The sequence below is a fragment of the Bos javanicus genome, chromosome 5, assembly GCF_032452875.1.
Source record: "Bos javanicus breed banteng chromosome 5, ARS-OSU_banteng_1.0, whole genome shotgun sequence".
NCBI lineage: Eukaryota > Metazoa > Chordata > Mammalia > Artiodactyla > Bovidae > Bos > Bos javanicus.
In genome coordinates, this window is record NC_083872.1 from 47985811 (window position 1) to 48129989 (window position 144179).

At 40.9% G+C, this 144179-nt stretch overlaps 3 protein-coding genes and 1 long non-coding RNA gene across 4 annotated transcripts; 3 read left to right on the top strand and 1 right to left on the bottom strand.

Annotated features, from left to right (window-relative positions):
* Positions 1-4870: 4870 nt before the first annotated feature.
* Positions 4871-72463, bottom strand: IRAK3 (interleukin 1 receptor associated kinase 3). The gene is made up of 12 exons (XM_061416566.1): positions 71055-72463; positions 53591-53773; positions 43801-43865; positions 42975-43029; positions 41379-41530; positions 37989-38053; positions 31783-31897; positions 30843-30961; positions 15874-16072; positions 14507-14569; positions 14248-14412; positions 4871-11844 (listed from the first exon to the last, which is right to left on the bottom strand). The coding sequence occupies exons 1-12, from the start codon at positions 71203-71205 to the stop codon at positions 11329-11331; spliced, it is 1848 nt and encodes a 615-aa protein (XP_061272550.1). The 5' UTR covers positions 71206-72463; the 3' UTR covers positions 4871-11328.
* A 7148-nt stretch (positions 72464-79611) lies between these two features.
* LOC133247583 (uncharacterized) lies at positions 79612-88973 on the top strand. The gene is made up of 2 exons (XR_009736437.1): positions 79612-81487; positions 87951-88973. It is a non-coding gene; the product is annotated as an uncharacterized LOC133247583 (long non-coding RNA).
* Positions 88974-91676: 2703 nt separating this feature from the next.
* On the top strand, positions 91677-106615 carry TMBIM4 (transmembrane BAX inhibitor motif containing 4). The gene is made up of 7 exons (XM_061416568.1): positions 91677-91928; positions 98148-98256; positions 99217-99322; positions 101518-101551; positions 103466-103583; positions 105785-105830; positions 106348-106615. Exons 1-7 carry the CDS (start codon positions 91832-91834, stop codon positions 106552-106554), a joined length of 717 nt encoding a protein of 238 aa, XP_061272552.1. The 5' UTR covers positions 91677-91831; the 3' UTR covers positions 106555-106615.
* Positions 106616-113368: 6753 nt separating this feature from the next.
* LLPH (LLP homolog, long-term synaptic facilitation factor) lies at positions 113369-119871 on the top strand. Its single transcript, XM_061416569.1, has 3 exons — positions 113369-113740; positions 116101-116312; positions 119510-119871. The coding sequence occupies exons 2-3, from the start codon at positions 116108-116110 to the stop codon at positions 119686-119688; spliced, it is 384 nt and encodes a 127-aa protein (XP_061272553.1). The 5' UTR covers positions 113369-113740; positions 116101-116107; the 3' UTR covers positions 119689-119871.
* The last annotated feature ends 24308 nt before the right edge of the window (positions 119872-144179 follow it).

The following is a 144179-nucleotide window of genomic DNA, read 5'->3' on the forward strand; positions in this document are numbered from 1 at the left end:
CTGTATAGCACTAGAAACTATAGTCAATATCTTGAAATAAACTATAATGCAAAAGAATCTGTGTGTGTGTATATATATATATATATATTTATTTATTTATACACATATATTATAAAACTTTGCTGTATACCTGAAACACAATATTGTAAATCAATCAATTTCTTTAAAGACTAATTCTTGTATTTAAAAAATGTTTATGGAGCATCTGCAATGTTATAGGAAATTTTCTAAGTTGGTAGGAATCTAGGTGTGAACAAGTGAAAGTCCTTGACTTTCTGGATTTTATAGAGAAACCTGATGATAAACAAATAAATATATAATACAGTGTCATGCACTGACAAATGAAGAAAACAGACACAACATAAAAGGTAATAGAAAGTAATTACAGAGGGAGGAATTCTGGGGTGAGAGTTCCAGGCGGGAACTACTAGGGTAAAAGTCCTGCAGGGGAATGAGCCTTGCGCGCAAAAAGGCTAGAAAGGCTGGAGTCGATGCTGAAAGGGGGCGTGATGAGAACTGAGTGGGAAGAAATGGAAGGTTAGTCAGGAGCTTCTTCAAAAGGTGAAATCAATAAGTCAAAACAAGCAAGATGGCACTGAAGCACGACGCTATGAAGTCATTTAAAAATGGTTGGAGAGTGTTATAAAACACAAATGTAATATACTCTGGGTTTTATTTCATAGAAATCAATTACACAGGGAAAGGATGAAGGAGAGGTGTGCTGTCAGCAGTTTATGTGAAAAACACGTCAAGGCCTTCATAGATCCACAAGCTCGGTGAGAGCTAGTATAAAATGATGAATTTGAGACACACACACACACACATTCTCCAGCAACAAGCACATATACAGATGTGTATGTGCACGCATTTACCTACGCTTAACACAGCTTTCAGTGGTAAAGAATCTGCCTGCCAATACAGGAGAGGCAGGTTTGGTCCCTGGATCAGGAAGATCCCCTGGAGAAGGAAATGGCAACCCACTTCAGTATTCTTGCCTGGGAAATCCCATGGACAGAGAGGCCTGGCAAGTGGAGTCTTTACCACTGAAAGTTGTGTTAAGTGTGAGTAAATGCATGCACATATGCACGTGTATGTGCTTGTTTGTGGGGCGCGTGTGTGTGTCTCAAATTCATTTTATACGGCTCTTACTGAGCTTGTGGATCTACCGCGGCCGTGAGGTGTTTTTCACATGGGGTTGCAAGAGAATCAGACATGACTTATCGACTAAAGAACAACAGCACAACGTTAGACAAAATGAACAGTGCATACCCAAATTAAATGACAGAATAAACTAATATTCTTTTTACCCACCACATTGAAAGTATTACATTTAACTTGATGATACATTTTATGAGTTATTGACGATTACATTTTTTTCCAGGACCAGGATGCTGTGAAAAATAAAAATACCCACTCACGTATGTTTTTGGCTTTCCACCCATTCTTCCAAGACTCTGAGCTCTGCTAATTTAAAGGTCCTAGATCTCAAGTGAGAAATGATCCCATGTGGACACAACCACGGTTTCACTGAATTGGAATTTGAGGGACTGGCTTTTGGGGCTCTTTCTTCCACTGAACCAAGAAGAAAGAAGTAGATTATTATACTGTTTCTGGGCATTGATTGCAGTTATCAAGGGGAATCAGATTAGTGAGCACAGCAAGGGCAGGGAGGTCTGAGTTGGGAATCCAGGAAGCTGTGTGTGCTGACAGTTCCCCATCCAGGAGTAAAAGTACATGTGCAGTCGTCACACACTAATAAAGGCAGGGCCAGCGGAGACACACGCTCCAGCAATGAAGGTTTACTGCACACCCTCAAGGAAGGAAACCCAGATCACCAGGGTGCCGGCTGAGGGCAAAGGGGAGCATGGAAGGAGACTTAGAAAAAAAGCATATTATACACGCAAATTGCAGACTTGTGACAAATAATAGAAACAAAAACCATAGCAGCCAAGCATATTTCCTTGGTTTTGTATTTATCTGTGTATTATTTACCAATTTTTATTTTTCCTCTCTTTTCTCCTATATAAGAAATGTTGGGGATGATTGCCTGTATAGTTAGAAAATCCAGGTGGAAGAAACATTAAGATCACCTAGAGACAGAAACAGAGAAGGCAATGGCACCCCACTCCAGTTCTCTTGCCTGGAAAATCCCATGGACGGAGGAGCCTGGAAGGCTGCAGACCATGGGGTCGCAAAGAGTCGGATACGACTGAGCGACTTCACTTTCACTTTTCACTTTCATGCATTGGAGAAGGAAAAGGCAACCCACTCCAGTGTTCTTGCTTGGAGAATCCCAGGGACAGGGGAGCCTGGTGGGCTGCCGTCTATGGGGTCGCACAGAGTCAGACACGACTGAAGCGACTTAGCAGCAGCAGCAGCAGAGACAGAAATGATGACTGATGAGAACTTGGGTCTCCTCTTTGGGCAGAACAACAGCATCTTGAATTATTTAAGTGTTATTTGTATGATACTGTCATTGTCCCTGCGAAGTTAAACATAGGGTACGAAGGTGAGGATAAAATGCTGAATGACTGAAGAATAGGATTTGTCTGTTGGCTTTCAGCTCCATGCTTGTCCTTCTGTGCTTTCCACTATAGTTCAGACAAAACTGTACATCCTAGATGCCCTTGGCAGCTAACTTCTCATTACGGGATGTGGAAGAAATGGAGAAACTTTTCCTTTCCCTGCTTCTTACCAGGCCCCTGGCAGTGGCAATAGCCAAGGGTCGCGTCCAAGTTCCTGCTTCTCTCCTTGGCAACACTATTCCAGAAGCATTAGTAGCAAGTTCTCAGCAGTCTCAGAGGTCAGTGGTCATGAGCTCTTAATTACACATTTTCCTTTTTTTTTTTTCTCTTTTATCTGTAAGAGTGAGAATGGCTTCCTGTAGTATTACTCTCTGGATAACTTCGCATTTTTCTCTGCACTTCTAGGCTTTCCAACCCTTTGATCGCCAATTCCCAATATTAAATTCCATCTGTTTGAAATAGCTAGTAGGCGAGTAATACTACGGGAAGCCATTCTCACTCTTACAGATGAAAGAGAAAAAAAAGGAAAATGTATAAACAGTTAAATGTAATACGCTCAGTGTGGTGGGTAAAAAGTAGAGATTCTATTTTTCCATAAGCACAGTCACTGATTACAGATGAACCCATGGCCCAGCCTATGCAAAGAAAAAACATGGAGTCAATTGGAAGAGGAAGAGATGGTCACGGACAGGTAGGGCAACATGGAGAGATCAGATAAAGTCTATGAGCTCAAGGACAACATACTCTGATTCTCTGGTGCCTGGCAGCTTCGGGGGGTTATAGGGTCCAGCGTGTGGCCTTGGGAATAGTGGCTGAAGGGGAGTTTAAGTGTGGCTTCAGTCTAATCCATGAGCTCTTTTACCTGTGATGCAGCAATGCTGCCTCGTTCACTCACATGACCATAGAAATCAAGAGCAAAAAATGCCAGGATACGAAATAGGAAGAAAGATGAACACATGTCAGACCATGCCTCCTAAAACATGGTGATAATTTTTTATTAAGGAAATACATTTTAATGGCCAAAACAGGATACTGATAATCACATGAATTATCACTCCTTCTTCAAACTGCCAGACAAATGCATAATGAAAATGTCAGAGATTGCTCTGCCTACCACAGCAAGCAAGAGCCTCAGAGCTGCAGGCAGAGTTAACATAAACATGCGTATCTGGGTTTGTCAGCATACTGGAAAATAAGCACGCATTTTTCTCCGGGTATATAAAATACAAACAATAAAAGGTCATTGATTAATATGTGCCCTTGGCTGAAGTCACTGCAGCCTTTTTAAAAGTCATATGATATAAACATTCAAAAACCCCACAAGATCCAGTGTTTAATGGTCCTGCAAGTACATTATAATTCACCTGTACACTTTCAGAAGGACATGAAATTATCATCAGTAAATAATGGGACTAAGAAGACCGCCAGAAATTTATACCTCACTCTACTGTGCTGTTCAGAATGATTCCATTTTACATTGTATTTAGGTATTGGTTTCCTTTTCTTTGTTGAAATTTTTGTAGTGATGGCGCCATTGGTGTGACCTGGCATTTCTCTCCTAGGAAACACAAGAATAGCACCAACACATTAATTTGGTATAAAAGACCAAAATTTGTGGCTGTGTTATGCTCTTAAGAAGTCAACACTCATTTATCTTATAGCTAGATTTACTAAGGAAGTGTTTTTATCATATTCCTATACTCTGTAACTTCCTTATGTCCACAACTGTCCCAAACAGAAATCATTAGAGTTGGTATTTTACCCTGGAGTATATTTTGCTTTCTCCCTTTATGATGAACACATTACTGTGGATCCCATTAGACTTGTTTCATAACCTCCATGTCTACCTGCTGGAGCAAAGCTCTGTGTTCATTCTTTCTCTGCACACTTGCAAGTTTTATTTTCAGTTGGTAACTAAAATTAGAGTCTACTAAGTTCAGCATGGATAGTGGGGCACCTGACTAGGATATGGATACCTTAGGGTGAAAAATTTACCTCCCCAAAGATCTTTAACTGTAGGTTGTTTCTTGAAGTAAGCATAGATGTTAAAAGTAACTTTTAAAGATTTTACCAAAATCAACTAAAATTTGATTACAGATATTCTCAGTTGTGTACTGTGATCTCTTCTCCATTCTTCTGTATTTCTGCTCATCTTGTTTTTGCTTCTTGGGCTGCCTTTTGCCTCTAAAAACTTGTTACTCCAAGGATACCAGACAAATCTGTATGGAAGTGTCCATTTCATGGAGGTTGGAAGACAAAAAAAATAAAGGGCATTGGAATAAAAGCAAGATTACAAGTTGCCAGGTGCTATCAAGGACACAGCTGAGCAAAGAATCAGACCAAGGTAGAAATGTAGAGAATATTTTCTCCAAAATAAAAATAGCTTTATTATTTTCTGATAATAAAAGTGATACATGCTCATTATAAAAATTTCCAATACATAAAAGTCTAACAAAAGTAATGATCACCCAAATACCACAGCCCAGAAAGAAACCATTACTAACTTTTTAGCAAAGATTTCTCTATGAAACATATATTATTTAAAAATATCCAGTATTATAAATGGGCTCATATTAAACACGCTATTCTGTGGTCTGCTTTTTCATTCACTAACATTTCAAGGACAAATTTTCCATAGCAGTAAACATAGATCTAAACAATTTTAAATTAGGCAGATGTGTATAACTCAATTATAGACTTGTGCTATAATTTATTTAACCTGTCTTCTATTGAAGGATATGTAGCTGTTTCCAGTATTTTAATATCATAAACATTAAAAAGTACCTATTTGCCCTCATGTGTACACACTTGTGAAGTTTTTATTCATTATGATGAATTCCTAAACAAATTTCTGGGTAAAAGCAATGGGTAAACAGAACCATTTAAAGTTTTGATACATACTGCCTTCTAGAAGTGTGTGTAGTCGCTCAATCGTGTCCGACTCTTTGTGACCCTGTGGACTGTGGCCCACCAGGCTCCTCTGTCCATGGGATTCTCCAGGCAAGAACACTGGAGTGGGCAAGCTGTACTAATTTCCACTTGCATGAACAGTGTAGGAGGGTTCCTTTTCCTCCATACCCTCTCCAGCATTTGTTGTCTGTGGATTTTTTGATGATAGTCATTCTGACTGGTATGAGGTGGTATATCATTGTAGTTTTGATTTGCATTTCTCTGCATGAAATTAAAAAGACGCTTACTCCTTGGAAGAAAAGTTATGACCAACCTAGATAGCATATTGAAAAGCAGAGACATTACTTTGCCAACAAAGGTCCGTCTGGTCAAGGCCATGGTTTTTCCAGTGGTCATGTATGGATGTGAGAGTTGGGCTGTGAAGAAAGCTGAGCTCAGAAGAATTGATGCTTTTGAACTGTGGTGTTGGAGAAGACTCTTGAGAGTCCCTTGGACTGCAAGGAGATCCAACCAGTCCATTCTGAAGGAGATCAGCCCTGGGATTTCTTTGGAAGGACTGATGCTGAAGCTGAAACTCCAGTACTTTGGCCACCTCATGCGAAGAGTTGACTCATTGGAAAAGACTTTGATGCTGGGAGGGATTGGGGGCAGGAGGAGAAGGGGACGACAGAGGATGAGATGGCTGGATGGCATCACCGACTCGGTGGACATGAGTTTGAGTGAACTCCGGGAGTTGGTGACGGACAGGGAGGCCTGGTGTGCTGCAATTCACGGGGTCGCAGAGTCGGACATGACTGAACAACTGAACTGAACTGAATTGAATATGTTATTCCTCTTCAGAGCAGATATGTCCTGGGCTTAAATAATTTTCACTTTGTATCCCCAGTCCATCATCAGTGTTACTTAGGATGAGAGTCAACTTCTTTGAACCTCATTTCCCTTGATCTTATGGTAACAGAACACAGATCAGTAGTTTAGATGATGTGTGACTGCAGCTCGCACACCCAAATATTAACTGAGTCTGACCCTCCTTCAAGTACACTCTTCCTACCTTCTTATATTCCATCCCAATTTACATTAGTCTGTAAGAAAATTTCAAAATTAAGGAGTCACTGAAAAACAATGGAGATGTTCAAATGATTATATTTATAGAGATGACCATAAAAAATTGCACTAAGGCAGATGACATCAATAAGAAGGTTCTTAAGTGAAAGTTTGGTGAGCAATGAAGGTTTGGGAGGCATCTTCAGAATAAAAGTGCTTCCCAAGAAAATACTTGCAATCCAGTGGACCATTAATATACCTAAATAACTTGGGACATAAAGATGGACGCAAAATACAAGAAACATCAGCTTCTCTGTCAAAATTCAAAATGTTGGCTTATCATTGCCTACACATGATTTGGAAATGTTTTTCACCATGAGGCAAATTTATAAGCCGTGTACACAATTTTTAATTCTTTTCAACAATGCCTCAGATATTAATATTTGAAATTAGACTTTCAACCAAGAATGATGAAGTGGAACTATTTAAACAAATGATTGATGACAGTCTAGATATTAGAAAGACAGACTTGGGAGCAAACTAAATGACAGTGTTGAGATACTAGATACCAATGATTCTGAAGAGGTTTGAAGGATTATCCGATTCAGTCATTCACTTGGTGGGCCATATTATGTGTCAGGTACTGTGCTAGCCATTAAGGATACCAAAAAGAGCAGGATATAGCCTCTACCCCCAGGGAAGTTTCAGTTTTATGAGGAGAGAGAAGTCAACAGGCAGTTCCAGCGTGGGGTGATGGTGTGGTGAGGCATGTGTAGACGCTTCAGATTCCTTACTGGAAGCCTGCTGAAGATGGCATCAGTCCTAGTAATCTTTGCCTCCTCCTTACTCTTTCAGCCCTTACTTTCGGTTCCAAAAGTTTGTGGCTCAAATAACAGATGTTGTAATAGAACAGTTAACTTGGGCAGATGCCTTTTCATCCTTAATAAAATGTTTGCTTCTTACCTGGTACTCTAGTAGCTAACATAGTACCTTGATTCTGGCAGATGCCTCACAAATGCTTCTCATGTAACTTTCACTTCCTAGAATCACTCTATCTCAGGTCATAAAAGCTGTTTTACACAAGCTGTTCTATCATCCCATGAAACTCCACAATGACGCAGTGGGTCACAGATCATTACAATTCTCCAGAAGCCAATAAAATTGACTATGCTAGAAATCCCATAGCTGACTTCCAAAACAACAAAACACTTTCTTCATGTTTTGGGGGCTATAAAATGGGACAAAAATCTATCAAGTAAATAGGATCTACCTGGAGGATAGCCCACGGTACATTACAAAGATGAAGGTGAATGAAATTCTTTACTAATTTATCTTTACTGATCATAGGAAACACTTGGGGCCTCTTGGTTTCTTCATGTGTCTTAGTCTTTATATCATGAGGCCACTAAAGTATCCTCTTACTGCCTATAGCAGGATGGGAGATTTAATTCCTATCAGTTAACACTTATCAACAAACCCACTAGAAGGCAAATCTGGTAAGGAGTACTGGGTCACTCAATAGTAAATTCTGGTTATTTCTAACCACAGTAGTATCTGCTTACCATATCATTAATTAGGTTATTGCCAGTTAATCTGACTTGGTTTTTAAGATGTCCAAAATAGTCACACCCAAGCAAGGTGATCTAGTTAAAAAAAACTCATTGATGAATAGTATTTCTAGACCTTCTACTCAATGCTAAGCAAACTTCTATGCAATAGATTGGGAGCTAGCAATCTGTGTTTTTAACAAGCCTTCCATGTCATTTTGTTGCATGCTAAAGTTTGACAAACGCTGCTTCAGGTCAATTAAGCAAATTCCAATCAACATCATACCAACAGATTACACATGTGCTGAATAATGGTGTGGGCCTGGTGTCAATGAGAACTTCCTAATGATTTCCCTTTGAAGGTACTGCGAGATTCAGATTCAAAGTGAAAAGCAGTTTAACAAAGAGTCAGTTCTTTATTATCTTGATTACCTCATTTGAATTATTAGTGGCAACTTCATCCGATTCCAAGCTTATTTGCCCGATTCAGCCAAAATACATTCAGCCTACATGAAACAAGCTAAATCGACCTCAGAATGGCTAGCTATTTATAAAGCCAAATGTCAAAGACTTTCACAGCTTCCTGTGATTAACAAGGAATCAAGAGTTGGGTATAATCAAAAGAGTTTTCAAACTAGGCCAGGTCATCACAAGAAGCAAGATCAATGAAGTCTAGTGCAACCCCTTCCCCCGACAGTCTCAACATAGGGGCAGTTTGGGAGCATTGTGAACATGCTTCATGCTCAGATGGGGAAGACAGCAATGGGCAGTCAGAATGTGTCAGACCAGCCCTCGGAGATGGCCTCTCCCAGCTGCTTGCCTGGGGCTTTTATTTGACTTGTCAATCAGGCTACAGCTTACTGTGTTTTGAATCTCACTTCCTGCCGTAAGATCCTTTTTCTCAGAACCATAGCTCCATGTTTTAGACCTTGGTCTGTTAACCTGACCCTGATTTCTGATGATTTCCTTCTTTGAATAATTGCTCTTGAATCTGGACTCCAATCTGACGATCATTAACTCAACTGTACAGATTCACCAAAAGAATAAAATAAAAACTTACCAAAAAATGGGCCTATTCCTTTGATACAGAGAAAACTAGAGGTCTGCCCATATATAGTAAACATCCTGGAGAGGGAGATTCTGTAAATCCTCTGGAAATGGTTTTCATGAGTGTTTCTGTCTATCATCATAAAGACAGTCATTATCCCTACTTGGTTAATTTACTCAGGAATGTTTACTATAGCTGACTTTTTTATTATGTGGGTTCACAGAGATAATGTCACTCAATTTAACTTATAAGGAAACACCTGCTCTGTATAGGATAACATGCTAGGCCTAGAAGAGATGGACCCTACACAGTCAGGGAGTATGATAAACAGAGTAATGGTCCCAAAGATGTCCATGTCCTAATCCTGAATACACGACTTTATAGGAGAAATGGGACACTGTGGCTGTGATTAAACAAAGGATCTTAAGATACAGAGATTTTCCTGGATTACCTGAGTGGGCCCAATGCCATCACAAGGATCTTTTGGAGAGCCAAAGGAAGAGGAAGAGGTGATGAAGAAGAGCTCAGAGAGACAGAGAGATCTAGATTTAAAGATGTGACAGATACTGGCTTTGAGGATGGAAGAAGAAGGCATGAACCAAAGAATGCAAATAGCATTTTGAAGCTAGAAAAGGCAAAGGAACGAACTCTCCCCTAGATCCTCCAGAAGGAATGCCAAGGACTTCTGACCTCCAGAGCTGTATAATAATTAATTTATGTTGCTTTAACCCACTAACCTACTGCTGTGATAGCAGTAGGAAACTAATACAGGGAGTTTATCATCTAGTAAGAGAGAAAAGATATCATAGGTAACTTGGATATGATTCAGAAAGTGACAGGTATAAACGAGAAATGCAAAGAAACTGTTACAGATGATACAAATAAACTTATTTACAAGATATAAACAGACTCGCAGACACAGAAAACAAACTTATTAAACAGGAAAGGAGGTTTAGGAGTTTGGGATTAGTAGATACAAACCATGATATATAAAACATAAACAACAAGGTCCTACTATATAGCCCTGGAGGAGGGCATGACAACCCACTCCAGTATTCTTGCCTGGAGAATCCCATGGACAGAGGACCATGGCAGGCTATGGTCCATGGGGTCGCAAAGAGTCAGACACGACTGAAGCAACTTAGCACACATGCACCTACTGTATGGCACAGGGAACCATATTCGGTATCTTGTAGTAAACCACAATGGGAAAGAATATAAAAAAGAATATGTGTATATATATACAGGTATATGTATACATATACACACGTATAACTGAATCATTTTGCTGTACATCAGAAGCTAACACTGTAAATCAACAATACTTCAATAAAAAAAACTTTACAAATGGGAAAAAAAAAGAGAAATTGCTATGGAAATGCTGATAAAGTAAGTAATATTGGCTGGAAAGATTAGGAAAGCTTCCTGGAGGAGGCAATTACGGTGGGCCCTGAAAGACTGGCTAGAATTTCAAAAGGGAGAGATCTGGTAAACACTAGGAGTAAAGGCATAGAGTTGGAATCAAACAAAAAGCTGACTGAGGCCTTTATGACCAGCCAGTTTCTTAGGAACAAGAATTATTTGATTAAAATTTCATCATCTACTCAGGATATAATAGTCTCTAAGTATGTAAAAAATTATAATACTAGTCATATAACAACTATATTATATGAAATAATCTAAGATTTAAATACAGAAATACAGATCTTGGGCATGTAATGACCAAGGGTGAAACTGGCTCATTTTCACATATGCAGACTTGACAGGGATAAAAGAAACATACTAAGAGTCAATCGAAATAAGCAAAAAGGCAATTCTTTAAAAAGATTTCTATTAACATTTACAAATCAGACATTTCCTGCAACCTCTGCAGGCAGGCTAAACCAAAACAATGGAACCCAACTGAACTGAACATACTTGGAAGCAGATTGGAGGCTCTAAGGACTCACATGGATGTGACAGAGAAGACACTGTAATCCAGATCCTTTCTAGTAGGTTTTGACTGTTCTGTCTGAAGTCAGAGTCCACAATCTTAAACAATTCTGAATGGTTTTAATTTAGCCCAGGCTGGATCATGAGGCAATGATCCTACTAAAACAAACTTTTAAGCCACTCTGTTCTACAAGTTGGAAGGGAAGGAATGGAATGGGATTGGTCACACTGTTGATGGGCATCAGCCAAATGTATCATCCCTTATCCTCCAGCACTACTGATGAAGACAGTGGCTTCCCCAGATGAGACCTTACTCAGTGCCTCAGCAATTCTTGCTTTCTTCTTTATCCTCATCAGAAACCGATGCCTTTTTGTACAGTTTGCATTCATTCCATGAAAATATGGAGGAACAGCTAGTCTCCACTGGCCTGCTCCTATAGGAATGGCCTGGAGCTTCTGCAGAAGTGTCCGTATGCACACTGGGGGCCCTCAAGTCCAGGGATGGAGTTGCACACTTTGGAGACCAGCTTTCCTCACAAGGAGACCCGGACCTACTGGAAGAGTCCTCATTCCCCCTACTACCCGTCTTTTTGTCAAAGCCCAGGAATGTGACCTCAGACTGGCTGCATTCAAAGGGAGTCTTCTGAGTCATTCTATCTTTTCTCAAACTTTGATCATGAGGCGGCGATGGATTATTCTGGTTTTCGTCATCTTCCACTGGAATGCTCGGAACATTATCGAAGAACAGAGGAGAAGGACTCCTGAAGGACTTGAGGGATGTGGGAGGATCTTCCACAAAATACAAGCTGGCTTGAGTACTTTCAAGAATATTTAGGACCTGAATAACCAAGAAACAAACACACACTGAATGAAGTCTCAATAACCTCTCCTTTAACCTTTTTTTCTGTCTACCTATTAAGGAATATTCTCTTTTTTCATGAAATAAGTTTAACTAATGTGGGAGACCTGGATTTTATCCCTAAGTTGGGAAGATCCCCTGGAGAAGGGAATGGCAACCCACTCCAGTATTCTTGCCTGGAGAATCGCATAGATAGGGTCTACAGTCCATGGGGTTGCAAAGAGTCAGACACAACTTAGCAACTAACACATTGTCTTTATAGAATTTGAAATGAGAAGGAATTAAAGATTAGCTAAAATTCTTCATGTTAATAACTAAATTAAGTGACTTAAAGCAAAGTAGAAAAGCCACTGAACTGAATTCAACATCAAGAGATCTGGAGTGTCTTGCTGGTCCAGTGGTTAGGAGTCTGCCGGCCAATGAGGGGGAAACGGGTTTGATCCCTGGTCCAAGAAGATATAACATGCTGCGGGGCAACTAAGCCTGTGTACCACAACTATTGAAGCCTGCACACTCTAGAGCTATGCTCTGCAACAAGAGAAGCCACCACAGTGAGAAACCTGAGCACCGCGACTAGAGAGTAGCCCCTGCTTGCTGAAACTAGAGAAAGCCCAAGGGCAGAAATGAAGACCCAGTGCAGCCAAAAATGATAAACAAGTAAATAAATAAAAATTTTTTTTAAAAAGAAGAGAACTGACTTTAGGCCAAGTTTTGCCACTAACTACTTTGTGACCTTGGACAAATCTCTGATTATTTTTTATTTCAACCTTAGTATGTGAAAGATTGGAAGGGGTCAGGGAATAGTGAACCCAATCCATAGTTCTCAAATACTAGAACTACCTAGGGAAGCTCTCTTAAAATACCTTAAAGAGTCTCTCTTACAGATCCCTTAGACTGACCTAAAGATGCTCATTCAAAAAAATATGGAGATAGGAGCCCAGGAATCTGTATTTTTAAAGCTTCCCAGTTGATTTGGATGTGCAGCTAAATTGAGAACCATTAACCTGATATAAAATAACATACCTTCACACATACATGTAATTTTAAAAATACATACAAAGAGCTTTATAATTTACAAAGTGTTTTCCCACACATGACCTCATTTAATCTGCACAAACATTATTAGCCTCACTTTATAGATGATAAGGTTGAGTCCCTTTCAGAAAAGGAAATCACTATCATAAGCCAGAAGGAGCAGACCTGTGGCTTAACCCCACGTCTCCTGGCTCCCAATTTCATGTTCTCTCCACTATGTATTCACAGCTCAAAACTGCTAGTTACATAGCTCTCACTGGCAGTGTCAGGTCTAGAACACAGCTCTCCTGATTCCCAGGCCAATGGTCTTCATATTCTGATTATGTCAACTCCTTGTTTAAAAACTTTTCCATGGCTGACAACAGATTCAGGATGGAATCCAAATTCCTAGAATGGAATTCATGCCCCTCGATCACCTGGAACCTCCTATTATTTTAAAACAGTCCAGCATTTCCCTCTCTGTCCTCGTACTTCCATGATGCAGGATTATCTGCAGTCTTGGTGCCAGGGAATCCACTGCACCTCTGAGCCTTTGCAGGCATACAGTCTCTCTGCCTGGAATATCCCTCCATCCTAAGGCCACCTAAATCCAACCTATTCTTCAGATTATAGCTCAGTTATCACCTCCATCAAGAAACTTCTTTGCTGGGACATATTCTGACTCTATGCTCCCATACTGGCCTGTGTTCTCATCTATCATGATGCTTATCTCCTTGCATCGAAATTCCATGTTTATCCGTCTGACTCTCCATTTGGACTTTGAGCTGAGAGCAGCAATTCAGTATCCTGATCACTGTTGCAGCACCAGCATCTAGTCCAAAGTCTGGCACACAAAAGCAGGTACTAAATAAATATTTGTTTATTATAAACAAATACCTAGATGATTAAATTGATAGGCAGATGAATAAGCTTAAAAATCAGCAAGAGAAATACATGCTGCATTTTAAAAAAAATTTGGCCACACCATGTGGCATGTAGGATCTTAGTTCCCCTACCAGGGACTGAACCCAGGCCCTAGCAGTGAATGTGCCTGAGTCCTAACCATTGAACCACCAGGGAATTCCCATTTTATTGGACCAGATCTCTTAATGAATGTTGAATAAAATATTCTCTCCAAATTATTCACTTATGTCTTTTCATCAATTTTTTTTGGTTGCCCTGGTTCTATCCAATGATGCCCTTTTTCAGAGTACCAAACTTTCTGATTTAGAAAAGCTATCTGTTAGGTGAGAAGACTGTTGGGGACTGCATTTGTCACACTGATATTCACTTAGAAAAACAATTTATCCAGTTTAGATTTTCCATGGTTCCACAGACTGTTTTTAACAAAATCACATGTATACGCACTTCATCCATCGATGGTCTTAATTTCGCCCGTGTTGCAGCACACCGGCCTGCCAAAGAGAACAGCTTGGCGGAAAAATTCTGTGGACAGGGAGGTACTTTCTTATCTAGAAAGGAGATACATGAATCGAGGCCTCTTTTCTCCATCAATTCTATAAGAAGATCCCGCTAGGAAGAAAAGAAGACAAGCTCATCATTTAGAACTCAGAAACGATCAGAAAAGTGACCAAGAGATAGGGGCAGAGGTGGAGACAACTCTTACCAGCTGGATATGCTTTGGCTCATCTAACACCACCTTACAACCTGTCAGAACTTCCATTATTACCTACAAGGAATATATAGAAAGTTAGCTACATAATATTAATAATATACACAATAATTATTATATTATTATAAATATTTTTAAAAGTGAAAGTGAAATCACTCAGTCGTGTCCAACTCTTTGCAACCCCATGGGCTGTAGCCTACAGGCTCCTCCATCCATGGGATTTTCCAGGCAAGAATACTGGAGTGGGTTGCCATCTCCTTCTCCAGATCTTCCCGACCCAAGGATTGAACCCAGGTCTCCCACATTGTAGGCAGATGCTTTACCATCTGAGCCATACTCATAGTTAGTTGTGGCTCTTTTGAAAAAATTTTAATTGAGGCATAACTACAATATTGTGTTGGTTTCTGCCATATATCAATATGAATCAGCCATAAGTACATAAGTTATACACATAAGTATGTGTATCAGCCATACACATAAGTCATACACATAAGTCCTCTCCCTCTTGAACCCCCCTCCTACCTCCCATCCCATCCCACCCCTATAGGTTGTCACAGAGCATCGGATTTGTGTTCCCTGAGTCATACAGCAAATTCCCACTGGCTATTTTGCATCCTGAAGAAGGGAATGGCAACCCACTCCAGTATTCTTGCCTGGAGAATTCTATGGACAGAGGAGCCTGGCAGGCTACAGTCCATGTGGTCATAAAGAGTTGGACATGACTGAGTGACTAACACACACACACACCTATTTTACATATGGTAATGTGTATGTTTCAATGTTATTCTCTTAAATCATATCATCCTTCCTTCCCCTACTGTGTCCAAAAGTCTGTTCTCTATGTGTCACCTTCGCTGCCCTGCAAATAGGTTCATCAGAACCATCTTTCTAGATTTCATATATATGCATTAATATATGTTTGTTTTTCTCTTTCTGACTTACTTCACTCTGTATAATAGGCTCTAGGTTCATCCACCTCATTAGAACTGACTCAAATATATTCTTCTTTATTGCTGAGTAATATTCCCTTACACTAACATTCCATACATACCACATCTTTATCCATTCATTTGTCAACGGACACCTAGGTTGCTTACATGTCCTAGCTACTGTAAATAGTGCTGTTGAACACTGGGTACATGTGTCTTTTTTCAGTTAACCTCAATACTGAGTATAGTTCATTCTAATTAATCACTTTATGTTTTACTGTTTGATTACATAAAATTAATGTATTGATATAAGACAATGAGTAACAGGAAATCAATAGGTCTAAAAGTTAAAGTCTTTAAAACAGTTCTTAGAATTTACAGCATTCTTGGTGATAAACTCTTCTCCTTCATTAACTGGTAGTTGGTACTTACAATTCCAAAGCTGTAGATGTCTGTTTTAATGGAAAGTTTGCCTTGTCTGATATACTCTTCTGGCATGTACCACACATGCTTACTGCTGCTGCTGGTCATGCTTATGGCAGAGCTTTGAGGTTCTAGGTGAGGTCGGAAGTGTGCCATGGCAAAATCAGTTAGTTTGGGTTGAAACTGATCATCCAGAAGTATGTTTGCACTGGAATTGTGATTGTGGGCAAACAAGACAAAAACATCATAAAGGTATTCCGGTGGAAAACAACAGGACAAGCTCGCTTTCATATTTGGTCAATTCCAAATAAAGTCATACATTACTTTCCATGAACTTTTTAGAGGAGATTTTCTCAAAGTATAAATCCAAGCATTATATAAAACCTAAAACAAAAACCTGGCATAGGAACAGCAGGCATTTCAAATTTACAGGCCTATATATGGAGTTGGTGGATGAAGTTGATGCTTTGTCAATAGGAGAAACTAAAGTTAACCAAAGCAGCTTTCCTTGTGTTCTACTTATATGTAATAAGAACATTAAATGAGTTTTAATCAGATAGTAATTAAGTATCTGATATGCACAGGGCTGTGCTGTGGAATGCTTGCCTTAGAACCACTCAGCCAATACATTAGAGCCAGATCCTGCCTTTGCTCTAGCTCTAGATTAGGACAGACATGTAGTTCTTAATGACTTCTTCCCCAGATGTACACTTCACTTATTCAGATCAAAGCTGGGGCTTCTGGAGATGCCCTGATCATTGGGTACCTAATGCAGGAGTCTGCCACATGTGCCAGGAGGTGAGGTGGGCAGAGAGGTTCATTAACCCTCATTATCAGGACCCAAGCTTCTACCCCTCCAGCTTCTGCCACTCTGAGAGTCTGGCTCTCTTCTGCACCCCTGCCCTACCACTGCCCCCCACTTTATTTCAGCAATAAGAGGAGGAATGCAAAGATCTGAGTGCCAGATTTTCAATGTCAAGCATCTCATCCTCCCTTCTTCTTCCAACCCAGCTTTAAAGAACCTAAACTTAAACCATAACTTAAAAGAGAATGCAAAAAGCTGAATTTGTGAAACACTTAGAATCCCTAAAGAACAGGTCTTTTCCAAGTACAAAAGGGGAAAGAAGCAGCAACAACACTCATAATCTAATCCATTTATTTGATCCTCAGAAAAACTGGGGAAGTTTGCAGCGGCTGGTGACTCATACTTCTGTGAAGAGTTAGGCAGAGGGGAGCTGAGTAACCACAGCATGTTACACAATAAAACCCACAGATGACTTTGGGTCAGTGAAAGGCCATCAATAAGAATGCGAAATTGTTCCAGGGCACTGCATTCACACTTTGAATAATGGTATTTGGTGAAAAGAAAGTTGTTTACCAGCAGACTTTAGTGTATAACATAAATTTTAAGTTCAGTGATTTACTCTGTTCTAAATAAAGGTTAATGGCAGCTGAGGAAGAAGGATGTTCTGTTTTAGGAAAGTGGGAATTCCAAAAGGCCCTTCAACAATCAATTCTACTCAAACTCTTTCTCCTGCTTCAACCTCAGATAGAATATTCAGACATAAAGTGCCTTCAGCTACCTTGCAGGTCAACTGAATACATTCTTTCTATGGGAGTAAAAACAGACTAACAAAATAAAGACAACATAAAGTAACTAAAATCATGTAACAATATACTGCAACAAACAGGTGCTGCGCAGGCTATGCTTAGTCACTCAGTTCAGTTCAGTTCAGTCGCTCAGTCGTGTCTGACTCTTTGCAACCCCATGGACTGTAGCCTGCCAGGCTCCTCTGTCCCTGGGGATTCTCCAGGCAAGAATACTGAAATGGGTTGTCATGCCCTGCTCCAGGTGATCTTCCCAATCCAGGGATCAAACCCAGATCTCTGGCATTGCTGGTGGATTCTTTACCATCTGAGCCACCAGGGAACAGGTAAGAAACACCCAATGGCCCACACCTTCGATTTAGTGTTTCTACAACCTATTTCTTCTAGTCTTTCCCACAAGCTACTTTCTGTAGCAGAGAGACCATCAGCTCTCTAGACAACTCTTCTGGCAGAAGGACTAGTCATGGTTCAGTAAGGTGATGGGAAAAGTCTCACACAAAGTGGTGAGTTTGTATTCTGAATCTGGGGATGTTAGTTCATCTCTATGTAGCTAAGGGTCACTAGGACAATTCTTTTTGGGTACCTAAGCCCTTCCAAAGTTATGAGAATTGCTTTCTTTGCTTACATTTGTCTCCTAATTTAAAGTTGAAGTTCTTGGGCCTTAAATATAAAGCAAGATGATACACCTAGATTATAATGCAGGATCTGAATCTAAGTGCAAATTTTATGTTTGACATGTAAGCGCATGATTGGTTTATAAAGATATATATTTTTAATTTTAGGAAGAGTTATTAGTGCTTAGTAGCCCAGTCCCTGAGTACTTTGCAATACTCCAGAAAAGTCCAGACTTCACTTAATTGGGTTCAGAGATAAAGAGCACCCCACTGGGTTCTAAATGACAGCCTGAGGCAATAGGACGGCTGTGTCTGTGTCACTGCTGTTTGAAGTGTCTGTGTCACTGCTGTTTGAAGCACTAAGACACCCCTCACCAGATATCTTACCTTCCCTCACCAGATATCTTACCTTCCCTCACCAGATGTAACAAGACACAGTTTCTGTATGAACCTGCAGATTACTGGGAAAAAGCATACACATCCTCCCACCGCCAACATCAGCATGCAGTATATCCAGCATAAATGATACAAAACTGAAACCCTTACTCCCTTTTGGCATAAACAGCCTTCTCGATCTTTCTTATTGACCTAGACAGCACTTAGTATTATGGCTTGTTTTTGTTTTATTGGTACCTAATGAGTCCTAGGGTCTCTTGAGTAAAGGCTTAGTCAAGAAGGGGTAAACCTCCTTTCAATGTGAAATTTCATCTCTGATCAAACTAGCGCAACTTCCCTAAGCCTTGATTTTCTTGTAGGTAAAAAGATCTGATAATGCAGACCTCACAGGGTTGTTGTGAGGGTTAAATGAGAAAACCTAAGCAGAGTGTCTGATGCACAGGGAGAGCCTTGAAATTTGTTCTGAGAATATAGGCTGCCCACTGTCCATCCTATACTTGTCTCTTTACCTGGAAACCCCCCTGGACCTGGCCGGGTAACTCTAGAAGTTTAAGGACACCAATTTGATGTAACAAAGGGGCTGCAGGATAAACCTGGAGCTCTGAACATCCTTGGGTTAATCAGTTTCAATGCATCATCTGTATTTCAAAATAGTTCTAGAGAAGTGTTGGAAGAACCTGACTAAACTAATATTCTCAGATATTTTAAGACCATGGGGATAAACATATACATATTGTTTGGTATGTGTGTATGCAGGCATGTATGTATCCATGTATATAAGTATACACTAGAGCTTAGAGACAGTAGCGGTAAATAAAATTACTAGGGGGATCTTTAATTTACGTAACATTTGTTTTGGCATCCCTTAGGAAAAAATGAACATATATGGATTTTTAGAAGAAGGTAGGCACTAGAAGGAAAATAGAAAAAAATCTAAGGAAAAGAATTACTGTATCTAAAATGTTTTTTAAAAACAAAAGTAGTTTTCTTGCAGGGTAGGGGAAAATGGAGAGGGAGGAGACTGATGGTTAAACCACCAGTCAAATAAACATTTGCATTCCCTGCAGGCTTTCTATCCCTGCTAAACACTGAGCTGGAGCCCAGCAGCCTCACCACACACATCAGGTCTTGGGAGTGAAGGCAGTAGCTTGGGTCCTCCAGCAAGGGTGACATGTTCACAGGAAGGAGTCCCTCTGCGGTACCCCAGCCCCTTCCCAACCACTCAGTCTTTCTGGTCCCTCACAAAGGAAATTCCCCATGCACTTACTACGCCCATACATCTCTGATCAATTTCCATTTTAAAAAAAATTCATTTTTAAGCAAATGGCCACTTCCTTCCTTTTTTTCTGAGACCACCTCCCTAGTAAGAGAGTTTGTTTCACTTGGCAGGAGACCCAAGGCCATAGCATAAGACAAAATGATCTTGTAGGAAACATTAGAAGTGTTCCCCGAGATTATCTCCTCACTTTGGCAACATGAACAAGAATGAATGTCTGGGATGAAAAATGCCAGGGATAAAACGCATTTCAATTTAAAATCGTTCATAAATGTGAAAACAATTAAGCTCGCTGAGGGATACGATGGAAATAAGAAGGTTTACTGCTTTCAGATGCTTTTATGTGATCCCGTAATTCAAAAACATCTTTGTTTCCCCCAATAAAAATGTGAGCGTCTTTTGCCAAGAATAAAGACTTCAACTCTTCAAGATTCTTTTCTTTAAATCCTTTTCCTCCTCAAATTCCACCATCTGGAAATGAATTTTGTTTTTATAACACGCTCTTTGAAGAGTTCGAATTACTAAGACATTTTTGGGCTAACTAAACCAGCAGACTTCTTGAAAATAGCTTTGAAATGTGGGCTTGGCTTCCTCCTTGGGTGTTCTGCGGCTGTGTCCCTGATAGCGTATTCCTTCGAAGGCTATTCACTCTCTGGTTGCACAAGGTGAAGATTCCAAATGCAGACCACCAGGCCCTACCTCCCCACCCCCCGCAAAGTCTGCTGCCTGCAGCAGTTCTCACTAGAAGCCCAACGTCCACGTTTCCAAATTTGCACATACTAATTACGTTCTCCTCTTCTGCCCCATTTCCCTGTCTCTGCTGTTGAAACCAACATGCTCCCAGGAGTCTCGGCTTAGTGACCTAATATGAGCATGCTGTTCGACCCACACAAGCATGGAACCCCATCTCCTCTCCTCCATCTATCGGCATGTGACCAAGGCAGGTTACTAACCTCTGTAAATCTCAGCTTTCTTCTCTGTCAAACCAATGATAACACCAATGATATGTAAACTCAGTCCACTGGCTTTCACTGAGTTCCCTAATACGTCTCTGCAGCCTATCAGTCACAAGGAATCTACTAACACTCATCAATGCAGTCAGGATGTGTGTGTGCTTGCTAAGTTGCTTCAGTCATGTCTGACTCTGTGCGACCCTGTGGACTGTAGTCCCCCAGCCTCCTGTCCATGGGGATTCTCCAGGCAAGAATACTTGAGTGGGTTGCCATGCCCTTCTCCAGGGGATATTCCCAACCCAGGAATCGAACCCAGGTCTCCTGCATTGCTGACAGATTCTTTACCGTCTGAGTCACCAGCAGGGAAGCCCAAGAATACTAGGGTGGGTAGGCTATCCCTTCTCCAGGGGAACTTCCCAACCCAGGAATCGAACCAGGGTCTCCTGCACTGGCAGGCAGGTTCTTGACCTCTAGCACCTCCTTGGAAGCCCCAGATAGACTGTGGTTACTGCTATACGGGGGGCTTTCTTTGTGTTCCCCTTACCTGGAAAGTACTCCCCTCCCACTTACTGTTATCCAATTCCTCTATGCAGCTTGATTAATTCCCTCCAGAAAGTTTTCACTAATCTGAATTCCAGTGGCCCTCTTTTCTCCCAAGTTCCTACTGTACAGCCTGTACTCTTTCACGTGGCACTCCCAGAGAGGCCAGCTTCTGTTTGCATAAGCATAATGCTGAATCTATAGAAGATACTAAATAAACATCTGATGATATAATCAGTTTGTAAATGAAGAGAATCTGAAACCATACATACCCTTGGACCACTCGGCATATGGCAAATATGTGACCCAAACGCTGCCAAGACATCCTCCCACATTCTTGGCAGACATCACTAATTGACTTCAGAGAGTACCCACCCCAGATTCCCTTTCAACTCTGCCCATGGGAACTCATTACCAACCAATCCAAGATGGAATGTGAGACGAAACTGATTTGTCATCGCTTCTATAAGCACAATTGCTTTTTTTTTCAGATGAGGCAAATGAGGCCCAGCTGGTTGAAATCACTCATTCTATGCAAAATAGCTTATGCTAAAGCCTAGCACTCCTACGTCTCTGTTCAGTGCACTTTCAGCTTGTAGTTAACCGAAAGAAACATCTTTTTATTCAGCTATTCATAAAAGATTAAGAAACTGTTGATTATAAGGCAGAAATGAAGTGAATTTTCTCTTCTTCCCTTGAGTTGTAGGTAGGTAATTCTAGTGCCAAAACAATGGCAAATGGGTGAGTCATTGGAAGACAGATTTTAGCTCAATACAGAGGAAGTTCTAACAATCAGAGCTGCACCCAAATAGAGCTCTAACAAGGTGCTGTGCCAGGGTCCAAGGACAGGTCAGATGAGATACCTGAGTCCCCATCAGGTGAGAGGAACAATATGCCAACTCCTGGGCTGTGCTTCACAGAAATGAGCTCATTTCATTCTCACAGCCCTGGGAAGAAGAGCAGAGGTTCCAGTTCCAGATAAGGAGACTGTGCCCCAAGGAACTGAGTGATTTACCCAAGATCACACTGCTGGAAAGTGGTAACGCTGGCCTTTGTACTCAGATCTGGGAGAACCCGAAGGCCACACCCTCAACCAGTGACAAGAGACTGGAGCAGCAATGAAGTCACTGGGGTGGCTGCTGGAGAGGGGGCAGGTTGGGGGCAGGGCAGGGGCAGGACAGGAGCAGGGCAGGGGCAGGGCAGGGGCAGGGCGGGGGCAGGGCAGGGGCAGGGCAGGGGCAGGACTGGGGGTGTTTCTGGAGAACGGGCGTGTCAGGACTTTGCCTGACCTGCTCCAGGATGAGCAGCTGTCAGAAGGTGCCTCCTGAAACCTGTCTGAGCTCATCCTTGCTCCAAGTTGGCCTGGGTAAGTAAGGCTTGGTCAAGATTTAAAAAAACATGGGGTCATGTCCTTCTCCTGCCATAACCCCTAGATATGTGAGCCTTAGAGCATGGGACAAAAACAAGCAGGTGTAGCTGTACAGAATTTGAAATCAAGAAGAGGTCCAACTTGAGATGATCTCGGCTGGCTCTGCTGCACAAGTGAGGAAAGCGTGGTCTAAGAGAGGGAGGCAGGACCTGGGCGGGAACACGGATTTCTGGTGCTCTTCCCAGGTCATCCCCCATGACGGCATTTCATTTTGCTCAGACAAAAGGTGCTGCTCACACTTTGGGCACCAGGCTGCTGAAGGATGATCTTCCTTACAATCTTCGTTTTTCAAACTATTTTTAAAACTACCAAGGTATGAGATTATCAAGCTTCTCTGTAGATAGAGTGACTAAAATGAAACTTTGGGGTATTATCCACTAACTAAAGACTCCTTGAAATTTCTCATTCCCCAGTTCGAGACAGAAAGATCTGATGTTATTTTTTTCCCTAATAAATTTCATTTTTATTATAAAAGAAGATATAATCCTTAAATAAGAATTTAACATCAAGTAGAAGTAAAAATGGCACCCCACTCCAGTACTCTTGCCTGGAAAATCCCATGGACGGAGGAGCCTGGTGGGTTGCAGTCCATGGGGTCGCTAAGAGTCAGACACGACTGAGCGACTTCACTTTCACTTTTCACATTCATGCATTGGAGAAGGAAATGGCAACCTACTCCAGTGTTCTTGCCTAGAGAATCCCAGGGACGGGGGAGCCTGGTGGGCTACCGTGTATGGGATCACACAGAGTCGGACACGACTGAAGTGACTTAGCAGAAGTAAAAAAAAAAAAACTAAGCCATTAAATGAAAAGCCACGGTCTCTCCATCTAATGAAAGTTTTATTTATATTTTGGTCTGTTTCACTTTTAATCTTTTCATTCCTGAATTTGTAATTTTACAAAGTTATAACTGTATATTGTTTACTATTTCAATGTGTCTTTTTTCACTTACTGTCACTTTATGTATACTGTATGTTACTTTATACAATTAAAAGCAATGCTTAAAATGTCAAGTAATGTATGGTAACTCTTCTGTGACTCATTGGTCTGAGGCCCAAATACAGAAAAGAAAACAAAGGTAACAGTATTTTTCATGTCTCACTTCAACAAAAACAGAGCCCCGACTTACCCACAGAAAAGGTCACTGTTTAACACAGTTCGAGATGTCCTTTTCTGAGCCAGTTATCAGGCTGTACAATAAAATGACATCTGTCCTAGAAGTTGCCTTTCCTTGCAAAGAGTGAGAAAATGAATATGATGAAGTCAGAAAAGCAGGGATTTCAGACCTTCCTGAAAGCACATGGCTATACACAGAGGGACTGAAAATCAGGGAGGCCCGAGGTTAGAGCCAAGTGAAGGATTCATTTAAGAGATTCAGGAGGGTCATCCAGCTCAGCCAATTCACGTTTGGCCAAGGCTGCTGGGAACTGAATGCATTACCATCTGACAGATGTTCAGTGCCCTGAATGAAATGAGTTGGTCTCATTCCAGTTTCTAAAGAACAGGTGTGTACATCACCAAAGAAAAGAGGGAAAGTCAACTGTTATAGTTGGCACTCATTAACATCTTCCCTGGCAGGCTCGGCAGAAAGGCCAAGAGTTCAGAGGCTGTGGAGGGGGCTGACTGGCCCTGGAGCAGAGAGGGACACGCTGATGAGCCCTTGTGAAACCACCGTTCTCACATCAGTGCCCACAGCCTTTGCACCCCACACCCTGACACATGCCTGGGTGGGTGTGATCTAAAGATGGTTATGTTTGAGTCCTCGACCCCTTTGGAAAACCCAGAAAGGAGACAATCAGCAGCAGCTCCTTTACCAACAAAAAAATAAAATAAAATACACTGCTAGCTGCACTTTCAGTTCAAATCCTGCTCCATCCATGAAATTCGCTCTTTCTCTGATCAGATCTCTTTTGGTACTCATATCTACATTACCTGGTAGGCACTCTGTCTAACAGTGTTATTTAAGTGATATTATAGCTTGGCACGGCTTCCCTGGTGGCTCAGTGGTAAAGTATCTGCCAGCAATGCAGGAGATATGGGTTTGGTCTCTGGGTGGAGAAGAAGCCCTGGAGGAGGGCATGGCAACTCATTCCAGTATTCTTGCAGGGAAAAATCCCATGGACAGAAGAGTCGGGTGGGTTACTGCCCATGGGGTCATAAAGAGTCAGACATGACTGAAATGACTAAGCGTGTGTGCGCACACACACACACGCACGCACATAGCTTGGTACGTCTAGACAAATACTTGAGATACTGTTCTGGAAGAAATAGCCTCCTTTTAAACTGTGATACCACCTAAGAAACTTCAGAAATTTTCTGTTCCCATTTAGACCCCAGAGAGAAGAAGCCTCAGAGTCCATTGTAAGAGCTTAGCTTATCAAACCCAGGTCATCCACCTATTAAGTATTCAAAGTATTATCCAATCCTCATCCCATCACTGCCTTATTTTTATCCACTCTTCTTTCCTTATTCTCCAATCTCTTCCTCTCTTGTCCAACCAACCCTTCTTGCTTTCATTATACACCCTGCAATTCTTCACTCCATTTCCCTGAACAAATTACTGCCTTCCACCAGGAATATTCTTGTCGCTTCTTTCAACCAACCCACTGTCATAACCCATCTCCTCAAACAGTTGGCTTAGAACTATCTAATTAGCATTAGCCTTCTCAGACCAAACACACATTGGGAATATTTAGTGTCATACCATGTATTATATTCTCTGTGTTTTTATTATCTTATCTGATCACCAAGTTGAAGCTTTCAATTCAAGACTATGATTACCAATGTTTTCCCCCACTGTGGTGTAAGTCAATGCTTTGTACATGGCAGATGTTCCATAAATATTTGTGAACTAAAAGGAAAGTGATTTTCAAAATGTTCAATAAACATATGCTAATACAGAAATGATTTTTACTAAAATAGAGCTAGTTTGTGGGTCCACTTTTCAAACACAATAAATTGATGATAGAGGTAAGTGCTATGGGCTGAATGCTTGTTGTTGTTCAGTCGTCAAGTCATGTCCAACTCTTTGCAGCCCCATGAACTGCAGAATGCCAGGCCTCCCTGTCCCTCACCATCAACTGGAGTTTGCCCAAGTTTGTGTCCACTGAATCGGTGATGCCATCCAACCATTTCATCCTCTGTTGCCCTCTTCTTTTGCTTTCAATCTTCCCCAGCATCAGAGTCTTTTCTGAGTCGGCTCTTTGCATCAGGTGGTCAAAGTGCTGACGCATCAGCTTCAGCATCAGTCCTTCCAATGAATATTCAGGGTCAGTGTCCTTTAGGATTGACTAGTTGGATCTCCTTGTAGTCCAAGGGACTCTCAGGAGTTTTCTCCAACACCACAGTTCAAAAGCATCAATTCTTCGGTGCTCAGCCTTCTTTAAGGTCAAACTCTCACATCTATACATGACTACTGGAAAGACCATAGCTTTGACTATATGGACTTTCGTCAGCAAAGTGATATCTTTGCTTTTCATTACACTGTCTAGGTTTGTCATAGCTTTCCTTCCAAGAAGTAAGCGTCTTTTAATTTCATGACTACAGCCACCATCTGCAGTGATTTTGGGCCCCAAGAAAATAAAGTCTCTCACTGTTTCCATTGTTTCCTCATCTATTTGCCGTGAAGTGATGGGACTGGATGCCATGATCTTCGTTTTCTGAATGTTGAGTTTTAAGCCAGCTTTTTCACCCTCCTCTTTCATCCTCAAGAGGCTCTTTAATTCCTCTTTGCTTTCTGCCATTGGAGTGGTATCATCTGCATATCTGAGGTTGTTGATATTTCTCCCAGCAATCTTGATTTCAGCTTGTGTCCCCCTAAATTCATATATTGAAATCCTAACCCCCATTGTGATAGGGTTAGGATGTTGGGCCTTTGGAAGTTAATTAGGTCATAAGGATCCTAATGGATGGGATTAGTGCTCTCATAAAAGAGACTCCAGAGTGACCCCTCACACCTTCCACCAGAGAAAAGATAGCCACCTGTGAACCAGAAAGGGAGCTTGCCTGGGAGAGAATACTGGCCAATACCATGGTCTTGGACTTCCCAGCCTCTGGAGCTGTGAGAAATAAACATGCAACGCTTACAAGCCGCTCAGTTTACAGCATTTCTGTCAGAGCAGTCCAAATGGACTCAGACAATAAGCAAATGAGTGATAAGTAAAAAAGCTAGCTGGCCGACACGTCTCAGCCTCTGCTTCTCCTACCACTTCCTGCTACTGTAACAGGAGCCAGCCAGCATTTAGTGAGTGCATCCTCTTTGCTAAGTACCATGTATACTTTATGCCATTTAACCTTAAGAGTTGGAAGCTGCTGTGCTCAGTCATGTTCGACTCTTTGCGACCCTCTGGACTGTAGCCCACCAGGCTCCTCTGTCCGTGGAATTCTCCTGGCAAGAACACTGGAGTGAGTTGCCATACCCACCTCCAGGGGATCTTCCCAACTCAGGGATCAAACCTGGATCTCTTAAGTCTCTTGCACTGGAGGAATCTTTACCATTGAGCTAGCAGGGAAGCCCAAGAAAAGAGATCACCCAATGTGGGGCTCGAACCCACAACCCTGAGATTGAGTCTCATGCTCTACCAACTGAGTCAGCCAGGCTCTTTCATTAGCATTTACAGAGGAAACAAGCTGAGGCTTAAAAGAGGCAAGCAATTGGGTCAGAATCACATTTTTATGTGAAAAGTCGGCTTCTTAAAGCAGGTCTGTCTGACTTAAACAATTGTGGATACTGAACTAAGAGGAAAGGATGGGAAGAAGTGGGAGGAAAGTACATGCAAAAGAAAATCATTTAGAGATGTTTTGCAGAACGTCATCCAGCCAGCTCTTCCGAACTGTAGTGGCTGCAGGGCCATGGGCTCAACCCTCCCTGAGGATCCAGGAAGGCACACACTTGCTGTGAGGGAGGGGTGGCTGCTGATGGCTCCCAGCTAAGCCTCCACCTGGGAACCACCAGTGGCAGAAGGGAGTTGCCTCATCCCCTGTACAGCCCCACTCATGGCTGGTAGGGTACAGGGGTGCAAAAATCTGTGCCTTGTCTCTTCTAGGGACAGCTTTGAAGGGCCACCCCAGATTCAGCAGTCCCCACGGCATCGGCCAAGGCCTCTGGTGGTGGTGGCGGTTTAGTCACTCAGTCGTGTCTGACTTTTGCAACCCCATGGACTGTAGCCCGCCAGGCTCCTCTATCCAGGGGATTTCCCAGGCAAAAATACTGAAGTCGGATGCCATGCCCTCCTCCAGGGGATCTTCCTGGCCTCTTCTAGAAATATAATACCCCAGCTCAGCATCTCCAACTCTCCAATTCTGTCTTCTTCTCTTACTTTTATTATTCCTGAGAGCACTTAAAAAATTCCCCTGCATGCACATCTCTACCACTGCACCTATTTCCTGGGAATTGCGTAAAGACACTAGCCAATCCTGAGAAAGCAGCAGTCGGGGTCACAGCCTGTGCTTAGACGGATGTGCTTAGAGGGATGCTGGAAGAGTGCATGCACATCTTCCGGCCCAGTGTCCCTGGGGAAGCCCTGTGACTCAGGCAGAGCTCGAATCTGGGTCCTTCACCCTAATGTTCCCTTGGGCTCTGATCGGTGGACTTCCCTATCCCCTTCTCCCATCAAGCACCAAATGAAGAAATTAAAACAAAAGAAGAAATTCCACTTATTTATTTATCTACCCAGTAAGAGAAACCTATATGCAGGTCAGGAAGCAACAGTTAGAACTGGACATGGAACAACAGACTGGTTCCAAATAGGAAAAGGAGTTCGTCAAGGCTGTATATTGTCACCCTGCTTATTTAACTTCTATGCAGAGTACATCATGAGAAACGGTGGGCTGGAAGAAGCACAAGCTGGAATCAAGATTGCCGGGAGAAATATCAATAACCTCAGATATGCAGATGACACCATCCTTACGGCAGAAAGTGAAGAGGAATTAAAAAGCCTCTTGATGAAAGCGAAAGAGGAGAGTGAAAAAGTTGGCTTAAAGCTCAACATTCAGAAAACGAAGATCATGGCATCTTGTCCCATCACTTCATGGCAAATAGATGGGAAACAGTAGAAACAGTGTCAGACTTTATTTTTTTGGGGCTCCAAAATCACTGCAGATGGTGATTGCAGCCATGAAATTAAAAGACGCTTACTCCTTGGAAGGAAAGTTAGGACCAACCTAGACAGCATATTCAAAAGCAGAGACATTACTTTGCCAACAAAGGTCCGTCTAGTCAAGGCTATGGTTTTTCCAGTGGTCATGTATGGATGTGAGAGTTGGACTATGAAGAAAGCTGAGCACTGAAGAATTGATGCTTCTGAACTGTGGTGTTGGAGAAGATTCTTGAGAGTCCCTTGGACTGCAAGGAGATCCAACCAGTTCATTCTAAAGGAGATCAGTCCTGGATGTTCTTTGGAAGGACTGATGCTAAAGCTGAAACTCCAGTATTCTGGCCACCTTATGCGAAGAGTTGACTCATTGGAAAAGACTCTGATGCTGGGAGGGATTGGGGGCAGGAGGAAGAGGGGACGACAGAGGATGAGATGGCTGGATGGCATCACCGACTCAATGCACATGAGTTTGTGTGAACTCCGGGAGTTCGTGATGGACAGGGAGGCATGGCGTGCTGCAATTCATGGAGTCACAAAGAGTCAGACACGACTGAGCAACCAAACTGAACTGAACTGAAGAAGGTCAGAGAAGCCTGGCATGCTGCAGTCCGTGGGGTCACAAAGAGCTGGGCACAACTTAGTGACTGAACAACAGCAACTCAGTTTGAACATATATTTGAGAACCTATAGTGCTCAGTGGGCTACGAGCTGGGTAGAAGAGGGATTGTTTTAGGCTGCAGGTGGCCACCTTAGCCCTCCAGAACCAACCTCAGTGGTTGATTCCACTGACCTCTGAGACTTTCACCATCCATCTGTGTCCCAGGTCCCCTGAGGCTACACCAATTTTAAGGTGATTCTATAAGGTCACTGGCAGTTGATGAATTGCTATGGGGTCGCACAGAGTCGGTCACGACTGAAGCGACTTAGCAGCAGCAGCAGCAGCAGGAGAAAGTGGGGATTCCCTTGTGGCTCAGATGATAAAAGAATCTGCCTGCAATGTGGGAGACCCAGGTCCAATCCCTGGGCCAGGAAGATCCCCTGGAGAAGGCAATGGCTACCCACTCCAGTATTCTTGCCTGGAAAATCCCATGGACAGAGGAGCCTGCTGGGCTACATCCTTGGGTTTGCAAAGAGTGGGACACGACTGATGACTAACAGTTTCATCTTCCCAACAGGAGAACCTAGTGGTTGTGTCCCCACCCCACCCCTGCCACTCCCCCAGGATGAAGTAAAATCTAGAGGCTTTTTATATGAAGTTCACTTCACCAGCAAAACAAAGTAAGCAATCAGTTCCTCTTCTGCTCAAAAGCACACTAAAAGCTTTTTCAAAGACACCAGATGATGGCTCAGAAGAGGCAGAGCCTTTTAAATCCAGTCTTCCCTGCCATTCAACAAAGGTATATTCATTTTGGGACAAGTCCATCATGAAGGGCACACAGGAAAAATTCACAGTGGGTGGAGGTTTGGAGGGTATCTACTCTCTGTCTGAAAGATTCATGTCTGCTGACGAGGGAAAAAGATGGAAGATGTTGCTTCTCATCTTCTCATGGATCAAGAAGGAACACTGGGAGTGCTGCTCGGCTTCTCACGGGGAATACGTACAGCTAGGAGGCAGCAGTGGCAACGCAAGACACTGGAGACTCAAGGACAAAGAACTTAAATTGCCAATGACTACTGTTAATCTTGTGAAGAATCCCTGTATAAGCCGCTTAATCTTTTCTTAGACTTCAGTTTGTTTGTTTTTTAAGTGCAATGAATACAGAAGATTGTTTCACAGTTTGCTATGCAAAGTAATTAATAAAACACACAAAACTGTCTATCCTACACTGCTCATCAATAATTCCTAAAAATAATATAAAGTCTTCCATTGGCAATACAAATGTAGCTTTTAAAATTCGATAGACATGTTTTCATTAAAAAGCTAAGATTTTAAGTACATTCATGAGAATTCTTAACACATAGAGATATATACCAGGGAAACTGCAGATAGAAAATAGGGTGAAGTCTGACTTACCAGTGATGATGAAAGGAGCCTTCAGTGTAACCTAGAGCCCTGGGATAATTTACCTGGATATACTGCCACAGATGACGGAGCAGAGTTCCGTGTTGTGCAAGTACTGGATGGCTTTAGATGTTCCTATTAATACACCGATTCGAATGTGCCAAGACAGTGGGGCTGTGTCACCCTGAAAAGACAACAGTGGTTGGTTTCGTGGTATTTTCTGAGTAAAAACCATGTTTGTATTCACTACCTCGGTGTATGCTAGAATAAACTCTAATGATAAAGAGGTGGGTGAATCAATATTTTAGTTAACCATAACCTATTTTTAATTCAAGATGGGTTTTCCTCTACTACCCATGCTGGTTCTGGGTCCCTTTATAGGCAATGAAAATACCCAATAATTTTAATGTTGCATACATTGAAATATGGCTAATAAGATAACTATGCTTAAAATTTCACTGTATAAGATTTTTAGATTATTTGTGGCACAACAGTGTGGGTAATTGAGAATAATCTGTTTTTATTCTCATCTTAACTGCAATTTTACAAATTTGGAATCTATTTTTTAACTTATCTTTCAAAAACATCATAAGAGAAACCATGGCATTTATTCAGCCTCCTTCTTTTTAAGTGATATAGGTATCACTTTTATGTCTACCCTCCATATTGAATGGTACTTTGCATAAAGTTATGCAAATAAAAATTACCTGCTCAATAATGGTAGTTGACATAAACTCATTTGAGACATGGTACCAATGAGGAGTGAGGACCCAGCAACTCTTTTGGCCACCATTTTGCACAACACACAACAACTCGGGTATTTATGCAACCTTCTAAGAGTAAGAAATTAATTCATGGGGAAGTCCTCTACTTTCTTGGGAAACCCACTGTTGGCATCCCTTCACATGAACACATGTTGGCCTCCTGGTTCTCTCAGAAGGTTTCAGCAGCTCCCTCAGGGCTTAGAGGGTCAGAATATGAGGCAGAGTGATGGATATGACTTACTACACACTGTAATCTGTCAAAGAGTGATCCATTTCTCATATATGGATAAACCAGGCAAAACTTTTCACTCTCTGTAAAATATGCAGCCAACTCCAGTATGTTCGGATGACGGAACCTTGAAACAAAAGATTTTTTAAATCTATCAAACTGGTTATTCAAACAGGAAATGAACAACACCCTGTTTGCGGGTGGTTAGGTGGGCTGTGGAACAGGCATAAAGCGGAATATAAATCTGGCCAAGGGAGAGGGAATTTCACTGGACACGTGACAGTTTTCCTTCCAAATTGGCTTAAAGTATTCTAACAAATGGGCTTCCCAGGTGGTGCTAGTGGTTAAGAACCCATTTGCCAGTACAGGAGACAGAAGAGACATGGGTTCAGGAAGAACCCCTGAAGGAGGGCACAGCAGCCCACTCCAGTACTCTTGCCTGGAGAATCCCATGGACGGAGTAGCCTGGTGGGCTACAGTCTATTGAGTGCAAAGAGTTGGATACGACTGAAGTGACACCACACACACATGCACACATTCTAACAAATACCAGCTAATATCCAAATAGGACAGAAATGTTCAGAAATGAGAGTTCTTAAGATGTGGGGTGTTGGGAGCTTTATAATATAGAAAACAATATTCAATATTACCTTATTTTTATCAACATAAAACCCAATATAACTTATTTTTTACATAAATAAATATAATGCAACTGAAATGATCCATTTCATTGCTTTTGATATACATGTGCAAGTAAAATCACCAAAAGAGAAGAGTACAGAAGACTGTTTTCATTTATCCATTTACTGAATGCTACTGTGTCGGGGACTAAAGTACTAGGCACCAAGTCACACAATTAAGAGACATCCAATGGCTTCATGAAGTTTGTATCGTTACCTAAGATCCATGTGACTAGTAAAATCTGATGTTGAAAAACACACCACTGATTTTTAAATCACAGAATTCTATGTCCGTATTGTATACATTTTTCAGGTTCCTTTTTAAACTATTTCTTGAGGGCATGTGTCATCACAGTGAAAATGAATGTAACCCTTGTAACAGCTATGAAATACAAAGCATGTGAAAGTCACACATACTGTGAACTCAGTTCAACAATTATTTACTGAACATCTTTTATGTCTTAGGCAAGCTTAATTGTTGTTGTTTAGTTGCTAAGTTGTGTCTGACTCTTTTGCAACCCCATGAACTGTAGTCCACCAGGCTCTTCAAGGCACATTTGGGGATATTAAAACAAATAAAGCTATTTTTTACAAAAAAAAAAAATGGTGCTATATATAAAGTCCTATTATTCATTTCTTCAGTTGTAAAGCTTACCTATGAAACGTATGTGTATACACACACATCTATATAATACATACATATATATTCTTGGGCTTTCCTGGTGACTCAGACAGTAAAGAATCTGCCTGCAATGCAGGAGACCTGGGTTTGATCCCTGGGTTGGGAAGATCCCCTGAAGGAGGGCATAGCAACCCACTCCAGTATCCTTGCCTGGAGAATTCCGACCCCATAGACGGCCGCCCACAAGGCTCCCCCATCCCTGGGATTCTCCAGGCAAGAATACTGGAGTGGGTTGCCATTTCCTTCTCCAATGCATGAAAGTGAAAAGTGAAAAGTGAAAGTGAAGTCACTCAGTCGTGTCTGACTCTTAGCGACCCCATGGACTGCAGCCTACCAGGCTCCTCTGTCCATGGGATTTTCCAGGCAAGAGTACTGGAGTGGGGTGCCACATGACTGAGCGACTAAGCACACATACATCCCTTCTGAGTCCCTCTGTTCCTACGTCAAGAAAGGGAGTGTGGGTGTATGTACGTGTGTACGTGTGTACGTGTGTACGTGTGTGTGTGTGTGTGTGTGTACATAAACACATAAGCAATACATTAAGTAGTTCCCTTAATTTTATAACCAAAAAAAAACTCATGCTCAGGTCTCAGCTTAGATTTTACTTTTTCCAAGATGTCTACTCTGCCACCCACCCCTCCCACAAATTAGCATTTCCTCTTCCCTCAGCACTCTGTGTATGTGTGAGCATGTTCGGTCATGTCCAGCTCTGTTGTGATCCCACTAACTATAGCCCACCAGGCTCCTCTGTCCATGGCATTTCCCAGGCAAGAATACTGGATTAGGTTGCCACTTCCTTCTCCAGGGGATTTTCCCAATCCCTAACAGGGATTGAGTCTATGTCTCCTGCATTGCAGGCAGATTTTTCTACCACTGAGCCACCAGGGAAGTCCTCAGCACTCTGCACCTGCTTATTATTTAACTTACTGAAACTATCTGTTGTTTGTGCAGTTCTCTCCTAATTCCACTCCAGACAGTATGTTCTAATGCCTCTGACTTATTCACCAGTAAAAGTCTAAGAAGAGAAAGGGTGAGTATGACTTAGGAAATAAGTTGGATCTTGCACAAAAAAAAAAAAAAAGTAGCATCTACCTCAGCTTCCTCATCTACAAAATGAGGATAGTCACAGGACCAGCTCAGGCCTGTTGTGAGGATTAAAGAATGAATACACATGAAGCACTTGGAATAGCGTTAAAGCTAAAGAAATATTAGCAACATAAATGATAACGATGGCATACCAGAAACATCCAATGCCATAATGTTGTTAATTCTAAAGTAATATGTAAATGCCTCAGAAGAATAAATCCAAATGGATCAGGTATATAAGTGAAAATATAAAGGTACTTGAAAAAATGGCAAAATTATTTTAAAACCTCTCAGTTGGAGAGATCTGTAAACTATAACATAAAACCTAGAATCCATAAAAGAAAATATAGATTAAATTCAACTACATGAGAACCATCTCCAAATGGTACAAAACTAGAATAAGCAATGACAAATGAAAATGGGGTAAAAATAATTATTTGTATCTTAAAACATAAAAATAAGGCTAATTTTCTCTACTATATGAAATGCTCTGACAAACTATTAAGAAAAATACCCAACAGTCTGGTTAGTGGGAATATAAATTGATACAGTTTCTATGGAGAACAATATGGAGATTTATTTAAAAACTAGGAATAAAACTACCATATGACCCAGCAGTCCCACTAATGGGCATATACCCTGAGCAAACCCCAATTCTAAAAGACACATGTACTCCAATATTCACTGCAGCACTATTTACAATAGCCAGGACATGGAAGCAATCTAGATGAATGAATAAAGAAGTTGTGGTACCAAAAAAAACAAAGAAGAAGTTGTGGTACATATATACAATGGAATATTACCCAGCCATAAAATGGAATGAACTCGAGTCGGTTGCAGTGAGGTGGATGAACCTAGAGCCTGTTATACAGAGTGAAGTAAGTCAGAAAGATAAACACAAATATCGTATATTAACACATATATGAAAGTGAAGGGTGTCTAGAAAAATGGTACTGATGAACCTATGTGTAGGGCAGTAATAGAGATGCAGACATAGAGAACAGACTGTGGGCACAGTGGGGGAAGGAGAGGATGGGGTAAACTGAGAGAGCAGCACGGAGACATACACGTCACCATATTAAAATAGATAGCCAGCGGGAATTTGCTGTATGGCGCGGGGAGCTCGACCTCCCTCTAGTTACAACCTAGAGGGGTCAGATGGGGTGGGAGGTGGGAGGGAAGTTCAAGAGGGAAGGGACATATGTATATGCATGGCTGATTAATGTTGATGTATGGCAGAAACCAACACAATATTGTAAAGCAATTATCCTCCAATCAAAAACAGAAAAGATCCAACAGTCTAATAAAAAATGGGCAAAGAACATTAACAGATATTTCACAGAAAAGGAAATAAATCTCTTTATATGTAAAAAGATTCATTCATCATAGAAAAAGAAATTTAAACTACACTGAAAAACCATATCCACTTAGCAGATCAGAAAAAACTGATAAAAGAATAAATGCTATATTGGCAAGAATATGGGGAACCAGGCACTCTTATATATGACTGGTGTTAAGTGTAAACTAGTATAGTTTCTACTGAAGGACAATTTGGTGGCATGGAACATGACCCTATAAATTTATTTATATGAAGTTTTCTTAGATATACTTTAACACATCAGATCAGATCAGATCAGTCGATCAGTCGTGTCTGACTCTTTGCTACCCCATGAATCGCAGCATGCCAGGCCTCCCTGTCCATCACCAACTTCTGGAGTTACAAAATAACAATATATAAAGTTTTCTCATTGTAGCACTATTTTAAGTAAAAGATTCAATTGAGTTCAGTTCAATTCAGTCGCTCAGTCATATCCGACTCTTTGCGACCCTGTGAATCGCAGCACGCCAGGCCTACCTGTCCATCACCAACTCCCGGAGTTCACTCAAACTCACGTCCATCGAGTCAGTAACGCCATCCAGCCATCTCATCCTCTGTCGTCCCCTCTTCCTCCTGCCCCCAATCCCTCCCAGCATCAGAGTCTTTTCCAATGAGTCAACCCTTCGCATGAGGTGGCCAAAGTACTGGAGTTTCAGCTTTAGCATCATTCCTTCCAAAGAAATCCCAGGGCTGTTCTCCTTCAGAATGGACTGGTTGGATCTCCTTGCAGTCCAAGGGACTCTCAAGAGTCTTCTCCAACATCACACTTCAAAAGCATCAATTCTTCGGCGCTCAGCTTTCTTCACAGTCCAACTCTCACATCCATACATGAACACTGGAAAAACCATAGCCTTGACTAGATGGACCTTTGTTGGCAAAGTAATGTCTCTGCTTTTGAACATGCTATCTAGGTTGGTCATAACTTTTCTTCCAAGGAGTAAGCATCTTTTAATTTCATGTAAAAGATTAGGAAAATCTAAAAATCCATTGATGGGAAAATGGTAAATTACATTATAACACAGGCACACAAAAGTGTACGTGAAAGTCGCTCAGTCATGTCTGAGTTTTTGCGACCCCACGGACTAAACAGTCCATGGAATTCTCCAGGACAGAATACTGGAGTGGGTAGCCTTTTCCTTCTCCAGGGGATCTTCCCAACCCAGGGATCGAACCTAGGTCTCCCGTATTGCAGGCGGATTCTTTACCAGATGAGCCACAAGGGAAGCCCCAAAATACTGGAGTGGGTAGCCTATCCCTTCTCCGGGGGATCTTCCCAACCCAGGAGTTAAACTGGAGTCTCCAGCATTGCAGGCGGATTTTTTACCAACTGAGCTATCAGGGAAGCCACAGCACACAATGGAATACTAAAATAAGCAAAGTGAACAATGTGTGTATGCTGTCTCTTGTGTGCGAAGAGGAAAGTAAGAAAACAAAATACACATATGCTTACAAATAAAATATTTCTGGAAAGACATATAGGAAACTGATAACACTGTTGCCTTTGGGAAAAGTGGCTGGGTGGCTGGATGAGAACATGGAAGAAAATCTCTTCTTGGCTTACTCTTCTGCCCTTTTGGAATTCTGGAGTGTCTGAATTTATTATTTATTCATAAGCAAAAAAATAAAGCTTAAATATAAAAACTTTCTTATTACAATTTTGGTTTTAGTTTTTTTGTTGACTAAATGATGTATTAAGTTTTTATGCTTAGCCTCTAAAATTTTGATTTCTGATCTTGGGTATAAAAGGAGAACGATTTAGGATAATACCTCCCTCCCCCGAATTCACATATTGGTTTAGGAAACATCTGAAAAGAACATTTTCTATTTGTAAAGGGTGATGACTGAACTCTATAGGGTTAGAGGCCTTCGATGAAGCAGGCTGCACAGCTGCAGATATGAATATATATGAAAATGAAGTCATTTTAGTTTGTCTCCAAGGACTTTCAGGCTCATGAATGAATTCCCAGAAAATAATATGCACATCAAAAGCACTTGATTTCTTTGTCTAAACTCTCTTCCAGAAGAGGTTTATATTGATGAAACAGTTTCTTGACTGGAATGTCTCTTAAGAAAGAGGAGCAATGGTAAAATATACACAATTCTAATGTTCTAAGAATCATTTTACATTCAGTCATGTTAGCCACACATGATTTAATCCACTTCCTTGTGACAGTTTCTTGTTAAAATAGGCTCAAGTGAATTATGTAAATAGTATATTTTTAAATGTATTCCAAAGAATATACCAAAGCAGATGTCAAAAATTTACCCAGTGTTCTAACCTCCAACCCGCATTTATTAAATGCCAACCATGCCAAGCTCTGTGCTGTAGAATCAAAGATGAACAGAGATGAAAACCAGGCACAAGGGGAGAAATTTCAAGCAATATACTCACAGTAGCAAAACTTCAAGCTCAGACAAAAACCTCTTCCATTGTTTCTTACATTGCATCTTTCCCCCCTAAATACAGAAAAACAAGGAAAAAAAATAAGGAAAGGATCTATTTCTGGTACTCTTAACCTAGGGTCTATGAAATCAGACACTTTTTGGTATAAATGCATATGAACGTTTTTCTGGGGAGAAAATCCTTAGCTTTCAAAAACCCATTAAAGCCAAAACAGATTTAGAACCGCTGCTTCTGAATTAAAAGTTTTTCATGAAATGTATCAGATTGCTGCATTTTATATTTAAACCTTTTCACTGTATTTTGTATACACTTACATAAATTCGAAAATATTTTATGTAGTCGAAGAAAATCTCATGACAGAAACTCCCCACTTGATCTCAAAGAATCCAGATTGTGATCCTACTTAGAAGTGATTTCAATAATTGGGCATTCATGACTTGGGTCACTTGGCTGTTGGTTTAAGTTTACCTTTGTATTAATTTTGAAAAAAATAGGTGCACTAGGAAAATGAAAAACTTAACTCTTTACTTCAAAAAAGCTTCAGAAGCTAGCCCAGTGCCTGACATATGGACAAATTAATGAATTCAATAATATTATCTGGAGGACTTCTTCTGTACCTGGTACTGTCTTTGATGGCTTCCTACATCTTACAGCGTTGCATGTCTCTGAATCTCAAATGCCTAACTTCTCCCATGAAAGGGTTAAAGTGTGTTCCAGTTACCATATGTAAATTGCTAGAAAGGGCAGAGTTTTTAGAGTTCTCTGTGCTTAGGAACAAAGGGAGAGAAAGCCAACAGGAATCCTGGAAGCTATTTTCTAAGTTAACCCAAGAAGTCAGAAGCAATAAACTCAGCCAACAAATCATTTTCAAGGACCACATTATGGGAATTTATATTTAAAAAAAACCACGGTACTGAGAACCAAGTGGACTGGGTCTCAGGCCCACCTCTATGCTATGCTATGCTATGCTAAGTCACTTCAGTCGTGTCTGACTCTGTGTGACCCCGTAGACAGCAGCCCCCCAGGCTCCGCCGTCCCTGGGATTCTCCAGGCAAGAACGCTGGAGTGGGTTGCCATTTCCTTCTCCAATGCAGGAAAGTGAAAAGTGAAAATGAAGTCGCTCAGTCGTGTCCGATTCTTATCGACCCCATGGACTGCAGCCTACCAGGCTCCTCCATCCATGGGATTTTCCAGGCAAGAGTACTGGAGTGGGGTGCCATTGCCTTCTCCACAGGCCCACCTCTAACACTCACTATTTGTGACTTATTGTCACTGAACCTCCCTGGGGTCCGCGTTTTCTTAGCCTGAAAATGTGAAGGGTCAGCTTTTGTGTTCATGCTACCCTACCAGTCTTGCTGCTTCAAAGTGTGTCCTGTGCAGGAGGAACACCAGCTTCTCCGGGAGCTGGTGGGAAATGCTGAGTCTCAGGTCACTACATGAACCCACTGAATCACAATCTGTGCTGTAAGATCCCAGGTGATTTGGATGAATCTAACACATCTAGTACATCGCCCAGCCTCAGGCCCTCTAAGAAAGGTTACTGAAGTTAAGGTCCCAACTGTTACAAAACTCCATTTCTTATTAAAAAAAAAAAAAAAGGCTCTGTGACTAAAGCTTCATGAAATTATCTCATTTTTTTTCCTGATGTGTGTATAGGACTTTGCTCAACTTCTAGATCTTGGGTAACTTTGCTACCTTCTATCTTTTTACTAATAGTGAATTGCAACTAAATTCATAAAGACAGCATATGTGCTTCTTTCAATTCCCCTAACAAACATTTATTGAACAACTACTATAGGCCAGGCCCTGTAATAAGGCACTGAGATACAAACATACATAAGAGCTCTCTAAAGAAAACCATCCAGTCCGCTGGGAAAGGCAGATAAAGAAGGTGATACTAAGAGATAGTGCTATTTTGCTGTGGCTACAAGGAGGGGCTTCCCCAGTGGCTCAGTGGTAAAGAATCTGCCTGCAATGCAGGAGTCGCAGGTTTGATCCCGGGGTCAAGAAGGTTCCCTGCAGGAGGGCATGGCAACCCACTCCAGCATTCTTGCCTGGAGAACCCCATGGACAGGGAAGCCTGGCGGGCTACAGTACATGGGGTCACAAAGAGTCAGACACGACGGAAGTGACTTAGCACACACACAGCTGATGTACATACAGCTGATTCACTCCGTTGTATAGCAGAAACTAACACAACATTGTAAAGCAATTATATTCCTTTTTTAAAAACAAAAAACCTTCCTGGTGATTCTAACATTAGACTGGAGAATACAGGTTTCAGCCCTATCCACTTCAGTTTACACGTCTGAAATACCCTCTGCCAGGTCTTTCCACCTCTAGTCTAATTCCTGCTGTCTTTCCTCCAATTTCCAGTTCATCATCCAACCTGTAATCAAAGTGATATTTCAAAACACAAATCTAGTCCTTTCACTCTCCTACTTAGAAAGCACCTATGGACTTGACCTCTTTCCAGTATCACCTGCTGCCACTACGTTCACACTAAACGCTCCCACACTAAATTCTGCTCTACCAGTCTGGTATTTGTGAAAAGACATATGCTCCCACGCATGCCCCTGTAGATCTTGGCACCTGCTATATCTTCCATCTTCCCTCCCTGCCTGGCAAAAGTCTCTTTGTCTTTCAAAATCAAGCTGAGAGGTCACTTTCTTGTATCCATTTTTCCATTTGATTACTGCAGACACATTTATTGAGTAGTTACTCTGTGCCGGGCACTCTTCGGGTGCTGGAGGCACCAGCCTCTCCTCTGGCTGTCTTCTATGTGCTCCCATGACCTTTAGGGCAAATCTCTGCTCAGGTACTTGTCACGCTACAACTTAATCTTTTCTTCACCTGTTTCCCCCACAAGACCGCGAACTCCTAGAGGATACAACTATGCTTTCCTGGCTGTTCTCGGCTGTGTTCCAATCTCCTGCTCTGATGGTTGCCTTGCTGCCCTTGAAGCCTCCTCTTTTCTGCTCTCCTGGACTGTAACTGAAGACAATTTAGTAGCACCAAATACCAGCCTATGGTTTAACCTGTGAAGCAGCCTGGAGAGGGCAGGAAAAACTGGAGCAGACCGACACAATCTGACCATCTTAAGCAAACTCCCAGTGGCCCTAAAAGGCTTCTCAGAAAAGTCTTTCTCAGGCCATACACCTGGGGAGGGGAAGGATTTAACTCCCACATTCCTGCAAGACAGGCATTCATTTCTTAGTCATTTCTCCAGTCACCTGAGGTCATATATCTTATTTCCATTTATGAAATTTTATTCTCCAGTACACCTCCTTTCAATGCTGATGAAAAATGACACATTTTAATATGAAATATGAGCAAATAAATGGAATCGATATCCTGTGATAGTAATTCTTTCCATACCTGTTTAAATAATTTAATGGCATATGTTCGGTTTTGGATTTCCACTCTGTATACCTCAAAAATTTCCCCTTCTCCGATTAAAAAGTCTTTGTGGAAATTTTTGGTTCCTTCTACGATGCTGTGAAAGCTGATGGAGGATTTTAGCAATATTCCTTAGGAAGGAAAGTAGGGAGAAGATAAGTTATCTTTCTGCTTTTTAAGAATCAGCCATCATTATAAAGAAACAAGACCTCCCTATTAGAAACAAATCAGAGTCCAGTGAAAAGTCAGTAGAGACATCCCAGGAGCCAACACCAAAGCCTATCGTGAGCTCTCTTGACTCTCATTTGGGTCTGGCTCCCACCATCCCACAGAGCAAATAGCTTCTTAGATACTCAAACAATAACACTGTGATTCTATCACCTTTCCAAAGAGATTAGCCAGACAACTTAGTTGGGGTAATTTTCCTAAGGTTATTTCCTTGTCATTAGATCAACAGATTACTGGTGACCCATGATGAACCCCAAACTAGTAGAAAAAAAATATATATATATATATTGAAGTTGAAATCTTACTATGACTAAATAATATTCGCTAAGCATGACTGGTAGAAATATTTCTCATGAGCCAAATCCAACTTACTTCCCCAGAGTAAATTGGGAAGATGCTTCAGCTCTTTAAGAAAATCATCTCAAGCAGAGAATGGGAGGAAACATTTCAGAGGTAACCAAATGCAAATTCAAAGGGAAAAGCCTAAATAAATCCTGCAGAGACCAATTCTGGCTATACTTAACACATTTCCTGTTTCATTTGGACCATTTTGCAAAATCTTAAAAGACCATGGGTGGTTCAGATGAATCTGCCTGCAATGCAGGAGACCCGGGTTTGACCCCTGGGGGAGCCCCTGGAGAAGGGAATGTCATCTCACTCCCATATTCCTGCCTGGAAAATTCCACCAACAGAGGACCCTAACAGGCTACTGGACCATGGGGTGGCAAGTAGTTGGATACAACTGAGCAACTAACACTTTCACTTTCAAAAGACCATAACCTTATCTAACTTTTTAAATTCTCTTTTGAACCAAAGAAGCATCAGATCTGGTGGCGAAGATTAGGCAAAGCAGCCTTAAACAGCCACTAAAGTTTATCAGGCTGATTTCCAGATAGAAGGAAACTATTCTCTCAGCTGATAGAATACGAAAGTTGATGTGGCAAATAATTGTTTTTCATAGTGACCACCAGCACCGCTTTACAATAACCGCTAAATATTTCTCTACAAGTGCAATGAAAATTTCTGAAAGTATACAAAACTCAACATAATTTTTAAATGTCTTCCTATGACACATAAAAATAGCAAATGTCATGAAATTATAAGTGAGACCACAATTATGCTCTTTATTGGACAATGAACTTGTAAAATAATAGCAACATATCATCCATCAGAACAATGGATTAGTCAAAATTGAGACTATTTTGATATCTATGAAAAATGTATCCTGAACCTGCATATTAATGGTTACCATGTTTATTGGATATGTCTAAATGTCACTTAAAGGAATTCATGAATTCACTTAAAGGAAAGCATGATTTAAAGGAAAGTTGGTTTGTTTTTTTTTACCTTTTTCATTACGTTCAGGAATAAGAACATTATCCACTGTGACATTGGCTGTTTCCTAAAAGAAGAAATACATATTAAAGTAATTCAATTTCATAAGTCTAGAAAGAACAGAACCGCAACAGAAATCCAAAGCTACCCCTGGGACTATACAGTGCAAGAAAGTGGAATATAATTTAGAAGAAAGCTAGTAGAATGCAAAGTTATTTTATTCTATTCAACAGTATTCACTGCCATATATATTTAAGGCTTCCACACCAACGCAGGCTTCCACACCAATGCAGGACTCCACACTAATGCTAAAAAATCAAGTATCAATGTCACAGTCAGTTATAGTCAATTTTAAATGACTTCTAGTCCTATAAAACTGATTATCTCTAATTTGCTTTAATAAAAACTAACAATAACATGCAAAATGTCAACTAGAACAGGAAAACTAAAAATTGAGTTAAGACAAATACATAACTCACAGTACTCTTAAATGTTCTATGACTCATCTCTGACAGATCACTGAGAGGAGAAAGCCCTCAACTCTTCAAACAGTTACCAAAAAATGGCAATCCACTCCAGTATTCTGGAGAATCCCATGGACAGAGGAGTCGGGCGGGCTACAGTCCCTGGGGTTGCAAAGAGTCAGACATGACTGGGTGACTAACACACAATCTCCTGAATTCCCAAATAAGTGAAGAAGAATGAGAACGAAAGCTTTCCTGGCTTTAAAAAAGTAGCTGCAAATAACAGCATTTTTCTGCCTCATAACTTCACTCCTTACACTCGATTATAGATGCAACAGAGTTCAAGGGTCATTATCTACGCACACACATTCTACCTTTTGTAACATGTTTGGAAATTCTTTCTCCCGATGACTCTGCTCTATAGGATTCAAGGTTGCTCCTGAAAGAGAAATGAGGGAAGTTAGGTATAATAACTGTTACGTTCTTAACAAACACTTCTTTTTTCTTTATTACATTGTGAAATAAATACCTTGCTAGTAAGGTTCATTTCTAAAGCTCAGTTTCATTCCCATTGAATGGTTACAAATGTCCATACGTGAAAGAGCTTTCTAATGATCAAATATAAAAACATACTTTTGTTCACTTAGAACATAAGCACCTATCTTTTTGTTTGTATTTTTTATTTTTTTTAACAAAAAACATGTGGCATGCAGGATCTTAGTTCCCTGACCAGGGATGGAACCCATGCCCCCTTGCAATAGAAGTGTGGAGTCTCAACACTGGACTGCCAGGGAAGTCCATCAGCACCTATCTTAAATTATTCTTCAGTTCAGTTCAGTTGCTCACTTGTGTCTGACTCTTTGTGACCACATGAATCACAGCATGCAAGGCCTCCCTGTCCATCACCAACTCCCGGAGTTCACTCAGACTCATGTCCATCGAGTCAGTGATGCTATCCAGACATCTCATCCTCTGCCGTCCCCTTCTCCTCCTGCCCCCAATCCCTCCCAGCATCAGAGTCTTTTCCAATGAGTCAACTCTTCGCATCAGGTGGCCAAAGTATTGGAGTTTCAGCTTTAGCATCATTCCTTCCAAAGAAATCCCAGGGCTGATCTCCTTCAGAATGGACTGGTTGGATCTCCTTGCAGTCCATGGGACTCTCAAAAGTCTTCTCCAACACCACAGTTCAAAAGTTCAAAGTTCAAAAGCTCAGAAGAGAGCTCAGCTTTCTTCACAGTCCAACTCTCACATCCATACATGACCACTGGAAAAACCATAGCCTTGACTAGACGGACCTTTGTTGGCAAAGTAATGTCTCTGATTTTGAACATGCTATCTAGGTTGGTCATAACTTTCCTTCCAAGGACTAAGCATATTTTAATTTCATGGCTGCAGTCACCATCTGCAGTGATTTTGGAGCCCAGAAAAATAAAGTCAGCCACGGTTTCCACTGTTTCCCCATCTATTTGCCATGAAGTGATGGGACTGGATGCCATGATCTTCGTTTTCTGAATGTTGAGCTTTAAGCCAACTTTTTCACTCTCCACTTTCACTTTCATCAAGAGGCTTTTCAGTTCCTCTTCACTTTCTGCCATAAGCATGGTGTCATCTGCATATCTGAGGTTATTGATATTTCTCCTGGCAATCTTGATTCCAGCTTGTGTTTCTTCCAGTCCAGCGTTTCTCATGACGTACTCTGCATAGAAGTTAAATAAGCAGGGTGACAATATACAGCCTTGACGTACTCCTTTTCCTATTTGGAACCAGTCTGTTGTTCCATGTCCAGTTCTAACTGTTGCTTCCTGACCTGCATACAGGTTTCTCAAGAGGCAAGTCAGGTGGTCTGGTATTCCCATCTCTTTCAGAATTTTCCACACTTTATTGTGATCCACAAAGTCAAAGGCTTTGGCATAGTCAATAAAGCAGAAATAGATGTTTTTCTGGAACTGTCTTGCTTCTTCCATGATCCAGCAGATGTTGGCAATTTATCTCTGGTTCCTCTGCCTTTTCTAAAACCAGCTTGAACATCTGGAAGTTCACGGTTCACGTATTGCTGAAGCCTGGCTTGGAGAATCTTGAGCATTACTTTACTAGCGTGTGCTGCTGCTGCTGCTGCTAAGTCGCTTCAGTCGTGTCCGACTCTGTGCGACCCCAGAGACAGCAGCCCACCAGGCTCCCCCATCCCTGGGATTCTCCAGGCAAGAACACTGGAGTGGCTTGCCATTTCCTTCTCCAATGCATGAAAGTGAAAAGTGAAAGTGAAGTCGCTCAGAGATGAGTGCAATTCTGCAGTAGTTTGAGCATCCTTTGGCGTTGCCTTTCTTTGGGATTGGAATGAAAACTGACCTTTTCCAGTCCTGTGGCCACTGCTGAGTTTTCCAAATTTGCTGGCATATTGAGTGCAGCACTTTCACAGCATCATCTTTCAGGATTTCAAATAGCTCAACTGGAAATCCGTCACCTCCACTAGCTTTGCTCGTAGTGATGCTTTCTAAGGCCCACTTGACTTCACATTCCAGGATGTCTGGCTTTAGGTGAGTGATCACACCATTGTGATTATCTTGGTCGTGAAGATCTTTTTTGTACAGTTCTTCTGTGTATTCTTGCCACCTCTTCTTAATATCTTCTGCTTCTGTTAGGTCCATACCCTTTCTGTCCTTTACTGAGCCCATCTTTGCATGAAATGTTCCCTTGGTATCTCTAATTTTCTTGAAGAGATCTCTAGTCTTTCCAATTCTGTTGTTTTCCTCTATTTCTTTGCATTGATTGCTGAGGAAGGCTTTCCTATCTCTTCTTGCTATTCTTTGGAATTCTGCATTCAGATGCTTATATCTTTCCTTTTCTCCTTTGCTTTTCATTTCTCTTATTTTCACACCTATTTGTAAGGCCTCCCCAGACAGCCATTTTGCTTTTTTGCATTTCTTTTCCATGGGGATGGTCTTGATCCCTGTCTCCTGTACAATGTCACGCACCTCAGTCCATAGTTCATCAGGCACTCTATCAGATCTAGTCCCTTAAATCTATTTCTCACTATATTCTTACTGTATAATCATAAGGGATTTGATTTAGGTCATACCTGAATGGTCTAGTGGTTTTCCCTACTTTCTTCAATTTAAGTCTGAATTTCTCAATAAGGAGTTCATGATCTGAGCCACAGTCAGCTCCTGGTGTTGTTTTTGTTGACTGTATAGAGCTTCTCCATCTTTGACTGCAAAGAACATAATCAGTCTGATTTTCGTGTTGACCATATGGTGACGTCCATGTGTAGAGTCTTCTCTTGTGTTGTTGGAAGAGGGTGTTTGCTATGACCAGAGCGTTCTCTTGGCAAAACTCTATTAGTCTTTGTCCTGCTTCATTCCATATTCCAAGGCCAAATTTGCCTGTTACTCCATGTGTTTCTTGGCTTCCTACTTTTGCATTCCAGTCCCCTATAATGAAAAGGACATCTTTTGGGGGTGTTAGTTCTAAAAGGTCTCATAGGTCTTCATAAAACCGTTCACCCTCAGTTTCTTTAGCCTTACTGGTTGGGGCATAGACTTGGATTACTGTGATACTGAATGGTGTGCCTTGGAAATGAACAGAGATCATTCTTTCGTTTTTGAGATTGCATCTAAGTACTGCATTTCGGACTCTTTTGTTGACCATGATGGCTACTCCATTTCTTCTGAGGGATTCCTGCCTGCAGTAGTAGATATAATGTTCATCTGAGTTAAATTCACCCATCACCTTGCTGGTGATAGAAGCAAGGTCCAATGCTGTAAACAGCAATATTGCATAGGAACCTGGAATGTCAGGTCCATGAATCAAGGCAAACTGGAAGTGGTCAAACAAGAGATGGCAAGAGTGAACGTCGACATTCTAGGAATCAGCAAACTAAAACTATTCTTAGATAACATCAAAAATATTAAAGTATGAAGGTGAGAATTGACAAGAAGAAAGCAACACTGTTATCAGTTTTCTGCACATATATTTAAAACTTTTACAATTATGGGATTATATCCCTCTGGCTTAGTTTACTTGTTATCCTATCTTGCACCATAAGGTATTAGAGGGGTGTGTGTGTGGGTATGTGTGTGTGAGAGAGAGACCAACCACAAACGCCCACACTCTCCCCAGCTGGACTATTACTTCTGTCTGTTATGGTTCTGCCTGAACTAAGGAAGTCTGTGGTGGCTTCCTACAAAAAATTTAAGCTGCAGTTACTTTGCAGTTACTTCTGATGTTTTGATTCAGACTTTAGAAAAGTTTTATTTCATTTTCTAGTTTTAGATTGTATTCTAGTGTTTCTTAGATTGTTTTGCTTAGAAGACTAGCAACAAACACAATAACAAACCTTGAACAAAACTACAAACCAATTAGATCAAACAGACTTTTATAGAACATCCCATCCAAAACACAATATACTCATACTTTGCAATTGTACACTGAACATTCTTCAGAACAGATCATGCGTTAGGCAGTAAAATGAGCCTTAATAAACTTGGAAGGATGAAATCATACAAAGTATATTCTCTGACCACCTGGAATTAAAGTAGAAATCAATAACAAAAGGAAGTTTTTGAAATTGACTAACACATGAACGTTAAACACCAAATTCATAAATAATGAATGAGTCAAGAAGTCACAAGGGAAACTAGAAAAAACTTTATGATAAATGAAAACAAAAACACAACATGCCAAGATTTATGGCATGCAGCAAAAGCAGTGCTTAAAGGGAAATTTTTTTGCTGTTAATGCTCTCCTTTAAAAAGAGGAAAGATATCAAATAAATAGCCTAAACTTTTGCATTGGGGAATAAAAAAGAAGAGAAAAGTAAACCAAAGGAAGCAAAAAGAAGGAAGAATTAAGATTGGAGTGGAAATAAATGAAACAGAAGAACAGAATAGAAAAACAAAAGAGAAAAATCAATGAAATCAAAGTTGGTTCTTTGAAAATATAAACACAGTTGACAATCCCTTAGTTAGACTGACCAAAAGAGAAAAAAAGAAGACTCAAATTATCATAATTAAGAACAAAAGACATAACTACTGACCTTACAGAAATAAAATGAATTATAAGGGAATACTGTAAACAACTATTTGTCCAAAAACTAGATAAATGATATGGACAGATTCCTAGAAAGACACAGACTACCAAAACTAAGTCAAGAAGAAATAAGCAATCTGAATGGATCTGTAACAAGGGAAGAAATTTAACTAATATTTTAACACTTCTCATAAGGAAAAGCCCAGGTCCAAATGGCTTCACAAGTGAACTCTACCAAGCATTTAAAGAAGACTTAAGACCAGTTCTTCACCAATTTTTCCAAAACAGAAGAGGAGGAAACAATTCCCAAATCTCTTTGAGGCTAATATTATTCTTATATCAATGCCACACAAAACAGCACAAGAAAACTATAGACCAATAACCCTTATAAATGTAGATGCAAAAATGCTCACCAAAATATTAGCAAATTAAATCCAGAAACAAGAAAGATGAGATACTATGACCAAGTGGGATTCATCCCAGGAATCCAGGGTTAGCTTAATATTTGAAAACCAATCAATGTAACACACATTAGTAAAATGAACAAAACTCATAAAATTCAATAAGCTATCATGATAAAACTCTAGGGAGAAAAAAAATTCCTTAATTTGATAAAGGGCATCTGTGAAAAACCTGCAGTGAACATCATACATAATAGTGAAAAAAAATGTTTTTCCCTTAGATCAGGAACAAGAAAGAAGGTCTAGTCTTACCACTTTTATTCAATGTTATACTAAAGGCTTCTGGCAGGACAATTAGGCAAGAAAAATAAACAACAAACATTCTGAGAAAGGTATTGCTGTATAGAATAAAATTTGAAGTTTTCAGGTTGCAAGGAGACTAAAAGCTATTATCCTGTTGTTGCATATAAATAGACAAGGCTTCACTGTTGGATAAAATGGAAGATTCAAAATGGCTCTCCTAAGAAGCCAGCAGAAAGCTGCGGATTTCATGTCCAAACTAAAAGACCGGGCTTCGCTGGTGGCTCAGAGGTAGAGTCCGCCTGCCAATGCAGGGGATACTGGTTCCATCTCTGGTCCAGAAAGATCCCACTAAGCCTGTGTACCACAATCACTAGTCCTATGTGCTGAAACCCACGTGCCTAGAGTCCATGCTCCACAACAGGGGAAGCCATCGCAGTGAGAAGCCTGTGCACAGCAACTAGAGTAGCCCCTGCTCAACTAGAGAAAAGCCCGCATAGCAACCAAGACCCAGCACAACCATAAAAAAATAAACAGAATTATAAAAAGGAAAATTAAAAGACAACCACTGACCATTGAGATTTACATGCACAATGCGATATGTAAGGACATATGCATGCATGCTAAGTCACTTCAGTCATGTCTGACTCTTTGGGACCCTATGGACTGTAGCCCGCCAGGCTCCTCTGTCCATGGGATTCTCCAGGTAAGAATACTAGAGTGGTTCGTCATGTCCTCCTCCAGGGAATCTTCCTGACCCAGGGATCGAACACACATCTCTTGTGTCTCCCGCACTGCAGTGGATTCTTTACCGCTGAGCCACAGGGGAAGCCTATGTAAGGATATGCATGCCAGAAATATAATGACAGCAAGTAAAAATTCTAGTTTCTTGAACAACTTGGTTATGCCCTGAGATCTGAGGGCATGTTTCCTGGATGTGAAGACACCACCTAGTGGCAGCCACCTGAATTGCAGGAAAAATGCCTGGGAAGAAATACAAGGCCTTTCTCTGTAACACAGTCAAGTCCTCTACATATGAGCCTTCAAACTGAGAACTTTCAAAGATGCAAACGTGTTCCCTCAATGTCAGGTGTTAATTGCAGCTTGCTGTCCATTTCCTGTTGCTAACAATCCTTCAGCTCTACCATCTCCTACCTCCTCTCTCTCTTCCAGTCAGTGACTCTTCTTGCCTGTTCACTCACTGCCAGGCCCTGAATGCCAGCTGCTGTACTAGACCACTGTACCTTTCAAGGTCCTGTACTATAAGATTAAACATACTTTATTTTTTGTGTTTGTTTGCTTTTTATGTTTTATTTGTGTGAAAAGTATTATAAACCTATTAAGTACAATACTTTTTAGCTGATAGTGTGAGTTGGGTACCTAGGCCAACTTTATTGGACTTACAAACAAATTGGATTTACAAATGCACTCTGGGAATGGAAGGAACTCTTTGGTATGTAGGGGATTTACTACTCAAAAGAACTTCCAAATCTAGAAAGTGATCTCTGGAGATTGGAATATGACATGCCACAAAACCCTCTAACATGAAAATCACTCCCCCAAATGAAACAATTTTAAGGAAAAGTAGACCAAAATAGATTATTTGGATAATTGATAACTCTGTTCATGGTAACAAGAAAGAAAGACTAACTTTTTAGTCTTTCAGTTAGGAGCTCCAACTCCTGACTCAGTGAGTTGATGTCATAGGAAACACAAGTGTAGCAAATTACACTGAAATGTTTCCAATGTGGGACTTTCCTGGTAATCCAGTAGTTACAAATCCACTTTCCAGTGCAGGAGACTTGGATTCAATCCCTGGTCAAGGCACTAAGACCCCATATGCCCAGGGGTAACTAAGCCCACGTGTTGCAATTACAGAGTCCACATGCCTCGACCAAGACCTGATATGGCCAAAAATAAATGTTTCCAAGGAGTCATCACCTGGCTGCTTTTAATAAGCTATATAATTAATGTTTATAAGATTAAAATTCAAAGCATTTACTCAATAAATTCCAACTAAATAATGCTATTTTCCCTAGCAAAGGATTCAGAACAAAACACTCCTTTTCACATCAAATTTATCTATCTTCTGGTATTAGGGCAGTATATTGTCTTTCCACCAATCAACTAATCCCACATTTTAAAAAACGAAGGGATTTCCCTGGTGGCACAGTGGATGGGAGTCCACCCGCCAGTGCAGGGAACACAGGTCTGACCCCTGGTCTGGGGGGATCCCACATGCCTCGGAGAAACCGGGCCCATGCACCACAAGCACTGAGCCCATGCTCTAGCGCCCACAAGTCACAACTACTGAGTCCACATGCTGCAACTCCTGACGCTTGTGCACTTAGAGCACAAAAGAAGCCACCAAAACGAGAAGCCCGTGAGCCAAAACCAGAGAGCGGCCCCTGTTCACTGCAACTAGAGACAGCCCGAATAGAGCAACAGAGATCCAGCACAGCCAAAACTAAATAAACAAAAGGAAGGGAGGAATCAAAAAAATACTCAGGAAAAAAAAAATGAAATTTTGCATGTGCCACAGCCTTGGAGTCAAACCAAAGATGTGGAATTTTTGTCCACATAATTCCCCATTGCATAAACAAACAACATGGAGCGTGAGAAGACGCTCTGCAATCAATTCCAGAAAACCGAAGTATAAAATATACTGAAGTATAAAATATATTGGTGTGAGTCTATACTGTGAACAACCAGTTGCATGGGTGGTGAAGGTGGCTGGACAAGGCTCAAATAATGAAAAAGCATTACTTTACAGCTCCCAGAGACTCAACGGCACTTTACTAGATCAGTCAGTGGCATAGTGAAGCATTCTGCTGTATAAAACTCAGTGAAGAAATAGTGTGCAACAGACACAATGTATTAGCCAAGTTATACGTATATCACTAATAGGATAATATCATGCTAGAAACCTATGGGAACTGTCTAATACCTGCTGCTGCTGCTGCTAAGTCGCTTCAGTCGTGTCCGACTCTGGGTGACCCCATAGACTGCAGCCTACCAGGCTCCCCCGTCCCTGGGATTCTCCAGGCAAGAACACTGGAGTGGGTTGCCATTTCCTTCTCCAATGCACGAAAGTGAAAAGTGAAAGTGAAGTCACTCAGTCGTGTCCGACTCCTAGTGACCCCATGGACTGCAGCCTATCAGGCTCCTCCGTTCATGGGATTTTCCAGGCAAGAGTACTGGAGTGGGGTGCCACTGCCTTCTCCAGTCTAATACCTACTTCATGTGAAAACCCTACAAAATAAAAGTCACTCTGAAGCTACAGTTTTCTGGTACAAATCTCTCAGGATTTCTTCTCATGTGTGTAAAGCTTCTTTAAGTGATGAGACAGTGGCTTGCCTGGACTAAATATATTATCAAACAGCATGTGTGCAAATACACAGAACTACAAATATGCCTAGATGAAAGATTCAAAGAATAAGGCTGCTGATCTAAAGGACTTTCCCACCTAAGAGTCCTGCGTCCATAACCTAAGACCCAAGATAACTCAAGATCATTCTTGTCAATATCAATGAATCCAAAGTGGAATAAACAGAACAAGGTACATTAGGAGATTATTTTGTTTACAAAGACTGTACATGCTTTACTTTCCAGGTAACTCTAAATGTAAGGAATGACACAGCGTCAGAAACAGAAGACAAAGAGAGGGAAGAAGCAGGACATGGTGAAATAGATGTAAACAGGTAAAGCAAAGTTAGAAGCCATGGCATAAACTCAACAGTGACGATAACAGAGAAATTCCAGGGTTATTCTGGAGGTTATCATTTGCACCAAAATACACAGATGGTTGCTGTTGTTTAGCTGCTAAGTCATGTCCAACTTTTGCGACCCCATGGACTGTAGCCCACCAGGCTCCTCTGCCCATGGGATTCTCCAGGCAAGACTACTAGAGTGGGTTGCCATTTCCTCCTCCGGGAAGCTTCCCGACCCAGGGATCAAACCCATGTGTCCTGCATTGGCAGGAGAATTCTTTATCACTGAGCCACCAAGAAAGCCCTAAAATACACAGGGGAAATTCAATTATTTTTAATTTGTTATTATAGGGTAAAATAAATTACAGCATTATTTTCATTTTACTCATATTGTGGTTCTGATCATGTTTATGACTCAGTTCCAGATTCTTGGAAAGAGAGCTGATTCTCTTAACTAAGTAAGAACATTTTAAGAAGTATAACTTGTAAATAAATTTTAAAAAGCAACTATAAAGTGGTGGAAAGGAATCTGTTGTATAAGTTAGGCAATAAGAAAAGAAAGTGTCACAAAAATATGAAGCTGCAAACTCCCCTTCAGGTAAAAGCCGTAGGTAAGTAATCACTGACATACAACATGACTAGTCAATGTCTTGGATAAAATACAATATTTACAAGTTACGATTTATATAAAATGAACCAAGAGCAATATCATTTGAATCAATGCTTACCATAATTTGCAATTAAATGGATAGCTCGATGATGCCCCATCTCCTGGAGGATCTGTAAAAGGTCACCGATGGTCTTGTTTTTCTGAGCCCAGGACCAAAGCAATTCTCTTGTTCCACTTTTACCTTGGTCTACATATTTTTCAATGTGACGAACATCCAGCCAGCTGCTTGAAAGCCGCTCCGCTGTGGAAATTGTAATAGGAAGAACCAAAGAATAATTTACTTTCATTGGTATGTTTTATTACCTTTTATTTACATTTACGTTTTGAACTAATTTTAGCACGTACTCCTTTAACTTCCCCTAATGTTAAGACCTTACATAACCACAGTCAGACCCAGTGGTTACTAAGCTGCAAGTGCAAGTGAAAAGTCACTCAATCATGTCCAGTTCTTTGCGACCCCATGGACTATACAGTCCATGGAATTCTCCAGGCCAGAATACTGGAGTGGGTAGCCTTTCCCTTCTCCAGGGGATCGTCCCAACCCAGGGATCGATCCCAGGTCTTGTGCATTGCAGCAGATTCTTTACCAGCTGAGCCACAAGGGAAGCCTAAGCTGCAAACCTCATTCTATTTTCACCCATTTTTTTATTGATGTGTTTTTTCTGTTCTAAGATCCTATCCAGTTTCTCACATTTCAATTACTCGTTATTTCTCCCTGGCTTCCCTGGTGGCTCAGAGGTTAAATCGTCTGCCTCCAATGGGGGAGACCCGGGTTTGATCCCTGGGTAGGGAAGATCCCCGGGGGAAGGAAATGGTAACCCACTCCAGTACTCTTGCCTGGAGAATCCCATGGACGGAGGAGCCTGGTAGGCTACAGTCCATGGGGTCACAAAGAGTCGGACATGACTGAGCGACTTCACTTCACTTCACTTCACTTCTCCTTAACTTCCACTAATCTGATGTTCCTCAATCTTTCCTTGTTTTTCAGACAGTGAAATCCTTGTATCCTTCTCTGTGCATAATATCAAGAGGTTCGTGATGCCCATGTCTTATTACTGCCTATATTAATCTTGATCCCCTGGCTAAGGTAGTGTCTGCAGGTTTCTCCACTATAAAATTATTATTAATTATTTTAAACTAATAACTATGTTGGGGGAGATACTGGAGACTATGGAAATATCTTGCTTCTCAGATTTTGCCTACAAATATTTGCAACTACAGTGGTTCTTATTAATCATAATCATTACTGCAGGATTTGCTTAATGGTCTTCTTCTATTTCACTCTTTTCCACCTATGTTCATTAACTGGTAATTCTGTAAGAAAGTGTTGTTTCTTCTTCTCCATTTGTTTAGGTAATTAATTTATCAATGTGGCCTCATGAATATTTATTTTATTCTACAAGTTAAAATCCAATACTATCATTATTTATTTTGCTGCTACAATTGCTCCAGCTTTGTCCATTCAGTTTGGCTTCTGTATTCTTCTGACAAGCCCTGTCATTTTTGGAACAGTTCCTTATTTTCTGGCTATACAAGTTGCTCCAGGTTCATTCTGCATTTTTTCTCCTCGTCTTCAATATAATTACTTTTCCCAAGAGTCCCGGTTCCTTTTCTTGAATAATGGTGCTTAGAAAGCAAGAACTAGATGCTAGAGGTATTCCCTGTTGCTAGGAAAGTTATGACCAACCTAGACAGCATATTAAAAAGCAGAGACATTACTTTGTCAACAAAGGTCCGTCTAGTCAGGGCTATGGTTTTTCCAGTGGTCATGTATGGATGTGAGAGTTGGACTCTAAAGAAAGTTGAGTGCCGAAGAATTGATGCTTTTGAACTGTGGTGTTGGAGAAGACTCTTGAGAGTCCTTTGGACTGCAAGGGGATCCAACCAGTCCATCCTAAAGGAGATCAGTCCTGGGTGTTCATTGGAAGGACTGATGTTGAAGCTGAAACTCCAATACTTTGGCCACCTGATGCAAAGAGCTGACTCATTGGAAAAGACCCTGATGCTGGGAAAGATTGAGGGCAGGAGGAGAAAGGGGACGACAGAGGATAAGATGGCTGGATGGCATCACCGACTCAATGGACATGGGTTTGGGTGGAATCCAGGAGTTGGTGATGGACAGGGAGGCCTGGCATGCCGCAGTTCATGGGGTCGCAAAGAGTCAGACACGACTGAGTGACTGAACTGAACTGAACTGAGGTCCTCCAAGCAGACAGAGCTGGGAAACACATACATGTAGGTTCTCTCACCCATACATCTGTATTTTTCTATAGGTACACGTATGAAAAGCCACGATTTTCTACTGATTCCCTTGATCCAAGTCAGTACCATATGGCACATTTTAGTCCTGTCTCATGTATAGTTTCATTCTCACACAGTGAGAAACTGCTCTCATTATCTACAATATATTTACTGTTTGTTTCCTTCTACCATGTATATGAAGTACTTTCAGAATGGCTAACCCAAATCCCTGTGAGGAACAGACTAGCTAACCAAATTACAGCATTTGTGTACACTTGTTTTTGTCCTCAGCCTGAGTATTCTGGGAAGAGCTTGTTTTCCAAGGTTACTTAGGTTAGTTCTTTTCTTTCTCATTTTCTTCAGTGTGGTCACTGATAATATATTACTAGTTCGGTTCATTTGTTGAAACTTTTATGAAATGCTGTTTTAAATTTTTATTCTAGATTGTCTTGCTGAACATGTTTGAACAATTAAAAGTTATCTGGGTAGGGTCTGAGTAGGGTCAGGGAAATATGTTCTGCTGGATAATAGGATTTAAATTACTCTAAAACAGTCTCTATGACTTTTTTAGGGTCCCCTATAAATATCTTAAATGAAAGTATATGATTTAAAAAAAAAAAGTTTTATTAGAGTATAGTTGATTTAGTATGACTTTTTATGGCACTGTGAGATAAGAGGATTCTTTGAGTAAAAAATTATACAACCTTTCCACATAAATTCCAAATTTTAAAGTGTATTTTAAGGCAAAGGAGTGGGGAAATCAAGCAAATTACAGATGGAAAGGTAGCTTTCTCCTCCCTGGGACGGTACTCACAGGTTAGTCCAACCATCTTGAGTACTAAAATGAACGATGTGTTTTAGGGCCAGTGATGGTAATAGCAGCAACCCTTCATACCTTTATCCTCCAGAGAGTCTTAAAACTCCAGGAAGTCAGATACAGGTCTATAGGTCAAAATCCAGCTGCCACCTGAAAGTCGTCATGGGGAACCCCAACACCTCACCATGACTGGCTGTGGGAATCAGCCCCCTCTCCCTCTGACACACACAAATTTGGAAGCTGCCCTCCAGTAGTAACAGAGGCAACCTCACTTAAGGACTCACTTAGCCACCAAAGACGTTCTCCAAAGGCTAATGTCCTTTTAAAAGGTGAACAGGCTCTCAGCTCTGACCAGAGCAATAAGCCTAAGGTGACTATCTTTTTGTTCAGTCTGCTTCAGACTCCACAGGTTTTAACATTTTCTTAAGGAACTATGGGGTCGCAAAGAGTTGGACACGACTGAGCGACTGAAATGAACCGACTGAGCACCAGTTACAGTATTTGAATCAAGACATCAGAAAGGTAAATATCTTCTGTTTACTATGGCATCCCTCCCCCCATGTTTTCAGTCTGACACGGGTTTGCAGGACTATTAATTTCCTTCAGTTTTATGTTTCTGCTGAGATTATAAGTAAATCCTGAAAGTTGAAAGAGATCACAATATGATACCACTGTGCTGTGCTAAGTCACTTCAGTTGTGTCTGACTCCTTGGGACCCCATGGACTGTAGCCCACCAGGCTTTTCTGTCCACGAGATTCTCCAGGCAAGAATACTGGAGTGGGTTGCCACCTGCTCCTCCAGGGGATCCTCCTGACCCAGCGTCTCTTATGCCTCCTGCGCTGGCAGGCGGGTTTGTTACCACTAGTGCCACGTGGGAAGCCCTAAATGATACCACTGCTATCCCTCTTCCTGAGAAAACAAAGCAGATTTGGTAGATAGTCCTAGTACCCACCAGTACTTCCAGCTTCAATCTCATCAGAGGATAAGATTTTCCTGCTCTAGGTTGGTGGTTATGCCTATGTGTCTCTTCCAGCCAGAAACACCGATGAGCCAGGGTGCAATTCTCCAGGCTCCCATCCCTGCCACAGCAACAGTAGAAGCACATGTCAAGAAAGGAGTGCCCAGAGATGCCGCACCACCACAATGGACACTGGCTGTCCTGGACTCTCAGTGCTCCTCCCACAAGCAAACAGGAAGTTTCTCTAAGGTTAGGTTAACCACTGAGATTTAGCTGCTGTGCTTTTTTTTTTTTAAACTGCAGTATAATTTAGACTAACCCAACTAATACATACAAAGTTCTTATCTTGAATGTTTTATTTCAGTTACATCTTATACCCGAAATTAGTGAAAGGAAGTGAGTACAGGAAGTGAGTACAATCAAACAAGGGAAGATAACGTTGAAACATTCAATCTGAATGCATGCATGCTTTGGCTTAAGTGGTGGGGTGGGAGGGGAAGAGTTACTACAAAATATCTAACATCATTCATTTAGTTAGAACGTCTTGCCCTTCTTCCATATTTTAGGTTCTGGCAGTAACATCTTCATTTCACGTCTCTTTGAACAGATGATGTCTCATGAAGAAGCAAGGACTAACCAAATGCCAATATATGTTTGAGACAAAATATCACTAAAAAAAAAATAGAAAGGTACCTTCAAAGCAAAATATTTGGTAAGATATGCTAATTCTATTTTAATGTATTTTTAGATGATGTCATTTGTCTATTTGATTGAGACACAATTTTATGAACATTTGTGGTTCAGTCACTAAGTCATGTCCAACTGTAACCCCATGGACTGCAGCACACCAGGCTTCCCTGTGCTTCACTGTCTCCTGGAGTTTGCTCAAACTCATGTCCATTGAGTCAGTGATGCCAACCAGCCATCTCATCCTCTGTAGCCCCCTCTCTTCTTGCCCTCAATCCTTCCAGCATTAGGGTCTTTTCCAATGAGTCAGTTCATCAGGTGGCCAAAGTACTGGAGCTTCAGCATCAGTCTTTCCAGTGAATATTCAGGTTGATTTCCTATAGGACTGACTGGTTTGATCTCCTCACTGTCCAAGGGACTCTCAACAGTCTTCTCCAGTATCACAATTAGAAAGCATTGATTCTTTGGTGCTCAGCCTTCTTTATGGTCCAACTCTCACATCTCACAACTCACTCATCACATGAACACTCCAACTCTTTCTAAAAGTTCCTAGAAGTAATACCACAAATCAGTGTCATTCAAACATCTGATGAGCATCTACTGACTGTTAGCAATGCAGTAACTGCACATAGCAAGTGTGAGTGGAGCGTGAAGACAGGTCCCTAACTAAAGATGGGGCATCGTGGGCTCCCTTGAGGAGTGCTTTCCAGAGCCTGAGTCAAAATCAAAACTTTGAGTGTTTCTAAAGAGACGCCAATTCCTAAGGAATAACTGGATAGAGTATACTACTCTGGAGAGAAAAAAAAAAAAATCACTCAAGTTCCAATTTGAAAACAAGACAAAAGAATGATCTCTGAGCCCCATGGTCTATACCCTCTTTTCACGAGAAAAGTCACCAGTCCAGACATCATTGTGGCCCAGTGAATATATGTAGGAACACGTGGGTTTAGTGACGGATCTGCCACCAACCTACAGTTCAACTCCAGACAAGTCACAGTCTCATTGAGCAATCTCAAATTTCTCATCAGTTAATATCCTTTGACAAACAGTCCCTCCCAAAAACAGATACCACATTTGGTTGCCCTTCACTGGCCTGCTGATTTTTAAAAATTATTTTTATGTATTCATTTGGCTACACGTAATCTTAACTGTAGCAGGATCTTCAGTCTTCGTTGCATGTGGGATGCAAACTCTTAGTTGTGGCACAGGGGATCTAGTTCCCTGGCCAGGGATCAAACCCAGGTCCTCTGCTTTGGGAGCATGGTAACTTAGCCTCTGGACCACCAGGGAAGTCCCTGGCCTGCCTTATATAAGTACGGACTTTAAAACACTTTCAGTCTTTAAAACATTTCCCAGTCTCAAAATTAACATTCCAAAAAGGGAATGCTAAATATCAAATTTCAGCAAAAGGAAAGTTTAGATTTCCACTTTGTCTATTAGTAAATCAACCAGCTAACATTCATAGGAATTAGGCATAATGCACCAAGTGTGGTTTAGTCTCTGTCACTATCTGACTCTTATGACCCCCATGGACTGCAGCCCACCAGGCTCCTCTGTCCACGGGACTCTCCAGGCAAGAATACTGGAATGGGTTGCCATTTTCTTTTCCAGGAGATCTTCCTGACCCAGGGATCGAGCCCAGGTCTGCTGCATTGTAGGCAGTCTCCTTACTGACTGAGCCACCAGGGAAGCCTCTAAGGTACCATAAAAATTAACAATATTTATATACCATACAGCAGGACTTTATTTTTCCTTAATAAAATAGTTCTCTTTCCACTTCAACTGTGTGAGATAAGACCCACACATAACTTCTCAGGGGTGAAGAAAGAAGATGCCCGTGTTGGTTGCCACAGCCAGGGAAGGAAGCAAGAGGCCATGGGACATCAGCTCACTTTGCAACAGTTGGGGGGTTAAGGCCTCTCAGATGGAGAACTGTTCCAGAAATGAAGAAAAGGACGTGAGGGGCCAAGAGGAGACCAGTATGCTTGCAGGAGAGGATTCACGTTAAAGAGAGGGTGAGCAAGCTCAATGAAGTCCATGTTACCTTCGTAGGAATGTGGTTAGCACATAGTCCACATCCAGGGCATATTTGCTGAATGACAGACAGAGGCCCTGAGTGTCAGCCTAACTTAAAACTTTATCCTGAAAGTAAATGGGACAAATCTAAGATTCCTGAGGAGGTGATGAGGAGATGAAAGCTTTAGTTTTCAGAAGACCCATCTGGTAGCAATAGCAGCAGGAGTCTTATAGACAGTGAAAGTGAAGTTGCTCAGTCATGTCCAACTCTTCGTGACCCCATGGGCTGTAGCCTACCAGGCTCCTCAGTCCATGGAATTTTCCAGGCAAGAATCCTGGAGTGGGTTGCCATTTCCTTCTCCAGGGGGTCTTCCCAACCCAGGGATCGAACCCGGGTCTCCTGCACTGCGGGCAGACGCTTTACTGTCTGAGCCACCAGGGAAGCCCATATGGTGCCATAGACAGTATTTGCACATAAAAAGGTATAAACTTTTTATAGCTCACAATTCTCACAGTAGGAAAGCAACAGTTTATAACTATTAAGGAAATCTGGAGTTAACTTTTCAAGTTCCAGGGCATGTCAGCTTTCCCACATAATTCTATTATCCATTTTTCTTTCTGTTAATTTCTGAATTTACTTTTTAAAAGTGCAAGAGGCCATGATTCCCTTGAGATTTAGCTGGAGGGTGAATGAACAGATGCCAAATGTGCTGAGGTTCTTACAGTTCCCTAACCCTGACCTGGGGCAAAGGTTTCTGAGTTTGCATTAAGTCTAGGGAAAGCTAAAGGTGTTTTTCTAACAGTAAATAGTTGACAGTGTTGAAACTGACTCAGCTCAGTGAAAATGGATCCTGAAAGCATGTGTAGCTTCCAGGACTGGAAATGAAATGTATTCTCTTTCTCTAACTGGTGATTCATGGCATAACCTTAATAGCTTTTCTCCAGTGATGACACATTGGGAATAGAAACACTACTAAAAGAATATTATTAGCGTCCATAAAATGCATAATTCATTTAAATCAAATTCTGCAAGACAACATTAATTTGATGTGACAGGAATACAAATTCTTTTTTTTAATTAATTAATTTTTTAAAAACCTTTTTATTTTGTATAGGGGACTGACTCCATGGTGGCTGAGGTGGCAAAGAATCTGCCTGCAATGCAGGCAACCTAAATTCAATCTGTGGGTGGGGAAAATTACCTGGAGAAGGGAATGGCAACCCACTCTGGTATTCTTGGCTCGAGAATTTCATGGACAGAGGAGCCTGTCAGGCTACAGTCCATGGGGTCTCAAAGAGTCGGACAACTAAACAACTACACTTTTTCATAGCCTATTAATGATGTTGTAATAGTTTCAGGTAAAAAGCGAAGGGACTCAGACATACATATACATGTACCCAAGAATACAAATTCTTGATTCCTATTATGTTCTTCAATATGCAAAGTCTTCTCTAGTCCTTCCTTACTTGTTCCAGAACATAGAAATTTATTTATTTAAACAGTCCTAAACAAAGAGTGAGTTTCTCAATGACCATAGTGTTGTGAAAGTGAAAAGCATTCTAAATGAAAAGATATATTTGGAAAAATATGCTGTAGTTAAACACTGTTTTAAATCATTTTTTGGAAGGCATTTTTTTTTTTTTGGTTGAAAGTCATCTTGGCATAATATAAGCCAAGAAGTACCTGAGAAGTCCAGAAAGAAATTAATCTGAAAATACTGATAGCTTAATTATTCAGTGCTCAAAGGTCGCCGGGGCTCTGTTTTGAGAGGGCAGAACTATCTAGGAGTGCTAACCGCTGGGGAATTCAGCTGCAGAAATCACTCTCCACATGCAAATTTGTCTCTGAAGGGGTTTTTTAGAATAACGCAACATACCCTATTTGGAATCTTTGTATTTGCATATAACCACATGCCAAAACCCCTAGGAAATTATCTACATTCTTGCAAAGTTTGTTTTGAGATAACAAAATGGGAAAAGGAAAAGATGTCTTTTTTGTTTTTTTCCCACTAGCACACAAACAAATTAGGCAAAAAAAAAAAAACCTTTAAGATTGAAATATTTTTAATTCCCCCAAAAAGCAAAACAAAACTCAAAAGCGTTAAGTGAGCTCGATTCCCCTTACCAGACCATAGCATTAACACCCACTAACTCATACATTTTACAAGAAACAATACTTGTCCATACTTAAGCTTATGTGTACTTTTTATTCCCTACCTGAGTAGGACTCATATTTCATAAATGGGAAGGCCTATGCATGAGGGAGCCTTCCATCTGTCTTGATCTCTCAATCCCTGACCCAGGGAAGGATCTAACATTAGTGACTTCAGGGAGATAACTGAAGAACATTTCACCTTCAACAGCAGTGTTTCTGTCTGGAACTCAGAAGCTGTGTCCTTCCACACTCAGGTAATGATCAGTACAATTTTTCTATACTTCCTTCTTGTTAAAATTTATAGATCTATGTTGGTCTGTTGTCTATGTTAAATTTGAAAATCCTTACAAGCAGGGACCATGGCATTGTATCTAGTATAATGCTTTTTTTAAGATTCTGCCCAACAAGGTTTTGGATGTTTAACAGACATTCTTTAATTCATTCAATCAACAGGTATTTACTGAAATGTCTTCTCTATACCAGGTACAATATTAGATGCTCGAGAAGTAAGCAGGAAACAAAGCAAACAAAAAATCCCTGCCCTCATAAAGCTTATTTCTAGATGGACAGTAAACAAAGAAATGTATGTATGTATATGCATATATATAAAGTATACAAGGAATGATAAGTGATATAGAGAAAAATAGAGCAGTAAAGGAGCATAAGGGAGCATGTATGAATTTTAAAAGCATAGTCAGGGTACATAATAAGTCATCAAAATCCATGAAGGATGTGAAGAAGGAAGACTCAAGGCTACCTATAGGAAAAAAATTCTTGAATGTCCATGGAGGCCAATTAATCTGGAGTTGAGCGATTAAGAAGGAAATGAGAAAAGCAATGTAGGGCTTTGGTGTTTACTGTGAGATGGGACTTCCCAGGTGGCACTAGTGGTAAAGAACTTGCCTGCCAATGGAGGAGACATTCGAGATGTGGATTCAGTCCCTGGGTTGGGAAGAACCCTTGGAGGAGGGCATGGCAACCCACTCCAGTATTCTTGCCTGGAAAATCCCATGGACAGGGAAGCCTAGCAGGCTACAGTCCATAGGGTCGCACAGAGTTGGACACCACTAAAGCAACTTAGCATGCATGCATGCTAAGGCAAGCCTAGCATGAGATGGGAAGCTACTGGAGGGTTCTTAATAAGATAATGGTATAAGACACTTTGGGCTTCCCTGGTGGCTCAGCGGTAAAGAATCCACCTGCAGTGCAGGAGCCATAGGATATGCAGGTTCCATCCCTGGGTCAGGAAGATTCCCTGGAGGAGGGCATGGCAACCCACTCCAGTATTCTTGCCTGGAGAATCCCCATGGACAGAGGAGCCTGGCGGGCTACAGTCCATAGGGTCATAAAAAGTCAGTCATGACTGAAGTGACTTAGCGCGCGCGCACACATACACACACACACACACACACACATAAGACAGTTCACACTTTTAACAGGCTTACTGGCTGCCATGTTGAAAAGAAACTCAAGGGGCTTCCCTGGTGGCACAGTGGATAAGAATCCACCTGCCAATGCAGGGGACTTGGGTTTGATCCCTGATCTGGAAAGATTCCACATACCTTGGAGCAGCTAAGCCCACATGCCACAACTATTGAAGCCTGTGTTCCACAGTCCATGAGCTGAGCTGCGACTACTGAGCTCGCAAGCTGCAATGACTGAAGCCCAGGCAGAACCTGTACTCCGCAACAAAAGAGGCTACCACAATGAGAAGCCAGCGCACCACAGCAAAGAGCAGTTCCCACTTGCCGCAACTCTAGAAACGTAGCACAGCCAAAAATAAGTAAATAATTAGTTGATTTTTTAAAAGAAACAAAGAAAGAAACTCGAGGTGAGGCAGGGTGACTGACTAGGAGCCCAACTAGGAAACTGCTGAATTATCCAGGTGAGATCTGATGGTGGTTTGCCCCAGGATGGCTGTGGTGGCAGAGATAATAAGAAGCGGTCAGATTATTAGATAGATCCTGAAGGCACAGTCAATGGCATTTACTGAGAGACAGGAAGTGGTTTGTGAGAGAAAGCAAGAAGTCACAGGAGACTAAACTTTTGGCCAGAACAAAGAAGGATGGGGTTGCCATTGAGATGGGGAGAAACTCTGAAGGAGTGGAACACTTCTGGACTGTTATGGTGGAGAAGACTGTCAAGTAGCCAAATGGATGGATGGTGCTGAGTTCAAGATAGAGACCCCGGCGAGAGATCTGGGAGCTATCAGCACATAGATGGTACTGACAAAGACAGTGGGTAGGATAGATAAACAGCAGAGAAGAGGCCCATGGACTGATCCCAGTGGTATTCTAAGAGATCAGGACAGAGCATACGAGGTAAGAAGAGAAGGAAGAGAGTGTAGTGTTCTAGAAGTAAAGTAAAGCTTTCAGAAGCAAGGAATGATCAAATGTGTCAAGTAAGATGAAGAATGAGAACTGACCGTTGGATTTAGCCACAGTGACCTTGGACAAGGGAAATGTCAATGCAACAGTAGGGTAGGGCGGTGAAGACCTGATTGGAACAGGTTTAAAGGAGGATGGAGAAACTGGAGTATAAAGAGCCCTTTTGAGGAATTTTACCATAAAGGCGAACAGAGAAAGAGGTGGCAACTTAAAAGTCGGATTTAGACAGAACCCTGTAAGATGTGAGAAATGATATAATGGACAAAGAACATGGGTTCTACTCCACCTTCAGGGAGGGGAAGCTTAACTCTATGTCTTAAGTTGGGCCACACAGTGACTTCCTTCCCAAGAGCATAACATGGAAAGGGGGTGCGGCAGGGTGATTTCACAGTGTCGAAACCTGACAGACTCTACTCCAGCCATGGTTAACATCCACAGTGATCAGTCCTGTAAACAGTGTGTTCCCCTGATATGATGTAATAAAAATGGCACTCTGCCTCTTGTGGTCTGCTCTCCCCCGAAATCCACAATCTCAGTCTAGTCATGAGAACAATATCAGACAAATCTTAGTTGAGGGACATTCTTCAAAACAGTAGACCAGCCCTGATCAGTAGTGACCAGTACTCCTCAAAACTGTCAAGGTCATCAAAAACTAGAAAAGTATGAAAAATTATCACTGCCAAAAGCCTCCAAAGGATACACGATAACCAAATGAAATGTGATATACTGGGTGGGATTCTGGAAAACAGAAGAGACTTTAGGTAAAAACGAAGGAAATATGAAAAAAGTATGAATGCAATTGAATAATAGTGTATCAATAGTGGAACAAACGTACCTTACTAACGTCAGGTGCTAATAACAGGGGAAACTGAGTGCAGAGTATACGGGAAGGACGGAGTATATGAGGACTCTTTGTCCTATCTTCTAAACTTTTCTGTAAACTCAGAATTGTTCTAAGCAATAAAGTCTATTTAAAATTAAATAAAAACAACAACATAAACTCTGGAATCTGACCATCTGGTTAGAATCCTAGTCTGCAACTTATTAAACTATGATTTGAGGTACATGCTAAGTCGTTTCAGAGATGTCTGACTCTTTGCGGACCGCATGGACTATTGCCCACCAGGGCCCTCTGTCCACGAGATTTTCCAGGCAAGAATACTGGAGTGGGTTGCCGTTTCCCTCTCCAGGGGATCTTTCGAACCCAGGGACTGAATTCGCGTCTCTTACATCTTTTGCATTGGCAGGAGGGTTTTTTGTTTTTTTTTTTTAACCACTAGTGCCACATGGGAAATCCCTGATTTGAGGTAAATTACCTAAATTCTCTGAGTCAGTTTTCCTATCTATAAAATGGAAATAGGACAAGTACCTGGGTGATACCTCTCAGATACGAGTACCTGAGAGCTTTTGTGATAAATAATGAAATAATCAGGTAAAGTGCTTAGCACAGAATCTCTGGCAAATAGTAAGCACTCAACAGGGGCTTCCCAGGTGGCTCAGCGGAAAAGAATACCTGAGTCAGGAAGTGCCTCTAGAGTAGGAAATGGCAACCCACTCTTAGTATTCTTGCCTGGAAAAGTCCCATGGACAGAGGAGCCTGGCGGGCTATAGTCCACGGGGTCACAAAGAGTCGAACATGACTGAGTGACTCAGTACGCATGCACAAGCACTCAGTAGATGGTGGCAACTATTAGTATCATTATTATTGCTTTAAATCTTTACTAAATATTCAAATGCACATTTAATGTGATTTTTCATCTAATTTGTTTTAAACAGATTAATAATCATTTCTATGGGAATTTTCTTTCCTTTTTTGAGAGGAAGAAAGTCGGATATAACCTATCACATAGTATCTGTAAGAAGGGTTTCTCTCATTGTACCATAAGTGTTGAGAGGTTTTACAAAGTAAGCTCCTCCAAACAATTTAAACACTAGTTCCATGTAATGTAATGAAATCAGTTGTCACCAGAGGCTCTGCATATATGTTATTATGTCTTTGAGTAGTATAAGATAAATGGATTTTTTTTTTTGCATTTTCTAAATTGGGTTCCTACTTTCATTACAAAGCCATAACATCATCAACATCAACCAGAGAATAAATTATCTTGTGAATACACTATTTTAATAACAATGAAGTAAAAGTGATTTAAAGATTAATGTGTAGGATGTGTTTAAAAATGGAAAGAATTAAGTGGAGTAGTGAAAGACTACAGTAAAATAACTGCTATATTAAGATACTATTAAAGAAGAGAATTTGGCCTAAGCACATGCCTCCCAAACCAGACTGTGCATCAGATTCACCCTGGGGCTTGGCAGAAAACAGAAAGAAGCTGTACCTATACAGGGGTGGAACCTGGGCACCTGCAGCTTTAAAAGACTTTGCAGGTGATTCCCATTTGTCAATGTCCAGTCTACCTTATCAGTATACACTGATCACATCATATAGGCCACCATAAGATCTGCCTTTGTCAGAACTGCCTTTGTAAACACAGCTTGATATTCACCATCATCAACAAACATGATCAGTTCAAGTGAGAACCAACATTTAGTTCAGTTAATCTTCCCTTTTGCTTTTCTCTTCTCTTCAGTTCAGTTCAGTCACTCAGTCATGTCCGACTCTTTGCGACCCCATGAATCACAGCACACCAGGCCTCCCTGTCCACCACCAACTCCCATTACAGTTGTTTTCTATATGGAATTTTGGACCCTCTGCATCCTCAGGCTTTCAGCTGTCCTGAGCATAAAATATACTATCTCCTCGGGGCTTCCCAGGAGGCTTGGTGGTAGAGAATCTGCCTGCCAATGCAGGAGACACGGGTTCAATCCCTTATCCAGGAGCGTGGGAGCCACAACTACTGAGCTATGCGCGACAACTACTGAGCTATGCGCAGCACCTACTGAAGCCCATGATTTGTTGAGCCTGTCATCTGCAACAAGAGAAACCAGCACACCCCAACTAGAGAGTAGCCTCCCGCTTGCTGCAACTAGAGAAAAGCCTGTGCAGCAACGAAGATTCTGCATAGCCAAAAATAAATGAATAAATAAAATGACATATATATAAAAGAAACTATCTCCTTGATTCAGTCCTCCAACATTCTCCCCTCTGCCCTCTAAAGTCAAGTTTCCCCTCCCTGCACCTCTTTCCTTCCTTCTTACTTTCACTGTGCCAGTGGGGAAACTTGGTCTATTTAACACAGGCAGTTTCCCTCAACAGCCAGGAACCAATCCAGCCTTCCTTTTCTGCTGAGCCAACAATTCATGAAGTAGCCAGTCCATGCCTGGTCTCATTTCAGAATATGGTCCAAGCAGTCAGGGGCACAACCCCCTGCACAGTGAATTATAGCTAGAGTATGAAGGAGTAAACAGCTTACAGTCTCCCCCTAAGAGAGAAGAAATTTACAAAGGAACAATGGTTAGGCTACCTATAAAACAGAACCCTGACCCACAACGTGCATCAGCTAGCCCAGGAAGCTAATGTTCTATCTAGAGTAACCAGTCTGAGAGGTCAAACTACTATCGGTAGCAACTAGTCCAGGAAACCAAACAATAACCCTTATAGCAATTGACTCCAAATGGCCAGGGCTTCATTAATAGCTGACAGCTTTCCTAATTTTTGCCCCTAATTCCAAGTTACAGTCAACTGGAGAAAGCCAAATATGTACCCTTATCACACATACACACACAGAAGTCGCTCAGTCGTGTCCGACTCTTTGCGACCCCATGGATTATAGCCCACCAGGCTCTTCAGTCCATGGGATTTTCCAGGCATGAATACTGGAGTGGGTTGCCGTTTCCTTCTCCAGGGGACCTTCCTGACCCAGGGATCGAACCTGGGGCTCCCGCATTGTAGGTATACGCTTTACCGTCTGAGCCACCAGGGAAGCCCTTATCACACACAATGTCCCACTTCTAGTGGCCTGTGTGCAGCTTCCCCGTGCCAACAGCCTCCATTCGGGGCATACCTGAAGCCTTCTCTTTTTGAGCTATAGTACTTCCACTTCTCTGCTTGCCTTTGCCTCTCGGTCAAATGCAAGCGATGGGGGCTGACTCCCTTGCTTTGAATAAATAGCCTTTGCTTGTTCTCATTTGGGTGGTCTTCATTGATTTCCACTACTAGGAAAATAGGGCTATGTGTTTGAAATGGCTCACTGAATGGTTCTTTCATGGCAGAAGTGGCTGTACTTTAGGGAGGCTGTGAGATGCAGCTGAAAGAACACAGCAATATTTGTGACCCTGAGGAAGTCATAGAGGGAAGTTGTAGGTTATCAAACTCCAAGGTCTACATGTCTTTTTTCTTTTTAATTTCAAATAGACCTTATTGTTTAAAACAGTTTTAAATTTACAGAAAAATTCAGAAGAGAGTATAAAGAGTCCTCATACACTTTATCCTTTCTGTATGCTATGCTATGCTATGCTAAGTCACTTCAGTCGTGTCCGACTCTGTGCAACCCCATAGACGGCAGCCCACCAGGCTCCCCCGTCCCTGGGATTCTCCAGGCAAGAACACTGGAGTGGGCTGCCATTTCCTTCTCCAATGCATGAAAGTGAAAAGTGAAAGTGAAGTTGCTCAGTCGTGTCCGACTCTTAGCGACCCCATGGACTGCAGCCTAACAGGCTCCTCTGTCCATGGGATTTTCCAAGCAAGAGTACTGGAGTGGGGTGCCATTGCCTTCTCCGATCCTTTCTGTAAACTCTGCTTCAAATTCTTGTTTGCACTTTCCGGCTTTGGACTTTTTACTTTATTGGCTTGGACCAGTTACTTAACCAACTTGCACCAGTTTCCTCAGTTGTTCAAACACTGATGATGATAGCACCTGCCTGACAAGGATATTGGAAGAGTTTATGAGACAACCCAGATAATGAATGAATATCTGAATTTCATGGGGAGGGAGAGAAAGAGAGAGGGGAGTGGAAGAGACAAGATTCAGCAACATTGAGCTGAACTTCCTGAAAATGAGCGGTGGCCTGGGGCTGAGTACTAACTGCCCCTTTTAGATGAGACATGTTCTTCCCTTGGGTTTCAAGTGGGTCTACACCAACCCACTTCCCTCATTTATGATACCTGCTCAGCCCTAACATTCTTTAACCATGGACTGAACTAATGACATTTTTCTCTTCCAAATTTGGTAACTCTAGGAAACAAAGGGATGCAAAAACTGCCATGCCATCATCCATATCAAAAAGATATGGTGTGGGAGGGATCTTAACTCTCAAATGCATACTGGAAATGTCCATGGTCTCCAGAAACCAGAGTTTTCTGATTTTTTACTGCAGGGCTATAATATAAAATTATAGAGCTTATAATACCTAGAAAATCTTTATACAACTAGAAACTCAATAATGCCACATTTCATAAAGTGTGACCATATTATTCATCAACAACAAATTAAACTTTTTTCCTCTTTTGTGTTCTGCTATTTTGGGTAAGAATAATAGATAGCTATTTCAGAGAATTAAGGCTATACTGGTTTGACATATTTGTGTTTATTTTCAACTAATATTAAATGTGACATCATGCAATATCAAAAAGAACCATAAACGCAGGTGTTTACAGATTTTTGTCTGAATTATTTCTGTTGATCACACTCAACACTTCCAATAGGCCATGGCTTAACTTTCCAAAGTCTGCATAAAATGGAGTCTTGGAGGCAACTTACTAAAGTCAAGAACCATTCTCTAACCTAAACCTTCATTCCACCAGATTGGGTAAATAATAAAGGTACATTTAATGAAGAATACTGGAAGCCACGTTAATTACAAATAATTTTTTACTCTAGCATTTCACCTGAAATGTAATTAAGGGGAGTGCACTGAAAACAACACTTGATAAACATTTTAAAGGTATAAGCACATCTTCATACGAAAATTATACCCTGGGGGTCACTTTACATGACAAGAGACATTTCACAGACGTTTCTTTTTTAAAATATTCCGAACGAGGCAAGGCAGGAATCGTGGCGAATCATTAGATGGTTTCACGCGGGTGGCTGGTTTCCCCCACGGGCTCCGCTCATTTAATCTCACCCCAGGTTTCTGTGACGAAGGGGGAGCTCTGGGGTGGGTCTCGGGAGTATCTGCGTCCCTCCCAGGGCGAATGAGTTAAGGGCAAGTCCGTAACAGAGCCTGGGAGGCCTCGCGGTCCCCAAGCACCCAGGGCCTGCCCGCTGGGCGGGCAGCACGTCTGACCGAGCGCGCGCGCCGCCGCCTCGCCGCCCCGCCGCCCCGCCGCGCCGCCGCCCCGTCGCCCCCGCCGCGCTCACCGAGGCCGCGCCAGCCTAGGGCGCCGTCGCAGCTGTCCAGGACCGCGCAGAACTCGCCCAGCAGCGCGGGCGGCAGGTCGAAGAGGAGAGTGTGAGACGAGAGCGCCCTGCGGGTCCCACCGCTCCGCGCCGCCCCCGCCGTCCAGGCCATGGCTGCGCTGCGGGGGACCAGGGACCGCGCCTGGGAGGGATGCGGAGCCCAGGGCTCTCCGCGGCCGCGCGGTGCCGTTACACAACCGCGGAAATCCTGCTAGCACGACGACGGCCAAGGAGGCCGCCCGCCCGGAGCCCGGGCCGCGCCGAGGGCGGGCCCCCCGTGACGCACAGCGCGGCTCCCCGGAGAGGCCCCAGCGGCCGCCCCGGTCTGGTGAGCGGCTCACCAGGTCCCGGCTTCTCCCTTGCTGGTTGGCTTTCGGTTCCTCCGGCTTTGAGACGAGACTGAAGAGGCCAAGAAAAAAGGGAGGGGTGAGAAAGACCAGGAGCGCAGAACTGATGGAGAGTCCGCCATCCCCTCGACCTGGCCTGGATGGATGGGAGATGATCTGTACTGACTTTTTACCAAGTTATATCTTTTGATCCTCTTCTTTGAGGAAACCCTTGGAAAAACCCGGAAAAATTGAAAGAGGAAAATAATCACTCATAGCCCCATTCAGCTGAGGACAACCAACCACTCTAAACGCTTGGCACATTTTCCTCCGACCTTTTACCAAAGTTAGATAAATGGGCATGTCTGAAATGATTATTGGAAAAGACGAACCTGGATAAAGACAACAGAAAAACAAAAGACAGAACGAAGTGGGATAAAATTGTGGCCGTCTTCTTCATGAAGTTGTCCATTCTCCAAACTATTTGGTTTTACTACAGTCTTTTGTCCATGGATTTTCCTGATGAAATATTGTTCGACCACTTTTTCCTTCCTCAAAATGCTTCGCAGAATTTTCCTCTAGCTTTCAACAAGGAGTTTAAGTAAAATCGCATATTGTTCTGAAGTCTTCTACCATTTTTGTTATAATATCCCACCGCAGGCATGATATGAATGCTGTGCTTAGTCGCTCAGTCGTGTCCCACTCTTTGCGACCCTATGGACTTGATACGAATGCTACTGCCAAAAAAAAAAAAAAGAGCATGTAACATTGGAACATGGTGAGAAAAATCCCAGCCTGAAGGACTGAAGAGTGGACGATGGCCATTGAAAATTTTGTTCTTGTTGTTTAGTCGCTAAGTCGTGTCCGATTCTCTGCGACCCGATGAACTGTAGCCCGCCAGTCTCCTTTGTCCATTGGATTTCCCAGGCAAGAATACTGGAGTGGGTCGCAATGTCCTTCTTCAGGCGATCTTCCCTGCACTGGCCAAGAATTTCTTTACCACTGAACCTCCACGGAAGCCGCCATTGAAAAAGATCAGCATCTGTTTGCAACCTTTCTGATTTGGTCTCTTTGGGAATGACGCCCTCTAGGGGTCAACAGTGATAATGCACCATCGTTTGGTAGCTGCCTCAATTTCAAAGTCGTTCTCAGCTAAAGTATTCCACAAAATATACTTGAAAATTGGTTATATATATTATCGTTTGGGCAAGGGTTTCTGTACCCCTTTTTCCAGTGTTCAAATGGCTAAAGTTTTCCTGTCAATCTGCACACATTTAAGAAGCCCTATATTCCTCGAAGGGACTACCTGAATAAGCTTAGCAACAGTGGCTAGTAGAGGCGGTCAAGTATCTAGTAGTTCTTGAATTGCTGGAACCGAAGAGCCAAATTTAAATACGCCAAGGAGCCAGGAATTTGCTGTGGCTCAGTGAAGCAGTCTGCGAGGCCTGCTTTGCCAGAGCGTCTGATTTACAGAAAATCAAGAATTGAACGTGAAAGCGGGATTATGGGAAATCGATATAGATTATGTGAAATGTCTTTTATTTTCAGTATTGGCAGTTAGTATCAGACCATGCTCCTTCCCTATTCCTTAAAACTGCCTTTGACTTTTGAATTTTATTTCATCAGGTTGTATGACTACTACTCTTCGCTGTTGCTATCATCCACGGCTCTCCCCCTCCTCAATTTCTCATCCTCTTTTTTCAACTAGATAGCTCCTGCTTACTGTAGTTTTTTTCCAATGCTAATTTCTGCTTAATCCTTGGTGATTTAAAATATATGTAGAATAGATGATAATCTCTAGTACCCTGGACTCTCAGTTCCTTGATATGTCTTCTCCATCAGTAATTTTCTCCTTCACGCTTTTTCAGCCACTTACTCATCCCCAGAACTTGTTGTTATCAATAACTGCACTGTGTCTGTAAATTCTACTTCAAGAATCTGTTCTCTGATTACATCTCCTATCCTGTAGTACTCTGACCCCAACAATCCCTACGCTCACCAGAATACCAAATCCAAAATCTTGCCACCTCTTCTCTGGCACAACCCTCTTGATGTTCTCACCTTTCTCTTTATCCATAAAGTTCACGTTCAATTATTATAGTCCCTCCCTTGCACATGCTGTCTCTACTCTTGCTCCCCTGTCACTTTGTTGAACTCCCTCGGCAAATCTAGCATCCCGATTGACTCCCAATTTTCCAATTTGGGGCTCTACCCATACACCTGATGGAAAAGACAATGGCACCCCACTCCAGCACTCTTGGCTGGAAAATCCCACGGACGGAGGAGCCTGGTAGGCTGCAGTCCATGGGGTCGCTAAGAGTCAGACACAACTGAGCAACTTCACTTTCACTTTTCACTTTCACACATTGGAGAAGGAAATGGCAACCCACTCCAGTGTTCTTGCCCGGAGAATCCCAGGGATGGGGGAGCCTGGTGGGCTGCCATCTGTGGGGTTGCCCAGAGTCGGACACAACTGAAGCGACTTAGCAGCAGCAGCAGCATACACCTGAATGTAGCTGGAAGGGGGAGGGGCAATAAAAACCCTATTCAGTTCAGTTCAATCACTCAGTCGTGTCTGACTCTTTGCGACCCCATGAATCGCAGCATGCCAGGCCTCCCTGTCCATCACCAACTCCCAGAGTTTACTCAAACTCACGTCCATCAAGTCAGTGATGCCATCCAGCCATCTCATCCTCTGTCGTCCCCTTTTCCTCCTGCCCCCAATCCCTCCGAGCATCAGAGTCTTTTCCAATGAGTCAACTCTTCGCATGAGTTCTATTAGTTGGACACAATTTAAAATCAAAGACTTGGCCCTCATGTGGGTTCTTTATGCTGCCAGGCAGTCACATCTGTGCTTTTATTTTACTCTTATGAACTCCTTGGCAACTGGTTTATGCCATCTCTCTTCTCAATCCCATCACCTTCTCTCCCATCCTCATGCTCATCTAATGAGCTTGAGAGCACTGATGCATCAGGAGAGAACTTCCACAGAAGCAGAATCTCATTACCACATACCTACCTACCTACCAGCATCTGTAGCAATATACACTCCCCTCTCCCCAACCTTTTTCATGGATTAATTATCTAGGCTCCTAAATCTAATCCCTTCACTTGGGCAATAGATCCTATCTCCTCTCCTGTACTCCTAGGCATTAAAGACAGCTGTTCTCATGATCTACAAAATCAGCAATTTCTCACTGTTTACTGGATCAGCTCTGTGCTTGTGCTTAGTTGCTCAGTCATGTCCAACTCTGTGCGACCCTATAGACTGACGCCTGCCAAGCTCCTCTGTCCATGGGGATTCTCCAGGCAAGAGTCCTGGAGTGGCTTGCCACGCCCTCCTTCAGAGGATCTTTCCAACCCAGGAATCAAACCCAGATCTCCTGCATTGCAGGTGGATTCTTTACCTTCTGAGCCACCAGGGAAGCCCAAGAATACTGGAGTGGGTAGCCTATCCCTTCTTCAGGGGATCTTCCTGACCCAGGAATTAAAACAGGATCTCCTGCATTGCAGGCATATTCTTTACCAGCTGAGCTACCAGGGAAGCCCTATCCATTGTTTATATGTACCACAACTTCTTTATCCATTGTATATATTATGTACCAATTCTTTATCGATTCATCTGTTGATGGACATCTTGGTTGCTTCCATGTTCTCTTAACTCTTAATGTCAGAGCACCCAGGGCTCAGTCCATAGTTCTCTGTATTGACACCCACTCCCTTGGTGAGCTCAGCCAGTTTGGAGGCTTTAAATACCAACTGTCTACCCAGGTCTGCCAAATGTACTTGTTTAGCCTAGACCTCTCTCTTGAACTTCAGACTCAGGTCCAAAACTGAACCCTGGATCATGCCTTCTGAACCTACCTTTCGATACTGTTCCTCATCTAGATTACACCATCCTTCCAGTTGCTTGAACCAAAAACTATAGTGTCATCCTTGGCTCCTCTGTTTCTTCACAGCCCATGTTCAGTCCACCAGCAAATCCTGATCCACTCAATTCAGAATATATATTTTTTCCACTTTCTCAACTACCACCCTGGTTTGAGCCATCATGATGTCTTGTCCAGATCACTGTAGTTGTCTCCTAAAAGTAGTTTTCACTATCGCTTCCTGCAGGCTTTCCTCAACACTGCAGCCAGCCTGATCCTTTTAAATCAAATCTGATTATGTCTCTCCTCTGTTCAGAAGCCAACAATGGCTTCTAATTTCAGTGAGAAGAAAAGTCAGATTCTTCCTATGAGCTACATTCTCTCTCCCACTCCCCCTCCACCCTCTTACCCTGTGATCATGTGTCCTTGTTCATTCTACATAGCCACACTGATTCTTGGCTGGTCCTTGAACACAGCAGGCAGAACCCCACATTAGAGCCCTTTGTACTTTCTATTCTCTTGCCTGGTATACTCTTCCCATATTCTTCTGGTCTACCCTGACCTCCATATTTAAAATTACTTTGGTCCTTGTACTCAGATTTAGGCTGGCATGTGACTGGAACTGGCAACAGTTTATGGCTTGGGGGACCGAAATCTCATTCAGATATCTCTCTCTCGACCTCTCTCGATCTGAAATAAGAACAAGTGACAGCTCTGGCTGTCTCTGGAACCATTTTGCAACCACAGAGAGAGAGAGTGACGTCAGTCCTAGGGATGGTCTGGTGAGAGAATGACCTTAATAAGGTCATTAACCAGCTCATTTGTTCTATGCCTGGAGAATGTCCTGCTCATGGACTTATATGACATAAATTCCCTTATTAGATCACTTTTTACACCAGGGACCTTGTCATTTGCAACTAAATGTATCCTAATTGATTCACTGAACAGACATTTGGTAATGCTCCCTGATTTTGCTGAAGGCCTGTAAAACCTCTAACCTCTATGCAAAACTGGAGCTCAAATGGACATATGCAGCTGTATCTGTGGAATGTGAGATGAGCATGAAACTGGATTGCAGAGAGAGACAACTGAGCCCCTGAGAGAAAGTGAATGTTAGTGGAGAATGAAGAATGATTCTGGCAGTGGGGGTGGAAGTAACGTGAAGTCCTAGACGTGCATGTGACGTCCAGGCAGACCCAGACCCACCACCAGCATACATGCTTTCTAGTGAAGAGAGGGCTGTGGTGAAACCTCTAAACTGCTTCACACTGTGACCTAGCCCTTCGCCATAGAATGCTCTCCAACTCCACCCTCTCCCTCAAGTTTTGGACATTAGAAGAAAGTGTTTACACTGCAGCTGGAGGTAAGAGAGTAATGAACTGCAAAGATGAACAGACAGAGAAGCTAGGGAAACCCTGAAGGCCAGAGTGACAGTGGCACAGATACATGGTGTTATCAGTGGTGAAGCCCCAGGTGAGCACAGGCATCAAAACCTCAGAAATCTAAAAACAGGTGAGAGAGAAAGTAAGTGAGGCAGATAGTAGCGCTTCATATGTGTGAGACAACTACCTTGGCGACAGCTATTTGCTCAGTGTCTGTAGGGCTGAATGTTCAAAGGACACCCAGGCTTGTGGGTTATGGGGGATTTTCTGGTTTCAGAACTTTAAGACAAAGATCACTAATCTGTCCCACGTTTGAGCTGCATCCCATCCCTGAGCCTTATCCTAGAGGGTCATAGGTGCCCCAGGGTTCAGGAATAGGGTAAAGATCAGTAATGGGGTGGAAATGTTTGTAGTGCACATTAACTTGATAATTTTAAAAAGTGGAAGTTCAGTGGTTTCTTGGGCTTTCATCAAAATGACCTTGTGAAAATAACATGCAATAATTATTCCCCCAGGTTTCTTTTTCTCTCTCTCTATTTTTAAAGAACATTAGGCTTACATTGTCATGTAATTCAGCCTTTTCAAAAAGTATCAAAACATTTTTCTATAAATCTATTATTTCACAACATGATATACACTAAAATTTTAACAATTATCCTTTTTAGGGTTGATAGGATTTGGGGGATTTTATTCTCTTACATTGTGTTTTCCAGACTTACTAAAGTTGACAGGTATTATTTCTGTGATTAGAAGACCCTCAACTATAGAAAATAATTTCTTCCAGCACTTAAAAAAATATTTATTTGTTTATTTATTTGGCTGCACTGGGTCTTAGTTGTGGTATGAGTAATCTTTAGTTGCAGCATATGGGATTTAGTTCCCTGACCAGGGACCAAAGCCAGACCACCTGCATTGGAAGTACAGAGTCGTAGCCACTGAACCCACGGAGGGAAGTCCCTCTTCCAGTACTTTTATGATTCATCCTATTTGACTATTTGATTTTAAAATCACTTTCATAGTAGTTTTCATCCCAGAATATATTTCTGTAATAACTTTTGCCTAGTCACCACTGACTTCTAAAAGTCTGATTTTTATAATTGAATAGTTTTTAGTCAAGGGATTTTAATGGTAATTTCAATATTCAGATCAGATCAGTCGCTCAGTCATGTCCGACTCTTTGCGATCCCATGAATTGCAGCACGCCAGGCCTCCCTGTCCATCACCAACTCCCGGAGTTCACTCAGACTCACGTCCATCCAGTCAGTGATGCCATCCAGCCATCTCATCCTCTGTCGTCCCCTTCTCCTCCTGCCCCCAATCCCTCCCAGCATCAGAGTCTTTTCCAACAAGTCAACTCTTTGCAAGAGGTGGCCAAAGTACTGGAGTTTCAGCTTTAGCATCACTCCTTCCAAAGAAATCCCAGGGCTGATCTTCAGAATGGACTGGTTGGATCTCCTTGAAGTCCAAGGGACTCTCAAGAGTCTTCTCCAACACCACAGTTCAAAAGCATCAATTCTTCCGCACTCAGCCTTTTTCATAGTCCAACTCTCACACCCATACATGACCACAGGAAAAACCATAGCCTTGACTAGACGGACCTTTGTTAGCAAAGTAATGTCTCTGCTTTTGAACATGCTATCTAGGTTGGTCATAACTTTCCTTCCAAGGAGTAAGCGTCTGTTAATTTCATGGCTGCAGTCACCATCTGCAGTGAGTTTGGAGCCCAGAAAAATAAAGTCTGACACTGTTTCCACTGTTTCCCCATCTATTTCCCATGAAGTGATGGGACCGGATGCCATGATCTTTGTTTTCTGAATGTTGAGCTTTATGCCGACTTTTTCACTCTCCACTTTCACTTTCATCAAGAGGCTTTTTAGTTCCTCTTCACTTTCTGCCATAAGGGTGGTGACATCTGCATATCTGAGGTGATTGATATTTCTCCCGGCAATCTTGATTCCAGCTTGTGTTTCTTCCAGTCCAGCGTTTCTCATGATGTACTCTGCATATAAGTTAAGTAAACAGGGTGACAATATACAGCCTTGACGAACTCCTTTTCCTATTTGGAACCAGTCTGTTGTTCCATATCCAGTTCTAACTGTTGCTTCCTGACCTGCATACAAATTTCTCAAGAGGCAGGTCAGGTGGTCTGGTATTCCCATCTCTTTCAGAATTTTCCACACTTTATTGTGATCCACACAGTCAAAGGCTTTGGCATAGTCAATAAAGCAGAAATAGATGCTTTTCTGGAACTCTCTTGCATTTTCTATGATCCAGTGGATGTTGGCAATTTGATCTCTGGTTCCTCTGCCTTTTCTAAAACCAGCTTGAACATCAGGAAGTTCACGGTTCACGTATTGCTGAAGCCTGGCTTGGAGAATCTTGAGCATTACTTTACTAGCGTGTGAGATGAGTACAATTGTGCGGTAGTTTGAGCATCCTTTGGCATTGCCTTTCTTTGGGATTGGAATGAAGACTGACCTTTTCCAGTCCTGTGGCCACTGCTGAGTTTTCCAAATTTGCTGGCGTATTGAGTGCAGCACTTCACAACATCATCTTTCAGGATTTGGAATAGCTCAACTGGAATTCCATCACCTCCACTAGCTTTGTTCGTAGTGATGCTTTCTAAGGCCCACTTGACTTCACATTCCAGGATGTCTGGCTCTAGGTCAGTGATCACACCATCGTGATTATCTGGGTCGTGAAGATCTTTTTTGTAAAATTCTTCTGTGTATTCTTGCCATCTCTTTTTAATATCTTCTGCTTCTGTTAGGTCCATACCATTTCTGTCCTTTATCGAGCTCATCTTTGCATGAAATGTTCCTTTGATATCTCTGATTTTCTTGAAAAGATCTCTAGTCTTTCCCATCCTGTTGTTTTCCTCTACTTCTTTGCATTGATCGCTGAAGAAGGCTTTCTTATCTCTTCTTGCTATTCTTTGGAACTCTGCATTCAGATGTTTATATCTTTCCTTTTCTCCTTTGCTTTTCGCTTCTCTTCTTTTCACAGCTATTTGTAAGGCCTCCCCAGACAGCCATTTTGCTTTTTTGCATTTCTTTTCTATGGGAATGATCTTGATCCCTGTCTCCTGTACAGTGTCACAAACCTCATTCCATAGTTCATCAGGCACTCCATCTATCAGATCTAGGCCCTTAAATCTATTTCTCACTTCCACTGTATAATCATAAGGGATTTGATTTAGGTCATACCTAAATGGTCTAGTGGTTTTCCCTACTTTCTTCAATTTAAGTCTGAATTTGGCAATAAGGAGTTCATGGTCTGAGCCACAGTCAGCTCCTGGTCTTGTTTTTGCTGACTGTATAGAGCTTCTCCATCTTTGGCTGTAAAGAATATAATCAATCTGATTTTGGTGTTGACCATCTGGTGATGTCCATGTGTAGAGTCTTCTCTTGTGTTGTTGGAAGAGGGTGTTTGTTATGACCAGTGCATTTTCTTGGCAAAACTCTATCAGCCTTTGCCCTGCTTCATTCCGTATTCCAAGGCCAAATTTGCCTGTTACTCCAGGTGTTTCTTGACTTCCTACTTTTGCATTCCAGTTCCCTATAATGAAAAGGACATCTTTTTTGGGGTGTTAGTTCTAAAAGGTCTTGTAGGTCTTCATAGAACCGTTCAACTTCAGCTTCTTCAGTGTTACTGGTGGGGGCATAAACTTGGATTACTGTGATATTGAATGGTTTGCCTTGGAAACGAACAGAGATCATTCTGTCGTTTTTGAGATTGCATCCAAGTACTGCATTTCGCACTCTTTTGTTGACCATGATGGCCACTCCATTTCTTCTGAGGGATTCCTGCCCGCAGTAGTAGATATAATGGTCATCTGAGTTAAATTCACCCATTCCAGTCCATTTGAGTTCGCTGATTCCTACAATGTCGACATTCACTCTTGCCATCTCTTGTTTGACCACTTCCAATTTGCCTTGATTCATGGACCTGACATTCCAGGTTCCTATGCAATATTGCTCTTTACAGCATCGGACCTTGCTTCTATCACCAGTCACATCCACAGCTGGGTATTCTTTTTGCTTTGGCTCCATCCCTTAATTCTTTCTGGAGTTATTTCTCCACTGATCTCCAGTAGCATATTGGGCACCTATTGACCTGAGGAGTTTCTCTTTCAGTATTCTATCATTTTGCCTTTTCATACTGTTCATGGGGTTCTCAAGGCAAGAATACTGAAGTGGTTTGCCATTCCCTTCTCCAGTGGACCACATTCTGTCAAATCTCTCCCCCATGACACGCCCATCTTGGGTTGCCCCACGGGCATGGCTTAGTTTCATTGAGTTAGACAAGGCTGTGGTCCTAGTGTGATTAGATTGACTGTTCTGTTTCTGAAACATTTATTTATCCTTAGAAGAACCTCAAGCGTGAAATAAATCTGAGGTCATGGCAAAATTTTTTCACTTGCAGTAAAATATCTGCTCAGATTGTTTGCAATTTGAGACTGGAAAAGGGCTTAGAAATCCTAACCCAAGTCCTGCACTTTGCAGATGGCACAACAGCTGCTGGGTGTAAGAACCCTGGAGGCTATTTGTTGAAAAAATCCCTGCCCTCCTCCCCAGCCTCATTCAAGATTTCCAAAATTTCCTTGTTAAGTTACAGCATAAGTCTTGTTTATTTTTCCCATTCTAGGAGTTGGCTCCCTTTTCCTCACTGTCCCCTCAGTGAATCCCTTTATGAAGTCTGTTTGAGGTGGCATTTAGTACCACAGACTGTGTCACTTAAATAACAGAAATTTTATTTTCTCACAGCTACACAGGCTACAAGTTCAAGATCGAGGTGTCCAAGAGATTCAGTTTCTGGTAAGAGAGCTCCTCCTGGCTTATAGATAGCCTTTGCTGGCCTCTTGCTTATACACAGAGAGGAAGAGGAAAAGAGAGAGAGATGACATTCTGGTGTCACTTCTTAGAAAGACACTAATCTATCTAATCAGGGCCCACCCTATATGACTGTTAGTATAACTGGGCCATCTTGGGCCTGTTCAGTTCCTCCTGTCCTTCCACTGACCCTACCTAGGGCTGTACTGTGTAGTGAATCTCTTTTCTGCCATCAAGAGTTTTGTAGTTAATAGATATTGTTTAGTGATCATTAGGTCCAGAAGGCCTCTATGCTCTGCTGGTCTCCAAACAATGATGAGGACTGTTGCTGACTTATTTTTTGTGCCCACAAGGCTAGTTACCTGTTTATAAATCTTGATTTATGAGTTCACGTGCTGTTTCCAAGCATCTACCCCCATGCCCTATAAAACTGTCTCAATGGCGTCTCAGCTGTGTGGAGTGCAGCTTTGAATACTTTCAGATTGTTGTCCAACTGATCCCACCCTGTGGGTGAGTTACCCTGTAATAAACATCCATCGACTATATGAAGCTGCCTGACTCACTTTTCAGTCTCAAGATGCCTTCTCAGCTCAGTGGATACTTTTCATCTCCTCCATTCTCCAACACACCTAAGACCTCATTTAAGCTTAATTACTTCCTTAGAAACTCCTTCTCTGAACTCAGCCAAACTGGGGGTTTGGTCTTCAACATATAAATTGGGGTAGGGGGAATGACACAGACTTCAGTTCATAATAAATTCTCTGTACATAAATTCACGTAAGAAATGACATCATGTCATCCAGGTTCCAGAGTACACACCCTAACAACACTTCGTTAATTAGTTATCCACATCACCTAGCCTTTCATAGTGGTCATAGTTCCTTTTCTTATGACTTTATTTTATTGTTCTGAACTTCTGAAAGAAAAATAAAAGCTTGGATTTTAATCTGGTGCCTTGATAATGAAAGCAATAACAAGTCTGTATATGAAAATACCCAGCATATTTGGGTCATATGTAATTTTCCAGATAAAATGGCTTCTGTGCTTATTCTGACAGTTTCATAGCATCAGTCCCTTATCAGAGCATCTTTCTTGAATTTTGGCCTTTTTTCCCCTCTATGATGATGCTTGGTATTTTCTTTGTATATTCCTGATGGTTTCTTCTGTTTTCCTAACTGACACTTCTCTAGCCTGTAATATGCACCCACCGGCTGAATTCTTGGATCTTTTTGTTCCAGGTCTTAGAGATTTCATATAATCTCATTTTCATCTATTATCTCTTTGTGGACAACACTCATATTTATGTCTTCAGTCCTAGTCCACCGTGCAGACTCCTTTCTCACTCCTGTCTCCAGTGTTTATTTCATTTCCGTTTTTTTTTGTTTTTTTTTTGGCTTTCATCTCAAATCAGCGTGTCCCAAACTGATCACTTCCTGAAAAATCAATTTCCTTGTTTCTGGTGAAATAGGCCAACAGAACTCTTAATAATTTAGATTGATTTATTCAGAAAAATTTTCTCAGCATCTACTGTGTCAGACATCGTGCTTTGTGCCTATATTCAAATCTTATGCTTCTATAATGTCACCCATAAGTGTCTGTGTTGTTTTCAGTTTGTCTTTACCAGTTATTTCGTGCTTGTATTTTTTTAGTTTTTTAGTATCTCCTGCCAGGTGAACCCCTACTTATCCAATAAGACCAACTGAAAAGTCACCACTTCTGTGTTGTGAATTGACTTGTGTAACCCCAAAATATGTGTTTAAATCTTAAACCTTGATACCTCTAAATGTGACTGTAATTGGAAATAAAGTCTTTGCAGATGCAGTCAAGACAGGGTCCTACCAGATGAGGGTGGGCCTTAATCCAGTGATTGGTGTCTTATAAAAAGAGGGAGATTTAGACATGGAGATACAGAAAGTAGAGGCCCTAGTGACAATGAAGGCAGAGACTGAAATGATACAGCCACAAGCCAAGAAAATCCAAAGGTTGTTGGTACATACCAGGGACCAATGAAGAGGCACAGAACAGATTTCTCTTTAAGAGCCTCTAGAGCAGTGATCCCCAGTCTTTTTGGTACCAGGGACCAGTTTCATGAAAAACAATTTTTTCCACGGACTAGGGTGGCAGGGGGTGGTGTCAAAATGATTCTCATAAGGAGCTTGCAATCTCACTCACTCACACGCACAGTTCACAGTAGGGTCCGTGATCCTATGAGAATCTGGTGCTGCGAGTGATGGGGAGCAGCTGTAAATACAGATGAAACTTCACTCACTTGCCTGCCCACCATTCACTTCCTGCTGTGTGGCCCCGTTCCTAACAGACCATGAACCAGTACTGGTCCATAGCCCCAGGGGTTGGGGACCCCTGCTCTAGAGGAACTAACCCTGAGCACACCTTGATTGACCTCCAGAACTGTGAGAAAAGAAACTTCTACTGTTTTAAGCCCCAGTTTGTGGTAATTTGTTACAGCAGCCCTAGCAAACTAAGATACTCTGTGAAGCCATTTATAATCTCCCTAAAGTTAATCAGTTCTTTTTTGGTTCCATAACACTCAGCACTTATTTCCATCATCATGTTTTTTTGTTGTTGTTATTTCCCTGTGGGCTTCTTGAGGGTTGGGGTGTAGTGGGGCAGTTCTAGTCATCCTGGGTACTTTACACTTTGCATACTGCTTAATAAATGCCTAATGAATTAAAAAAGTGACCTTGCCTCTTGCCAATAATTACCGCTATCATTTATTGGGCACCAATAGCCTGTATTGGGCACCATGTCAGTAATTTACATCGGTGTTCCAACTACAACATGCTTATCCCAACTGAGTGTCTTACTGTTCAGTCTAATTCTAACACTCACTGCTAGAGTTAGCGTGGACCCCACAAGTTAAGGTCAAAGGCCTTCATTTCTGACACTAATTACCCAGAGTTAATATAGGTCCTTTAAGTTAAGGGCTCAGTCCTGCATGACTTCAGATGCCAGTTGCAAGTCTCAGGTATCCCCAAGCTGCCTGTTCTTCTGCCTATTTTGCTATGTACTTGAGGATTCCCAGAATCCATGCTTTGTCCCAATTTGATAATTCACTAGAATGACTCACAGAAGTCAGGAAAGTACTATCCTTATGATGACCATTTTATTATAAAGGGAGCAAATGAATAGTAAGATGAAGAGGTGAATAGCATGACAAGATCTTCCTTGCTGCCTCCAGGTGTACCATCCTCCCAGCTACCTGGGTCCTTTCATCAACCAGCAAGCTCCCAGAGCCTCACTGCTTCAGAGTTTATATCTAGGGTTTTGTCACATAAGTATGACTGGTTAAATCATCAACCACTTGGTTGAATTCAAGATCTATGAGGGTGTGAAAGTTCCAAGTCTCTAATCACATGCTAGGTCTTTCCGGAATGGCCAGCCCCTTCCTTGTAACTATCTCAAGGCCCATTGTAAGCCACCTTGTGAATTAGCATACATTCAGATATGGAGGAAATGGGGTATCTGTGAATAACAACAGATACTCTGATCAGAAATTCCAAGGTTTCTTGAAACTCTGTGCCAAGAACCGTTAACAAAAACAAAATGCATTTTTTATTATACTACACACACATATACGGGCTGGTAAAGAATCTGCCTGCAGTGCGGGAGACACATGAGATGTTGAGGGTTCAATCCCTGGGTCAGGAAGATCCCCTGGAGGAGGAAAATGGCAACCCACTCCAGTGTTCTTGCCTGGACAATCCCATTGACAGAGGAGCCTGACTGGGTCCAGTCCATGAGGTCACAAAGAATAGGACAGGACTGAGTGACTAAACACTAGCACAATAAGCATTCACACAAAGACTCCTTAAAGTAGGTATCAATGCCATCTGCACCTTACAGATGAGGAATCTGAGACTTAACCTCAAAGCTGTGCTGCCTCTAGCCCAGCTTTCTCCCAATCCAGTTTATTTCCAAATTAATCTCCCTTAAACAGAGATTTCATCACATTACTTCCTTAGTGACTTAAAGCTTCTTAAAGTCTGTTTCAGGGTGGTTGTGTTTATTTTTACCTCGGGCCATTCTTAGTGCTTGCTGTTCCTGCCTCCTGACATTCTCCCCATTCCTCAGTAGTTATCAGATCCTACCTATTTCGCTTCAGTGAGGGAGGGGCAGTAGAGCACCTGCTATCACAGAGCTGAATGCTTTCTCTATGTTGTCTCCAACTTGACATATGTTAATACTCCAGCAACACAGTTTAAGTGTTCTAATTCTTAGCTTAATGGCAGAAAAACTCTGTGCCTGGAGATGTAAGTTTGGGTTGCTTGAAAGTTAGTGAGTGAGTGAGCTAGGATTCAGACTCAAATTTATTTAGCTCTAAAAGCCCATGCTCTTTTTCTGTAATTCCTGAAATTTGTGAACCTCTACTGTTCTGGCCCCTAAACTTGAGTCAAAGATAAAACTCTATAAAAAAAAAAATTGAAGATAGTAGTAGTGTAAGTCCCTACTTCCTTCAATGCCAATTGCCAAAGATTATTTAGAAACCAAAAAAAGAAAAAAATGTTCTCAATCTAGGAATAACGATAGAATTATTACAGGGAATAATCTAGAAGAGATTTTAACTTGGAGTTGATAGAACAAAGAGATGAAAAGGAGGGGAGAAAAATGAATAGAAAGAAGAGCAAAGATGCGAGAAGAGGAGAGATGCAGATAGGTCTTTAAAACCACTGAAATTTCTTTTTTTTTAATTTTATTATTTGTTTACTTTTTAAAATTTATTTAATTGGAGGCTAATTACTTTACAATATTGTAGTGGTTTTTGCCACACATTGACATGAATCAGCCATGGGTGTACATGTGTTCCTCATCCTGAACCCCCCTCCCACCTCCCTCCCCATCGCATCCCTCAGGGTCATCCCAGTGTACCGACCCTCAGCACCCTGTCTCATGCATCGAACTTGGACTGGCGATCTGTTTCACATATGATAATATACATGATTCAATGCTATTCTCTCAAATCATCCTACCCTCGCCTTCTCCCACAGAGTCCAAAAGTCTGTTCTTTACATCTGTGTCTCTTTTGCTGTCTCACATATAGGGTCATTGTTACCATCTTTCTAAATTCCATATATATGCATTAATATACTGTATTGGTGTTTGTCTTTCTGACTTACTTCACTCTATATAATAGGCTCCAGTTTCATCCACCTCATTAGAACTGATTCAAATGCATTCTTTTTAATAGCTGAGTAGTATTCCATTGTGTATATGTACCACAGCTTTCTTATCCATTCGTCTGCCGATGGACATCTAGGTTGCTTCCATGTCCTGGCTGTTATAAACAGTGCTGCAATGAACATTGGGGTACACGTGTCTCTTTCAATTCTGAATAAAACCACTGAAACTTCTTTAGTGACTTTATTACAAAGTACTTCTCTTAAAATTGCAGCTTTAAAGAAATAAAGGATCCTGAGTTATTGGATTTCGTATCTGTAAGTAAATGCTTTATTGTCATAACTATCTTATCTAGTATAATACACAGAGCAGTATACAAACCCTTAGTATAAGCAGCTTGCTATTATCACAAGAAAACAAGTGTAATCAGCCAGAAAGTAGAATATTATCTTATTTAGACTGAGAGGTAGCAAATAACTTTTTTCCACTTTTTAAAATACAATTTAAAATTTTAGTATATTACACAGAGCAGTACACAAACCCTTAGTATAAGCAGCTTGCTATTATCACAAGAAAACATGTGTAATCAGCCAGAAAGTAGAATATTATCAGAATTCCAGAAGTCCTTCTAAGTGCTGAGTCATAGACCTTGTTGTGTATGTTCAGCTTTGGTAAACACTGGCAGTTTTCCAAAGTGGTTTCTCTGTTACAGTGGCACTCGCAAAGCCAGCGACATAATATGCGGGGCCCAGTGCAGAATAAACATGTGGGGCCCCTTGTTTCAAATGCAGGGAGAAGTCCCATTAAAAGTGCTAAAACACAAAGCTTTTTCATTTCTTTTGCAGTTTCTTGACTTGCCATGATTTTTTAACTTGCTATTTAATGCCATTTTAAGTAAAGATATCATTTAAAGTTATTAGCATAAATTTTACATTTGATCATTTTTTTAAAAGAATTTTTATGATGATTATTTATTTATTTTTGGCTGCATGAGGTCTTCGTGGCTGTGAGCAGGCTTTTTCCGTTTTGGTGAGCAGGGGCTACTCTCTAGTTGCTGTGTGGGAGCTTGGGCTTCTCGTTGCAGTGGCTTCTCTTGTTGCCAAACAAGGGATATAGGGTATGGGCTTCAGCTGTTGTGGCACACAGGGGCTTACTTGCCTCTTGAACCTGTGTCTCCTACATTGGCAGGCAGGTTCTTAACCACTGGACCACCAGGGAAGTCCCTACCACTAATCTTTATATTGTGCAATGCCAGTTTTAAATGCAAACTGATGTAAGAAATGACCTAAATTACATAATTTGTATTTCATAGCTTGAACATGCAGATGACACCATCCTTATGGCAGAAAGTGAAGAAGAACTAAAGAGCCTCTTGATGAAAGTTAAAGAGGAGAATGAAAAAGTTGGCTTAAAGCTCAACATTCAGAAAACTAAGATCGTGGCATCTGGTCCCATCACTTCATGGCAAATAGATGGGGAACCAGTGGAAACAATAGCTGACTTTGTCTTTCTGGGCTCCAAAATCACTGCAGATGGTGATTGCAGCCATGAAATTAAAAGACGCTTACTCCTTGGAAGGAAAGTTATGACCAACCTAGATAGCATATTCAAAAGCAGAGACATTACTTTGCCAGCAAAGGTCCATCTAGTCAAGGCTATGGTTTTTCCAGTAGTCATGTATAGATGTTAGAGTTGGACTATAAAGCAAGCTGAGTACCGAAGAATTGATGCTTTTGAACTGTGGTATTGGAGAAGACTCTTGAGAATCCCTTGGACTGCAAGGAGATCCAACCAGTCCATCCTAAAGGAGATCAGTCCTGGGTGTTCATTGGAAGGACTGATGTTGAAGCTGAAATACTTTGGCCACCTGATGCGAAGAACTGACTCATTTGAAAAGACCCCAATGCTGGGAAAGACTGAGGGCAAGAGGAGAAGGGGTCGACAGAGGATGAGATGGTTGGATGGCATCACTGACTCGATGGACATGGGTTTGGGTAGACTCCGGGAGTTGGTGATGGACAGGGAGGCCTGGCGTGTTCATGGGGTCACAAAGAGTTGGACACGACTGAGCGACTGAACTGAACTGAACATGCTTATGTATTTCACTCTCTACCTTCTGCTTATGGATAAGGATGGACTGAAAGGAAAAAAAATTATGGTTGTGAGGATAAGCATCTTTATACGTTTATTAGTCATTGTGTGTGTGTGTGTGTGTGTGTGTCTATTTTTCTATTGACTGCCTGTCTCTCTTTTATTTCTTGATTTGTAACAATTGTTTTTATATTCTGGAAAGGAGCATTATGTACATTCCATGGGTAGTAAATATCTTCTCCCATTCTATGACTTCCTTTTTATTCTCTTATTGTGTACTTTACTATAAAGTTCTTCATTTTAATATAGTTTGTCAATCTTCTCCTTTGGGGTTAACTGCTAGTTTATACTGGAGAAGGCGATGGCACCCCACTCCAGTACTCTCGCCTGGAGAATCCCAGGGACAGAGGAGCCTGGTAGGCTGCAGTCCATGGGGTCGCTAAGAGTCTGATACGACTTCACTTTCACTTTCACTTTTCACTTTCATTCATTGGAGAAGGAAATGGCAACCCACTCCAGTGTTCTTACCTGGAGAATCCCAGGGACGGCGGAGCCTGGTGGGCTGCCATCTACGGGGTCGCACAGAGTCGGACACGACTGACGTGACTTAGCAGCATCAGCTAGTTTATACATGGTTTCAGAAATCTTTTCTTTACTCAGATCATAAAGATATTCTCCTATATATCATCTTCTCAAAGCTTTATTGTTTTGTCTTTCACATTTATGTCCCAGATCCATCTGAAATTTCCTTTTTTTGTAATTGGTACGAGGTAGGAGATCAAACTTGGCTAATGCTACTTTTAGTCAATAAGACAGTGGATTCCCAGTCCAATCTGGTTAGTTCTATATACTAAATCCTATTATGACTTGATAGTAAAATGAGTAATGTGTTTTTGAAATGTTTGTAAAATCATAAAAAGATAAGTTTTTTGCTTGTCATTATGAAAAAGAGGTTAGTTCTTTAGACAAAAGCTTCCAATAAAGTCAAATTTAAGAATTTAATTTCAGAATAGACAATTCCACAACTATTCTGAGTTCTACTTGCTAAGTCTTTTGAGTGTTATGGTTAAAGTGAGGATGGCAAATGTAGGTGGATCAAAGTAAAGTGTTAGTCGCTCAGTCGTGTCCGACTCTTTTGCAACCCCATGGACTATAGCTCGCCAGGCTCCTCTGTCCGTGGGATCAAAGTAAATTTGTTAAAAAAAAATCCAGGGGACCCTGAGATATTACTCTGAGTATATCTACAGGTTGTCTTTGTAGTGGAATAACAGCAATACCATGAATATTCACTTTGATCCATCGTGTTTGCCACCATCATTTCTTTCATTAGTAGAGCGCAACATCCTCTTCCCTGCCTGTGGTCATGACTCTCTCCAAAAGTCTACATTTGGCATATAGTGATCTGGCCTTTATTGTGCCTCATTCTTTGCAATCTGTGCCCTTACTTCACCTGAGCTTTGCCCCTTGTGCCCTTACTGCTTTGCAGGTGCTGGTCCCTTGAGAACCTACCTATATTACTCCACTCTTCTCTGGTTGGCTCTGCTCATGTCTGCCAGCATTAAGCATTATCTCATTCAGAAAGCTGGGTTTTTAGAAAGTGATCAATAATTTTAGGGATTATTATTGAAAGTGAAGTGAAGGTCACTCAGTCGTATCCAACTCTTTGTGACTGTATAGTCCATAGGCATTCTCCAGGTCCTAATACTGGAGTGGGTAGCCTTTCCCTTCTCCAGGGGATCTTCCCAACCCAGGGATTGAACCCAGGTGTCCCATATTGCAGGCAGATTCTTTACCAGCTGAGCCACAAGGGAAGCCCATCATTGAAAGTAGTATAATTAAAACCAACTGTACTTCAATAAAAATAACGTAGGGACTTCCCTGGTGGTCCAGTGGTTAAGATTCTGAACTTCAATGCAGAGGGCTTAGGTTTGATCCCTGGTTAGGGAACTAGCTCTCACATGCTGAAACCACAAGTTCACATGCCGCAACTAGGACCCGGTGCTGCCAAATAAATAAATATTTTTTTTAAATAATAATTTAATGAAAAGTATCTCCTCAGTGTGATTATTGCGGCAGTAAATGAATGAGATGGGGGCTTCCCTGGTGGTTCAATGGTAAAGAAACAACCTGCCTATGCAGGAGACACGGGTTTGAGCCATTCCTGGGTCGGGAAGATCCCCTGGAGAAGGAAATGGCACCCCACTCCGGTATTCTTGCCTGGGAAATCCCATGGACAGAGGAGCCTGGCGGGCTACAGTCCATGGGGTCTCGAAGAGCAACTAAACAACAACAAGAAAGAATGAGAATGGGTATTTGTTGAACGGAAGGATGAAAGGGGACTTCATTTTTATCACTTTTAGCAACTTCTCTTGGTCAGAGGATTTAAGAAACTTGTGGAGGAAAATCTGAGAAAACCTTCACTTCAGATGACACTGAAAATGTAACTCATTTTCTCTCCCGCCCTAACATGAAGCAAACTCCTTTTTCCAGCCTAACTGAAGCATTTTAAAAAGCAGAGACATTACTTTGCCAACAAAGGTCCGTCTAGTCAAGGCTATGGTTTTTCCAGTGGTCATGTATGGATGTAAGAGTTGGACTACAAAGAAAGCTGAGCTCTGAAGAATTGATGCTTTCGAACTGTGGTGTTGGACTCTTGAGAGTCCCTTGGACTGCAAGGAGATCCAACCAGTCCATCCTAAAGGCCTGATGTTGAAGCTGAAACTCCAATACTTTGGCCACCTGATGCAAAGAACTGATTCGTTGGAAAAGACCCTGATGCTGGGGAAAATTGAGGGCAGGAGGCTCAATGGATATGGGTTTGGATAAACTCCGGGAGTTGGTGATGGACAGGGAGGCCTGGCGTGCTGCAGTCCATGGGGTCACAAAGAGTCGGACACGACTGAGCGACTGAAGGGAACTGAACTAACTGAATGTTCGAGGCTACCTCATCGATTGGTTGGGGCTTGGCTCGGGCGCGGCCGCTCGGCTAGTTGGGGCTGGATCGCTTCCTCAGGAAGTGGAAGGCCTGAGGCCGTTGTGGTGGCGTCGTCAATTTAGCTCCGCGGGGGCCCTGGGGTTGGGGGGGGGGGGTGCTGTGCGGACATGGCGGACTTTGACCCCCGCTACCCCTGCTCTTCTATCGAGGACGACTTCAACTATGGCAGCTGCGTGGCCTCCGCCAGCGTGCACATCCGAATGGGTACGTCGCCGGGTCCCTCCCGGCCGCGCCTTGTCGGTCCCCTGGCGTCGCCGGCCTCTGGGGGCTGGTTTCCGGCTTCTGAGGCGAGCATCCTCCGCGACCAGGCCCTGGGGATACCGCCGATCTCTTGGGTTCAGAGGACAGCCTTCCCTCCTCCTTCCGGTCCCCTGGCTGGGAAGAAGGGCTTTCTCCCTCCGCAGGGGCTGAGAGGGAGAGGTGAGGTGGCTCCCCAGCTGTACGCCCAGAGACCTGAAACTGAGTCCATCCTATCATCTTCGGTGGAAAAGGGGTTGAAAACCTCACTAGCTTGAATTTGGCATCTTTCAGTTAAGAGAAACTTGGGTTATTTTTTTCCGTGAAAGTAAGTTTATTATATGATCATTGTGACGTATATCTGAATGGAAAATGAAAGTGAAGTCGCTCAGTCGTGTCCGACTCTGCGATCCCATGGACTGTAGTCTACCAGGCTTCTCTGACCATGGGATTTTCCAGGCAAGAGTACTGGAGTGGGTTGCCATTTCCTTCTCCAGGGGATTTTCCTGACCCAGGGATCGAACCCAGGTCTCCTGCATTGCAGGCTATGTTTTTGATATAAGGGCTGATTCTGTATCCTCGTCTGTCTTTGCAGTTTCTATGTCCTGGTATGAGGCTGTGTTCACCCATCTGGAAGCCCTGCATACCCCGTACTATTGGGGTTTAATGGTGGCTTCCTCACGAAAGCGTGATTAATTACCTCCATTTTCAGCCCTTCTCTCTTCTCAGGAGAAACGGGTGTGGGGCTGAAAATTCTAAGCTTTAGACATATGTTTAGAAAATGATAATCATGGCTCCTTTCTTGGTAACAGCTCTCATCCAGGAATTCACCCAGTGTGATCTCACTCCTATCAGGAAATTACCAGTAAGGAACCCTGTGTCATGGTCATTGGACCTGTGACTAAGCTGACTGCATCTGTAGTTTAAAATGGTATCTGGTCTGTCAAAATTTTTTATGAATTTAAAGGTAAAACAGAAATGCCTCCCTCTATTTTTTAAGCAAATTAACCTGGCTGATCTAACTAGTGTCTTAAGGTGAGCAACTGTGACTTCCAAAACTTCTTTCCTCACTGCCTTTACATGAAGGAAAATGGGGTTGTTTTGAAAATGTAATACGTACATCTTCTGGAAAATACTTTTGGAATATTATATATTTAAATAGCCAAGGCTTATTGGTAGAAAACAACAAATTATGAAGCTACAGAAAAATGATGTGAGAATGAAAGCTGAGTACAATCTCTACCTTGAGCACTTTTATAGTACCATTAAGTTAAGTTTATATAATTAGTTGTTACATATGTAATATACATAGTCTATTAAACTAATCTGTTTTAGCAGTCTACTATATTTGTATTTTTGAAACACTAAGACATACTGTTTTATACTAAGAAGCACAATGTTATGATTCTTACATTTCTGCAACTTTGTATTTTTATTTAATGTATCATATTGAAAAATAGCAGTACATATATTTATAGCTTTATCATATTTTTAACTATGGTGATCATCTATAATATGTATGTTCCATAATTTATTTAATCATCCTTTCTTGATGGGTATTTAGATTGTTACTTTTCATTCTTTTTATTCCTTCAAATAGAGCTTTAGGGGCCATTCTTCCATATGGTTGTGAATTTCTCCAATTATTGTTCTATAAATTTTTAGCAGTGAAATTATAGGTCCAAAGAATATGTGCATTTAAAATTTGATGTCAACTACCCAAAGAGATTGCACCTGTTGACTCTCCAGCAAACAATACATGAGGGTACCTTCTACTGCACTCTCACCAGCACTGAGATCATCAAACTTCTTAGTATCTGGCAATCTGGTAGATCAGGGATTAGCAAACATTTTCTCCAAAGGGCCAGATAGTAAATATTTTCAGCTTTGTGGAGTCATAATAAAGGACTCTGTGGCACAGTTACAAAAATACTGCCATTGTCATGCAAAAGAAGCTATACAATTACAATTAGTCACTCAGTTGTGTCTGACTCTGCAACCCCATGGATTGTAGCTTGCCAGGCCCCTCTGTCCATGGAATTATCCAGGCAAAAAAAGAAGCTATAGAGGACACAGAAATGGCTGTGATTGTGCCCAGGAACGGAGAAGGCAATGGCACCCCACTCCAGTACTCTTGCCTGGAAAATCCCATGGATGGAGGAGCCTGGTAGGCTGCAGTCCATGGGGTTGCTAGAAGTCGGACACGACTGAGCGACTTCACTTTCACTTTTCACTTTCACACATTGGAGAAGGAAATGGCAACCCACTCCAGTGTTCTTGCCTGGAGAATCCCAGGGACGGGGGAGCCTGGTGGGCTGCTGTCTATGGGGTCGCACAGAGTCGGACACGACTGAAGTGACTTAGCAGCAGCAGTGCCCAGGAAAACTTTCTTATAAAATCAGGTGATGTGCTGGGTTTGGCCCTTAGCCATAGTTTACTGCCTCTTGTTGTGGGGTAAAAAAAATGTAATCTTGTTTTAATCTACATTTTTTTAGCCAGGTGAGTGAAGGTGAGCATTTTTCTTTTGTTTATACAACTTTATTGGGCTCCCTGCTGATATTAAGGATATAGCAGTAACCAGATAATATTTGAGTCCTCTAGATTTATTATTTGTGTGGAGTAGTAAGGGAGATAGGCCCTAAAGAGTTAAGCAAATAAATAGACTACTAGCAGTGTTAAACTCTCTAAAGAAAAGAAACAGTGATGAAATAGACACTAGAGCCTAGAATAGTAGCTTAGTAGCTATTTTAGTTAAGGAATGGTCAGGGAAAGAACTTTTAAAGGAGATGGCAGTTGTGTTGTTGAGAAGAAGCTAGCTAGGTTGTATTCGTTATCTATTGCTTTATTAAAATTTATTCCAAATTTTAGAAGCTTAAAACAACAGTTATTACTTAACACAGTTTCTGAGAATCAGAAATATGGGATAGGCGTAGCTAGGTGGTTCTGGCTCAGGGTGTCTTAGGAGAGTCCACTCAAGATGTGGGCTGAGACTGCAGTCATCTGAAGACTTCACTGGGTTGAAGATCTGCTTCCTGGAAACCCCACTCATGCAGATGTTGATATAAGGTGTTAATTCCTTGCCATGTGACCTTCTCCATTGGCTGCTTGAGCATCATGGCGTGGTAGCTGACTTGTCAAGAGCATGCAACCCAGGAGAGACCATTAAGGAAGCTACCGTGTCTTTTATGACCTAGTTATGATAATCACGGGCTTCCCAGTTGGCTCAGTGGTAAAGAATCCCTCTGCCAATGCAGGAGATACAGGAGGTACAGGTTCAAGCCCTGGGTCCAAAGGATCCTCTGGAGAAGGAAATGGCAACCCACTCCAGAATTCTGTTCTGAGAAAGCCAACAGACAGAGGAGCCTGGTGGGCCGCAGTCTATGGGGTCACAAAGAGGCGGACAAGACTGAGCATGCATGCACATGTCATGTAGGGCTTGTTGCTGCTGCTGCTAAGTCGCTTCAGTTGTGTCCGACTGTGCAACCCCATAGACGGCAGCTCACCAGGCTCCCCGTCCCTGGGATTCTCCAGGCAAGAACACTGGAGTGGGCTACCATTTTCTTCTCCAGTGCATGAAAGTGAAAAGTGAAAGTGAAGTCGTGTCCGACTCTTAGGCCCCATAAAAACTTTAACATTTTATTGTAAGCAGAAGGGAAAGCATTACAAGTACTTAAGCAGGCAGTCACATAATACAGATTACTCTACAAAAAGATAGCTGTCAACAGCTGTGGGACTATAGGTGGGACCAGTGAAAGCATGCAGACCAATTAGAAGGCTACTATAACAGTGCAGGTGCGAGATCATAAGACTGACTGGAAATGTAGCAAAGGAGACCAAAGAGGTGGATGACTTTCACTTTGCAAGTAGAAGCTACAGTAGTTGTTGATGGATTGGGAAAAGAGGGAAATCAGAGGTGACTCCTACATTTTTGGCTTGGGGGAGGTTGGTGCTGGTTACAGATTGGGTAGAAATGAAAAGTTCATGTTTCAACCTGTCAAGTTTGAGTAGAAAGGGAAGAAGTGGAAGTAGAAAGCCAAAAAGTAGAAAGGCAGAAATAGGACTCAAAAAAAAAAAAAAAGCCAACAACTGAAAGATTGCAGTTTGACTTGTTTTCTTATCAGATCTTTTATTTTTTTCTCTGGGTGTGTATGTATATCTTTTGCCACTTTTTATATTAGTTATTCAAAATGGGTGTCAAATGTTACTTTTTGTGGGATTTGATTTAAGTTCTATTTTTAAAAGAGTATAGAGGACTTCCCTGGGCATCCAGTGGTTCAAAGTCCATGTTGAAATGCAGGGGACACCAGTTTGATCCTGATCCGGGAAGATTCCACATGCCAAGGAGCAACTAAAGCCTGTGCGCCACAACTATTGAGCCTGTGTTCTAGAGCCCAGGGGCCGCACCTACTGAAGCCCGTGTGCCCTAGAGAGTAGCCACCGCAGTGAGAAGCCCATGCAACTAGAGTAGCCCCCACTCACTGCAAACAGAGAAAAGCCCTTGCAGCAGTGTACACCCAGCACAATCAAAAAATAAATAAATACTCTTATATTTTAAAAAAGATGTAATGGGAGGGCCTTTAAGGATTAAATCTTTATTATTTATGAACATTCTCTTATTCTTATATTTATTTTACTGCTTGATATTTGGCAGACATGCCATCAAAGCACTTCATCATTCCTTGAGGAATGAGGTCTTTAGTAGGAATTTTTTTCAAAGAGAACATTTATCGCATGCATATTGTCATGAGAGTCAAGAGACAGTACCATATCTTTTGTTGGGTAAAAATCATTCCACAGTGTTGTCCTTGCCTAAGAAATTATGTGGCTCCATTATTGTGTCAGAATAACACCTTTTCTCTGGCAAAATTTACTTTTCATTAATTCAATATAAGTTTATTTAAAAGCAAATAAAATTTAAGGAGTATTTATTCTGTGTCAAGGGCTTCCCAGATGGCTCAGAGGAAAAGAATCCACCTGCCAATGCAGGAGATGCATGAGATGTGAGTTCGATCCCTGGGTTGGGACAATCCCCTAGAGAAGGAAATGGCAACCCACTCCAGTATTCTTGCTTGAAAAATCCCACAGACAGAGGGGCCTGGCGGGCTGTAGTCCACAGGGTCACAGAGAGTTGGACCAGAGTTAACGATTAAACAATATTCTGTGCCATCCCTGGCAGAGTGGTAGGAACTCATGCTGAGTCGTGTCCTAAAATGGGAAACTTAAAATGAATATTAATATCCTATTATTAGGGAGCTCTTTAGTCTTCATAGTCTAATAGTGAAAGACAAGTAGACATCACTATAAAGCATTTAGAAGTCTGTTTAGGGTCCTTCAGGAATACGAGGAACTCTTTGTGACCCTGTGGACTGTAGCCCACCAGCCTCCTCTCTCTGGGATTCTGAAGGCAAGAATACTGGAGTGATTGCAATGCCCTTCTGCAGGAGATCTTCCTGACTCAGGGATCAAACCCATGTCTCTTATATCTTCTGCATTAGCAGGTGTGTTCTTTACACTAGCGCCACCTGGGAAGTCTTCTATGTATCAGAAGACTTTTATAAATATTTTTAGATCATTGCGCTTTGGAGTTGATTTATGGATGTTGGTAATAAGGATGTTGGTAATAACGTATTTTGAAAGTCAGAATTTCTTATATAGAAACTAGAGGCAAAGGTACTAGAAGTGAAAAATAAAAACAGGTGAGTGAAAGTAAGTTTGTATATTATTTGCCTTTTATGGAGAAGCTTCATTTTAGGGAAACATTTGCACCGCTTGGAAATTAAGATTTCTTTTTAAATTTTATATTTAACCATATGCTTTTTATTCCTGCTTTTCACTTTCAAGATAACTTCGTTATTTAAAACATGTTCTGGTTTTAATCCTTTGCTTTGTTGTATGTTGCACAAATATGGATTTGATGGTTTCATTTTATTTTGATGGAAACATTTGTATTCTGGCCCATTAACTTAATTTTTTAAGCTCATGCTTCCTGGAGTATAGTTAACAAAATTTTTTATTTTCTGGGAGGCTTTTTTTTTTTTTAAGTTTTAGTTACAGTTGTGATATTTGGATTAAGATTTAAGAAAGAATTTACATAGTAATTTAATGTGTCTAAGAAGAAACCTGATCTTGCTGTACTCTGATAAATGCTTAAGAAAATAGTCATGTGTAACTTTTTTCTCTTTTCAGCCTTTCTAAGAAAAGTCTACAGCATCCTTTCTCTCCAAGTTCTCTTAACTACAGTGACATTGGCATTTTTTTTATACTTTGATTCTATACGGACATTTGTACATGAAAGGTAAGGTAATGACATGATTCAGAATCATTTTCAGCCACTGCATGTGACTCAAAGGGCATAAGATGAGCAAGGTAGTGGGTTTTTTTTCTATTAACTTTTGAGGTTAGAATGTAAAAAGGATTGATTAACTCTTGTAAATAAATTTTTGCAAGAAAAATAATCTACAATATGGTATTTACCGCCAACATTTTTAGCTTGGTTTCATAGAGTTAACCCCTCATCTCCATTAAGAATTTTTATTGAATGTAATTTTTTGAGTGTGTCTTTATTAGACTTATGCCCTGTCCCCAAAGCCCAAGACAGTGCTTGAAAAGTTAAATTTACCTTAGTGTCAGTTCACAGCTAGGAAAATTTCACTGAAATCCTTTCAGAGGAGTTCCATATGGTTCTTCCCTAATTTGTTTAAGATTTGACCTCCAAAATAATTATTTCCATGGGTAAGAGTAATATAGACTTTATATTAAAGAAAAGTAAAGAATGAATATTTTCTTAAAAGTAGATAATTTCTATCCTTCCTTTACAAAAGGGGAATCTTGAACTATTAGTTTGCTATTTGGAGTAAGTTCTTTAAGTTACAGCTATATAGTAAATGCCCTAAAAAAGTAGTTAGGTATAAAATTTGCTTATTATTTAATAGTTTTTCTTTATTGAGTTTTAGTTTTTAAAAAAGGCATTATGCTAATTGAAAAAATTATTCAATATAATAGAAATTCATGACGTAAAAAGGTTACATTTTCCACATTCATAGTGGGAAAGATTCTTTGTCTTCCTGCTCCTTCCCATCTCACAGTCTCAAATTTTCCCCATGGAAAAATAATTTCTTTGGTCAGTTTGGTTTAGATCCTTCCAAATTTTTTTTCCTGTACTTTCATGAACACATAGAGAAATTTTATTATTAAATTGGATGTTATTTATGGTATTTTTTTAAGTTGAGAATGCTTTTAATTTTTTGTCTTTCAGTCCTGCCTTAATTTTGGTGTTGGCCCTTGGATCCTTGGGTTTGATTTTAGCCTTGACTGTAAACAGACATAAGCATCCCCTTAACCTATACCTGCTTTTTGGATTTGTAAGTACTTTGACAATGTGTTTCCTTAACATTTATTCCTGAATTTTAAATTTATTTATTTGAATGCATATATATATGTAACAGTAGCAGAACCAAATTAATGAGTTTTTTAAAAAATCAAGGCATTACCTTTATGATAATTGTCTATCAGATAAAATCTAACTAGAATAAAGAATTAAAACAAAGATAAAATTAAGGGGAAAGAAGCTTGAGGATGAAGCTCAGTATCCCTAATTCTTATTTAGGATATGAGTTCAGCTACTTTTGACATGGCTTAAACAAGATAGCTTATGTCTCTTTCATATAAAAATCTGAATGACTGTTTAGTGAAGTTGTCAGGGGCCCAGACACTGCTATAGTTTAGACATTTCTAAAGTTGCATCGGAAAAAAATAAATAAATAAATAAAGTTGCATCGAATAAGATAGCTTACTACCATACCTGCATTCTATCTATTTAAAAAATGAAAAGAGAAAGGAGAGAGCAAACCTCTTTGCTCCTCAGGGTTGTATGTCTCTCTATTCACATTCTATTGACTAGAATATAGTCAGACTATATTCTAGCTTTTAGATCTAGATTCTTGCAGATATAGCTGCCAGGGAAGCTGAAAACATAATGCTTAATCTGAATGGGTATATGTTTAGGCAAAATTCTGTTACCAAGAAAGAAAAAAAGAATACTGGGGGACAGTTTCAATACTCGGCCACACCAAGTTCAGTTCAGTCACTCAGTCATGTCCAACTCTTTGCGATCCCATGAATCGCAGCATGCGAGGCCTCCCTGTCCATCACCAACTCCCGGAGTTTACTCAAACTCATGTCCATTGAGTTGGTGATGCCATCCAGCCATCTCATCCTCTGTCGTCCCCTTCTCCTCCTGCCCCAATCCTTCCCAGCATCAGGGTGTTTTCCAATGAGTCAGCTCTTCGCATGAGGTGGCCAAAGTATTGGAGTTTCAGCCTCAGCATCAGTCCTTCCAGTGAACACCCAGGACTGGTAGAACTGGACATGGAACAACAGACTGGTTCCAAATAGGAAAAGGAGTACATCAAGGCTGTATATTGTCACCCTACTTGTTTAACTTAGATGCAGAGTACATCATGAGAAATGCTGGGCTGGAAGAAGCACAAGCTGGAATCAAGATTGCCGGGAGAAATATCAATAACCTCAGATATTGAGATGACACCACCCTTATGGCAAAAAGTGAAGAGGAACTCAAAAGCCTCTTGATGAAAGTGAAAGTGGAGAGTGAAAAGGTTGGCTTAAAGCTCAACATTCAGAAAAATAAGATCATGGCATCTGGTCCCATCTTTATGGGAAATAGATGGGGAAACAGTGGAAACAGTGTCAGACTTTATTTTTCTGGGCTCCAAAATCACTGCAGATGGTGACTGCAGCCATGAAATTAACAGACGCTTACTCCTTGGAAGGAAAGTTATGACCAACCTAGACACCATATTGAAAAGCAGAGACAATACTTTGCCAACAAAGGTCCGTCTAGTCAAGGCTGTGGTTTTTCCTGTGGTCATGTATGGATGTGAGAGTTGGACTGTGAAGAAAGCTGAGCACCGAAGAATTGATGCTTTTGAACTGTGGTATTGGAGAAGACTCTTGAGAGTCCCTTGGACTGCAAGGAGATCCAATCAGTCCATCTTAAAGGAGACCAGTCCTGCCACACCAAAGTACTATCTAAATATTATATTCTTTCCGTGTTTGTTTGTGTGAGGTAGTGAGGTTTTTTAAATGTGCATGTGATTTGCAGTTTCAACTTTATTTACATCATAAAGAGTGAGAAAAATAGAATTTTCTATATTACTTCTAGAATCTCCCTGTTGCAGATATGAAAAATCTAGTTGAGTTTAAGGAATAATGGTATAACAATTGGAATCTGGAAATACCCTGGTTGTCCTATGGTTGGGACTCATTGCTTTTACTGCTGTGGTTGGGGAACTAAGATACCACAAACTGTGCAGCACAGTCAAAAAAAGAAAAGAATCTAAATATTTTCATTTAATACATTGAGGTCTCATTTTTATTATGGTGGGCTTATTATATGTCCCATATACTTCAGAAGGCTGCTCTGAAACTAAAATGAGATCATGGGTATGAAATCACCTTGAATTCCTGGAAATCAGAACATGTACTTAACAGTATAAATTTTACATGCATCTATGTAATTTCAGTCTCTTTTTCTTAGACACTGTTGGAATCTCTGACCGTGGCCTTCGTTGGTAAGCCATAATTGTGCTTCTGTATATTACAGTAACTTTTTAAAGTGGATAAATCTTTTGGGTAAAAAAGTTTGGGGCTAAAGCTTAACATCATGTAATGTCATATTAAAAAATGTGGCATAGAATGAAGAATTCCTAAAATATAAGCAAAAAGTAAATGTTTATATAGTTTTAGCTGAGTTCAGAGGAAGTCGAAAAGAATTAGGAAAACAATAGGAAGAGAGAACAATATTCATTTTGTTTATCCAACAAGACAACATCAGATACTTCCCTGGCAATCCAGGGGTTAATCACTCCGCCCTTCCACTGCAGAGGATATGGGTTCAATCCCTGGTCAGGGAACTAAAAATCTCACATGCTGCATAGCGCAGCCAAAAATAAAAAAAAGACAACTATAGCTAATCTTTTTTCTTGTTTAAAGGGATCTTAAAAGAACTAATAACATGTTTGGAACCATGCTCTTTCATCACATGAGCTCAGTATCTCAAATTGCCTGCACTGAACTGTACCTTATTACATCCTCATATTTCATCAGAGGGCACTACAAGAAACAATAGTCATTTCTGTCTTGTATTTTGTGTTAAATATATATAATATTTAAAAGGAAGTATCTGTTATAATTATTTGATGTACCCTATATAATAATATCTCAAGTAAAAAATTTTGTGATTAACAATAAAAATTCTGATTGTTTCAAAATTATTTATCTGGGATACCAAAAAAGATCAGAATGTACTGTTACTGTCAATAGCAATAAATTGTGGATCCATATTGTTAATGTATTTTTCTCTTCTTATTTTGTCATTACTGTTTTTAACTTTTTCATGCTAGGTTTTGTCTATATGTTTTTTGGTAATTCATCTCTTCTTTTTATAAAAGAATCAGAACATAAATAAATAATAACCACCAAACTAAATAGGGTTGAAATTTCTCAACATGGAAAGGAAGTATTATTAATACTTAACTTACTATCAGTGTTATTATCTATTACTTACTACTGTGTTATTAAGTCTATCTCTGTCCTCTCTGGCATCCACCATTTGTAAGGGATGTTGGAGAGAGATGGAATCCACCCGAACTTACTGAAATTTCTGAGAAGAAGCAAAAGTGATTTCATGTTTTATCTTTTCTGCATATTCATCTTCTTAACCCTGTGTGGGATAAATAAAGTCAACTACTTAGAAACAGAAGGAACTTGGATAATTTATCCCTCTCAGATTAAAAATTACTTAAATGGATTTGAGTTCAAAACACTCAATTACCTTTAAAGAGGTTATAATTCAGTATTCTGTAAAATGTTGAGCAGTTTTATTACAATTGCTATAGTCAGTCTAGATGGTCATTCTAAAATTTCTGGAGTAAATTCGATATATATCCAGTAAACCCCAATAATGTTCTCCAGGATAATGCAGACTTGGATATAAAGCAATTCGTGGTTGGTTTCTATTGCCTACAGTGCTGGTAAATGGCAGACAACCCCAGACAGCCCCAATATTTTTCTTGCCTAGGAATTCCCAGCCAGCCACAGGACCCAGAACCATCACTATTGATGGTTTAAGCCATAGTTGACAGTTACCACAAATGGTGATGAACTGCAGCTGGGATAGAAATGGGTGAAAATCATTTCACCATATTCCCTAAACTCCTAAACCAGCTGGCTGTGTATTATCTTCTAGCCATTTCTTTAACTTCATAATGATGTGATCTCCTTATGTTGTATATTTTGGAGCCTGCTTATTGCACTATGGGTGTGGTTTTACCATACAAGAGTTGAAGACTGAATAAGGAATCTTTTCATAATTGTTTTTATTGGCAAGTAGTACAGGACAAAATAAGGCATTTCTATTATATGACAGAAAAAAAGCTTTTATATGGTTTATATGTATTTTTAATCAATGTTTTGTAATTTTACAGTTACTTTCTATGATGTGTATGTTGTCCTGCAAGCTTTCATACTGACTTGTGCAGTATTTCTTGGTTTGACTGTATATACTTTACAGTCTAAGAGAGATTTCAGCAAATTTGGAGCAGGGTAAGTGATATATTTATCATGGCTATGATAGATAGATATCTTCACTACTACCTCGTTTTGAGAGAGGTGCTGTACTGTTAGCATTGGATACTTTAAAAATGGAGGTAATGAGAAGTCATCCCTTTGGGTACTAGGGCCCTACTCTCCTGGAGCATACATGATAGGAGATGGAAAGTAGCTTTGAGTTTTTTGCTTCACCTCTATATTGAAAGGGAAGTGAATGCCCTGAAATTTAAGCTTTCTAAAGAGGCTATAGGCTTGCATGCTTTATAAGTGGTATGAAATTTACCTGAATTATTTAGATCTTAACATTAACTGTGGGAAATGTTACCATCCACATCTTGGTGGCAAAAGCAAGGTAATTGTGACCCAGGTGCTAAGGAAGTCTGCATGAACTTTAAATTTTTTGATACATCTTAAGTAACCTGTATCCTTCTTCAAACTAATATAAGGAATGATCCTTTTTATATTAGGATAATGGTACTGTGTTGCCCTCACCTTGGTAAGAATGCATAGAATCTTTCCTAAGCTCACAATGGCTTTCTTTTGGCACATAATCACTGAAACGTTTTCTGCTCTTTTTTCCTGTTAAAGCACTAAAAATTTACAAGTAGTCTAGTCTTGCAAAACTTTCTTTCCTCCCCCTTTTTTCCTGGTACTCCAGATAGTGGAGATAGTGAAGGGACTGGGAAGTCTGGTGTGCTGCAGTCCATGGGGTCACAAGGAGTTGGACACAACTTAGCAACTGAACAACAACCAGATTATCAGAAGTCTCTACTGGGTTAAAATATTAATTGGTCAGCCAACACAGACAATTGTGCAGGATGCATAAACAGTTGTATTAGAATGGAGTATGATTTAAGGAGAAGCTATATATATATATAATTTTGTTTTTTTGCTTCCTGTTTTGCATATGTGTTAGGTTCTGTTCTTCTAGGAAGCAATTAAGTTCTTTGGAAATGGTCTGAATCTTTTGAGGCTTGTTTTTAAGCTCTGTTAGCTGGATCCAGAACAGCTTTTAGTTCAGGGCTAATTTGGCCCCACTCTTGAGATAGTATCCTTCTGAGGATTACTCAAAGCCCCATGTCTCAGGTCTTTTCACTCTAGCTGGTGTGAATCAAAACTATTCCTGGCTTTAGTGCATCTGAGGATTTTTCTGCCTGGTTCTCTCTGGTGGTGGTTTCTCCAGACTTTGGTACTTCCTCACAAATATGCATTGATAAGTACTTAGCTAAAGACTGGAGGAGAACCCTCTGCATGCCACCAGAAATCTCTGTATAACCCTTTTTTTCTCTAGAACTTGGATCTTCAAAGTCTACCACTTTAGCTTCTCTGACCTCTGAATTCTCGTCTCTTCAACTCAAGGAAACCACAAAGCTGCATATGGATTCCTGTCCCTGCACTGTGGCCTGGGAACTCTAGCTGGGTCATTTGTAGAGCTCACCTTCTTTGTTTCCCTTATCTCAGGACTCATTGTCCTGTGCTGCTTATTGTTTGAAAACTGTTGTTTTGTATATTTTGTCTCATTTTTATTTAAGGAGGGAGCATAAATTTGGTCAGTGTACTTGTGGCCTGAGGCAGCAGATGTATATTCAGGCTTCCAAGTCTCATAAGATAATAGGACTGACTTCCTAGATGTCCTTGTCATATAATTATATCTTACATATATAATATATAATTTTATTTTATATATAATGAATGATAACTCATAAAATTATAGCAGTGGCAAATTTATGTGCATAAATTAAGTTCTTTAATACATCAGAATAAAACAGAGTGTACATTGGGAACTCTAATGGATATGCGTGTTCACAGAATCATTTGTTATTTGGTTAAAAATGAAATTATGCTTCATTGGTAAATTTATATATTTTTAAGAAGTTTTATAGCTCTCTGAATTAAATGATATTTCTAATGATATTTTGCTTATGTCAATATTTTCTTTATATTCCAATTGAAACTTTAAAAATTATACTCTTAATTAGTCTTATACACCATAAAAACAAATGTTGAATAGATAGCTGTTCTTTCAATTTCTGGGTATTCTGTAATATTCATTGTAGGTTTAAGAATTCTTACATTTCAGTGATTCTTTGCCAAATATCAGGATGGATTTATTTATTCAGAAAATGCTGAATGAGTTTACAAAGGTTTTTGGTTAGGAACAATATTCTAAATTATTAAAATTTTTGTTTTTATAGACTGTTTGCTGGTTTGTGGATTTTGTGTTTGTCAGGAATCTTGAGGGTAAGTTGTTTTAGAATGATAACTTGAAATACAAATAATCTCAAAAAGCTGTAAGAGACATGTTATTGTAGGACACTTGGTTATAATTATCTGGAACATTTGTATGTAGAATGATTTTAAAATGATATTTTAAAAATCAAGGTCTTATGTTAATATTATTGGTTGAAAGAAAGATGAACAAATGAGTTAAATGAAATAGAAAGAGGTCCTCACTTGAAATTGCTAATCTTCAAGTGGCACATGTAATTCTGAGTAAGAAATAGATTTTAAATAATTTATGTTTGGAATGGTACTGTTCAAAGTCAGGTGGGTAATTTAATAGAAAGGAGAATATTCATTGGTTCCTCCCTTCACCCATTCATCCAACACAAGTGGACCTGCCCTGCCTTTTCTACTTTTAACATTTGTATTCAAAGTTGTACAGAATTATTAAATATGTATGTAGAGTATAAGTAACTTAAGTATTCTTAATGCTGTTCTTAAATATAAAACTATTACAATAATCTCTTGCCTTTAGTTGTTTTTTTACAGTGAGACAGTGGAGTTGGTCTTGGCTGCTGGGGGAGCCCTTCTTTTCTGCGGATTCATCATCTATGACACACACTCACTGATGCACAGGCTGTCACCTGAAGAGTATGTATTAGCTGCCATCAACCTCTACTTGGATATCATCAATCTCTTCTTGCACCTGTTACGGGTTTTGGAAGCAGCTAATAAAAAGTGATTGAAAGCAGTATATAGAAACTGATTCCTTAAGTAATAAAGTTTGAGATATAATTGTTAAATACTTTTAAGATCTTATCTGTATGCTGTGTATTATAAAGTATAAATCTCCTTTGACTAGATTTTAATCTTATTTAGAAAGGAAAAAGTATGAAAGATAAATTACAGGGAATTATTCAGTATTACAATAAAATTATATTAAAATGTTAATGACATTTCATTACAGTATGATGCATTAAAAATTAAAAGTGTGCTTAAGTCAGTTATTTTGACATAGAAGTTAACATTCTTAGTTTTTAAAGTACAAGTTTCATTTAAAAATTATAGCAGTATACCAATGACCAATAAAACTTTAGCAAATTCCTGACAGCATTCATTTGCTAAGGTGCCATAACAAAGTACCACCGATCGCATGGCTTAAACAGAAATTTACTTTCTTTTCTAAAGTTCTGGAGATTGGAAGTGTGAGGTCAAGGTAGGGTTGATTTCTTCTGAGTTCCCTCTCTTGCCTGAATGATGGTCATTTCCCTGTGTCTTCACGTGGACTTCTCTCTGTACTTGTCTGTATTCAAATTTCCTCTTATAAGGATACCAGTCATATTGGACTAGGGCCCACCCTAATGACTTCATTTTACTCTAATTACTTCTTTATAAAGATTCTGTCTCCAAATACAGTCACATTCTGAGGTACCAGGAATTGGGACTTTGCACTGGTCCTAATGTTTGCATTCACTAAATAATTTGTTGAAACCTAATGCCCCCTGTGATGCTATGAGGAGGTAGGGCTTTTGGGATGTGCTTAGGTCATGAGGATGGAGTTCTCACGAGTGGGATTAGTGCTCTTTTTTTAAAAGAGAGCCCACAGACACCGCTTACCCTTTCTGCCACATGAGCTGATGATGAAAAGACAGTCTATGAACCAGGAAGAGGACCTTTAAACTAGACACTGAATATGCCTGCACCTTGATCTTGGACTTCCCAGCCTCTAGAACTGTGAGAAGTAAATTTTTGTTGTTTATAAACCACCCAGTCTCTATAGTGTGTTGTTTTGGCTGCCCAAATAGATTAAGACAGACTTCATTATATGAATTTTCAGGGGGTACAACTCAGCCTGTAACACTCACTAAGCATTGTTTCCCAGCTATTAAACTGAAATAAATTAGTAGTATATAGATACAGCCTTTGGTGAGTTTTAGATGTAAATTTGACCCCATCACTATCAATTAATTATTGAATATCCAGTTGCATAATGCTATACTCATGTTAACATAGCATCGTAGGTAAGAGAATCTAAATTGGAATCCTTGCTGTGTAACCAACTGGTGATTTGACCTTTGGCACGTTACTTATCCTTCCTTCCTTAGGTCTTTTACCTCATCTTTATAATAGGAATAACACCACCTTCTTTACTGATTGTTATAAGGATTAAGTGAGAAGAGTATATCATATAAACTAAGTGTTTATTAATGTCAGCTGCTGTTATTAATGTTATTATTGTTGGTCAAAAGGGAGAATGTACTGAATTGTGACTAAAGATAATAAATAAGCAAATGCAGATAAAAACGACATTTAAAAAATGTAAAACAATACCGTTTTTTAAAATTTATTTTTAATTGGAGAATAATTGTTTTACAATGTTGTGTTGGTTTCTATAACTATATATATCTCTCCCCTCCCTCTTGGCCTCCTTCCCACCCCTGTAGCTCATCACAGAGCACTGAACTGAGCTCCGCGTGTTACACAGCAGCTTCCTACTAGCTATCTCTTTTACACATGGTAGTGTGTATGTCAGCACTACTCTCAATTCATCCCACCCTCTCTTTCCCCATTGTTTTCACAAGTCCATTCTCTATGTCTGCATCTCTGTTCCTGCCCTGCAGATAGGTTCAGCAGTACTAGAACCGTATAGATTGCATATATATGTATTAAAATATGATACTTGTTTTTCTCTTTCTGACTTACTTCACTCTGTAACAAGGTCATTTTTTTTTCTTTTTACCTAGCAAATCATTGTTTGGTTTGGGAAATATAGTTTTTAACCACTGGTGTAGTTATATTTTGTAAAAACAACCATCCATTCAGTTCAGTCGCTCAGTCGTGTCCAACTCTTTGCGACCCCATGAACTGCAGCACATCAGGCCTTCCTGTCCATCACCAACTCCTGGAGTCCACCCAAACCCATGTCCATCGAGTCAGTGATGCCATCCAGCCATCTCATCCCCTGTTGTCCCCTTCTCCTCCTGCCCTCAATCCTTCCCAGCATTAGGGTCTTTTCAAATGAGTCAGCTCTTATTGGAGTTTCAGCTTCAACATCAGTCCTTCCAATGAACACCCAGGACTGATCTCCTTTAGGATGGACTGGTTGGATCTCCTTGCAGTCCAAGGGACTCTCAAGAGTCTACTCCAACACCACAGTTCAAAAGCATCAATTCTTCGGTGCTCAGCTTTCTTCACAGTCCAACTCTCACATCCACACATGACCACTGGGAAAACCATAGCCTTGACTAGATGGACCCTTGTTGACAAAGTAATGTCTCTGCTTTTTAATATGCTATCCAAGTTGGTCGTAACTTTCCTTCCAAGGAGTAAGTGTCTTTTAATTTCATGGCTGGAATTAACATCTGCAGTGATTTTGGAGCCCAGAAAAATAAAGTCAGCCACTGTTTCCACTGTTTCCCCATCTATATGCCATGAAGTGATGGGACCAGATGCCATGATCTTAGTTTTCTGAATGATGAGTTTTAAGCCAACTTTTTCACTCTCCTCTTTCACTTTCAGCAAGAGGCTCTTTAGTTCTTCACTTTCTGCCATAAGGGTGGTGTCATCTGCATATCTGAGGTTACTGATATTACTCCCGGCATTCTTGATTCCAGCTTGTGCTTCTTCCAGCCCAGCGTTTCTCATGATGTACTCTGCATAGAAGTTAAATAAGCAGGGTGACAATATACAGCCCTGACGTACTCCTTTTCCTATTTGGAACCAGTCTGTTCCATGTCCAGTTCTAACTGTTGCTTCCTGACCTGCATACAGGTTTCTCAAGAGGCAGGTCAGGTGGTCTGGTATGCCCATCTCTTTCAGAATTTTCCACAGTTTATTGTGATCCACACAGTCAAAAGACTTTGGCATAGTCAATAAAGCAGAAATAGAGTTTCTGGAACTCTCTTCACTTTTTCCATGATCCAGTGGATGTTGTCAATTTGATCTCTGGTTCCTCTGCCTTTTCTAAAACCAGCTTGAACGTTTGGAAGTTCACGGTTCACATATTGCTGAAGCTTGGCTTGGAGAATTTTAAGCATTACTTTATTAGCGTGTGCTGCTGCTGCTAAGTCGTGTCAGTCGTGTCCGACTCTATGTGACCCCATAGACGGAAGCCAACCAGGCTATTCTGTCCCTGGGATTCTCCAGGCAAGAACACTGGAGTGGGTTGCCATTTCCTTCTCCAATGCATGAAAGTGAAAGTGAAGTCGCTCAGTTGTGTCCGACTCTTAGCAGCCCCATGCACTGTAGCCTAGCAGGCTCCTCTGTCCATGGGATTTTTCAGGGAAGAGTCCTGGAGTGGGGTGCCATCGCCGCCTACTAGCGTATGAGATGAGTGCAACTGTGTGGTAGTTTGAGCATTCTTTGGGATTGGAATAAAAACTGACCTTTTCCAGTCCTGTACAGGCCACTGCTGAGTTTTCCAAATTTGCTGGCGTATTGCAGCACTTTCACAGCGTCATCTTTCAGGATTTGAAATAGCTCAACTGGAATTCCATCATCTCCACTAGCTTTGTTCGTAGTGATGCTTTCTAAGGCCCACTTGACTTCACATTCCAGGATGTCTGGCTCTAGGTCAGTGATCACACCATCGTGATTATCTGGGTCGTGAAGATCTTTTTTGTACAGTTCTGTATATTTTTGCCACCTCTTCTTAATATCTTCTGCTTCTGTTAGGTCCATACCCTTTCTGTCCTTTATCGAGCTCATCTTTGCATGAAATGTTCCCTTGGTGTCTCTAGTTTTCTTGATGTGATCTCTAGTCTTTCCCATTCTATTGTTTTCCTCTATTTCTGTGCATTGATCGCTGAGGAAGGCTTTCTTATCTCTCCTTGCTATTCTTTGGAACTCTGCATTCAAATGGGTATATCTTTCCTTTTCTCCTTTGCTTTTCGCTTCCCTTCTTTTCACAGCTACTTGTAAGGCCTCCTCAGACAGCCAGTTTGCTTTTTTCCATTTCTTTTTCTTGAGGATGGTCTTGATTCCTGTCTCCTGTACAGTGTCACATACCTCCATTCATAGTTCATCAGGCACTCTATCATTTATTGCATCAATGAACTTTATATGGCTCCTCCGTTTTTACTATCACAATCAGTATTGCCACGTACATCCCTGTATTTCCCCCAATGTACATAGATATGAGAGTTTGCCTAGGTAGGGAATATACCTAGCAGTAGAATTGTTGGATAAAAGGGCATATGCAACCTCAGTTTATTAGTGTAATAAAGGTGAAAATATGCAGACTGCACAAAGAATAAGAAAATCGAATTAGCAGGACTTTGACCGGGTGACAAGTACCTGAATGTACAAAGTACAGTGGGGAAGTAGGAGGAAAATAGGAAAGAGCAGTATCTGAGAACTGTTTTTATTGCGTATAATTTGGGGGAAAAAAGTGCAATAGGCCCTTTTGCCCACGTTCATTTCTTTTCTGCAGATCTCACACCTGGCTTTTATCCAGGTATGACAGCCAGAGCAGGAGTTCCGTGGGTAATGTCTGACTGTAGAGGCACCATTAGCTGGTGGTGTAGCATGGCTTTAAGATGGGAAACCATTTTGCTTGCCAGGTATTCAAGTGCATCCCATCCATCCGATAGGCTCCTTCTGGCTCTGTAATGGAGCTGAAGCAATGTCCAGTTTGATCCTTAAGCATTATCACATCAGAGGTTAAAGTTTCCTAAAGACAGTAGTTTGGTTCCCATCATTGTATCAGAGAAGGCAATGGCAACCCACTCCAGTACTCCTGCCTGGAAAATTCCATAGAGGAGCCTGGTGGGCTGCAGTCCATGGGGTTGCTAGAGCAACTTCACTTGCACTTTTCACTTTCATGCATTGGAGAAGGAAATGGCAACCCGCTGCAGTACTCTTGCCTGGAGAATCCCAGGGACAGAGGAGCCTAGTGGGCTGCCATCTATGGGGTCGCACAGAGTCGGACACAACTGAAGAGACTTAGCAGCAGCAGCAGCATCTTCATATAGCCAGCACAGTGCCTGTCACAGAATGCATACTCAAATGTCTGAATGAGGGAATGAATTAAGGATTTTTAAGTATACCAAGGCCATTTAACTCTTCTGTTGGAACTGCTTTTATATGAACTGATGAGGAACATGTTAAAAAAATTTTTTGCCCTCAATAATGCAGTCTAGTGAAAGTGAAAGTCGTTCAGTCGTGTCGGACTCTGTGACCCCGTGGATAATCCATGGAATTTTCAAGACCAGAATACTGAAGCCGGTAGCCATTCCCTTTTCCAGTGAATCTTCCCAACCCAGGGATTAAACCCAGGTCTCTCACATTGCAAGCAGATTCTTTACCAGCTGAGCCACCAGGGAAGCCCAATGCAATCTAGGATTCAACCTTTTAAAGAACCAATTGTGCAGAATTATGGCATATATTTAACACCATGCCATTTTCATAAGATAGGCTTTTTAAAAAATCTTTTTTGTGCCAAGTATCTATTCAAAAGTCTTGGCCAGGTATGTTAAGCAAGGTGGTGTCAATTTGGACTGTCTGAAAGTGAGCTCTAATTTAAAATGCAATGTGAACATTATTTTTGGGAGAGGTGGCTAAGATCTAATATATAGTTAACTTTATAATAGAAATTCAGTTGCTGTAAAGGAATTTAATCTCTATAAAGAAATCAAGTTTTTCAAGCTTTTTTTTTTTTTAAATACCATGTCATGAGCTTTTTCCAGCTTCTGTTCCATTAAAAAAAAAAAAAAACTTGCTGTATTCATATGGAGTTTAGTAACTTCCATATGATGCACAGTTTCTTCAAGGGTGCAAATTTAAAGAAAAAAGGTACCCATAAATTCTTAGAACTCTTACAAGTAACCTGACAGGAGTTTACTAGGCTATGATTATAGAATTTATTTCCTAGTTTTAGGTATATGTTGTAAATCTCTAGAAAATACTGTTTGCAAATAGTCCTGTGCATGTTTGAATTTATTATGTAAAAATGATAAAAGAGTGGCCATTTGCTGAACTCTTATATCCCCTACCTTGGATTATTAGGTTGTATTAGCTTCATTCTATAGATAAGGAAGTCCAGGCTCTGAGATACTCACGTCATTCACAAAAAGTGTTAGAACCATAAATACCACAAACCTGTACGGTTCCAAAGCCAATACTATCAGAAACACATGTAAAGCAATCATAAAAAGAAGTGGTTGTGATCAATGTGACCACCACCTATGCCAAGTGTCCTAGACTAAGCACTGTGTCTGGTATACGGTAAGTGATGAGTCAGGTAAAAGTGAGTTGAACTGAATTAGTTTGATCATTTTACCCTTTGAACTTTTATTTGGGATGAAAAGGGTTTTGGTAACAGCTTTGAGGTGTAACTGACATACAATGAATTGCTCGTATTTAAAGATATAGTTTGACAAGTTTTGACATGTGTACAACGATGAAGCCATCAGCTGGGATGGGGAAGTTTAAGGCTGCAAATAAAGATGATCTTAATTTGGCATCTAGAAGAACAGGTGACAGTGGTGAAGGTCCTGCGAACGGGGAGGCGTGACAGGAAACCTAAAGGTCAGCTCTGAGCTCTCTAACTGACGGGCAAAGTCGTCTGGCGGTTATCCCTCCGTGGGTTAGTGTCAGGGCTATCCCGCTCATGCTCAGGACGCAGGCCTAGCTCGTGTCAAGAACCCTTGACTCGGGCACTCCGTCGCACTCTCCACAACCAACTTCAGAATCTATCTGGGAGGAGCCCAGCTCCAGGTACACAACTTATCCAAAAATCAGGAAGTGCGTCAGCTTGGGACTCCAGAGGACCCCACCTCTCTACGACATCCGGGACATTTTGGCTCCCGGCAAGCAGCGCGCCACCCGGGAGGGGCGGGCCAGAGGAGCGGGTTGGCCGGAAGGCGGAAGTGCAGAGAATTCACGCGGCTTGAGTATCGTGCGTTATTTGAATTCCTGGGTTTTCGCAGGTGGGTTCTTTACCGCATGGCTTCAGTGAGGGGTGGGCCGTGCTACTTGATTCCGCCGCTAATGGAGCGTTCCTCTCAAACCTTGTCCCGCTCTGGGCAAGCTTGAGCCCTGTCCAGAAAGGCAGGCCTCTCCTAGGGTCTCGCGTCGTCTTGGCGGCTCTGGTCGGGCTTCCCAGTGCTCTGTGGGAAGTGGATTCCTTCTTCAGCCCAGCTCAGGTTAACCGCGGCCCTCAGAGTTGTGTTCCGTAACCTTTTTCTTCCTGCCCCTCGCAGGGCTTGAGTTGTACATAAGAAGACAGAGTTAGTTTGTGATTGCTGGCGTCCAGAAATGATAACTCCGCCAGTCATCCGTTCAACGAGTGTTTACTTAAGCTATACTATGTGCACAGCGCTAGGCACTGGGGGATCCAGCAGTGAACAAGATCTATTTATCCACTGCCTTCGTGGAGCCCACAGACCACCGGGAATGACAGAAAATAAACTTAATTTTAGATCGTAAAACGTATTAAGAACTTAATTTTAGATTGTAAAACGTATTAAGAAGGAAAGAAAAGAATGATATAGAGAATAAAAGGAGGCGAGCTTACAGAGGTCAGAAAAACCCTTTCCGAGGTACTGAAGGATTAGTTCCTAGGCAAAAGAAGGGCAAATGTAAAGATACTGAACTCAACGTCATTTGGACATTTCTCTCTCTCTTTTTTTTTTTTCCAAAATGTCATTTATTTAACTGCTTTATTGATGTGTAATTAGCACAACAAACTGCACATATTTAAAGTGTATATGGAAATAGAACTGCTTTATGATCCAGCAATCCCACTGCTGGGCATACACACTGAGGAAACCAGAAGGGAAAGAGACACGTGTACCCCAATGTTCATCGCAGCACTGTTTATAATAGCCAGGACATGGAAGCAACCTAGATGTCCATCAGCAGATGAATGGATAAGAAAGCTGTGGTACATATACACAATGGAGTATTACTCAGCCATGAAAAAGAATACATTTGAATCAGTTCTAATGAGGTGGATGAAACTGGAGCCTATTATACAGAGTGAAGTAAGCCAGAAGGACAAACACCAATACAGTATACTAACGCATATATATGGAATTTAGAAAGATGGTAACGATAACCCTGTATACGAGACAGCAAAAGAGACACTGATGTATAGAACAGGCTTATGGACTCTGTGGGAGAGGGAGAGGGTGGCAAAAATAAATAAATAAATAAAGTGTATAGAATATTTTGAAATATATATACACACAAGGCACAATTAAGATGAGGTTATGAGTCATACCTACAAGTTTCCCTCTAAACTCAATAATCCCTGCAATCTCTTCCCAGCCCTCATCACATTCCCACACTGTCCCTTGGTTGTCTTTGATTGGGCTATTCTCAGATGTAATTGTGGAGGGGTGGAGCATAGAAGATAGGAGTTGAAGGAGGCAGGAGCCAGATCATAAATAACCTTGTAGATTTTGAATATGTGAGGTGGAAAATTGTTAATTTCAAGAAAGACTGTATATGCCCTTCAAGTTTTTAAAAGCTCACATTGACTACTCTGTGGGGGACAGGCTGGGACTAAAGGGTGGAGAGAAATCAAGAACAGAAATATACAAGTTTGAAATACCTGCTGGTTTAGTCACTAAGTCATGTCCTACTCTTAAGACCCCATGGACTGTAGACTGCCAGGCTCCTCTGTCTTTGGGATTCTCCAGGCAAGAATATTATGGGTTGCCATTTCCTTCTCCAGGGGATCTTCCTGACCCAGGGATCAAATCCGTGTCTCCTGCATTGCAGGCACACTCTTTATCAGATGAGATACAAGGGAAGCCCTTGAAATACCTAGATTGACTTAAAAGGGTGGATAATGAGGAAAATTGGGGTGGGTAAGATCACTTGTAGGTTTGGGAGAAATCAAGATGCAGTTAAAAGATTTATAAAATATAAGTTGTTACATGAATGTAAGGAGACAGTGCTCTTTGTGTTTTGGAGGAAATTAAATTTCTACATCATATATGGTTAAATTTCTGCATCTCGTATGGAAGCTATAGGAGCTTTCAGAATTGGCTGACACACAGTACAGTGTGCCAGTGGCCACAGGGAATTTGGTTTGGTATTTGTGTTATTTAGTGGCTGTCAGATTTGGTGTTTTTAATTGTTATTTAGTGGCTGTATGTGCCTTATTGATCCTCACATAATTTGCACATTATGCCATCATAATCCATGAACAAAGTGAAGAGTTTACTTTCCAATTGTTCATGTGTTGCAGAGATACCTTTTGACTTGGTTTTCCAAAGATTTGCCTTTTTTTTTTATAGTAAATAGTTGCTTTTGAAATGTTGTTTTGTGAACTTTCCAGGTAAAATATGGCTAAAAGTTTACGGAGTAAGTGGAAAAGGAAGATGCGTGCTGAAAAGAGAAAAAAGAATGCCCCAAAGGAGCTCAGCAGACTTAAAAGTATTCTTAAAATAGATGGTGATGTTTTAATGAAAGACGTTCAAGAGATAGCAACTGTGGTGGAACCCAAACATTGTCAAGAGAAAACGCAGTGTATGCTGAAGGATGAAACAGGTGAGATATGTTTAAAAAAAATTTTTTTTAATTATATCAAACTTCCCTTTTGACTTTTTCCTTTTCAACTATCTTCCATTCTTTCTCACACTTGCTTCTCTACAAACCTGCCATACCACATAATTCTTTGTAGGTGCTACTGGAGATTCTATGCTAAGCTATTTTAAAGCCAGTTCATGTGAATAAGCATGTTTTGGATTATTCAGAGCCTTTGGTGCTTATACAATAGCCTAGGTGAAGTGAAGTCGCTTAGTCAGGTCCGACTCTTTGTGACCCCATGGACTGTAGCCTACCAGGCTCTCCCGTCCATGGGATTTTCCAGGCAAAGGTACTGGAATGGGTTGCCATTTCCTTCTTCAGGGGATCTTCCCAACCCAGGAATCTAACCCAGGTATCGAACCCAGGTCTACCCGCATTGTGGGCAGACGCTTTACTGTCTGAGCCACTAGGGAAGCCATTACAATAGCCTGAGCGTCTCAGAAATAGACAGTACTATGGGAATAGACAAACTTAGACACACGCTTGTTGGAAGGGTACACAGGCATCAAGAACTAGGCAGGATAGAAGGAGGTCTCCTCATTTTACCCTTTGCATGATCTAGCTTCCATTCTGAGAGTCCTCTGTCCTTACTACCTTAAAGATCTGTTGCCCTGTATTAGATTTTGACAGATTCTGGGTGCTCTGTGTTTTAATATAGTCTGAAGTTGGAGGCTGTATATGTGTCATTATATAATATGTATATGTCTTATACGTAATATATATATTATATATGTATTATATGTATATTATGTATGATATGTGTATATAATGTCTCTATATAGTAGTCATTATCCCTGGTCTCTCTTTCCTTTATCACCCACCTGTAAACCATCAGCACATCTTGACTATCTCCAAAATACATTAGGAATCTATCCATTTTTCTTCTGCTTTCACGCTTTTACTTTAATGACAGTTATCTCTTGCCTGAACCACAGTAGTAGCCATTTTACTTCTGTCTCAGCTTTTTCTCATTTCTGATTCATTTTTGTCACATCACCCAGTATGATCTTTTCAGGATATAAACCAATTATGTCACTCCCATGCTTAAATCACCTCATTATCTTTCCATGTGTTTACCACAGCCTGCCTGGTCCTAGTTAATCTCATTTCAGTACTTCTCTTTGAAAAGGCTCTAACCACAGGCTTTGTTATTCTCCCCTCAACAGACCATTGAGAAGTCCATGAGGGCAAAGCTTATTTGGACCATTGTATCCCTAGAACCTAGAACAGCACCCAGAATAAACATTCACTGACCAGTTATTGAATGGCTTATGTATATCAGGCACTGTTCTAGGTCCTGAGGCAACAATGATGAATAACAGAAATGGTCTCCATCCTAATGGGATTCACATCACATTGGAGGAGACAGACAGTAAACCAGACAAATGAACTAATGTAATGTCAGGTAGCAGAGTTCACAGAACTCTGGTGAGTTCCCAGAGGAGGACATTCTGGACATGTCCTCCACAATAGATAAGGTTGGTGATAGATGGACCACAGCATTGCTGTGCTGATCTTCCTGTTAGAAGAGCTGGATACCTTGAGTGTGACCTGGATAAAGAAGTGTGGCAGCCCCAGGGTATCAGGTCTGCTCTGTCATCAAAAGCTTGCTGCTTGCTGCTGTACCTCTTCCAGGTACGCCTCATTGAAAGTGACCAGTCATTCCTAATAGTTTATTTTCTTCTTAAGGCCTGTCTGTTAGAAGGGTGAGTGTACTTCTTACTGATGCAACTATTTTAGTTAGCTCAAGAAAGCAACTAATCTGAGAAGTGTTCTTTTAACTCACATTTTCAGAACCATATACGTAACCCCTAATGCAGTAATTCAAATCCGTATTTCCTAAATGTTTCCTATTTAACTGTTACTATCGTAAGGACAATCGTAAGTGTTCTCTTTTTTTAATTTATATTTTATTGAAGTATAGTTGAAGTATAGTTTAATTACAATGTTATGTTAATTACTGCTATATAGCAAAAGTGTTTTATATATATATATATATATACACACACATTCTTATTCTTTTCTTTTGTGGTTTATCACAGGATGTTGACTATAATTCCCTATGCTATACAGTAGGACCTTGTTGGTTATCCATTCTATATATATGTGTTTGTATCTGCTAATCCCAAACTCCCAATCTAGCCCTCTCCCATTGCCTTCCCCCTTGGCAACCACCAGTTTCTTCTCAATAGCCCTGATTCTGTTTCAGTTTTATAGATAGATTCATTTTTGTCTTATTTTAGAGTTCACTCCTGAGTGATATCATGTTATATGTCTTTCTCCATCTGACTTACTTCACTTAGTATGATAATCTCTGGTTTTATCCATATTGCTGCAAATGGCATTATTTCATTCTTTTTTTATGGCTGAATAGTTTTCAATTGTATATATGTACCACATCTTCTTTATCCATTCATCTGTTGATGGACATTTAGGTTCTTTCCATGTCTTTGCTATTGTAAATAGTGCTGCTGCAAACATAGAGGTGCTTGTATCTTTTTCAATTATAGATTTGTCTGGACACATGCCCAGGAGTGGATTGCTGGATTATATGGTAATTCTATTTTTAGTTTTCTGAGGAACCTCCATACTGTTTTCCACAGTGGCTGCCCCAATTCCTGCCACCAGTGTAGGAGGGCTCCCTTTTCTCCACACTCCCTCCAGCATTGTTATTTGTAGACTTTTTAATGATGACCATTCTGACCACTGTGAGGTGGTACCTCACTGTAGTTTTGATCTGCATTTCTCTAATAATTAGCGATGTGAACACCTTTTCATGTGCTTATTGGCCATGTGTATTTCTTTGGAAAAATGTCCCTTTCAGACTTTGCCTTTTTTTTGATTGGATTGCATACCAACCTTCTTTAGAAAGTTTCTTAGTGATTAAATAGATGATGTTTCTAGTTTCTCAGAGATAGTTTCTATATCTTTCATGGTTGTAGGAACACATGGCATGTGTGTGATTCTCCTGAATGTGCTATAAGGAGTGTTTTGATTATTAGTCAAAGAGCATCGCACAAATAAAGGATGTGTATTTTTTTTTGCTTTTGTAGTTGCATGCCACTTTTAAATTTACCGTCCTCATTACATTAATGTGCTTTATCATGGGGCTGTTTCTTCCTTTGTGAGTATTAATAGTTTTTCCATTTTTTATTCAGATGACATGAAAATGGAGACTGATATTAAGAGAAACAAAAAGACTCTTCTAGACCAGCATGGGCAGTACCCCATATGGATGAACCAGAGGCAAAGGAAAAGGCTGAAAGCAAAGCGAGAGAGAAAGAAGGGAAAAAGCAAAGTAAAAGCCATGAAGGCAGCAAAGGGTTTGACCTGGTAGACTCTAAAAACTTGAAAAATGCAACATGAGACAAATCTTTGATTAGAATGTATACATGGATTTCAGCTTCCACCAAATGAAAAGTTTATTTCCATTTTTTAACTTGGCCTTTTTCTTCAAGCCCAATATAACTCCTCAAATTTGGTAACTTGAATAAAATATTTTATTTGATGAGTGAAAGTACACTGATATTTCCACTGAATGTTGTCCTGTATGTGGGGATTATCAGACATCAGAATTCTCTCAAGTGTTAATGCAGTTGTAATCGTTCAGTTTTAGAAAAAGTAAAATATGACATCATACTGACAAATTTGAGATAACTCAGATTTAAAGTAAATTGTTGTCTCACTTGAAAAATATACTTATTTGGAGTTTTGATTTTGTATAATTCAGAATAAAAGATACATCTAGATCCTAAAGAACTGTTCTTTCATATATCCTTAAGGTTTCCTAGTAGTAGAGAAGACCAGATTCTTCAATTTTTAAAAAATCTTAAACTTTTAGGTAGAATATTAACATGTACAAGTTAGTGTGTTCTATCTTTTCAGAAGATTTAAAATCCTGGGAACTAGGTTAATGTTCTTCAGTTTTTATATTATTCTCAGAGTATAGTTCTCAGATTTTCTGGATGTGTTGTGAAAAAAATACATTACATGGTCACATCAGTTTCGGAAGTGCTACATTCTTGAAGATTCAAAGAAAATATTAGCTTAGGACAGCATATCTTGGAGATACTGCACAGTGTTCCAAACCACCACAATAAAGGGAACCACAGGAGTTGTTCGGTTTGCTAGTGCATATAAAAATTATGTTTATACTATTTTGCAGCAGCCTTTTATGTTAAAATATATGTCTATAACTTAAAAAAATAATGCTGTTGGGAAAATGGCACTGATAGGCTTATTTGACAGAGGGTTGCCACAAACCTTCAGTTTGTTTAAAAAAAAAGTTCTATGCAGAGCACAATAAAATGAGGTCTGCCTATGTGGTAGTGTAGAAATCTAGCAGACTTCCAGGTGTTAGGGACCCAGGGAACAAGGCAAGGTGTTCACCCTCATGGGTGAACTCAGAAGAGGCTGTTAGCTTCTCAGGAAAACCAAGTTAAAAGTGAGACCTATTAGAATAGTCACTTGATCATAAGGACACAAATGTGGTACTGGGCATGTTGCTAGGCTGGGACACAATATAGAAATAAAAAGGACAACCCAAATCTTTCAGGAGATGTGAAGCTGAAATTTAATGCTAGTAAAGTCTTAGAATTATTTTATATAATAAACTTCTCAATCTACTTAGTGGTTAGTTCACCAAAAAGTGGATTATTTTTAAATACTTAAGCTAATAGAAGATGTGAGTTGAAAAGTTCAAAAAAGTTCATGGCCTTTTTTTGCCTTTTGGTGTAATTTTGAACAATAGAGTTTGTGAGTAACAGGAAATACATAAATGTTAATTCATGAAATAAAAAGTCGCTAATATTGTCTATTTAAGCCATGACAATATCAGCATAAATATACCAGCTAAGTTGTTTACTCTTCACCATCATAGGAATTGTCTACGTCAGGGATGTTACACACTTGGTGTTTATTTAAAATTCAGCAGCATTGTCAGGTGTTACTGCCAGATTTTCTTTAAGTTGGAGGTTAGAGGCCAGTGCTAAGTATTTGTTAATGTATTTTGAAACTGATAATCTCCAGTTTGACTCCCAAAGGAGTAGCTTTTTTTCCATCCAGGGCCTTTGAGTGATGTTAGGCTATTCACTTAACGTTTGTCTACTCATGAAGTTTATACAGTCAGGATTTAACATAAAGGTTAACAGAATCAAAATAGTATAAAGATGTATTTGAGAAATATGTTTTCAAGAGTCCTATGTCCTCTGACAAGTTGGCTATCAAAAACTGGCAGAGTTTGTGATGGGTGCCTCTAAGGTCACTGAGTTCCTGAACTGTGTGGTCTGCAGGATTTTTGCTACCTAATTTTGGTGGGAACTGTAGCATTCAGAAATAAGTACAGCGTATGATCACTTCTTTATTGCCTTTTTCCTGAAGGTTGTAAATTAGGAAGTATAGCAAAGTCCTCTAATCCCTTAAATGATTTAGCCTAGCTTTTTGTCATCTCTGACTGATGTCTTCAGAGAATTCTGTAAAACCACCAGATGGAGCTCAAGCTAAGCACCAAACCTTTTTTTGGAATGAGATTGAGTGGGCTAAATCACATTAGGGATTTAATGTGACATTTTATTTTTGTTTTTTAAAAAATGAAGTTTAAAATTAAAATATTATCTAAGGACAATAAAAATTGCTTTCATTTATCGATTGCATATCAGGCCTTAGTCATTTAGTCCTAAAAATCTTTCAAGTATTAACTCATTTAATCTTCTCAGCAATCCTATGAGCAATAATAGTAACAATGATAAGAGCAATCCTATTATCTCTATATACACCAGTGGAAACTGAAGCAGACAGGCCATATAGCTGGGACTCAAATTCAGACAGTTAAGCACCAGAGCCTATCCTCTTATAATGCCATTCTGCCTGTTAAGGGTGTGCAAACTTGCTAAGAAAAAAAGTAGTTTTAGGATAGAATACTTTTGGTTCAGTCCATTTGGGATACTCAAGATCAGATAAAGAGCAGATTTCAATAGAGAAATGATGTATAGACCTCTTCTCAAATCTCAAATCTCCAGGCCTAAACCAGACTGGCATTCCTTTAGTAGCACACCCTTAGAATGGGTTGACCCCATCCTAATGGTATAGCACACATTCATTGGTACTCAAGCTGCTAATCAGAGAAGAAATGTAAACTGCAGTTGAAGCTCTAAGAATCAAGTGGTTTTGACTACATCTCTTCCTCTAGTGTCATTTTATATAAATTTCCTGTTAATAGTTCACATGCTGCCTAGAATAAATAGGTAGCAGAATATATTTGCTTATGAGGAGATTGGATATTTTCAAAATTTGGCTCAATATATCTGGGATATGATTTTTAGGAGTTAGAGAAAGCAGTAATGGGCTATAAATGACTTGTTTTAAATATCTGAAATGTGTGTTAAATATCTGGAGTGTGTTGATGGTGAAGGGTAGTGTGTAGGAGTAGTGAAGTGAAGTGGTAGCCACAAATAGAACAAATAGGAGGAATCTAAAGAGACTTTAGGGAATTCCCACATATTTAAATACTAAACTGGGATGCAGATGGTGGGTTGTTGACTAAGCTTACGAGCTGAGAGACTGACTTCTGATGCCACTTGGCAGAGTAATTCACATTCACATTCATGCCAGACACAAAATATCATGCTTTGTATTTGTATCCTCTGTATTTGCCAGAATATAAAAACTCCATTGCGTTAGGTGCATACCAGTTTAACAAGAAAATGTTTAGGGGGATTGTTGTTTAGTCACTAAATTATGTCTGATTCTTTTGAGACCCCATGGACTGGAACCTGCCAAACTCTTCTGTCCATGAGGGGTATTAGGGAACTATTAAATCCTCGTGCCAGTTTAAGGCCACTCTGTTGTTCGTGGGGTCCCATCAGGTAGCAGGAAGGCCAAGGCCAGCTTTGTGCCTGCTTACAAAGCCCCCTAAAGTTTACACAGTTGAATGCCAGGAGTCTCCTGCACATTTTAGAGCAGGAAAAAAAGGTGCGTGTGTGCTTAGTTGTGTCCGACTCTGCAACCCCATGGACTGTAGCCCACCAGGCTCCTCTGTCCATGGGATTTCCCACTGGAGTGGGTTGCCATTGCCTCCTCCTAGGCATCTTCCTGACCCAGGGATCAAACGGGCATCTCCTACATTGGCAGGAAGATTCTTACCCATGAACCACCTGGGAAGCCTAATTTCCTAGGATATTAGTAATAACAGCCAACATTTAGAGATTGCTTAATGGACTTCCCTGGTGGCTCAGACAGTAACGTGTCTGTCTACAATGCAGGAGACCCAGGTTCGATCCCTGGGTCGGGAAGATCCCCTGGAGAAGGAAATGGCAATCCCCTCCAGTACTATTGCCTGGAAAATCCCATGGACAGAGGAGCCTGGTAGGCTACAGTCCATGGGGTCGCAAAGAGTCAGACACGACTGAGTGACTTCACTTTCACTTAATGTGTTAAATTCTTTACCTATATATACTATTTCACTTAATCCCTAAGACAATACTGTGAGATCAATACTCTTATAATCCCTGTTTGCAGAGCAGGAACCAACTTTGGAGAGGTAAGTAAACTTGCCCAAAGCTATGCAACTATTAAACTGTGGTCAAGGCTCTCTGGTGTGTAGAATGGATGTCTCTGATGGTATGCTTCAGAGACTGGTTTCTATTCAGTCTTAAGGAAGAGCCTTCTAACTAAGATGTTTGTTGGGAAATTAAACAAGTAACCTTGGGAGGACTGTTCTATCGAGGTAATGCTGGATAGCCACGTGGTTGGAATGTGGCAGAATGGACCCAAATATTGTACTTGGAATTTCAGTGGAAAGCTGGGTAAGTCTTCCAGCCAAGGAGTGCCTTGCAGGAAGTTGTTCACATTGAAATGTGCTGTACTTATTTAGCCTTTTTTTAGTTTTTTGGCGCCCCATGATTGCAGACTTAAGTATCTTTTTGGCGGAAATAACAAAATCTGAAATCTTAAATTTGTTAATGTTGTTAAGTCTGGTATTCATTCCAAGTTCCGCTTTAAAGTATGGAAAAACGTTATAAACATCTGCTTTAAACAATGAATAGGGTGAAGTCCTTCGCATTTTAATTTAAAGAATGGCCTTGTTTTATAATACATTAAGTTTATAATATGCAGAGTATATATTTAATTTCCTAAAGCGATGACTTGTATTGGCATTATGCTATCTTATGAAACACTTTCTCACTCTCACATTGTGTCTTTATATTTCTCAATATCAGCAAAACCTTTAAATAGTCTTAGTTGGGTGTTGTGTATCACTGTACAGTAACGGCTAGTACATATGGTATTTCTGATCCGTGTAATAAAGTACATTTGTCATGTATCTTGTGATCTGCATACCTTTCAGCTGTTACTTCATAAATCTGTTCCATCAGAGAACTGCTTTGTACAGCAATGGTTGAAGCTGCTTTTAATAAACTAATATTTTGTGTCTTTTATATGTAATCAACAGGGAGTATTACAGACTTGTGCCTCTGTGGAGAAACATTCCACTAAACTTCTTTTCTCTTGACAATAATGGGAAAAAAAAATAGCTTAGGAAGAACACAGATGTTCAAGAACATATGTCGTTTGCTCCTAAAAGTCAGCTGAAGATCTTTTGTATTGCTCCAGGGTTTTATTTTTATGTTTGTTTTTATTTTTTAATTTTTTTGTTTTTTAATCCTTTAGAGAAGAAACTATACTATGTGATGAGAGGCAGGGAGATAAAATTACAGTGGGAGACCAACATTGGGTACTATTTTTCAAAATTCTTAAATACTTCATCTTGCTCACACAAAGAGGTGATATTCTTGAGCAGAGCGGTAGGCAATTGGCCAAAGATTGGTCATTCCGACATGCTTCCCTGTGCAGACATAAGCACTCACTCTGGGTTTACTCTTTGTTCCGTCTGTCTTCAAACTAGTATCGTCTTCACAAAAGCATAGATACTTACTAATGCAGGAGTCCCTTGAGTAATTGGATAGGGGCTGTTGTGTTTATTCATCTGCAGAAATTTGCTCAGTGAGTAACCTCTCCACAGTCTGGGCAATTGGTTATTGATAAATACAATGAAATATTCATGGAAAATACTCAGGGAAGCTGTATGCCTTGGGTGAAATTGGTATGGTCGTCCTTTATAAGCCTATGAATCTTTAAGAAGAATCACCGTAAAGAGAATGGGAACCAGCTGTTCTGAATCTCCACTGATGAAATGGGTTTTAACTGTAGCAGAAGGAATTTGGGTTAAATGTAAAGAAGAACTTCCTGAATGTGAGTGTTATTTAAAGCCAGGTTTGGATTGAGAAGAGGCTGTTGAATTGTCTCTCTTGAGGAGAGAGAAAGAGAGTGCTGCTGCTGCTGCTGCTAAGTCGCTTCAGTCGTGTCCGACTCTGTGTGACCCCATAGACGGCAGCCCACCAGGCTCCCCGTCCCTGGGATTCTCCAGGCAAGAACAGTGGAGTGGGTTGCCATTTCCTTCTCCAATGCATGAAAGTGAAAAGTGAAGGTGAAGTCGCTCGGTCGTGTCCGACTCTTAGCGACCCCATGGACTGCAGCCCACCAGGCTAGAGAAAGGAATAGAAGGGGGCGAAGAGTGGGAGTATGAGAGTGGGAGGCCCCTCACTTAATCAAGATGGTTTAAGTGTAATTCTGCCCAGTGGTTATGAGTTCTTTATTCTCTTTTCTCACACGTACCTCTCAGGTTTTGAAGTTTGAAAGGTCAGACTTGAAGCGTATACTCTAGTCATTAGAACTAAAGAGCCAGAGGACCCCTAGGTCTGGAGGTCATTTTGGTGTGATTCTTAACTGAAAGGAAATGCTAAGGTGTGACCAGTGGATGAGGAAATTAACCCAGGGTTGATTTTCCACCCTTGTCATTAAAGACCAGTGTACACTCTGAGTTCCTAGTGCCAGGAAGGAATTTGACATTGAGCTGTTTCTGGAAAGGCAAGTGGGTGGTAGGCTGGAACCGCTTGGGTTTAGGATGAGTGAAGGGGCTGTGCTGGGCACGTGCCAGCAAGATTTTTTTTCCAGGAAATCTCCAGCAAGATCAGAGGGTTGCAGATCAAATTTGGCACTTTGAATTACAGAGAGCAGAGACTGAGAGGACAGGGAAAGTTTACACTTTTTTTTTTTTTTCCTGACTGTCACCACCCTGTCCTGTCCCCATTTGATACACTTTTGCATCTCCCTTTTCTCTGTATTCCTTCAGTCTGGTTTTCTTGCATATAATGTAAAAACTTTTTTTTTATTAATAAAAACTTAAAGCTCTGAGTGAAACATTCTTTACTTCTTATGGGAAAAAAATCCCATCAAGTTTAGTTGTGTTTTTGTTTATAAATGACTCCTGGCATTTTTTCTTTGTGGAAAATTTGTCCACTGACAATAGTTGAAATAGATTTCCTACTTCTGTGCTGTTTTTCTTATCTTTTTCACTTTGTCTTTCTCTCTTCCTTTTTCCTCTTAAAAATGTTTTGTTGTTGTTGTTGTTTTCTACACTGACCTCTTTTTCTGTATGGATATTATTTTAATTTCCTCCTTAGGCTCAAATCACTACTCATCTTGCATTCTGTCTCTGCCTCTCCACTTGGCTCTTCCCTTTTCATCTCAGTTTTTCTGCTTACTATATTTTTCTTCCTCTTCCTTTTTACCCTCATCTTTTAAGCTTAACTGGATGCATAAAGAGAAGATGTGCTTTACAGCAGGGTCAAGCCAATTGGCTGGCCATCTGTTTTTACAAATTAAGTTTTACTGGAACATAGCCACACCCACTCATTCATGTACATTATTTTCTGTGGAAGCTTTTATAAGACAGAGGCAGAATTGAATATTTATGAATGAGACCCTTCTCTAACCTGAAAATCCCAAATTATTTACTATCTGGCCTTTTAAGAAAAATTTTGCTGAATCTTGCTTTAAAATATTTTCTGTACTTACTAAATGAAGGCTTATGTCTTTTTCTGGAAATTAAGATGAGTTGGGTCTATTTTGTGTTTCCCTGTGCTATGCTGTGTTAATCACTCAGTCATGTCCAACTCTTTGTTACCCCATGAACTGTAGCCCACCATTCTCCTCTGTCCATGGGATTCTCCAGGCAAGAATATTGGAGTGGGTTGCCATGCCCTCCAGGGGATCTTCCCAATCCAGGTATCGAACCCAGGTCTCCAGCATTGCAGGTGGATTCTTTACTATCTGAGCCACCAGGGAAGCCCTTATGTCTCCCTCCTTAGTGAAATTGAGTTGTGTTTTATATTTTCAAATTTCCCCCAAATTTCTCAGTTAATGGTATTGGTGTCTAAAAGAAAAATACAAGCTAACTGTCTATCAAAGCAAAGTAGGTAATACCAAAAATATCCTTTATGGTCTGTTCTTGTCTGTGTGTTAAGAAGTCTTCCACATCTTTCACCTCTAGTTGGGCTCTTTTCCCGATTCGATTCCTGGGTTGGGAAGATACACTGGAGAAGGGAAATGCTACCCACTCCAGTATTCTGGTCTGGAGAAGTCCATGGACTGTATAGTCCAGGGGGACTCAAAGAGTCAGACATGACTGAATGAATTTCACTTCACACTTTATCTTGGAGGGAAACAGAGGATAATTCCATTGTAAAGCTTTTCAAAAGTCTCACAGCTAACTTTTAAGTTTATGAACCATTTTTGGAAATGTTAGATGATGGAGAAAGTACTCTTAAATTTAATATGGCACCTAGAATACTGGCACATACAAAAAAGCATTTCAGTTTTATTTGGTGGATGGTCTATCTGAAAATGTTTCACACAAATATTCTTATAGGTTGATTTCACTAACATGAATTAATATGGACTAAAATAGTCTTAAGACGTAAAGCTGAAAAATGTTTTAAAAATCGTCTGTTTTAACCCTGCACTTACTAACAAATGAGGAAACCTTTGAGATCCCTAGGTATTAGGAGTTCATGACTCAGTTCAGAGCCCAGGTCTCTTCTCAAAACAATCTTTTTCTAAACTGTAGGGGAGTGACAACTGGCCACACAAATGTAGCATTCTGACTAAGGTCAAGATTAATAATATTCTTTTCCTCTGTATAAAAAGAGGGACTGCTAAAGCATGGGTGGAGGAAAGTTTTGGGGAAAACAGATCCATGTATATGTATGGCTGAGTCCCTTTGCTGTCCACCCAAAACTGTCACAACATTGTTAATTAGTTATACTCCAACATAAAGTAAAAAGTTAAAAGAAGAGGGGCAGCTAGATGAAGCCATGGTATGTAATTAAGTTGTCTTTCCTGCAGCTCTGTTCCTGCTGTGGTTAATAACTAGGCTTTCCAGTGGTGCCTCTTGGCCTCATAGGCAGTGTGACATCTTTCAGTTAAAACAGCACAATAACAAACTTCTCCTCTTGCCCTGTGCCCCCATAAAAGTCTAGATTTTTTGCTGTTTCTACCCTCTTCTAATCACCCTGTGTAGTTATCAATTTCTTATTTTTTTCTCGTAAAAGTAACTCAAGTATTGTAGAAAATTAGAAAACCCAGTGAAGTCTACATGAAATATAGTCATCCATAATCCAACTACCCAAAGAATATATGTGTCTATATCTTCATAACTGTCTCAACACTGTACAGTTTTATATTCTGTTTTTTTAACTTTACATCATGGGGATTTTCCCTACACCACAAAATGTTTTCAAAGGTAGCCTCATATTCTATCTTGTGGGTTAACTACATTTTCTTACTTGCCTATGTTTGGGTGTTTAAATTTTTTCCGAAATATTTTTGTGTGTGTGTGATTAAAATACTTCTCTGTAATAATAATGGACTTACTAATCCTTATCTGATATATTCTTACAGAAGAGTTTTAGAAGAGAATGAACTTTTCTTAAAAAGATTCCTGATCTATATTGCCAACTCACTTTCCTGAAAGTCTGAAACAATTAATAATCCTTCCTGGAGCGTGTGACTGCCTGTCTGGGTTATACTGGAAGGGCTGTAAATTAAGCTTTTAAAACATTCCTTTCAATATGTCACTCTCCAGCTAGGAAACTTCCCATGGCTGCAAGATCAAATCTAAGCATCTTAGTGTGTACATGCTTCCATTTCTTTACTTCCAACTAATTTCTCAACCACCAGAATCTGACATCTGCCCCCATCCATGTGCCTGGAGGCATCCAGGAAACAGCCCTAGACTGGACTAAGTGTCAGGAAACTAGAGTTCAATTCCCAGCCTTGCTACTCGGTCATAAGGGCTTTCCAGGTGGCACAGTGATAAAGAATTTGCCTGCCAGTGCAGGAGATGCAGAAGACTCAGTTTCGATCCCTGGGTCAGGAAGATCCCCCGAGGAGGAAATGGCAACCCACTCCAGTATGCTTGCCTGGAGAATCCCAAGGACAGAGGAGCCACTTAGTAGTATGTGACATTGGAAATTAAGTAACTTAATTTCTTTAAGCTTGTTTCCTTGGCTTTAAAATGGAAATAATAAAACATACCTTGATTTGTGGGTCTCCTGTGAGATGGTGACTGCAGCCATGAAATTAAAAGACGCTTACTCCTTGGAAGGAAAGTTATGACCAACCTGGATAGCATGTTCAAAAGCAGAGACATTGCTTTGCCAACAAAGGTCCGTCTAGTCAAGGCTATGGTTTTTCCTGTGGTCATGTATGGATGTGAGAGTTAGACTGTGAAGAAGGCTGAGCGCCGAAGAATTGACGCTTTTGAACTGTGGTGTTGGAGAAGACTCTTGAGAGTCCCTTGGACTGCAAGGAGATCCAACCAGTCCATTCTGAAGGAGATCAGTCCTGGGATTTCTTTGGAAGGAATGATGCTAAAGCTGAAACTCCAGTACTTTGGCCACCTCATGCGAAGCCACCTCATGCGAAGAGTTGACTCATTGGAAAAGACTCTGATGCTGGGAGGGATTGGGGGCAAGAGGAGAAGGGGATGACAGCGGATGAGATGGCTGGATGGCATCACTGACTCGATGGACGTGAGTCTGAGTGAACTCCGGGAGTTGGTGATGGACAGGGAGGCCTGGCGTGCTGCGATTCATGGGGTCGCAAAGAGTCGGACACAACTGAGCGACTGATCTGATCTGTGAGATAATGGAGGTAAGTTTTTAATCTGGGGAGCAATGTAAACATTTGGGGGTGTATTGTAATTGAGACTCCTCATGGGTAGTTAGCAGAGCTGTCCACCAAATATTTCTGATCTCTTTTAGGCTCATGGTAAAATTTCACTTCCCCATCCCCTGCATTTGGATTTGGCCACATGGCTGGCTTCCGCCAGTGAGATATGAGCAGAAGTAACACGTGCATTTATATGTGAAATCTTTTATGAGCTAGGCCTTAGTCAGCCACCCTCCTATTCTCTCTCCCATGCAAAGGGCAGTGCTTCAGATGGTGATTGCCAGGTCCTGGAGAAAGAACATCAGTGTGGAGAGGAATTCCAGCCACCCAGTGAGGGCCGTGTATCTTGAGCAAAGCTTTGTTTTCTAAAGCCTGAGGTTTGGTGTGGATTGCGACAGCACTCTCACTAGTGGTAGGAGCCTAATCTTGTTCCATCTTTCTCTGTAGCCTTTGATATTACTGAAATTCTTGAAACCTTCTTTTCCTTTGACTTGGTGCCATTCACACTCTTGGTATTTTCCTCCATCTCTAACAAATCCTCAGGCCCCATTGTGTGCTCTTCCTTCATTTTCCACTCAAATATGTATATAAGATGAGTTTTTTACCGTATCCTCGTTTACTTTCACAGTTTTATGTCTCTCTTAACCCTGTATGTTTGAAAAAGAGTTCCAGTTTGAGGATTACTGGTCTACCCTTTTTTATGCCTTGAGGGCAGAGACCCTAAATTGGAACCAGATGGCCAGCTGGCTCTTCCACTTGTCTACCTGCCAGAGACCTAACCTCTTTATACCTCTGTTTCTGCATCTGTAACATGGGGATAAATATAATTCCTACCTCACAGGTGCTTGAGAGGATTAAATAAGAAAATACATGTAAAACACTTCCAGTGCCTATGTAGGACGCAGTAAGTTTACTATAAATGGTGGTAGTTGTTTCGTTGTTACATATCTCCTCTTCTCTCTCCTTTACTCCCCAAGTTCTAGCTCCAGTTTCTGGTAGCATATGCTTAGAAATAGAAACCCCACAGTAAATATTTATTTTAGTTCTAACATCACATTGATGGCTGATGACAGGACTGAAAAACTGGTATCCTTGCCCAGAAGATGCTTTGTGCAGTGTTTGCTTTGCTTTTTAATTGAATATTGCCTTTAGGCGGGTCAGACACTTGTAAATTCCCTCCGCCCTCCCATTTTCTACAGTTACCTGACCCTGGGAGGAAGTCTATTTTCTGCAATCCTGTTCTACCAGCACTCACTCATCTTTCCCTTGTGTACTCCAGACACCTCTGCCAGGCACCTTGGCTTCCATTGTCTTTTCCCTGAGACTATCTTTTCTTTAATGGTGAATATACATAATATAAAATTTACCAATTAATCCATTTTTTAGTGTACAGTTCAGTTGGTCTTAAGTACATTCAAGATGTGGTGCTACCATTACCACAATCCATTTCCAGAAGCTTTTCCACCATCCGAAACAGCAACTCTGTCCCCATAAACAAAAACTCCCCATTCCACCATCCTCTCAGCCTCCAGTAACCATTATTTGACTTTCTGTCTCTACGAATTTGCTTATTCTAAGTATACCCCATACACATGGAATTATACAGTGTTCATTCTTCCGTGACTGGCTTCTTTCACTTAGCATAATGTTTTCCAGGTTGTGGCATGTGTCAGACTTTGATTTTAAGGGCTGAATAATATTCTATTGTATGGATATACCACAAATTGTTTATCTATTCATCTATCTATGGACACTTAGATGGTTCTGTTGAGAATATTTTGAAGCCTATGGTGCTGGCCCATCCAAGTCCTTCTTTCTCAGACACCCTTCCATTCTTGAAATGCCTTTGTACACTTTGTCTGCCTCAGAGTCATACTGAGTGAGAAAATTGTTGAGGACAAAGGTTGAGAAGGAGCAGAGGGGGAGGTCATGGACCATATAAATATGATGGTGAAAGTTAAAGTCACTCAGTCATGTCCAACTCTCTTCAACCCCATGGACTGTAGCTTACCAGGCTCCTCTGTCCATGGGATTCTCCAGGCCAGAATACTGGAGTGGGTTGCTGTTCCCTTCTCCAGGGGATCTTCCCAACCCAGGGATAGAACCCAGGTCTCCCACATTGCAGGCAGATTCTTTACCACAGATCTTTAATTTCTTTTTGCAAACAAATATGTGATTTAAAAAAATACTCTTATGTTTAACAATTATAATGCAGGTTTCACATGTTTTTTTTGGTAGCTGATTTCATGTGTTTATCAATACGTTTTGACGGCTACAAATAGCTTTTGTGTTGTTGTTTGGCAAGCTGGTGGTAGGAGCCACCCAGTGCCCCTCAGTGCTGTACTCTACTTGTCTCATCTAGTATTTTGTTTGGGATTTGACTTCTGAATTTAGGGGGCTGCAAATCTCATGTCTTTGGCACTATATTTTAAGTTTCTGCAGGGAGGAGACCATTCTATGGTTTGATATATCCAGACAAAAAACATTTCTTTAAGAACTTGATGCATACTTGGCACTCCCTAAATCATTTTTGTTTTTTAAATGGGTTTGCCAAAAAGTTCACTTGGGTATTTTGTTACAGCTTAAGGGAAAACCATGAATGAACTTTTTGGCCAGCCCAATACTTTCTATTTCTTTCAGCAACATCAGCACAACATTATGCAGCTAGTAAGTATGCTATAGTTTACTGCTTAACAGCTTGGTTAGTCTATGAATTCTAGCTTTCCAGAGTGCCTGCTTTTAAAAAATATCAACATTAGAATATTTAAAATAGTCACCTTCCCTTATAACTACCAACATTCTAATTAGGATACATTCAGTGCTGATCTTGAGCTACAATACAAAGTTATCCATTTATATCAGCCCTGAATATAAGGAAAAAAAATTCAGGGACAAAGGATGAAGTTTTTCCTTGCTAAATTTTATCTTTCTCTGTGAGCCCTGCTAGTTTGCAACCCTGGTTTATATAATAAAATATTTTAGTGCTTATTATAGTATCTTAACTCTGTGAGATTTACCAAGGACAAATGTATTTTTAATATTACATTGTATTTCATTTCACAGGTTTGCTTCATAACCTCAATGGTTATTTCTATATTTGCAATTCTGTTTCCTTTCTAAATGTGTTAATAAAACGCTTGCACTAAGATTGGCTTGACTCCAGAATCTGATACAGTCGTTCTTCAAGTAAGTGATAAAACTTGTGACAATATAGCACTTGGAGATCTTTGGATTCATCCTGACTATCCAAGTGGGGAAACTCTTAGTTCCTTATAGAGTTAAATTAAGGTCAGACCTGGTTTCCGACACGAAATTCAGATGTATTGGCAGATCCCCATGCTTGCATTTATTATACTGTAATTTGGGGCTTAAAGAGTTATATCCAGTCCATCCTCAACATCTGGATAGTGTTTATAACGATCACATTTGATCCTAATGTAATTTTGTTGGGGAATTCACTAGAATTCCTCTGTTGGCTACATTACAACTGAACATGAGATCTGCTAAAATATTACCCCAAACTAGTGACTATCCACGGAGAATACAAAAATAGATAGATTTCATCCCCCGTCCCCCCCCCCCCCCCCACCACTAAGGCATCGTGTTCACCTATCTGGGCTTCCTTGTCTCCACTGATAAAAATGGGGGTGACCCTTTAACAGCAGCCAGCATTCAAGGGCTTTGAACCTGGAAAAGCGGAGCAGGTACAGAATCTTTCAAGGCTGATTATTGTACACTTACAACCACAATGGCAGCGTCATAGACTCAACAGATAGAGATGACATGAGCATGTTGGAGATTTTTCCTTTCCTTTTCATTTTGATTTAGGTGCTGTTCCTTAAGGGTTAGGAAAACATGACTTGAAAAGTAGAGTCAAAGGTTTGGTTTTGACCACCCTCCCCCATCAATGGAAGCCCCAAATGAATTAAGTCAACCTTTTAAGGGCTGTAAAGGGAGCCTTTAATTATATGAGGGGATAGGATGGAGTTGGGGAAATGGGGAGGGTACATGGGAAGTTTGAGAGTGGAGTTTCAAGACCTCCCAGCCCTGCCAGCAGGAAGGTTATTAGCATATTTCATGTAATTTGTGCATAACCATGTACTCTTCCCATGAAATAATTTTAACATTCAAGAAGAGACAGATGAGAAAAGAAAAAGACAGATAGGGAAGGACAGAGACTATAACAGTCTTTAGAGAAGAAAAATTATTTCATTAAATCTAAAGAGCATATGCTTTTCTGATGTATAGCATATGCAAGTCTATGCAAATTATTTAATAGCAGTGCACTCAGCGTAATTTCCATTTCCTCCCTCGCTTGTGACGGGAATATTCCTTTTAATCAGATTAGATGACATCCTCTGCAAACTTTTGGGGGTTTCAACTTAATTTACCATGCTAAGTAGTTAGGGTAATTTGAAATAAAGCAATCAGTGGGCTGAAATGAAGCCAAACCTCATTTCTGTCTTTGAGATGAGGAGCTGGCTGGCTATGTGAGCCCCATAGGACTTCTTCCCCCTCTTCTCCTCCTCCTGCTCCCCAGCACCCGAGACCTCAGCAGAGTTACTAATGGCCAGTTCCATGCTTTGATGGCACCTAGACAGATCTGTTTCCCATCCACAGAGCTTGCATTCCATTGGCCTTCGCTTGACTGTCACAGTTTATGGTGCTGCCTCAAACAATGATGGAAAGATGAATTCACACTCCTTAAAAACTTTTTCACCTGGGAAGGTCATGGACTGATGAAGGCTCTTTAAAATGATATTCTCAGTCTAAAGGTTCTGGGAAAAGGGAGCAGTGTTTAATCCAGTACCATCAGTGCACAAGGAGAGTCCTTGCAAAGAATTCATGCAAGACCCATACCTAAAGGTGACAGCCACTCATCAATTGTGTATGCTGCAAGAGTTGTGCCTTGGCAAAACTGTGAAGCTTGTTTTGAGGTGTTGCTCACAGTCGTGCAGGTTTGTGGACTGTTGTTAGTCTCTCAGTCGTGTCTGACTCTTTGTGACCCCCACGGACTGGACTGTAGCCCGCCAGGCTTCTCTGTCCATAGAATTCTCCAGGCAAGAATACTGAAGTGGATTGCCATTCCCTTCTCCAGAGGAACTTTCCAACCCAGGGATCGAATCCTGGTTTCCTGCCTCGCAGGCAGATTCTGTACTATTTGAGCTTCCATTTGTGCAGGCTTTGTGGCTCCCAATTCCCAGAGGGCCTTTGTCTCCAATGAACCTGGATAGTTCATACCTACAGTTTTCCAGCAGATGGCAGTAAAGGGTCTTGAAGCAAGGTACTTTTAAAATTAACTTGCAGTTGGTGCTGGGCTAGGGGCTTCTTGGCCACCCCTTTCACTGGTCCTCTGTTTTATGGGTGGTGGTGTTTGGGGAAGGGAAAGATTTTAATTGCTTAAACTAATTCCCTACAAAGTGTTAGCAGATGAGGTTTAAGTATCATCTATACCAAGGCTGCTAGGGATTTACTAGCCACTGGGATATAAAAGAGAAGTTTAATGGTGAAATTTCATGTACCAAGACAAGTAGTAAAAGTTTCTTTCCCTCTTTTGCCTTCAAACCCACCTTTTCTCTCATGGTAATGCCTCAATTGGGATCTTGATTTTGAGGCACCAAGGTCTGTTCCCTGTGGCATAGGGAGGCATTCCTCATTAAAGACTTTTTTATAACCTTTGAATGTGGCAGAGATGAAAAGGGACAGCCTGCAATCAATTAACTCTTTAAAAATTATTAAGGACATCATATAACCAAAGCAAGTCCCTTCCTACATGCTAGGAGGGAATCGGAGTTAGGGTTTTCTGAGTGCCTGCTGTGTTTTTCCATTCCTTCCCTAAAGTAGTTATCATTTCCGCCATTTCACAGAGGAGAGAACTTCAGGGAAGTTAAGGGACCCACAGAAAGCCTCTCAGTTAACATGTGGATTCAAATCTTAACCTGGTTCACCCCAAAGTTTGACCTTGTGTCAACAACCCTTTGTGCTCCCATGGTGCTCAGTTGCTCAGTCATGTCCAACTCCTTGTACCCCCATGGGCTGTAGCCCGCCAGGCTCCTCTGTCCATGGGATTCTCCAGGCAAGAAGACTGGAGTTGCCATTTCCTTCTCCAAGGGAACTTCCCTACCCTGGGATTGAACCTGTATCTCCTGCATTGGCAGGTGGATTCTTTACCACTAGAGCCACCCATGGAGCACTCTACCACGTGACAACTCAAAAGGGGACCCGGGAGACTTCTTTCTGATTATTTTGCTTTTTTGTGGAGTGGATGTCATATGCATGATAAATTCAAAGACAGGCACGCTTAGGTTTCTATCCTTCCATTCCTCCTCCCCCGGCCACACTCTCTCTACCCACCACAGTCAAAGTTTCCTATGTGTTCTTTCAGAAATATTTTGTGCTTTTATAAACATATACATATATATTCTTTTTTCCTCTCATATAAATGGTAGCACACCGCACACTGTTGCATCTGTCTTTTTTCACTTATTAATGTGTCCTGGAGGTGAGCTAAATAATTCTTTTTAACAACGGCTGAGTCAGGAATACTTTCCATTGTATGTTTGCACCGTAATTTTATTTAGCTTAAATTGGTTTATTTAACTGAGATTGATGAACCCAACAGAGATTATATTGTCAAATGACTATATTCCTGTCAGTGTAACCAGCCTTTAGAAATATTTTGATGAACAAATACCTCAAAGCTGAAATACTCATATGGCCTCCTAGGGTCACTTAATAGCAGGTATATTTTTGAAGAAAGTTGTTTTATGTTTTAAAAATATGTTGTCACTGGGACTTCCCTGGTGGTCCAGTGGTTAAGACTCTGAGTTTCCACTGCAGGGGGACTCAAGTTCAATCCCTGGTCAGGGAACTAAGATCCCACAAGCCTTACAGTTCAGCCAAAAAATAAAAATGAATATATACATGTAATATTTTTAGTTCCACATGTACCTACACACATGCACACACACACACATGCACACCCAGATACCACCTGAATTACAATTAAAGGTTACCTAAGAAAGATACTAAAATGTTTAAGAAAAGTTAGAGTGCTTCTAGGATCCTTATGCCTGTCTTACAGTCGTTGAACAATGAAATTCAGTCTGTGATCTATCTAAACCTAAGCTGTCTTGCTTTGGAGTAGGCTGAGATGGATCAGTAAAAAAGTAGGAAGAGATGAGCCTTCCAGGAGAGAAAGAGAAGGAAATAATAATAAAAGAAGGAATTCTAAAAAATCTCTAAAGATAAAGAGGGAAATGCCTTTCTAATACAATCTAACTTCAGTCTCTTTAGATAGGAAGAATTCTTTCCAGGCTCATGTGAGTACTGGTTGCCTTTCTATATTGATGCCTTATTAAGATGAACTGCAACTTTAAAAGTGCTTAAGAGTTTCCCAAAAGGTGGAATTTATCTCCCACTAACTTCATCTGCTCTCCAAAAGTTACAGGGAGCTTGTTTAAAAAGAGAGAGACAGATATCACAGCAGTTATTTTCCCAATATCTATCTACATTTAAGGTCAGGCCCTGTCTAGGAATTTCCAGTACATCAATGGAATATCTGTGATGGTGAGACTTTCAAATATTCCACCTAGTTTCATTTTTCCTCTATCTTAGGTCTTCTATTCAAGTGACAAATCAACCAAGTATCTCTTAAGTGATCATATCTATCCACAATGCAGAGTACAGACCACTGTATGACCTTTGGGACGGCACTTATTTTTGGCCACGCCACTCAGCACGCAGGATCTTAGTTCCCTGACCATGAATTGAACCCATGTCTCCTGCACTGGAAGCACGGAGTCCTAATCTCTGGACAGCCAGGGGAGTCCCTAATGTCTATCCAATATTCCCAGTATGGAACTTTTATTTTCCACGTTGGTACTATTAATCAAAATTTGACCTATTTCCCCCTTCCCAATTTATTACAAGCAGTCATTTGACCTGGAAACCCAGGATTGTGCAGTGCCAACCATCTTCTCTGCTGCTGCTGCTGCTGCTGCTAAGTCGCTTCAGTCATGTCCGACTCTGTGCGACCCCATAGACGGCAGCCCACTAGGCTCCTCTGTCCCTGGGATTCTCCAGGCAAGAATACTGGAGTGGGTTGCCATTTCCCTCTCCAATGCCTGAAAGTGAAAAGTGAGTGAAGTCGCTCAGTTGTGCCCGAGTCTTAGCGACCCCGTGGACTGGAGCCTACCAGGCTCCTCCGTCCATGGGATTTTCCAGGCAAGAGTACTGGAGTGGGGTGCCATTGCCTTCTCTGAACCATCTTCTCTGCTCCTCCCTGAATCCTGCGGTAACTCATGCCACACCCGCTTCCATCTTTGTATGCACCTCCTTCCCCATCACCTAAAGGCTGTGCATAAGCCTCTAAAAAGTTGGGGGCCTCTTGAATTTGCTGATTGCCAAGGATCTCAGAAGTAATGGCACCAAAGCATAGGGGCACATGGTGACCTCTGCCTGACTTAAAGCAGAAGCTGTCAGAATGGAGGGGCTACATGTAACACAGTGAATAAATGGCACAAGCTGGATCGTGTTGAATCATGAAGTTTGATAATTTGGAAAACACCTTGGAGGTTACCTAGTGTAGCAGTTCCTGGGCCTGGCCATGAACATCAACTGAGAAATATTAGAACACACACACACACACGCAATCACACACACTGGCAGGAGTGAATTTACACCATATCATGCAGGTGCAAGAAACGTCACATCATTTATCTAAATCATACTAATCTCTTTGGCTTGTATAAGTGTTCCTGGGGACTTCTCTGTGGTTATGATAGTCAGTGATCACTTCAGTGATGTATCACAAAGTCAGTGGCTTGCAAGAGTACATTTATTTCCTGTGCTCACAGGCCTGCAAGTTAGATAGAGCAGATCTGGGGTACAGGTTGGGTTCAAGTGTGTTCCACCAGTCTTTCATTTTCGTTCAACCAGCAGCCACCTAGAACATGTTCATCTCATGGGAAATGCCAGGAATGCAAGACATAGAGCAAATCATGCAAGTGCACTTCAAGCCTCTGCTTCATTCACACCCACTGGAAATGAGTCATGTACCCAGGCCCAGTGGAGGTGGGAAGTACCCTCACCTGCAGTGGGCAGGCATTATAAAGCTACATGGCAAATGGTATGGGGGTATAGTCCTCTTACAGGTGAGTGAAGAACCGGATCAATAATCTTTGTCTTCATCTGCCTTCTAAGACATCTTATGATTATTTGCTTGCCTCACTGCATATTGGCCTTCCTAGGTAGCACAATGGTAAAGAATCTGCCTGCCAGTGAAGAAGACGCAAGAGACGCGGGTTCAATCCCTGGGTCAGGAAGATCTCCTGGAGTAGGAAATGACAGCCAACTCCAGTATTCTTGACTGAAAATTCCTTGGACAGAGGAGCCTGGTGGGCTACAGTCCCTGGCGTTGCAAAAGAGTTGAACAACTGAGCGACTGAGCATGGCACGGCCCTGAATATTCCTTCTAAGTTTCTTTTGTAGATCCTTCTCTCCCCAAGCATTCAACAGTAGATTCCCAGGGCTCATTCTTTTGTATTCTTCTCTATTTGCTTATATTCCCTTTTCATCACTTTGTAGACTTAGGGCTCTCTATACCAAGGCAGCCCACTTTCATTGCTGGCCAGTTCTGAGCTCCATATTCATATATCCCTTTGGATAACTAACGGACATCTGAAACTCAGTATGCCTTTCTAAAACTGCTCTACTCTCAGCCTTGTCTTTTTCAGTGATTGGAAAATCTATCTTTCAGGTTGATAACCTCGGAGTCATCAATAAGTCTTATCTTTCTCTCACATCCCTTTCCAATCTCTAAGCAAATTCAGTTGGTTCTACCTTCTAAAGAAACCCAGAATCTTGCCACTTCTTACCTCTCTTAGGGTCTCTTTTGATGACCCCAGGGTTATTTGGTTTTGTTTGGTCTTAGTTGTGGCATGTGGGATCTAGTTCCTTGACCAGGGATTGAACCTAGGCCTCCTGCACTGGAAGTGTGGAGTCTTAGCCACTGGACCACCGGGGAAGTACCAGGCCAATAAATGTAATACTGAACCTGATACTGCTCCCTGATCCTGAGCCAGTATTTCTGATGCTCTTCAGTTTGCTCTATTTTTTCTTTTTCGATAACACATCACTTTCTAGCAGCATATCTACTAATTTGTTATGTTTATTGTTTATAGGAGAACAGTTTGTTGGATAGATGGAAATAAGATGTCTTAAGGAAGGAACATCTCTTTGGTAGTCACACGGTGCTTTGTATTTGTTAGCAGCAGCCTTCACTTGGTGTGAATTCATAAATTACCAATAGAATCCACTTCTTTTTCTCACTAGCCTGTGATAACAAAAGTGGGACTCTTTGGTTTCTAAACAGTTGTAAGCACTGTTGTAAATGTGGGCTTGGAATTTGAAAGACAATTGCAAACGTGGGCACTGAAAGTCACTTAATTAACTATGATCAGCTCATGCTGATAAGATTACATTAATTTTAATTAATTAGTTTACATTAATTTAAATGAAAACACAAAATTTACTCCAAAAAACTCTCTGGGTCTCCCAGAATAAAAAGGAATAAAAGGATAAAAAAAGAATAAAATAAGGACCCCAATTTTGGAAGCACTGCCCAATGGAATGATAGTTTCCAAGCAGACAAGGTCACCCAAGGTAGAGCATCAGACTTGGAACTTCTGGAATGTTTCTAATGCTGTGACTTGTTCACCTTGTAAAACAAAGCATAAGTCATGCTCTTCTTCTCAACCCTCACCCCTAAAAGGTCAAGTTCAAAGTATCAGGTAAACAGGCCAAAAAAGGGAACAAGTGTTTATAGATTCCCTTGATAAATGCCCAATATTTTTCATATACCATCTCACTTGTGGCCTCAATGAAACTATTGAATTATTTCCCACTTTTACAGAACAAAAAACAAACTCAGGGAAGTTCATTGACTTGCCCAAGGTCACATGGAGAGTGGCTGAATTTTTTAAAGAATACCTTTTATTTGACAGATTTCAAACTTAGAGAAAATTTGCAAGAAAGGTAAAAAGAAATGTATATTCTTCACCTAAAACCCCATTTAAATGTTGCCAGTTTTCCCAGTGATGCCTTGAATAACAAAGACTCTAATCCAGGGCCACATGTTATACTCAGTTGTGTTTTCAGTCTCTTTGTTCTGGAACACGTCATCAATCTTTCCATGATCTTGACATTTTAAAAAATTATACACTTGTCATTTTGTAAACTGTCCCTCTATTTGTGTTTTTCTGATGTTTTCTCATGATTAGGCCCCAGGATGCATTTTTGGCTATGATATCATGGATGCTGTATTCTCTTTATTGTATTTTATTGAGAGGCATGTGGTGTCTGTCCTGTGACTGGCGGTATTAGCTTTGACCTCTTGATTAAGACTATGGTGTCTGCCTTGTGTCTCTATTGTAAAAGTATTTTCCCTCTTGTATTAATAAATGCTTTGTGGGGAGATACTTTGAGACTATATTCCTCACTCCACTTCCACCCACTAGTTTTGACATCCACCGATGTTTCTCACGAGAGTTAATTATTACTGTGGTGATTGTCACTATGGTGGTTTTCTAATTACATCATTCTTTCTGTATTTATTGACAGTTTTTCTACTTTGAGGAAGAACTTCCTCTTCATTTATTCATATCAGCGTGGACTCATGAATTCTTATCAAAAGGATCATAATCCATTACAGTCATTTTTTATTTTGATGCTCAAATTGTCCCAGATTTAGACAGTGGGAGCCCCTTCAAACTGGTTTTGAATTCATGTTTTCCAGATCTGAAGTTTCTTTTATAATGCCATTTACATTACATTAAATGGAAATAAGGGGAAAAATAAGCGCAAAGTTAGAAAAGCAATGAAATAGGGATAGTGCATGGTACAGGTTAAGTATGGAATTTAGGCTTTGGAATTACCTAAATCTTGGTTAAAATCCTGGCTTCAACTTGTCTTAGTTGAACGATATTGAGCAAATCATCTTCTTGCTGTACCGTCATTTAGTCTAGCATGCTGCAGTCCATGGGGTTGCAAAGAGTTGGACATGACTGAGCAACTGAACTGAACTGATGATAAGATTTACATTACTAGGTTGTAAGAATTAAAAAGATACTGTGGGAACTTCCCTGGTGGTGGTCCAGTGGTTAAGAATCTGCCTGCCAATGCAGGGGACACAGGTTCCATTTCGGGTCCGGAAAGATCCCACATGCCTTGGGGCAACTAAGCCTGTGCGCCACAGCTACTGGGGCCTCAAGCTCTAGAGTCTATTCTCCACAGCCAGAGAAGACACCGCAACAAGAAGAGTAGCCCCCACTCACGACAACTAGAGAAATCTCACAAGCAGCAGTGAAGACCCAGTGCAGCCAAAATAATAAATAAATACATTTTAAAAAGATAATATATATATATAAAATGTGATACAGTGATTATCACAGTACATACAGTACATAATTAGTATGTAATAAATCGTAACTATTATAAATAATCATAAGCTACATTCTCCTCACCTTTAAAACAGGGACAAAAATCTATCTCACAAAATCATTAAAGATTAGATGAAGCAGTGTGTGTAAAACCATCTAGCACATGTTAGTGTTTTAAAAAGTAACTATTAATATTTTTATCCTCGGAGCTTTCGTTTCCTCATCTTTAAAGGGGCAACACTATCCGTATCACAGGTTTGTTATGATGCTTAAATGAAATTACACATTTAAACCTCAGCCCAGTACCCGAAACTGTGCACCATAAATAGGAAGTATTGTTATTGGAAAGCTAGAACATCTGAAGAAGTTGCAAAGGGAAAATACCACTTCATCTGAGGAAAGTCACGCATACTGTGTGTGTGTGTGTGTGTGTGTGTGTGTGTGTGAAGTGACTGACAATAGCTTACCTCAGAGTTTGGGTCTCTTCTTTCCTGAATCACTGCTCACTCTTTGGACTGGAGGAGAAGGCACATTTAAATGTAATTGGTTTGGGCAAGTGCAGTGATTTAGAGATGCGCTCACATTCCCTAATCTCATTTTTATCCATTTGCCTCTAAAGGGGATTCTAATCAGCCTCCCCACTGATTTGCCCCACTTCCTGTAATAAAAGAGCACTCAGAAGTGACATTAAAGATGTGGAGGTGGTCACCAAGGGATCAGCACCTCAGCTGAAATGGATAGAAGGCTATTTTAATAGTAAAAGCAACAGATCAACATTAATGTTTGTAAATTAAGAAGTCTTGCCTTTGTTTCCATTTTCCTTTCAAAGCAAATCACCTTCAGCAGGTCTGCAGCCAATCAAGTCAAATGCCGAATTAGGTTTATCCTTCATAACTAATAACATTGGACATTGAAGTCTCAAAACTAGGTAACTAGTGCTTGGAAAATCTCACCTCAGAGGTCTTCTAAGAAAGAGGTTTAAAGTGGCTTGATGCCAGCTTAGTACTCGTCCTCCTCATTCATTCAAAATAAATGCCAAAGGCGTTTTCATAATCAGGTATTTTACAAAAATGAAGTAGTCAGTTCCATACTTTAAATACAGCTGGGTGGCGCTGAAGCTGAAACAGTCCAACAAGAATCCCAAACCATTTGTGTTTGGTGCGCCAGGTATTGTCGTCAACAGGGTCCACGGATTGTTTTAATTAATCCTCACAGCAACACTGAGCTGGCAATACTGTGATTACCTCAATTTTCCGGCTAGGGAACTGAGGTAAAGAAAATGTTCGCTAAGGTCACAGGACAGCGGCTCAGTGAGGAT

Coding starts and splice junctions, on each gene's coding strand:
- LLPH (XM_061416569.1), top strand. CDS start 116,108: ATGGCTAAAAGTTTACGGAGTAAGTGGAAAAGGAAGATGCGTGCTGAA. Junction 116,313..119,509: donor TATGCTGAAGGATGAAACAG/GTGAGATATGTT, acceptor TTTTTTATTCAG/ATGACATGAAAATGGAGACT.
- TMBIM4 (XM_061416568.1), top strand. CDS start 91,832: ATGGCGGACTTTGACCCCCGCTACCCCTGCTCTTCTATCGAGGACGAC. Junction 99,323..101,517: donor TATACCTGCTTTTTGGATTT/GTAAGTACTTTG, acceptor TCTTTTTCTTAG/ACACTGTTGGAATCTCTGAC. Junction 101,552..103,465: donor TCTGACCGTGGCCTTCGTTG/GTAAGCCATAAT, acceptor GTAATTTTACAG/TTACTTTCTATGATGTGTAT.
- IRAK3 (XM_061416566.1), bottom strand. CDS start 71,205: ATGGCCTGGACGGCGGGGGCGGCGCGGAGCGGTGGGACCCGCAGGGCG. Junction 53,774..71,054: donor CCTAGGCTGGCGCGGCCTCG/GTGAGCGCGGCG, acceptor CAATTTCCACAG/CGGAGCGGCTTTCAAGCAGC. Junction 14,413..14,506: donor AGCCAAAGCATATCCAGCTG/GTAAGAGTTGTC, acceptor TTTTCTTCCTAG/CGGGATCTTCTTATAGAATT.